Source organism: Ornithodoros turicata, chromosome 5 (assembly GCF_037126465.1).
Source record: "Ornithodoros turicata isolate Travis chromosome 5, ASM3712646v1, whole genome shotgun sequence".
Classification (NCBI taxonomy): Eukaryota; Metazoa; Arthropoda; class Arachnida; order Ixodida; family Argasidae; genus Ornithodoros; species Ornithodoros turicata.
The window spans coordinates 59,627,847-59,772,025 of record NC_088205.1 but is presented as its reverse complement, the minus strand read 5'-3'; the positions used below and the strand labels follow the sequence as shown (position 1 = coordinate 59,772,025).

At 46.7% G+C, this 144,179-nt stretch overlaps 2 protein-coding genes and 2 long non-coding RNA genes across 8 annotated transcripts; 2 read left to right on the top strand and 2 right to left on the bottom strand.

Moving 5' to 3' along the window:
* Nucleotides 1–28,282: 28,282 nt before the first annotated feature.
* On the bottom strand, nt 28,283–53,060 carry LOC135396098 (lysosomal-associated transmembrane protein 4B-like). Of its 4 annotated transcripts, XM_064627140.1 has the most exons (8): nt 52,975–53,057; nt 52,821–52,936; nt 46,432–46,504; nt 44,033–44,118; nt 39,270–39,383; nt 36,042–36,095; nt 35,102–35,164; nt 28,283–29,112 (listed from the first exon to the last, which is right to left on the bottom strand). In XM_064627140.1, exons 2-8 carry the CDS (start codon nt 52,896–52,898, stop codon nt 28,963–28,965), a joined length of 618 nt encoding a protein of 205 aa, XP_064483210.1. In that variant the 5' UTR covers nt 52,899–52,936; nt 52,975–53,057; the 3' UTR covers nt 28,283–28,962. The 4 variants fall into 4 exon arrangements, with proteins under 4 accessions (XP_064483210.1, XP_064483209.1, XP_064483211.1 ...); XM_064627139.1 differs by having other exon boundaries at nt 52,821–53,055; XM_064627141.1 differs by lacking the exon at nt 35,102–35,164 and having other exon boundaries at nt 52,821–53,060.
* A 3,751-nt stretch (nt 53,061–56,811) lies between these two features.
* Nucleotides 56,812–57,952, bottom strand: LOC135396097 (uncharacterized). Its single transcript, XR_010423303.1, has 3 exons — nt 57,774–57,952; nt 57,272–57,359; nt 56,812–57,160 (listed from the first exon to the last, which is right to left on the bottom strand). It is a non-coding gene; the product is annotated as an uncharacterized LOC135396097 (long non-coding RNA).
* A 9,881-nt stretch (nt 57,953–67,833) lies between these two features.
* LOC135396096 (putative ferric-chelate reductase 1 homolog) lies at nt 67,834–128,624 on the top strand. Of its 2 annotated transcripts, XM_064627137.1 has the most exons (17): nt 67,834–67,926; nt 68,544–68,718; nt 74,861–75,003; nt 90,575–90,666; nt 94,781–94,907; nt 97,263–97,481; nt 97,923–98,021; nt 98,138–98,300; nt 115,881–115,988; nt 116,050–116,165; nt 116,867–116,953; nt 117,029–117,085; nt 118,782–118,881; nt 118,941–119,075; nt 119,882–119,973; nt 127,902–128,039; nt 128,456–128,624. In XM_064627137.1, the coding sequence occupies exons 1-17, from the start codon at nt 67,921–67,923 to the stop codon at nt 128,552–128,554; spliced, it is 1,956 nt and encodes a 651-aa protein (XP_064483207.1). In that variant the 5' UTR covers nt 67,834–67,920; the 3' UTR covers nt 128,555–128,624. The 2 variants fall into 2 exon arrangements, with proteins under 2 accessions (XP_064483207.1, XP_064483208.1); XM_064627138.1 differs by lacking the exon at nt 127,902–128,039.
* Nucleotides 121,940–125,095, top strand: LOC135396095 (uncharacterized). The gene is made up of 4 exons (XR_010423302.1): nt 121,940–122,804; nt 122,886–123,015; nt 123,272–123,356; nt 124,997–125,095. It is a non-coding gene; the product is annotated as an uncharacterized LOC135396095 (long non-coding RNA).
* Nucleotides 128,625–144,179: the final 15,555 nt, after the last annotated feature.

Genomic DNA, 144,179 nt, shown 5'->3' with positions numbered 1-144,179 from the left:
TTCCGTGGCTATTGTCGACCGGAAAGCTTTGCAAGACGCACAATTAAACCGCGGAGGAGCTATTTCGCCCGGATCCGTCGAGCGCTAAGTGTGAACAATGTTTTAAAGCAAGGTAGACTTTTATTGCGGTCTTCCACATTATTCTGAGATGACGCATTGTATGCGCAGCGGCATGGAGACAAGCATATCTGTTGCCGTAGCTGACTCCCATTCATGTTGAGTTGCCTGCCACAGGGTGGAACTACCGGAATGTTACACGAATTCAAGTAACTCAAGGAAAACAAGTGCTCACGCCAAGAACCGACACCACGCCACACCTTTGATAATCTGCCTCGGCCATTCTCGTTGCATACCTGGAATGTTACACGTCTCTCTTTCAAGACTCACCACGCATTTTCGTTGAGGTTCAGATCAGTCAGCCAGATAAATTTATGGCGAATTCTGCTGGTCACTGTAGTGCAGTAAATCTTACACTGACTCGAGTGTGCATGTTACATTGGTCGTTCCATTCGGTCGCCGTTCGTTTCTACAGGGTGGGTGCTCTAAAAGGTCAGTCACATTTTCGTGCAAGACGTGATACCTCCTTGACGTAGAGGCAACCTCTGCCTCAGAGTAAAGAATTTATGCCAGGGAAACCTACGAAAAAAATGTGGTTTCCAAGCACTGTGCAACAAAATAAATACGACCACGCAAACTTTCGCCTCCATCCATCGGTATAGCGCATAGGAAATACATGAAGACGAAAGTTTGCGTGGCCGTATTTATTTTGTTACGCAGTGGCTGGTGACTACGATTTTTAACGCGTTAGCATTAAGAGTGTCAAAATAGAAAAAGCTGTATGTGTGTGTGTCCGTGTATACATGATGAAGCCTGACCAAGGCACAGATATAAGTAGACATGTAAATGGGATATAAGAGGGTAAATTTAAATGGAGGTAAATGATATGAAATTGAAGTAGTTGAGGGTAACTAAGAGTAAGAGGTAAGAGTAATTAAAGTCAATTAGAGGTAATTAAATCAAGAAAGTTGAGTTTAAAGATAATGAATGTAAGATGTATTAAGTATTAATGTAAGATGTATTGATTGGATATGTAATTAAGAGAAAGATTAAATGAAATGAAAGATTACCGAAGGTAACCGCAGGTTACCGGAAAGGAAAATTGGTTGTAATTAAAGAAAGTAAACGTAATTAAGGGCAGTTAAATGAAATTCAAGATTACATCAGGTAACCTGCGGTTCTTCGCTAATTCTAGGATAGTTGAAAGCAATTGAGGCTAATTAAAGGTTATTAAATAGACTTACATACAGTGAGCACTGCATCCTGAATGCCTGAACTAATTGCTCGCGAGAGTGCCTATGGTGACATACCGGTGTGCACAGACGTTCTGAGGCCTTCACGCGAAAGAGTCTCCAGTTCGTGAAAGAAATCAGTCCAGTAGTTGCTGAGAGGGGTAAGGTCACTATCTCTGGTGTCGACATTCATGGCGCACGACAAACGGCGAATTATCTCAGCAAACTATGTCGGCTTTGTTGCGTCATCTATAACAGAAACAGGCTACCCCAAAGTCGTGGTATGTGGCCCGCGTCGTTCCTCCATGACTTAATGCGGCCCGCAGACATGAAGGAATAAACCTCTACCCGAGAAACGTCATCATGAGGTTGGCAGACAGACTGAAACCGAAAGAAATCGGAAGGGGAGGGCTGGGTTCCACGAATGGACACTTGTTCGCTGCCGCCTATTGAAAGAAAAGTAGGACCGAAGGTCACGTCCCTCTCAGGGACCATCGTAATCCCCTCAAGACCATGGCTTTCGGGAGCGACCTTGTTCCCCTCTTGCTTCTAGCGTAGTTCAACTCTACCAAATTGCTGGCGCTGTCGAATACTATGACATCATTTGTTTACAAACAGGGAGAGGTCTATTCGGCACCACTGGTACACATGGCCAATGACACGACCAGATATGTAGGTACTCATTGTAGGTACTTTAGGATTCAACATAAGAGCGACTGTCGAACAGTGGCTCCCAGGACCAGGAGATGAACATCCAGGTCAGGTCACGACGTGTTAGAAAGTACACAGAAATTCCACATAATAATTGACAATGTCGTTCATGTTAAAGCCGATTGTAAACGAAGAAAAGCAATGAGTAACGTCGGTATATACGGGTCACCAATTTTTGTAACCAAATACGTAGTTAAAAATTTTGGCAAACTAACTATGTTACTTCGTTGCAAAAAATAACTGGTTACTGGGTGACGAGTTAATGTAACGAGTCACTTACGACTCTGCGCCAACCGTACCGACCTGAGCCAGGACGCGCTCCTGTATGCCGCTCGAGCTAATCGACTCGACGCCCGCCATAGAAATCTATGCCGCTCGTCGCCCCGTAGAGTATGTGGTGCAAGGGTGCGGAACAAAAACCCCAACCACATATACTAGTCCCTAGCCTCTAAGCCTAAACCGTTTGTGTATAGCCTACGTGTCTAGTCATATAAGATTTGTACCATAAATGTACATACAGGGTGTCCCAGAAAACGTGTCTTTGAATTATAACTAAAAAACCACACCACCTAGAATCATGCGGTCAACGGCATTTGTTCGTACGGCATTCGTTTTTGCGACCTGACCTTGCGTCTATTTTTTTCCGACGGGATAATTCCTAAATATCACTGTCAATTATCATGAATTTGAGTAAATTCGGCACGCTGTTCATATTGGTGTGGTAAATAAGTGACATTTACTTGTCCAATTTCTGAGTTCAGTTCACAAAAATTTACATAATTAAACTTACGTTACATGACATTCACGTCAGGAGGAGGCAAAAATCGAGTAGGAAGAAATGTCGTTGACCGCATGATTCTAGGTGGCATAGTTATTTTATTATAATTTTCTGGGACACCCTCTATACTGTGTATGTCATTTCGTTTCGTTTATTTGGCTGCTTATCAGTACCCCTCACCCACCATCGTGATGAGTGAAGCGTAAGACGTTTCAGGGAAATCAATGCGGTGACGTTTCTGATACCATCCAGCATCCACCCATAATTTGTCCACACGCGCCTCACGCTATATGCCGACGACATCTGCTTATGGACATCTGCCGCTCGCCGCGACACCATTCAGCATCGACTGCAGGGAGACTTAGATATTATCGTCGCCTATCTCGCCGACCGCGGTCTCTCCGTTTCACCCAGCAAGACTGTGGCCATGGTGTTCACTCGTCGATCATTCACGAGGTTCCCGCTCGTCATTGAAGGTTCACCACTGCCATTTGTCCCGTACTGCAAGTACCTGGGCGTGGTACTCGACCGTCACCTTTCCTGGTCTCGCCACATTAAGACTCTCACAACCAAGATCAACAGCTACGTGGCGGTTCTTCGTTGCCTCGCTGGTTTGCGGTGGGGCCCGTCCTTCTCTAACCTCCGCCGTGTCCACCAATCCCTCATGCTGGGTTCTCTCCGGTATAGCCTTCCCATCCTGCATGGTATCAGCCACAGCAGAAATCGAGATCTCCTCTTTAGCCAAGCCAGGAGCCTCCGCGTCTGCTTGGGAGTCCCTTCGATCACCGAGACATACTCTGTCCTAGCCGAGGCACGCGCACCGTCGATCGATGTCCAGCGGGACGGGGCAACCCTCAGTGTTCTCGCACGGTACCTTACTCGGCACCCTTTTCACTACCTTCGCCACGTCGACGAAGACTGCCCGACCTCTGACTTCGGTCGTGCTCTCGTTCGCCCTAAAGGGTCCGTCCCTGCACAGTTCTCTCTGCCCTTGCATGCCCCTGTGATGTGGACGCTTGCAAGACCCGAGATCTGTGCCACTATCCCCGGCCTCCAAAGGAAAAACGATGTGCCTGTAACAGTAGCCCGCCAGCTCACGCTCAAGCATCTCAGTTCGGCCTATCCTCTGAGGCCGTCTATACCGCGCCATCTATACTGATGGATCGGTAGCCAATGAGTCATCAGCAGCGGCCTACTACGTTTCGCAGGAAGACCGTGACCTCGCCCTCCGGCTTCCAGTGTCACACAGTGACAGAGTGTCCTCCACGGATGCGGAGCTGCTCGGACTGCTTGCCGCTCTGCGGCATATCGCTGAATCTGTGCCTGATGCGTGGGTCGTCCTCACAGACAGCAGGGCGTCTTTGGCGCTCCTGTCCACATACCACCCGAGTGTCGTGAGTGGTCTGCGTACCATGGTACTTCAGGAGTACGCCCAACTCTCCTCGGTCGGCCACCGTATCTGCCTTCAGTGGGTACCCGCGCATACAGGGCTACACGGAAACACATGTGCTGACGCGGCTGCGAGACGCGCCGCGCTTGATGCGGCCACGCCGGTGCCCCTGCTACCGCTCCCGGTGTCTGCGTATCGCCTGCTTATACGGCGTCTCTGCGGCGACGGCACCCGCCAGTTTGTTGTAGATGCTATCCGACCTAATGCGTTCCTGCAGTCCATCGACCCCTCACTGGAGTTTGTCATCGGCTGCCGCTGTACCCGCGAGGAGGAGATCCTTCTACATCGTCTCCGGCTGAACGTTGCCCTCACCCGTTCACTCCTGTTCAAAATGGGCCGCGTCTCATCTCCCATTTGCCCCTGCTGCGCTGTAGAAGACGCTATCTCTCATCAGCTTCTCCACTGTCAGCGTCACCACCATCATCGGGCCGTGCTCTGGCAACACCTCTCAGAGCTTGGGTGCACGAACGGACGGACAGACGTTTCTCTCGCAACACTCCTTGGCCCTGTGCAGCGAGCTAACCAGTGGAGAGTCACAAAAGCGGTGCTCCGCTTTCTGCGTGACACGGGTCTCCTGGGCTCCCTGTGAGCCCTGTGTTTCTCTCTCGACCCAGTGGACAGTCACAACTGCGCTCCTCCGCTTTCTCCACGCTTCGAACCTTGTCAACGCCTTGTGATTGTGTGACTGTGTGTGTGACTTTCCAGTTTTAGTTTTGTGTTCGTCCTTTCCTTATATCCTTTGTTATTTCCTTTTATTTTCTTCTTTTCCTTTCGTTTCCCTTTCTTTTCTTCTTTTCCTTTCCTTCCCTTTTCTTTACTCCCCTTTTCTCCTTTTTCGTCCACTTTTCTTTCCTTCTTCCCTTTTCCTTTTTTTGAATAGCAAGCCGACCTTCGTCTGGCTGACCTTTCCTTTCTTTTTCTTAATAAACATATCCCCCCCCCCCATAATTTGTTACCGTATAATTAAGAGTGAATAAGATATTTTGACTGAATGATCAAAGACCACTTGAATCATGCCTTGAGGGAAGAGAAAAACCCGATAAGTAATCGTACTGCATATCCCAGAGGTATAGCGTGTGTCTCTGCATTTAGATCTTTCAACAGTTTCTTTTATTCCATGTTAGCGCCGCGAAGCAACTGTGGCTACGAGCAACGTACAGATGTGGACAGACGGAGAGAGGACAGCAGGAAGGAGTGGGGGAAAGGGGGGTTAGTATACGTCCTGGGCCGACTTCAGGGGGAACTGTCCCGACACTTTCAACAGTTAATTGGATACTCATATAGTTCTCAAAAACTTGTTACAACGAACCTGTCAACAATAGATTTTGTACATGAAAAATGCTAATCCAAGAAAACGCGTTTATTGATATTTTCCCGATTTTAGTCTGCAGTCGCAGTTGGGTACTTGAGTACTCGACGGGAATGGTACTGTGAGTATAGTACCAAGTACACAAGATGATATATACTTCGAGTAAAGTACAAGTGCTCAGAAATGTACTTAAAGTAGTACATGGGTGATTGGTACTTCAAGAGCTTCCCATCACTGGTTTCCGATTCTGATTGATCGTTACCAATATGCAGAACCTTATCTGGGACAGATCGTAATGTGCAATAACCGATGTCATATGTTTCGGATAGGTTCGTAGAATCATTGAACAAAAAATCCAAATCCCCCAAGTCCCCCAAAATTCGACATCTAACCTTGCGGTTCCGAGTACTTTCAAGGCAACCTAGGTGTTATCATGCTTCATTATTTGATCCTTCTCGTTATTCAATGCGATAACTGTAACACCAACAAACGCGTTTTGGAGTAGCCAGTTCTGACTGGGTCGGGACTAACCTCTCCATATTTTTCTTTCTTTTTCCAATCCAATCCACTGTAACACTCACACACACAAACAGACAGAAAAGAAACACAAAGAAAAGCTCTATAAACTAGTACGACGTCTGCTCCCAAATGTAAGGATTATAACCAGAGATCAGAACCGGAACTGAACCCGAACCGAAAACCGGGAAAAAACGTTATTTTCTATCGAACCAGAACCGAACCGAACCCGAATAATTTTTTTGCTTCTCCTGAACCGAACCGGAACTGAACCGAAAAAAATGTGATGCGGTTACCGGTTCGTGAATTGGTTCAGAGATGAAATACCTAATTGTACAATCGACCGACTTTTCTTTTTCGATTATTTATTTTTTGTACGATACCAGATGAGAGTAAAAGTTTGTGACTGTATTGCCAGTTTCTTGCCGTAACAAATGAGGGCCCTGACCGGGTTCTGCCAAAAGGCTTTCCAGCACTTCGCTTTTCGTTTTCAGCATACGATCATGGGAGTGCTATACAATAAAATATCAGAGCCCTGCTACTCCCTTCGGATGAACTCACCATCTTGTGCAACGAAGGGGCAGAGAGTGAAACCGAAACTATGCGAAACTTCGTGTGTTTCCCTAAGAACGCTTCGTCTTGTGAAGCAAGTGGTCGTGGCGAGGCAGCAGTAGACGCTTCCTGAAACGGTTATCTCACAGCTTTCTCTTACAACCGTGTGCGGTGAGGGTAAGCTCGCTTTCACGTAGCAAATTCACTGCCGAGGAACCGGTTAAACCAGGACCGAAAAAAGTAACGGTTCCAATCCCTGTAAGTGTCCCAACCGCTGACCACTTTTTTTTTTTTTCGTTTCTAGCAGAGCCGAACCTGAACCGAAGCGATATACCTGAACCGGTTCAAGTTGATAATTTCGGTTCAGCGGAGCTAAACCCGAAACCGAACAATTATGCCAGAACCCGAACCCAAACCGTACCGAAAAAAATACCGGTTCCGATTCCTGATTATAACACGACGAGCAATTGGGCTAGTTGAAACGAATGCATAACGAAGTAAACACGACGCAAAAGACAAAGGGACGGAGGAACAGACAGGACGAGCGTCCTGTCTGTTCCTCCGTCCCTTTGTCTTTTGCGTCGTGTTTACTGCATTACGTAAGGATTATATACCCTGAGTCAGAAGAGAGACACGGAACACAAATCAAAAAGGAAACACACAGTCCGTCCTGTCTGTTTCGTTTTCATTTCTGTTCCGCGTTTCATCAAACCTGTGGCGTAACCAGAAAACTATTTCCAGATGTTTCCAGTGCTATTCTATTGGAATTTTTGATGCGGGATGAATTTCACCCTCGTTTCCCTCTCTGAAATCCACTACAAAGGGTACTATCTCGAGGGGTTTGAACCCCATACCCTCACCTGGCTACGCCACTGCCTCAGTCTCAGGGACTCCTCTCTACCGTGTACGTACTCAATTTGACAACCACACATGCAAAACAGCAGTGGCGATGATGTTACCCGAAAGGGTCTTTGCTGAAACCGGGTGCAATGAAAGTTTGGAGAAAGAGAGAGATACGACGCGAAAAAAAGTAGAAGATGAGTGTTACACGGTGTATCCAGTGATGCTTCGAAACTGTTCAGAAAGACCAAACAAGCACATAGCACATCGTGACAATCACTCTCAAGACTATACAGAATACACAGGAGTGGCACAAAATCAAACTACCCATGATCCACACACACCCGCACAGTTAGGAATACAAGCAAGTTCATCACTTAGACGTCATTAAAATGTTCTACAGAAGTAATATGCCCGAAACTGGTGGCGAATATCGAAAATTCCATGGCAATTTGGTGTTGTAGGAATTTGTTCCTTTTGTACTCTGGATAATCACAAGCTCTTCAGCGCGTCCGCTCACGCGACGGCAAGAAATGCTGGTCCCCCGGTATACCGGGATTTCTTGCCGTCGCGTGAGCGGACGCGCTGAAGAGCTACGCGTAACGGTCGCGGTGAACGGTGAAGAGTGACGGTCACGAAGCTTGCGTAGTGCAGAACGAACACTACTCAAGCTTCGCGACCGTTACTGGTGGCCTGGACTAACGGCATCAGTACAGAACTACGTTGCATCATGCCAAACCTGCCAGCTTTACAATCGTCCTACCTCAAAGAATGTTTGCTTTATGGGACACATCACACATGCCTGTCTCTGAAATTCCATTTTCAATCATAACATTTGACCACATAATGATGCCACCAAGAGGGAGTGCCCGCTACATCTTTAACGTGATTGACTTCACAACACGCTTCATCATCCCTGCTGCAGTGCGTTCTACAAACACCGCGCACGTAATAGCCAATCTGCATTCAATATTCTACCATTTTGGAGCCCCAGACCATTGTCTCTCAGACCACGGAGCAGCTTTCGAGTCTGCCCAGTTTGTATGTTTCATGCGCCTTCACGGAGTGCAAGTACACTACTCCACTGCCTACCGAGCTGAGGGAAATGGAATGATAGAGCACAGCAACGGCTCACTCGTCACAGTCCTATGAAAAATCAGTCCACAAAATCAACCACCCTGGGATTCCAAGTTAGCAGAAGCAGCATTGGCCGTAAATACAGCGTACAACGTCAGCACTAGCTTCAGCCCATTTGAACTTCTCTTCGGATACTTGCCAAAACGGCCCGAAGAACGACATCGCCCCTCAAGTGCTTCGTCGCTCGCAGAACGGCTACTAGATGTTCAAACTGCACGCGTAGATGCTCTCACAAAGTCGGAAAGTGCTCAGCATCGTAGAAAAAAAAAACTATATGATCAAACCCATCGTCAACACTCCTTCCAAGTTGGTGACTTCGTTTGGATTCGCCGACAACAACCGGTTCTGCAAGGCCTCGAGAAACTCTCCACACGCTTTAAAGGCGTTTACCGCCTTATGGAACAACTCACTCCATCGATGTTTCAGGCTATGCCAGTTACCAGACAGTCCTTAAGACAAACTAAACAACCACGCACGGTGCATGCCACCCAGTTACAGAAATATGTACCCCCGCTTTCAGCGCAAATCGACGAAGACCGTTCGCCATCGCAACCCGCCAGTGACCTGACCGCTTCCGGTCAAGAGATCCAACGAGTCAAGAGAGTCATCGAGTCAGGAGATCCAACCGGTCACGTGACAGGCGAGTCAAAAGATCCAAAGCGTCAAGAGTTCCAACCCGGTCAAAAGATCCAACGAGTCAGGAGATCCAACCGGACACGTGACAGGCGAGTCAAGAGATCCAACCAGTCAAAGCGTCATACTGGTCAGGATTCCCGACAGAAAAGAAAGTCTATCCCTTACCATGTTCATTGCAGAACGATTGTGCTGTACGTAATATTAAGTTAGGAAGTAATATGTCCGGTAAAAGTCAAGACTTCTTCCGGAAAAGTCAAGACGAACAAAAAAATGCAAGCGAGAAAATCCTGAGGTTGTGCTGTAAGTTACGGCGGCGAATCCCCCTTTTGCCTTTGCACGTTTATGTCCATTGCCCCTAGCGCCTTACCACGCGATGCCAGAACGGATGCTCGTTACCAAGAATATTGAGCTCAACTTACAAAGAATCGTAGGCCGCATCCTTGTCGCGTTCTTTTCATTGGCCCCCACCCTTATCACGTTATTCTATTGACCGTGGCTATAGAACATAGGTGGAGAAGTTTCTTTTATTTTGTAGTGCACTACCGTTACTCACTACTTTTTCGAAAAGTAACGCGTTACGTTATTCGTTACTGTTGCGGTAGTAGGTAACGCGTTAGTAACGCTGTTACTTCTGCTATGTAATGCCGTTACTTTTGCATTTCACCAGTTGTCCTTATAATATGTACCATTTTTGGTTGAGTCACATAAGTGAATTCCGCAAATCAATACAAGCAATGTTGGGCACAAACAAGGGTCACGCATGAACACAACTTACATGTACGATTTATTGCAACGCAGAAGTAGTTGATGTTCAAAATTTTCATCGGTGAGGTTCGCCCGTTGGGCTCAGAGGACGCCTAATGACCAGTGAGTGCTCCTTGTCAAGGTTGATAGAGATGGTGGCCTTTTATCTCATACAGTACAAATCCAAACAGACAATTCCTTGGTTCTTTGTTACTTGTTCAGAGGTATAGGCTATTTTTCTGCCGCTTTTGCCCCATTCATGCGAAAAATACCAGAGGGAGTGAAAAACAGAGGTAGTAAACAAAGGTGACACCTCAACCAAGGTAGGTCAACAACCCTTTTTTTGCGCCCTTCGTGGGTGCCGATGTGACCTTCTTGTCATTGTTGAAGATGAATAGAAAAAATCGGGGATTTTCCCGGATTCTGCAGGCACGGTCCTCGCTCAGGCTTTAAAGTTCTCGAACACGCAGTAACGCATAACGCCGTTACGCGTTAGTTGTTAAAAAAGTAATGACGATACGTTACTCATTACTTTTCTCCCAAATGTAATGCGTTACCATATTTCACTACTCGAATGTAACGCAATACCGGTAGCGCACTACTTTGTAACGCGTTACTCCCCACCTATGCTATAGAATCACGTTAGTCTATCTACTGACCGTGCTGGAAAACATTGTCTGACTGTGCTTTCCAATCAACATTGACCTGTCACGTTCATTGACCTCAACCCGAAAATGCAGGGTATACTATTGGACTCAGAGTTGTCTTTGTACTTTTGTGTCCATTGGCGCAGCCGTCCCCACGTTGTGTCAGAACTGAAGTTTGTTACCAATTATAATGGGCCCAGTTGCAAAGTGCTTTGTCTTTGTCCTTTTGTGGGACGGCGGGAAAAATTAAGGGAAAACTTGATACAAACACATACACACACACACACACACACACAAAATAAAAAGCTATCTTTAGTACCCTAAGGGAGTTCATATGGTCAGACGGTTCCGCCATGTAGAACGTCTGTCCACAACAGCGACTTGGTTCTTCGACTACGAGCCTGCTGTGATACGAGAAGTGATTGAATAACCAACGTGTTTGAAACAGCAGCCGGCCCACCCAACGTGAGTGTACGTAGCCCACGCTAACTGTAGAAATAATCTCTAACACAAAGCGCTGTAAAAAAAAAAAAAAAGACAGCACTCCTATAAATCCTGTATTGCAAACAGGTTGATCTTACAATGCAACCACCTGTTTTTAACACAGATGACATAAGAGAACTGTCGGCTTTTCTTTGACTGCGCTATGTGTTACAAAGTAAGTAACTAAGTCAATAAAATGTTGATTTGCCATGATGTTGATTTGCCACCTGCATTTGTATTCTATTTATACCGCACGTGAACCGATATTTCGTATTTCGATACGAGTAATTCCTGCTTAGCGATGTTGGAGTTAACGATGTAACACAAAGGGGTCAAAAGATCCAATCCTGGCGAACCCTCACACGAGTCAAGAGATCCTCCGAGTCAAGAGGTCCAGTGGATCTCTTGACTCGGTGGATCTCTTGACCCGTTGGATTTCTTAACGTGGAATCGATCACCGACACTTTGGACTGCTCCACATCAGAGCCAGCGACGCAAGTAAATTCAGCGTCTCAACCAACAACGGAACCCAGCTTTCCCAACGCTCAAATAGACAGCGCAAACCGCCATCCTACCTAAGTGACTGTGAGATCGAACTGTGAAACGTTTCTTTTTTTTTTCACGAAGTAAAATTTGTTCTTGTTTTGTACAGTGTCATGTTGCTTAGCTTATTTTAGTTTGCATTCTGATATATTTTTGCGAATGTTCAACTTCTTCAAATGGGACTTTGGTCTTCAGGAAGGGGTGGGATGTGAGGATCCTTCCCCCTCCTCCTCATTCACGCCGCACTCCCCTAGACTGCAACAGAGGTCGCCTCCTTGCTCACGCAAGAGCTGTGGCTCGCGCTCGCCGCGTCTGAAGGACTGGAGACTCCCTTGCCACTAGTAAGTCGTCACTCGCCAGTCTACTTGACGGTTCGCCTGTCGCTTGTATTGTATTACTTTCGCATTTCTGCCATTAAACGGGTAGTTCGCTGCCCTCATTGTTATTCCCAAGCCTCGCCTCATGCCTCTCGAGCCATGGCATCCCCACAATACTTCCATCAGATGCCTTAAACTGAAAACATTTTGGATGGCACTCTGCACGCCTCTAAAAACCAACACGCAAACAAGGACGGACAAACACGGAACGCTCAAACCGGAGAGGGTGAGAGGAATTGTGAAGCAGGAGGCGACTGATCTGTATGCCGCCCAATCTCGTGCTTGGAGAGGCCGACTGAAGGGTGGCTCACACAACGTGAACCTTCTATGTTTGTCCGTCCTCGTTTGCGTGCTCGTTTCTTAAAGGAGCACTCTAGAGGCACACAACTTTATTGGTCGGTATGGAATGTTAGGCGGCCGAAAACATTTTTCCCACAGTTAGTGCAACCGTAGCGAAATTGGGACGCCTGCAAAGGCCCACCGAATCCCCAGTGCGCCAAACATCCTCCTTCGCCTTCAGGATAGCCATACACGTGATGAGCGCCGCCACACGCGAGTGGTAGGGACGCTCCTCATTGGATCTGGGATCAAATGATCGAGGTGAGCAACAACGCGCAGGCCGGAGCGTCTGCTACCGCTTAGGAGACGCCATGCGTTCTCCGGCTGCGTGATGTCCGAAATGGAGGATTTGAAGGCAGTCAAAGACACGACCTCGATTTTTTGGGACCGCTGACACCACGGGAAGAACGAGTGGTGCAGCCCGAAATTAACTGTGTGTTGTACAGCGATACCCGAGTGTTTCCCCGACAGTGTGCAGCCTCTCTGACAGTTTTCACCGCACAGTTGGTTCAGTGGCGAACAGGTGGCGCCACAATACCGACGTCATCCCTTGCTTTCTGCTACTGTGAGTCCTGAGATTGCACAGAAGCCACGGATATATTACTCTTGTGATTGCAACCTTATTTTGTCAGGGTGCATATATGCTTTGATTTTTTAGAAACGTGATACAAATCATATAGAGAATAGAAGTCAACAAGAAACAGCTCGCAATGTTCGTAGCAGACGGTTTTTCCTACCAACGAATGAGGGGGCTCTCTACCACAAACGTCAGACTAGAGTGGGTGATTTGAGAGAGTGGGTAGGCGATTTTGCAAATTAATTGCGCCGCAGGGAAACAACTTTGGACAAAAATATTTTGTGGGAATGCTTTTCACATACTGCTTTACAAGACGACAGCAGTTTTTGGCCATGTTAGATACCACTTTAATGCTCCTGTAATATGCCTTCAATGTCTGCAAAAGATCATTATGTACATCTTGGAAGGTGGATTAGTATTTTTCTTTCGTATGGCTTTGCTGTGAAAGTCTCTGATGTAATTATAAGAAATGTGAGAACCTGTCCACTTCCTTAGCACTGAGGGGGAAATGTACTGCTGCAACTTCAGCACAGAACACTCGTTTCGTGCTTAAAACCCTCCGTATAAATTAAAAATATCGCAAAATGAAGTGAAGGAAGCTTCGTAGGAACTTGCAGGAACCCTGGAAACCCCCTAACTCGATATTTATTTTTACAGAATGCGTATCACCGTGTACGCAGCTTGCAAGAGAGAGGTTTTACAATCGCTGACCATTTATCGTTGAATTACGGCTTTACCGATACGTAGGATTTCATTCAGATGCGCTGTGGGAAATAACGAACTCCCAGACGTGGATTCTTCCTCGAGCAGTACGTCTAGAGTTTGCCGACGAATAGCTCAGATAAGGCTATGGCCAGACAGCCTTTCCCAAACAAATAAGACATCGACAGAGGTACGCCGTTCCGCGGTACCGCCAGCCGAGCTCCGACACGTACGCACGCAGACTAGGCCACGTTTTAGCGCGCTAATCGCCAAGGTACGCCTTTTGAAGCAGATTTTTTTTTTATGTCAGACGAAAGGTCTATCATCGAGCCATGTTCTGGCAAAATATAAGTGAAATCAAAACGGGTCTTTTTGAGAAAGGGACGCGCAAAATCCTTGTTTTTTCGTAACATGTCTAAACATTTGGCCATTTCAGCAGGCACCTGTAAGAGGCGTACGCACGATAGATATATCAGGTGAAAGAGCATTAAAAGCTAAGTGAACTGATACCAAGTATGGTAATGAGGGATATCTATAGCGAGAGATATCACGCCTCGAATTTGGAACAAAACTGCGCGAGGAAGCATGTTCACCATTTTTATAGCACAAAACGTTGCGCATACGCGGCAAAATTTGCTCACGGACCGCTGGCCTGTTGGCATATACTAAATCATAAAAAAAATTCCCTACGATATCTTTTAAAATTCAGGAGACATACGCGTGCAAACACGGCAAAACTGAAACACTCGAATTCAGGGCCGGATTTTATCGATTTTTTTTGCACGAAAACTATGAGACAGCGTTGCTATGTTTGTCCAACAAAAGATACAATATTAAGGAAACGTTTGTGCTATGTTGCTGAAACATTGAGACAGCGTCACAGTTATATTTTTCCAACAAAAAATACAATATTCAGGCAACATTTGCGTTATGTTGCTGCAACACTGAGACAGCGTTGCTATGTTTTTCCAACAAAAGATACAATATTAAGGGAACGTTTGTGCTACGTTGCTGCAACACTGAGACAGTGTCACAGTTAATTTTGCCAACAAAAAATACAATATTAAGGCAACATTTGGGTTATGTTGCTGCAACGCTGAGACAGCGTTGCTATGTTTTTCCAACAAAAGATACAATATTAAGGCAACATTTGTGTTATGTTGCTGCAGCACTGAGACAGCGTTGCTATATTTGTCCAACAAAAGATACAATATTAAATTAGCAGGAGCTCTTTGGCTGCACGTATAGCATATGTTTGTAAGTCAACCGTCGCCATGACAGTACTGGACAGCTGTTTCGGCCTTCTTGGGCCTCATCTGCAGTACGCAGGCAGGCAACGTTTTTTTTTTTTTTCCCTTATAGACTTGACTGGCTTTGCACTGGGCTTTCAGAGGTGTCTTAGGACACACTGACGGGAGGCATCACGTGCCACGTGACCTTCTGACGCCATCCGCTCAAACGTTGCCTGCCTGCGTACTGCTTATGAGGCCCAAGAAGGCCGAAACAGCTGTCCAGTACTGGCATGACGACGTTTGACTTACAAACATATTAAGGAAACGTTTGTGCTATGTCGCTGCAACACTGAGACAGTGTTACAGTTAATTTTTCCAACGAAAATACCATATTAAGGCAACATTTGTGTTCTGTTGCTGCAGCATTGAGACAGCGTTACAGCTATATTTCTCGAACAAAAAATACAATACATGTACAATATTGAGGCAACATTTGTGTTACGCTCCAACATTTAGACAGGATTACAGCCATATTTCTCCAACACAAATGCAATATTGAGGCAACATTTCTGTTATGTTTCTGCAAAGTAGCGACACCTTTATAGTCATATTTGATCAACACAAATACAATGTGGAGGCAATATTTGCGTTGTATTTTTGCAACACTTCGACAGTATTACAGCGATGTTTCTTGACAAAGAAATACGACATTTCAGGCAACGTATTCATAATGTGTCCAGATTTTGTGAGAGGGTCTCGTGCATTCCTCTCAGTTAATATCCCAGTAGCACAAGCCCGACTTAAAAACATGGTACTTGACAGGAAAGGATGTCAAGAATGTTGTTGGGTATGCTTGACTCGTTATAGATACATGAGTTAATTGTAAGTATGCATCATCGCCACCGTTTCAAATGTTGTTGCAGTGCTGTGTACACGTTGCTCGAGTGGTATAAAGGAATGTTGCAAATGAAGTTAAAGTCGTGAAAATTAGCGACGTTTGGTCAAAGTGGTCGCAGTCTGACATTGATGAAATGTTGACAAACAATTCGGTGCTTCCTGGGGTGCGTTCAACAAATATTGATGTAACGGTTTACAGTGCTGTAGGAAGTTTGCATAACTTTTGCCTAGATATTGTGTTGTGTTAAAGGTATATGGCTGTGACACTGTCATAATGCGGTGAAAACATTAACCAAATGTTGCCACAATATAGTGTGTGCGTTGAAGAATGTTGCTGGAACAGTGTCACAATATTGTGGGAACATGACATAAATGTTGCCTCAATATTGTATCTGTGTTGGGGAAACATGGTTCTAGTGCTGTCACAATGTTACACAGATGTTTTCCAGCAACGTTGTTGCAGCAGATATTCAACGGGACATTTGTGCACCATTTGAGTAAAACATTACCACAACGTTTCGGCTACTGTGGCAGCAGAAGAAAATCACGATCGGCGAGTGCAGGACCCCTATAAAGCCCACTATCTGACAATTACTGGATATCATAAAAGAAACATGGTTCTAGTGCTGTCACAATGTTACACAGATGTTTTCCAGCAACGCTGCTGCAGCAGATATTCAACGGGACATTTATGCACCATTTGAGTAAAACATTACCACAACGTTTCGGCTACTGTGGCAGCAGAAGAAAATCACGATCAGCGAGTGCAGGACCCCTATAAAGCCCACTATCTGACAATTACTGGATATCATAAAAGAAACATGGTTCTAGTGCTGTCACAATGTTACACAGATGTTTTCCAGCAACGTTGCTGCAGCAGATATTCAACGGGACATTTATGCAACATTTGAGTGAAACATTACCGCAACGTTTCGGCTACTGTGGCAGCAGAAGAAAATCACGATCAGCGAGTGCAGGACCCCTATAAAGCCCATGCACTATCTGACAATTACTGGATATTATAAAAGAAACATGGTTTAAGTGTTGAAGTTGGAACACAAGCATAAAAATAATGAACCCGTGCGAGATGGGATACAATGCACTTTGATACCAAGTACTCCATATTTTGGCGAAAGTGTTCCAGGAGAATACAGTTGTGATAATGGTTAAATGGTTAAAATTGTTAAAAAGCAAGCTCCCCGTGACTGCAGCGCGCCTTTGAAATGCAAAAGAAGAAGAAAAAAAAATAGAAAGAGGCGCGATGTGATTGTCGGTGCGATTAGTACCATCGTTGCGCGCGAACACTTCAGCTGTGAGCGTACCCTCCGATTCTGGCAGCAGCGTCATAGCGTTCTCAGAATCGAGTACAGGATATCTTGCAGCACTTTCCATGCCACCACCCGATCATTTCCATAACGGCACATCTGCACTGTAGTATTTCGGGCACCACTTTACTGGTGCCAAACACTAACGTTAAACCTCACTATGACAGTAACAACCGTTACCAAATTTATTCAAGCACAGCACGCAACCCTATAAATAGTTTAATGCAGCGCAGTATCATTAGTATCAACTACCGACACAGTAGTTCAATGCCGTCGTCTCATGTGAACATGACGGAAAGTTCTTTTGAGGCTCGTATGCCTCTTAGTGACTTGAAGACACGTGAGGCGAGGGCTCGTGAGGATGAGGGGTCGTGAGGCCATGAGGGTCCTCACGTATTGATATCTCACGTACCTCATGGCCTTACGATGGAGAATGAGGACTCGTGAGGCCATGTGGGTACTCATTAGGCGAAAGTATGTGAGGTGCCGCGAGGACACGAAGGTGGTGAGCTCACATGAGGTGAGCTCACGTGAGGATGAGGACCCTCATGGGTTGAAGATACGTGAGGCCATGAGGGTTGTAAATAGCCTCATGAGGTGAAGGCATGTGAGGATGAGGATGGTGAGGCCTTTCGGGATCCCGATGCCCTGATGTGAGGTTCGTGAGGGCAAAATTTAAAATGGAATGTGAGGGCAACTGAAGTTACTGGTGAGGAAAATTTGGTGAGGGTGAGTGAGGACGATAAAGTCAGTGCTTCGTAAGGTGAGGATGAGTGACGCCGCAGGAAAATGCCCACCTATGGTTCTGTGTAGCTCAAAATTTTTAGTGCATATAGAGGATCCCAAGGTAGGCCCGTCGTCTTTCGAGAGACCACTCATTGCATTGCACATAAAGACTTTGCACAGGAGATGTTCGGAATACTCCCAGGGTTAATCGTAAAGCCTGGTGGTGGACAGGATCTATACATTTCAGAGCAGACTGCCGGGCTGACCCGTACACTATGCATCCGTAGTCAAGTTTAGCACTGACAACACAGGTGTAGACGCGCTGCAGTGTTTCACGGTCTGCGCCCTAGGATCTATGGGCGATAATCTTAAGAAGGTTCAAAGCCCTCTCACATCTAGTTTCAATTCCATGATGTGGGGAACAAATGTAAGCTTTTTGTCAAAGATGACACCAAGGAATTTGTGTTCGCTCTTCACAACAAGTTCTTGACGGTGCCTTGTAAGCGAGGGTTCGGGGAACACCCCTCTGACCCTTGAAAATGAGACACAGACAGTTTTTTCAGCTGAGAACTTGAAACCGTTCTCATTTGCCCACTTTACGAGATTATTGAAGGTGAGTTGAAGTTGTCTCTCACATCTCGATATGCAAGCAGAAGAGCATGAAATTTGGACATCATCCACGTAGAGCGTATGTAACAAGGGGGAATGACGTTTGCAATAGAATTCATTTTAAGAATAAGCAGAGTGACACTGAGCACAGATCCTTGCGGGACCCCGTTTTCTTGTACAAATGGGCGTGACAGCGTTGTGCCGAGGTTGACCCTAAAGGTGCGTCCCCGAATGAAGTCAGTGATACATTGCAACAGCTTACCACGTATTCCACCAGAGTACAAATCACGAAGGATACCATACCGCCACGTGGTATCGTAAGCCTTCCGCAGATCGAAGAAAACCTACACGTAGTGCTGCCTTCTCACAAAGGCTTCTGTGATGGACGTTTCCAGACGAACAAGATGGTCAACAGTGGAACACCCCACTCTGAACCCACATTGGTATTTGTCTAATAACCCATTTTGTTCGATGTCGTGCATCAGACGATGGTTGACCATTCGTTCGAACGTTTTCCCTAGGCAGCTTGTGAGGGCTGCAGGCCTGTAGCTTGATGGATATGAGGGATCTTTCCCTTGTTTAAACAATGGAATAACTGTTGCCATCTTCCATGATGATGGCATCTGCCGCTTGTCCCAGACCTTATTGAAGAGTTTGAGCAGACCTTGTTTGGTCCCTCTGACAAGTGCATAGGCATGGAATATGTGATACGGTCTGACCCAGGAGCACTAATTTTTACTGAAGCCAGTGCTCGCAGGAGTTCCAACATTGTAGGAGGCTGGTTATAAGAATGCCTCTCCCCACCTTTGACTGGAATAACCTGTCTTTCAGATTGTTGCTTCACAAAGAGAAAGTTCTTACTGTAGTCAGAACTACATGATCCATCATGAAAATGTTGACCAAGAACGCCAGCCTGCTCGCCAAAGTCGCTACACGGAACGCCATTGACCTCGAGCAAAGGAACTGAAAAACCATTGTGGCCTCCTTTAAAGGAGCATTAAAGTGGTATCTAACATGGCCAAAAACTGCTGTGATCTTGTAAAGCAGTCTGTGAAAAGCATTCCCACAAAATATTTTTGTCCAAACGTGTTTCACCGTGGCGCAATTAATTTGCAAAATCGCCTACCCACTCTCTCAAATCACCCACTCTAGTGTGACGTTTGTGGTAGAGAGCCCCTTCATTCGTTGGTAGGAAAAACCGTCTGCTACGAACATTGCGAGCTGTTTCTTGTTGACTTCTATTCTCTATATGATTTGTATCACGTTTTCGTTTTCACAAAATAAGGTTGCAATCACAAGAGTAATATATCCGTGGCTTCTGTGCAATCTCAGAACTCACAGTAGCAGAAAGCAAGCGATGACGTGGGCATTGTGGTGCAACGCGCCACCTGTTCACCTCGATCATGTGATCCCAGATCCAATGAGGAGCGTCCCTACCACTCACGTCACATAGTGACGCGCGTGGCGGCTCTCATCGCGTGGCTATCCTGAAGGCGAAGGAGGGTGTTTCGCGCACTGGGGATTCGGTGGGCTATTGCAGGCGTCCCAATTTCGCTACGGTTGCACTAACTGTGGGAAAAGTGTTTTCGGCCGCCTAACGTTCCATACCGACCAAAAACGGAAACAAGGTTGTGTGCCTCTACACTGCTCCTTTAATCTTCTGAAGTCCACCCCGAACTATCTTGGATGAAGCTCTGCGTGTCAAAGAGGAAACAGAGCTACACCAAGAGGACCACTTGGTCTGCTTTCTGGTCCATTTGGCATTTGCACGTGCCTTCTCAAAGGAAGGTTTGCTGGCGTCGGGTATCTACGAAAGATGCCCCATGCACGGTTTTGTTCCTTGCGTGTTTTCCAGCATTCATCAGTCCACCAAGGTTTGCGATGCTTAGGAAGATGATGATGATGATTCAGGTTTTCTTGGCGCATAAGCAGCGAAGGCCATAATGCGCCAAGACAATGATAAGGAAAGTACTGTTAAAAGTATAGCGATTCAGCTAAGATAAAACTGTACAGTTAGAGAATAAAAGGACATGAAGCTAAAACTACAATGCGTTTAAAACACCAACGTCTTCAAAGAAACTAAACACCCGTTCAAATGGCAGAAGAGCCTCATCCCCCAGCAAAAGGGATGGATGTAGAGGTGTGTGGTATGTGTAGAGCTCATGGAAATGGTGAAGTCTGTATGTTTCATGTGATGGACATGTAATAAGCATGTGGAGGACAGACTTTATCTCGTCGCATCGAGTGCAATGTGGAGCCTCTTCATTGCAGAGGAGGTGACTGTGGGTCAAATGAGTGTGCCCAATTCTCAACCTGGCAGAAACAACTTCATGAAGACGACTGTTAAAAATCTGTGTCGGTTTAACAATGGTGGGCTTAACCAGGTGAAGTTTGTTTGTGTGTAGTGTATCCCAGTGCTGCTGCCATCTGCTATTTATGGCCCTCATAAGTGTAGGTCGGAGGTCTTGGGACGGTACAGCAAATGGATTCACCTCAGATGAAAGAGCACCTGTAGCAGCCGCATCAGCAAGTTCATTCCCGGGTATACCCACATGACTGGGTACCCAGCAGAATGTTAAAGAGAGACCCTTTTTAATTACTTTACCAGCAAGGCACTGTGCCTTCTGCACAAGGAGGTTTTTGGACATCACTATGTTGCCTATTGCTTGAAAAGAGCTCAGAGAATCTGTGTAAATGACTGACGACTTGGTGTGACTTTCTAAGATGTAGTTCAGTGCGAGGATTATTCCGTATATTTCGGCATTAAAAACTGAGAGCATGTGAGGTAGACGATATGACTGTGTGAGTCCATTGGTTACCATTGCGCATGAGACTGAGGTGCGTGTTTTGGAACCTGCTTAGGAAGACATCCAGATGTTTGCGGAATGGCTCGTTCGGCAGCACCTATAATTATTTGAGTGACAACATTATTTGCTTCCTCGATGGACATTATCTCAAAAGACAAAGGCGCCAAGTTGGCTTCGTCTCTGAACACATTCCAGTCTGCCTCCAACAGTTCCTACCGTGGTGGTCGTGTCATGAGACTGTTTGTGGGGCCACGGAAATGTAAGACTACAGGGAAGTGATCACTCCCCCGAGGATGCTGTTCAACTGCCCAGTCAAGAAACTGGAAGTTCGTGAACCGTGGGGACCCACAAGTTCGGGTCCCCGCGGATACTCGAGCGATGCCACTCTCCGGAGCACCGCTTCAAGAAAGATCCTCTTTTCTAAAACTCCAGTTGTGTCTTTGCTGCTTTGCGTGTCAGCTGCTGTACAGTTTTAATTCACAAGATTTCTTTTTCGTCGCTAAAGCGTGGGCAGCTTCTTGAAAAGGAGGGATGGTTGCATTCGCAGTTGACACAACGGAAACAGTTTTTGCACGACTCTGGACTATGGTCATCGCAGTCACCCGCGCACTTGGGACAGATCAGGTGCCCACGGCATTGGGAATGGTGGCCAAATCTCTGGCACTTGAAACATCGACAGGGGTTGGGTATATAGGGTCGGACGTGGCAGTTTACATACTCAGCCTTTATTTCTGCGGGGAGCGTGTGGGATTGGAAGGATAATATGACGTGCCTGGTTGGTGTTGCTTTGTTATCCCTGCGGACGGATATCCGTTTGGCACTGATCACCCCTTCGTCTTTTAAACCCTCCTCGATCTCTGTTTCGGAGCACTGCAGTAACTCCTCACTAGACATAACACCTCTGTGTTGAGCGTGCGGTGCGCAGTCACTGAAACTGGAATATTACCAATTTGCTTTACAGACAACAGTGCTGAGCTCTGCTGACTGCTCCGGAGCTCAATGTGGATGTCACCAGTTCTCAACTGTTTTGCGTTGTACACTTTACCTATGACTTGTTCGAGAGTTTTAGCAACGAGAAAGGGAGAGACACTAGCTAGCATGCTTTTGTCTGATCTTCAACCTGAAGGATGAGGACCTTCGGGAACCATGGTTCTGGAGTGGAACTGAAAAACTGCAATGTTTGCACTTCGGTGAGGTGCCTTTTGTGGCGCCAATCATGTTTTTGAGAGTTTGTGGGATCCATAAAGTGGAGGAAGTGATTCGGTGCAGCAGATGTGTCACCCACCATAGAGCCCAACGAGGGAACGTGTACACTGCCTCTGCACTATCCCTAAGTGGAGTTTTCTAAACGAAGAAGTACTGCCCAAGGTTGACCCTTGCCGCCAAAGAAGGTGAAAAGAGGAAGAAGTGGGCAGGAGGAGAGAGAGAGAGAGAGAAAGTAATGAAAAGGAAGATTGCGACCAGCTGAATAATCCTGATCGGGCCAGTCAGGACCACCCGTCTCTGGGAAGCAGGGGCCAGAGTGGTGTGTTGCTTCCCCAGAGGGACCCCGAAGGGTCCAAAACAACCTGTGGGTCCACTCAACCCCAGGATCCCCTTTTCCCCAAACACGGGACTGTCACGCACAGCTGTACGTGGGGAGTCAACTCTCCCGCGGCGACCCTACTGCAATTGCGGCAACACTGCCCGGCGATGGGGGCGCCACTTTCCCAATGCCGGGAGCGATCGCATTTTTACGGTAGTTTCGTCGCCATCGGGCGGTTCGTTTTCACTGCCTGCACCTTCACCTGCGGCAGGGTGAATTTGCAGATGGTCAGTTGAGTAAGGGTCGTAATCTAGAACAATTTCTTCAACGCTGTAATCACCAGAATCGCTTGGAAGCGACGCGACGTTACTTTCGTATTACGACGGTTCCGATATGACGCTGGCATTTCAGATTTCAGATGCCCACCGACCTCATAGCTCAGCTGTGCGGGAAGACGCGCTCTTGGCCCTGTTACGCGTGACGTTTGCAAGACTTTGTGAAGAGCTAGTGGAGAGGAACCTTATAATCGGTCGACTGCCCTTTCGATATATTTCATTGGATTGCTCAGCATAAACGCAACCTATTCAATTGGGGTTTTCGCTACCTTTGTCAGACATCAGCGAGAAATATTGTAGTACTGAAGTTTCAGAATCGGTCGGGATGGATGCGATAGTCCCTTTAAACATTGTAACAAGGACTGGGCAGGTTGGTACACACTGCTGACAGGTGCGACGCAGTAAACAAAGGACGAGACAGACGATGTCGCACACTTTCAACCACTTTACTTTGAATCAAAGAACAAACACGAAGATACCACCCCCAAGAACACTCGCGATCCTCAGGATGTCCTCAAAGTGTCATCGCGTCCTCGTTTGTGATGGGAGGTCCGGAGGAGATCCGGAGAGTGTCATCATGGGATCTTCCAGTGATAGTCATTTGCGTACATCCTGCGGCCGCCAGCCGGAGGACATATATAGGAGAAGTAAATTAGTTTAATAATGCGATGTGCATTTCTATGCCTGCGCCCATTAATTAGTGTTTTGGTTTGTTTGTCATAACAAAATTCAACCAAATCAGCAGTGATCATTTATAAACTACAAAAATACTACAAAGAGAAAATACAAAAAATACAGTGGTACAAATACAAATTGCATGTTTTCAACGGATACTCCATGCACTGGGTTCAATGTGCGATAAAATATAGCTTGCTAGACTTTTCATTGTGATCTTGTTGCCATGAACATCCGTGCAACGTCCTTGATGGGATGCTGCACGGAACATTTCCGTGGAAGATACAGAAAAGTGATGGCATATTACAGCGCGTGCTTGACTTTCGGTGACTTTCGGTTTTAAATCAACTAAGTAGGAAACACGGACGTTACCTTGGTTGTATCCTTATCATCCAAGGAATTCGTCACTGGTGTGTTGCGTATACATGAAACTGAATTGAACTTAGGTACCTCACCCTTGGTTTTGACTGCGATGCTAGGAGGACTCTCGAACATGCGGTAGTTTGCAAGATAAGCGATATATAGTATATGTTTTATCTGCGAAACAGAAATGCCACTGTTGGATATTCCTTTCAAAGTCTGCTGTCTTTAGTCTTACACTTAGTGGGACATGGCCTTTTATATTTTTTGCTTTTTATACCACGGCACCCATTGTTCGTCATCGAAAAACAATAAAAAATGAGAGACGGAAAATGACAAGCTGGTGGCCGAGGTTGTAAACTGCAAGAGAGAGAGAGAGTCCGTTTCTACTGTAAACGTCGGCACACTTCTAGAGGTGAGAAATGAAAGGAGATTTACTGCAGTATTTTACATGATCCTTACTGCTCCTGAGAGTATCCCAGTCTTGTCCCCAGATGTTGTCCCTAGGACCATCTCTGGAGTCTCATTCTAACACTTTTCTAACAAATTGAAGATCATGAGGGGATATTCCCAGGATGTCACTGCTGTCCCGCAATGACATCCTCAGGATGAGTGAGGGATGTCATCGTGTTCTTGGGTACTGATCTCTATAGTATAAGCTGGATCGCGCATAGGGTGCTCCACAGCGTGGTCACTGGCCGCCATATTGGTGGGCCCATCGCATCCTGTCGTCTGCATTTAGTTCAAGTGGTGCTGCCCGTATTTTTTTAAAATTTCTATTAAATTAAAGGGCATGCCATGCCAGTCTGTTGCAGCTTTGAGTGCACTTCACGCGGACAGAGAAAGAGGGATAATTTTTCACAGGTAAGCTCTTTATTTTGAAGAAAAATCTGTTTATTCGTATCGCTGCATCTGACAACTGGGACTTGTTTGCACTTCGCTGGTCCCATTGCGTACTAAGAAAGTACGTGTGACTGCTCCTACAAATCTCAAGACCATGTATTTTCTATAAACAATGCGCTTGTGCTTGCAGGTTCCCCTCACAGTCACTCAGCTGTGTCGAAGAACCGGATGCAGAACCTACGCCAATATACCAATTTGTTCCACTGTTCTTTTAATCTGTGAAGCACGATGGAAGCAAATAAATTGCTGTGTTAACCTCGTATGTGCGGTTGCTCCTACAGCGTGTGTGATAAGTCGTGCATGTGCATGCTCTTCGTGCACAGCGCTTCGAATTTCTGTAATGAAATACGCTGACATCTGAACAACTGCAAAGCACTCGTGACAATCGTTATTTTAAGAAGGAGGAATGGGGAGTTTCATTGCCAAGGTCTATACTCCACCTCATTGCTGGTGGCGATGTGGTGAATAAGATAACGAGCCCCTTCAGAATAAGGATCGAGGTCTTATTGTAGCATACACACACAGACACTCGTAGAACATAATACGATAATGGAAAAAGTCAAACGAGAACCGTACAATACCAAATCACATAATAACGAACAAGAACCGCGAAACACCACACGAAAACCGAACAACAAACGAAAACAAACAAAAAATATAGAAACGCAGGTACCTTACAATAACAGACAGTGTAAAACCTTTCTGAGTAAAAATACTTAACTTTATAGGTTGACATTCACCAAATTCACCTTCATGCGTACGCGCCCTGTGCACGACAGTTACGACCCCCTATTCGGAATACATGCAGCGGAGAAGAAAAAGAAGGCAATTACCATTAAAAACTAGAGGAACACGGCTGAAGCACGTTTGGAATACATCAGCACACTGATTCCTAAGAAAGATGCGTGTTAATCAGCAATAAGGAGCGTTTAAAGCGCAATAAATATTCCAAATCAAATCGCTTCCCATTGTTTCCTATGGGAGCAGCGGGCGCCAGTGGGCCCTCCAACATGGCGGCCGGTTGCCGCACCCCTCTCCGACGAGCCCCTCTCCTATGCGCGATCCAGCCTTTATACATACATAGTGATCAATGGAAGATACCGGGACGAGACTACACCCTCCAGGTTGCCTCCTCTCCCCCTCTTTCATCCAAACCACGTGCCTTTATTTATCAGGTCTTCTTGTTTTTCTGTTAATATCGCGGTAGGGGAGCTCACACATTTATCTTTTTCTTTCTTTATGTTCCAGCTTTCAACGACCTGCCTGATATGCGTATCATGAGATCGATAAATTACCTGGGTGGCCTCGAACTCCAGGTCGCACCCACACGTCAAAACGTGATCCGCCAACTGCGAACTCTATCTTTGGACCTAACCTTGTTTCCATGTTCTTGCAACATTTGATTTAAACACCTGCCTGTCTCCCCAATATATCGTTTGCCACAACTTAAAGGTATAGAGTACACTTCCCCAACTTTACAGTCCACGCTCGGATTTCTATGTTTTAGTTTACACGCATTACGTGACGCTTTGTTCGCGACATACCCTGGTAAGAACGAGAGCCTCTTCTTCACAGAGGGGACGACTTTTACGTTGAACTTTCCACCTAATTTCATGAGCCTATGGGTGGCCCCATGTATATATGGGACCACTACCGTGGGTTGATCTCTCGAGTGGGTCTCTTCCCCTTGGATGATCACCTTACGTTCGAGGCACCTTGGAATCCTCGCCCTCACGAAGTCATCTGGGTATCTTGCATGTCCCAACCTTTTAATCTGCTGGAAAAGTTCAAGGTCGGGGCTCAGGTCAACTCAATGAGCTACTCAGACGACCCAAGACCGTACCAACGTACACGCGCACCACATGTCCGGAAACCGCAAGCGGGCTGCCGCTGCTCGGCAAGAATGAGTGCTTTCCACCCGGGGTTTGAACCCGCGATCTTGAGCTCAGCACGCCAACACGTTACCGACTGAGCTACAGAGAAGGGCTTTTAGTCTTCCACCGTTGAACTTTATCAGCTGTTCTCCATTTAATCGATTTATTAACTGTATCAATGCGCTTTTCTGTGACTGAACTTTTCCTTGTAGAGGGGAGGCACACACGCACATTCGCAACATCCCTTTCCCTGAGCAAGACGGTTACTAGGCAAACTGTGGTTGCGAATTGGCAGCTGTTATAAAAAGCAAAGCGTGTGGTGGTGGTGCTTGTTTTCCGGGACATTTCGCGCAGAAAACTTTCACATAGTTTCGGTTTTCTTCACCGTGCTTCAACTGTACTCGGTTGCAACGGATCTTTCCAGCCTCTCTTTATTCCACGTATACTCATACTGATAACACTATTTTTAACATCACCTTCGTTTCCTTCTATTCCGATCCTGTTAGAGGTACGATAGTTGCACTGCCTACAGGGGAATCAGCTATAAGGAGAATTTCAAAAACCACTTAGGTAAATGCATGCTGTTGTGATTGGACCCTCTTACACACAGCAGTTGAAATCTACGTACAATATATTACTGGCCACTGCAGTGAAACACCTGATAGGCTTTTGCGGGGATTTACTGGATGAGAGTGCAATGGTTGCAGTACTGTATTGTGTTATGCCCACTGGTGTTGGAACATCACGGTTCATTGCATTTACTGAAATACCAATTATGTACACATAGGACCACTGTTGCGCTTCGAGAAAAAGGCTACGTCGTGCCAGCCACCCAGGCAAAAAACAAATGAATGAATTTTTAAAAAATACAAAGTAATTGTTGAGCAGGACAAAGAGCGGCAACCAGCGATAAATATGCTTGCCTGGATCACCTTGGGAATATTAGAATACCGTCAGAATTCGCAGTATAACGCAACTGCCGTGACGCAGTTTCACAGTGGCGCAATTTGATGACATACATGAGGTTTTATCCAACCAAAAAGCACAAAGCTGCGCTGCTGATCGACACAGTACTGCCACAACCAAACCAGCCAGCAGCCGGAGGTACTTTGGAATAACCTGCTAGCTAGTGCAAAAACCAGTGAACTAGATCACATGATACATGCAATGAACTTAGTTATCCGAAAAAACGCACATTTCTTTCTCGTTCGGACCACAACTTAGGAAGGGGGGGGGGGGGGGGAGTGCCTCATCCCGATAGCCTCCCAGTGGAAGTGAAAAAATTGAGCTGCCCAGAGAACAAATGTGCAAAGAGTCGCTTCATCATCCATGGTCGCTTTCTTTGTCGCTTTCAAAGTGCAGGAACAATTCCAAACAAGACAGAACCTTTTCTCGTAGTGTTTTATTTTAACTTTTTAATATGTTCTTGGCAGTGGTTAGAAACAGTACAAAAAAAAAGTTGAAAACTTGAAGGCACTTGCTTCTAAGTGTGTACAATGTTAAATATGGCAGCAGTTTTGCCTAAGTTAATAATGACTCAAGTTGAGCAGTTGTAATAACTTAGCTGCGACGCTCGCGCATTTCCTGTTTGGACCAGGCTACAGAGTAATATTTATGCACCGAGTGTGAATTACTGGTCAAGTAACATGTGGAGCACACAAACAAAATACGTGCTATGCAACAGTTAACACATGGAAGTGGTGATCCGATAACCAGCATGAGACAAGGCATGAACTGGGTAACATAAGTAACACAGCATAATGCAAGAACAACATGCAAGAAAATGCCAAATCAAGCCTACGTCCCAAGTGGCAACAAGTCTCGCGACCTGTGAAACAAAAGTGAACAATGGCTGACAAATGTAAGGCATCACAACTTGGAAATAGTGACTAGAAATTCCATTGACTCATCAAGTGTGACAGTAAACACTAACACACATGGTATACAGAGATCACTATACTGCACTTCGGATGAGGAACAAGGCCTCTTTCAGATCACACTTCCTCTGTGGCACAAAATGTAAACGCAAAACAATCCAACCAGATCACAACTGTGTGTGGCCATCTAAGGGCAATGCTGAGTGGGCTTATCTTCAGGAGAATAAGAAGGAGGCTCATCAGAGGACATCAACCTATCCCCCATCTGAAACTGGTTGTAGCATTCAGCTTTCTCCAGGGCCTTGTAGTAAGAAAGAATCACGAAGAAGTAATACAGCTGCAAAGAAAATGTTCAGAATGAGGCAAATGAATACTCCACATATGCGAGGTGTCCAGTACTTTCTCAACTTCGTGCAATCCCTACACAACCGTACATGATGCAGAGTAAAATTTGGAAAAGAGGATGTGTTTTCTGCATTAATTCCAATTAATCACCTCCATCGCAGTAAAGCACTTTTGATGTGCGCACGGTTTCAGCTCATTTGCGTAGGGCTCTAGAAATAACTTTATGATCATCATTGAGGAGTTGCATTGCCAGGGGCAATACTCTACCCCATAGCCTCTAATTAAAGAGTCAATGAATTTAGGTAATTAATCATAGTCGTTACCAGTGGTTTACCCAGAATTTCGTCCTTGGGGGTGTCGGACTCCGCAAGGGGGTGTCTTATATGCTTTTGTGCAATTTCTTGTATGATATTGTGCAATCTCATAAAATTTATGGGGGTCCCCTGCAGATTTTTTTTTTTGGGGGGGGGGGGGGGGTTAGGGGTCTGGATAAATCACTGGTCATTACATGTCCTGTTCAAGAGAATGTCTACTTGCTGTGTACTGTCTGTGTACTGGCTGTGTACTGGCTGTGTACTGGCTGTGTACTGGCTGTGTACTGGCTGTGTACTGGCTGTGTACTGGCTGTGTACTGGCTGTGTACTGACACCTGAAACAAACGGTATCTATGCTGCTTTCAACTTACAAGTAGACCTTTTTTTCCGAAAACAGGGTCTGTAAAATCGGGAGTTGACCAATACGCAGAATCAACTTGCGAAAAGCCATCTAGCAACGTTGTGCTCTGAAAACCACGTGGTCATGGTGGCCATGACGCGAGTCATAAGAAAGTGCATCACTGGCGCCGAGTGCAGTTGCTTTCTGTCCTGTGTTTTGTGATCACGTTGTCATCATGGCACCAAGGCAATATGTCCACCAGCACCCTCATGCGGCAAGGAATCCTTACACCAAAGCAACAAACAACATAGCAGCGGAAAGGAAGTCCGGCGCGTCCGAAAAGTGTATCCGGGGGTGGCTCACGCAGCACGAGAAGCTCTTCGCTTGTTCGAGCACCAGCTATGCATTCTGTGGCCCCAAGCAAGGCAACCGCGTGGAAGTAGAGAAAGAAGTTGCAGAGTGGGTAGACCAACAGCGATGCAAAAGGTTGACAGTTTCGTATGAAAATATTGCCACAAAAGCCAAAGCTGTGGAGAGCAGCCTCGGAATTCCATGAGACTCAAGGCATCCAAGAAATGGGTGACAAACTTTATGAAACTACAATGGACTACCTCAACGTCAAAGAACGACAATCTGCCAGGAATTGTCCGAGGCATACAAGGAAAAACAAGCTTTTTACCGGTACCTAATCCAGCTGCGCAAGGGAAAGGACCTTTCGTAGGGGAAGATCGGAAACACCGATAAAACTCCTGTGGTGGTCGACATGCTGTCCAGAGAAACTGTAGCGATGAAGGGTGAACGGCAAGCTAGCATTATCAGCACTGGAAATGAGAAAACAGCTGACGGTGATGCTATTGTACAGTGCCTGCAGCCACAAGCTACCGCCGTTCATTGTTTTTCGGAGAAAGACCCTCCCGAAAAACGAGACATTCCCCGGGATTGTGATCATGCGGGCAAATGAAAACTGCTTCTTCAACGAAGAAACTGTGTTTGAGTGGCTTCGCACAGTGTGGCGCAGGCGCCCCGGAGCACTGTTTCGGCCCAACAGGTTGGTTGTGGATTCTTCCCATGGCCATATCGCTGGTAAGGTCAATAACGCTATATCGGACGCAGGGCGAGACTTTGCAAACATCCTAGGTGGACTCACATACGTCGTTCAACCCATGGAAGTTGTCCCAAATAAACAGTGTAAGAATCGACGAATGGATGAGTCGCGGCAACCTTCCCATGATGCCGGCCGGTCGTGTAAGGCGAGCACCGCTGAGTGGTTTTGCCCAGTGGTTCAGTGATGAGCGGGAGCAGCTTCACCAAGCAATGGTCCACATATCATTTCTTAAACGTGGAATCTCTAACGCCCTCGACAGCACCAAAAATGACTACTAGTTGTGGAACGAGAATGAGGAAGACTGCGATCTTTCGGAATAAAGGTTTTTTGCCAACATGAGGCGTTGTAATTGGGGGGGGGGGGGGGGGAGGCGGGAGTCTTGTACGTGGAGTCTACTTATACGCGGCAATGTACAGTAACATACATGCTTAATTTCTGAGTCATTTATATTCGGAAGAGACAAACTCTCAGAAGGTGGTAAAAGAAATGCTAAAATGAAGACACAAAAGGACACCACATTTTGCAGACTCTTACTACAAACAGCCCAAGCTTTAGCTTTTATGCTATTACAAGCTACAGCTGCCCATGCAAGGTCTAGCTAGAACAAGTGCAGAAAGCTGGGCTCTCTCTATCTCTATTGCATAGATCTGGCAAGTGCCTTGGGCATCACTTGGAAGTGGGGCACATACGTGGATCAATGAAGACCCTGCGATCTTTCTCTGCCGAGCGTAGAAAGAGAGAGAGAGGAAAAGACTGATCATGAGACTGACGTGGACCTCGGGCCTGGCCTCGGTTCTACCTCACTAGTTTTTATTATGATTCCCTTTGTTAAAAGACCAGCAAATGAACACAAAAACGTGCCCACCACTTGCTTGGTCACCTAGCCTCCACTCAGGGGTGGGCAGTAATAGTAATGCTTTGTATTGTAATACTATTCCTGTAATTCATCCGAGTACTTGTATTACAGACGAGCCCACTTAAAGGTCACACATACAACGAGTGCTCGCCTATTGCGAACTACAATGATGCCACCGTTAAAATATGCATTATGGCACTTGTCTATGACACTTTTCTTCAGATACACCAAACAATCGCGTGCTTGCGACTCACTCACAGCGAACAAATGTGCAATAAACTTTCTTGAAAAACTGCCGAAAGTGCTTCTTGTGGCTGCTTTCCCCTCTTCTCCTGCGCACCCTTTCCTCTTCCAGCATGCGCTTCTAAGGCACGCCCTTTCCAATCCTGCTCGTTAGGCGTCGCGTGCGAACTTGGGTTACATGCTGGCCCCTCCTGCCCTTCAGATTGCCGTGCAGGCTGTGTTCCGTATTCCCGCCGCAAGTTTCAGTTCCGTGCACAACTCAGGAAGTGTGGCAGGTTAGACATTCAGCATGGCGTCAACGTGCGATACCAAACACAAAGCCTTGGACATCGCAACCACTGTAGAGTGACTTGCACAGTTCGACCGCGACATGGCACGACAAAAGAGAAAAAAGTCCTGCTTGTTCTGGACAACTGTGCTGCGCACTACGTGAAGCCTTCTCTGACAGCGGTCACCGTGAAAAAATGGCTAGGAAGCAAGCGAGCTGGTGAAGATGATGCATAATGTAAAAACCCCGAGACTAGGGAACACGAAGAGACAGACACAACAGTTGTGTCTGTCCCTTCGTGTTCCCTAGTCTCGGGGTTTTTACATTATGCGGTCACAGTGTTATTTTTACCACCAAACGCCTGCTATATGAAAGTGTGCTACCGGCGGAATTTGGTACAGCGGCTCCTCATTACGATCGATCATCCAACTGTTGACATCCCACTCCGCATCTCCTTGTTTGGTGACGTGGAAATGATCAAGGAGTCTTGGATGGAAATCAGCAGACAGTGCATTATTCATCACATTCGCAAGGGGGATCCATGGCTACCGTCGACGAAGTTGATGCAGTTGTGGGGGCTTAACAAGATGGTATCCACAAAGAATTGTGGAAGCGCGCCGTAGATGCGGATCTGGCTGATCCAAGCATTGGTTGGGACGACTGTTTGTGCAGACGGCGGCGTTGACATTGCAAAGCTGTTCACGGATGAAGGCATTGTGAGTGAGGTCAGGCCAGAATGGGACCCACTGGATTCGGAAGAGGGGTAACGAAAACGCGGAGCCTCCCCCAGCAACAGTAAGTTCGTCGGCAGCGACCGAGTATATTGGTTCCCTGAAGCGGCTTGTGTGCAGCAAAGCTCTGGACGACGATCATTTGGCTGCATTGAATAAGCATGAGAGTGCAGCGATAGGCTTTCGGTGCGCAGGCCTGTATTACTGACTTTCTCCAAATAAACTCACATAATTGTAAATTCTGATGCTTCCTGGTTTCACTATGGAAGGTTCACTTAAAGTACAGAGGGACATCCAAAAAAGTTTCAGGTTAAGACGTCTGATGAAAGTGTTGCGTCTTGCCAAATCTTGCCGAATAGCGCTAAAGGTTCTGATGTGTGCAATTTGTTTCCCAGAAAAAAAAATTCGCATAAACATGGCTCCACGTGTTCATCCTTAACTCACCACTCTGGGTATAATGAGGAGGAGAAGGTATGATGCCTCGTCACCGATGACGGTACAAGGAGAACTTGTTCTGGTTCGCAGGTCAGTGGGGGTCATAGCCCTGTCCCTTTGCCACCGTAAACCAGTTCTCCCAGAGAATCTGGGATAGAAGGAGCGGCCAAATCATGACCGAACCAATAGCAATGCTTCAGAACCCCGAACAGCCGAGTAGCAGACGACAGCGGAGTAGAAGACAACTTCTGAGAAGAAGACTTCTGAGCTGAGAGAACTTCTGTTGACAACAGTGCATACAGACAACCTATCTTGTGCTCCATGTTCCCAAATGCATGTTGCCATGCTTCTTGTTTGATAACGATGATAACACGCGGCAGACATCAAGCTCAAGGACAATCAGCGCTTCGTGAGCAATCTATGGCACGAGCCATCATCTTCCTCTTCAACTTGATCAACGTTGCGCGTGCTACGACTGACGTCAGAGCCTTGATGATGTGCACGGTCCCTTCTCGATTATTCCCTGCCACACAGGGGCAGATCCAGACCCTCTGTCTGTCGGGTATACAGTGATTGTAAGCCCCAAGCTGGAGGCATTGAGAGAGCCAAGTGTGCCCACCTCAGCAAGAGCTTGTTGCATAGCGGTATTCTGTAAAAAGGTTTCAAGTCTACCGAGTGCAGCTGAGGGTCAGCAAGTTGCTTCCCAGAAGGTGTTCAAAAGCTGCACCGCTGGAGAATTATGTTGCCCTAATGAGGCAGGAAGGAGTAGAAGAGGAAGCAACCTATGTGGGAGAGAACCTAAAAAGAGGCATGCAACAGGCAGCTCAGAAGGCACAAGGGATCCTTGAAAACACTGAAAGCTCACAGTTCAAAAGCAAGAGGGCCTTGGACCCACTACAGGTAAAGTCTGGCACATGAGCTCACCAGATTCAAGAACATTCCAGCCATAGAAACAGAGGGTTCAAACCTTATAGCAGAATGGCTACTTTTTCTGCAGACAGCCAAGGATCTTAAGTCTGCAGACCGTGACTTAGTGCCATCAGTGCCTAAGCAGATCAGCCCACCTCCCCAAGCATTCGACATAATTGGGTTTTGGAACGGAATGAGGGTGCCTGCTCCGAATTCAGTACCTCTTGTGATCAAGTATTTTTCAAACTCCGTGGATGCTGAAGATATATCAGCTGGTATAAAATGATTGTAGGTGACAGATGGCATCCTCTGTCAGAGGAGAACAAAACATCATGTAATGCTGAGCCACAGTAGTGCTTTGAATCTAATTTGGTAAAATATTTTTTGCTTCCACATAGAAAGTAAAGCGTTCCCCGTTTCAAGCAGCCATTGAGTCTTTGCCGCAGAAAATCAAACTTGCAAGGCAGTGCAGCGAAATTTTGAATGGGCTGCAGCAGAAAACTGGGGGCCATAATCATAATGACTTGAACAGACACACACGCTGTAGCTAATTTTCCTTTTTCTTTCTTTTCTGATGCACACTTACGTTCACAGACACAGTCCGAGGCAGGCAGCATTTTTGCACGCAAAAATATGTGTACAAAATGTAGGCCGTAGTATGTGAACACTGTGTGTGGCGAAGTAAGTGTGCAAAATGTTCACGACCCAGGAGGAGGTCACTCAGATACTGGAATGTTGTGCAAGTGTAATGTTTTGATGGGAGGAAAACAAGGCACTCACATTCAAGATGGTGTATACAACCAGAAAGACAGTAACGGATATCAGGAAAGGCACGAACGCGCTCTGCAATCAATGGAAAGGAATTAGGAGAGTCCAATTATGAGAGTCCATGCTCTCATCATCAACTTGTCATGTCTGTTACTTTTGTGGGAAACTATAATCACTAACAAATGGAAGATGAAGTTTTATACTGAAAAATGGAGGAGCTGTTACGGAAGCATGCACCACTAGTACAAGAAAATGCTGTTAATTTCCATCAAAGTACAAATGGCCACAGTTTAACAGCCATAGAGTCCATCTTTAGCTGCAACAGCTGGTAACATAACCCGATGAGCTACTTAATTAGGTTTCTCAACTAGAGCAAAAACTTGTGATTTGAACCTGACTACCCGATTTATGTGGGACGGATTATTACAACCAGGGGTGGACCCAGATTTTTGGGGGTGGGGTGGGGGTGCGGTTTCCTTCGTGGAGCACGTGGTGGGAAATGAGAGAGAGAGAGAGATAGAGAGAGAGAGAAATCCAATGCATAAACTGAGGTTTTGGGGGGTATCACCCAACCGCCCCCTCCCCCCTGAATCTGCCACTGATTGCAATAATGGAGGAATACTCAGAGTGGTGCACTTGGTGGAGGACCACTGACTACTTCGCACAGTTCTGCAATATAAAACATTTTTAATGGCCTGTGCCAATAACAAAATCTGACATCTGCCAAGAGCTTCAGTGCATTCTTGTGTGAAAGCAATTCCTGATAGATCGCATATGATCTGTGGCACTGCTGTGATAGGTGAATGCACTGGAAAACTACCAGTCTAGAACGCAAAAAACGAGCAAACCTTATGACAACCAACATTACAGGGAACAGGAGCCCAGCGAGAATTAGGAGACTTACAACTATCCTATGCAAAGATAGCAAGCTATGTAACAGTAAATGCCTTACACGAGAGGAGCCAGTCCTGCTGTCCACTGTATTGGGGTCATCTCCCTTCCCTTCCTGGTGATAAAAAGAAATGTATTAATTTTCGCCAACTTTGCGACCGCTAAAAGACCGCGAAAACTTTTACTCGCGAACACAGCTTGACATTGATCCCGCGGAAAGAAACAGATCTGGAATCGCGAAGTTAAATACTCGCGAATAATTAATCAAATGCGATTCGCGAAAATTAATACATCGCGAATAAAAATATGTTTACAGTATATGTTACAGAACAAGAGACGTAATATGCTTAAGGCTCGTAGTTTTCAGGTAAAACTTGATTTTTCACAATATCCACAGCATGAACAAACTTTCTAAAATCCCGGCGTAACCAGATTTCTCCCCGCATTCCACGAGGTCTTTCAAGTTGAGATACCACCGCAGCAGGTCATTAGCCTTAATCATTTAAGCACCCAAAAGAATACCTGTGCATTTTGCAATGATGCTGCGGGTTTCTTTCGAGCTGTGGCCCATATGTGCAAATTTGCTGTGCTTGCTTTGCAGCAGCTGTGACGCTGTTCTCTAGGCTGCGCTAAGTCCAGAGAGGTCGCGAATGAATGATGATTTCTTTCGCGTGCAACTCATATGTAGTTTTGTTAGCTTGTCCATAAACAGCGCGATGGCCTTCTAATGTATGATTTGCCTTCTAATTATGTATGTAAACAAATCACGATGAAACACTCGTAAATGTGTGCCGTTTTTTGTACTCTTTGAAGGCAACTGGGTTGCAATCGAGATACAAACAAAAATGTGTCTCCTGTGTGAAGCGCATTCATATTGGCAGCTTGATTATCAAGATTTCAGTATCACCCAGGAACACCAGATAAACCACCTGACGGAAAATGCCAGATTCATACCCACATTTGCTTTTGGAAAATAACCAACTTTTATCCAACTACTTATAGAGGCACCGCGTCGTCTTCAAGATGGCGAAGAAAATAACGATTGTTGATGAATAATTCGCTTCATGCCTTCTTCGACGAGACATACCTGAAACATTGTACAAATAACAAAACTTGCGCATGGTGATGTTTTGGTGCTTAATGGCACAAGAGCGACTAAGGCCAAATAGTGCCAAGACATTATTTTCAGTGCTGTGACTTGCGCATGGTTTCCTGCAATCTTTGTTGTTTTCGTTTATGCCGCTCCTGTAATAGCATCTTTTTCCTCTGCCCCTTCTCGACATTGAATATTCTTCTCCGCATTAGTTTTGCACAGCGTAATTGAGCAGTGTTGTTACTGTTTGAGTTCAGTAAGCCGGGAAACTCCATCTCAGACAAAGGGATGTTGCGGCGGTTTTGGGTCAGCGTGAAATATACCTGTCGGGTGCTGTTATATCATTCATTGAGCGCTTCTGTTGGGGTCGGCTAAGTGGCAAGCAGCCAGCTGAAGAGGTGAATAATGACCAACGACTTAAGTGCAGAAAACCTGCTGTTCTTGAAAGTGGCCCATTCGACGTCCCCATAGCCTTCATCAACACTGCGATTGTGAGAGTGAAAGAAATTACATTTCTGTGTAGCACAATCAGTGCGGTATGCTCCAGCTTACGGTTTGCAACCCACTTCAAAATGACGCCCCGAAGGATTCGACAAAGGGCGCTGCCGTCCAAAAGACAACGATGATGATGATGATGGTGACCAATCCCATTACGCTTTGGGTCAGCATAAAATGCATCGCATCACCACTCTTACTGCACAATATGTGTTGCTACACACAAATGTTTGCAGCTGCCCCGTCACATTCCAGTGCCTACCAAACCAGAGTATTATGCTGTTGCTGTGTGGGACCTAGGACAGGAGTCACTCATTACTGAGGTTGAAGGCTAACAAAAAAAAAAAAAAAAAAAGAAACTTCAGCACGCTTCATCCTCCGAAACTGATCGCACAGCCAGTGCCACTCCGATGAAATCCATTGTCAACCAGTCTCGTCTCTTGCTTCGTCGTAGTGTAGCTGGTCTCGAAATTTTATTATTCGTAACATTATCCGCAACTCTAGAATATCTAATAATTCCCAGCCTTACGTCGAGAGGCAACGGTGCAAATGCCACAAAATGCAAAAAAAAAAAAAAAAAAATTGGGAGAGGTTTTCTGTCCTAACATGGGGAAAAACTGCTGTCATCTTGTAAAGCACTATGTGGAACGCATTCCCACAACATATCTTTGTCCAAAGTTGTTTCACCGCGGCGCAATTAATGTGCAAAATCCCCTACCCACTCTCTCAAATCATCCACTCAAGTGTGAAGTCGTGGTAGAGAGCCCCCACGGCCCCCTCATTCGTTGGTAGGAAAAACCGTCTGCTACGAACATTGCGAGCTGTTTCTTGTTGACTTTTATTCTGTATATGATTTATATCACGTTTTCTAAAAAGACAAAGCATATATGCACCCTGACAAAGTAAGGTTGCAGTCACAAGGGTATATATCCGAGGCTTCTGTGCAATCTGAGAACTCGCAGAAGCAAAGGCAAGCGGTGACGCCGGTATTGTGGCGCCACCTGTTACCGACTGAACCAACTGTGCAGTGAAAACTGTCAGAGGCTGCACACTGCCTGGAAGCACTGGGGTATTTGTACAACACAGTTAATTTTTTACTGCACCACTGATTCTTCCCGTGGTGTCAGCTGTCCAAAAAAATCGAGGTCGTGTCGTTGACAGCCTTCAAATCCTCCGTTTCGGGCATCATGCAGCCGGCGAACGCCTGGCGTCTCCGAAGCGGTAGCAGACGCTCCAGCCTGCGCGGTGTTGCTCACCTCAGTCATGTCATCCCAGACCCAAGGAGGAGCGTCCCTACCACTCGCGTAAAGCGCGTGGCGGCGTTCATCACGTGGCTATCCTGAAGACGAAGGAGGGTGTTTCGCGCGCGGGAGATTCGGGGGGCTATGGCAGGCGTCCCAATTTCGCTACGGTTGGGTTAACTGTGGGAAAACTATTTTCAGCCGCCTAACATGCCATACCGACCAAAAACAGAAACAAAGTTGTGTGCCTCTAGACTGCTCCTTTAACATTACAATTTGTCTTCTGCTGTAGTGCTCAACTATCAGACATGTAGCACTACTGTCACATGAGAGCCTGACTCCCAAAATGTCAGCAGTATTTAAAATGCTTTGGCACAGATGATGCCGTGGTGTTGTACTACAGCTTACCTCAGCTGCACAAGTACACAAAACACATCAAAAGAATTCATTCTGAACTTACAGGAGTAGCTGCTACAGCACCCAATGAAACAATAAGAAACGTAGAAATGATCACAATGCAGACCGTAGAAAGCCCTTGGAACACCAGATATGGGAGGATCCACATACGCTGCTTCTGCAAAAGAATGTCTCACATAAAACTAAGCCGATTAACGAGGCCGTATGCCGATTAACAAAGCTAAGTAGATTGCAAATATTATTGAAGAGCAGTTCGATTTGGTACCGCACTGACAAACAAGAATCCTTCCGAGTAGGCATACGCCAACAATAAATTTTGAAACCAAATAGAGATTGCATCCAAAATAAAATATACGGAGTGAACCATCACAGAACAGATGCACAACAAATAATCATTTGAGACTTTTACGTCGAGACAACAGTTATCACGAGCGACGACACCGTGGTCGTGTCTGGATTAATTTTGACCACCTGAGGCTTCCTTAATATGCAACAAAATCTTTACACATGGCACACCACATCTAATGTCCTTCGACGTGCCTGAGCAACTTGTACACTTTCGCCAAGTTGCCACCATCCTTGGCCAGGTTTGAATCCACGGTCTTGGAATCAGTAGGCAGACATGCTAGACTTGTGCACTGCGCCGACTCTGGCTTACCTGAAAACCAAAACCCCGGCCTGGGCCACGGGCTGGGTAATGCTTAGTTTTTGCGGGCCTAGACTGGGCATGGGTTTGACCATTACGGGCCCGGCCCAGGCCCGTACATTGCCGGGCGTAGGTGGGTCTCGATCCTACGTTACCCCCTCTGTTAGATAGCTGTGGTCAAATTTCATAGCCTGATGCACCGGGCAGGGCAGGGCATTCTATAAATTTCTTGGGCTGGGGCCGGGCTTGAGCCGGGAAACTTGGGATTCTTCGGGGTTGGGCTGGGCCCGGGTGGGTAAATCGAGAGAATGCTGGTCCTGGTCCTAAAAATGTGGCCAGTGCAGTGCTGAACTACAGACTGTCACCTAGGCTGACCGGGAATGCATTGCAGAACCAAACTTACAGAAAACAAGTCACTGAATTCTAATAAAAAAAAACGATGTTACCTAGAATCATGCGGTAAACAACATTTCTTCTGAGTAGGTTTTTGCCACCTCTTGATGTGCATGTCATGTAACTTAAGTTTATTAATGTAAATTTTTGTGAAGTCAGTTCGGAAATTTGCGAAATAAGGGTCACTTTTTTACCCCATCAACATAGAGAGTGTGCCCAATTTACTCAAATTAATGATAATTGACAGGATCTATCCTATAGGGAAAAATACCCGAACATCATGCTTCTCAGGGCACTTGAGTATAACACGCGAGGATTTTTTAGCGCAATCGCTTTCAGTTCAACGAAAGGAGGTTGGAAACCCTGCCCACAGAATGATAGTAGCAAAAGTGACAGTTCCTGAAATTGGGAGAGGGAAGGTATGGCCCCAGCCGAAGCCGGACACGATAAGCGATGTATGTGCCATCTTTTTCCACCGTGCCAGCAGCAGCCGTGCAGCGTGCCGGAGTAGCAGAATTCGTCAGTGACGAATTCAATATCTTCCGGGTTTTTTTCTATAATCAAACTCAAACTCAACTCCACCGTGCCAGTGTGGGCTAGGGGTTTCCAACCTCCTTTCGTCGGACTGACAATGATTTTGCTGAAAAATTTGTCACGTACTATCCTCTGCGATCTCCGTAGACCATTTTTTTCCGATACGATTGCTCCTCAATATTCCTGTCAATTATTTTGAGTAAATTCAGCACGATCTTCACACTAGTGGGGTAAAAAAAATTACCTTTACTTGGCAAATTTTGGAGCTGAGTTCGCAAAAATTAGCATAATTAAACTTAAGGTACATGACATGCACAAGGAGCAGCCTAGAGGAACAACGTTCTGTTTTTGGTCGGTATGGAATGTTAGGCGGCCGAAAACAGTTTTGTCAGTCCAACCGTAGGTAAATTGGACTGCTGCTGGGTAATTGGAAATGGATTGGTAGGGAAATTGGGACCCCTGCAATAGCCCCCCGAATCTCCCGTGCGCGAAACACCCTCCTTCGCCTTCAGGATAGCCACGTGATGAGCGCTGCCACGCGCGTCGCTATGTGACGCGAGTGGTAGGGACGCTCCTCATTGGATCTGGGATCACATGATCGAGGTGAGCAACACCGCGCAGGCCGGAGCATCTGCTACCGCTTCGGAGACGCCAGGCATTCTCCAGCTGCGTGATGTCCGAAACGGAGGATTTGAAGGTTGTCAACGACAAGACCTCGGTTTTTTGGGACCGCTGATACCACGGGAAGAACGAGTGGTGCAGCAAGAAACTGTTGTACAGCGATGCCCCAGTGCTTCCCGACAGTGTGCAGCCTCTCGGACGGTTTTCACCGCACAGTTGGTTCAGTCGTTAACAGGTGGCGCCACAATACCGGCGTCACCGCTTGCTTTCTGCTACTGTGAGTTCTGACATTGCACAGAAGCCACGGATATGTTACTCTTCATGACCAGAATTGCAATCTTATTTTGTCAGGGTGTATATAGGCTGTTTTTTTTAAAGCGCGATATAAATCAGAGAATAGAAGTAAACAAGAAACAGCTCGCAATCTTCGTAGCAGACTGTTTTTCCTATCAACGAATCAGGGGGCTCACTACCACGAACGTCACACTAGAGTGTGTGATTTGAGAGAGTGGGTAGGCGATTTTGCAAATTAATTGCGCCGCGGTGAAACAACTTTGGACAAAACAAGTTTGCGGGAATGCTTTTCATATAGTGCTTTACAAGATGGCAGCAGTTTTTGGCCATGTTAGATACCACTTTAATGCTCCTTTAAGAATAAATGCCGTTGACCGCATGATTCCCTGTGGCATAGTATTTTTTTTTAATTAAAATTCAACAACGCACTTTCTGGGACACCCTGTATACACAGCATAAATATGCAGTAGACATACACGACATGCGCGAGATAGAAGAGTCTGGACATTTATATGAGACAGCCCTCAGTTCTGTATCCGACAGTGACAGCGCATACACCGGAAATATGACAACGACCGGAGACGATAGGAAAAGCAAGGCACACACGTTCTCCCTGAAAACTTCCAACCTGCACCTCGACTGCAGCAGAGGCGCTGAGTGCACTTTTTCCCCGAATAACCTAAGTCCGGCCATCCCTGCGCAACACTTTCACGAGCATGCTCACTCAGACTAGGTGCTGAGCAGGAGATAAGTGAGCATGAATGAGCATGAGTCGCAAGTAGAGCACTGCACGGGTCAGGCTTACCCGAAAGCCTGAGCAGGGCCGGGCCCGCGGGCCGGCCTCTGCGGTTTTTATGCGGGCCTTGGCCGGGTTTCAGCCTCCGGGCCCGGGCTTGACAACGCCAGCCATGGTCGGGCATGTACGCGAACATATTACACGAGACTGGACAGCTGAATTTTCGTGTCATTTTCTTTTACATTGGGTATGGGATATCATGGAATTCTCATCTGAGAACTATCACTTTTTTTTATATGTGATCATGCTTATTTCAGTAATGGGTCTGGATTTCACACGTGCACTCACACATATTTGGGGGCGATTGGTGTGGCGCATAGCTGGGTAAATTACTTCTAAAATTTAATGAAATTGCATTACTTTACTCATTACCGCAACTGAAATGTGATCAAATTACATTACAATTACTACAAAAAAGTAATTACATTACAAAGTCATTACTTTGCCATTATTGGCATACATGTTCCCGAGTTTTGTGGGAGGCACAAGGGACAAAAACACACAAAAAATTGGCGAAACTTGCCTTCCCCGAAATTCGCGGAAATGTGTGCTGACAATGTAACAGTCGGCTTGTAATCTATTTGTCTCTGCTACATGTCAGGCCAGTGTGTCACGTATGACGTATCATTCCACAACGTAGAGACTAAGATGACACTAGGTGTCACGACAACAGGAAGATTGTCTGGAGGATGGGGCCCGCAAACAATGATTATCCAAGGGTACAAACCGTTGAACTGAAGAAAATTTGTTTGTGGGTACCCTAACTAAGGTAACCTGCTCGTCGAAGGGAACTCACGTTCCGCGTGCCGATTGAGTGCGTCACCGTTCATAGTGGGCGTTGGGATTTGTTTAACTCGCACGCCCCCAACTCTCTGCCTGGGACTTCCTAGAACTGTCAGAACGTATATAGTACTTGCCGAAGGAAGAGAGCCACCCATCCTCAGTTTCAAGTTTCCTCTGCCGCGGAAACCCCTTCTGGGACAGGGTGCACAAATAGTGACTGCATTCCGCGGAATGGAAGTTAGTTCTCTTGTGACCGGCAATGTGGAGCTACTGTATGATGGCGAACCTGTGCTGTTCCCAGAGCCGTACACAGCTTCAGTTTTTTCAATATTGTGGACAACTGGAGGCATGAACAGATATAACAATGGCACCAAAATATTCAAGAAAGAATTCAGCGAAAATGCTTCCGATTACATTTCACATATACACTACAGTAAACGAGGTATGGGCTTCCGAAAGGGAGAGACCTAAATTAAACTTTTTGCAGCTTTCGTAAGGCTTTTAAAAACTTCCGCGAAAGAAATGTTCGAATGTCTTCAATACGAATTGTTTGAAATTCGAAACGCTATCAAACAAGGCAGTTTTTGTCCGAACTGGTTCAGTATTAGCTGCGAAAAAATCACATTGTTTCTCCCATAGAGCCATGGGGCCGTCTAAGGTACTATCCTCTCTTAAACCTATGCAGGTTTGTTGAGCAACCATGTATTTCTGACACTGCTCGGTTTTGTGTTCAACTTACCTTAACTGCCCCCATCATGCAAAGGACAGCCAGCAGAGCACCGATGGCAGAGAACACAGCTTGAGACACAGTTATCCCACGGAGATCTGAAAGGAAAAGATGCACAAAGCACCAGAGAGAAAGCAAAACCTTTACACCTTCCACACTCTTTCCTACATAACAGTGTATTTCTGAATGAATGCTTATCAAACGTGCTCTACTGTACAGACACAAACGTTGGGGAGGGGATTACGTCAAAAATGTGATGGTCACCAGCTTTCTTTCCAACACCATTTCAGTTGTACCTTTTGCCAGGTAAGAGAAGGACAGAAGTCAAGCCTCACTGTGTCCTCAGCTACCACATGTTTTGTAGCAGTAGAAATTATCATAGTACAGTACTGGACAAAAGTTTACGGAACGCGCAAGTGGCACATTTTCTCTGGGCAGACACACCCTGGCAGCGAATGGAAACGGGCAAGTTCACGCGTTCAGGGAGAGGGAACAGTCCAGTTGTGGAGACCCACCGTGATAGTAGTGGTAACTTTGCCTTTGGTTTCGTTTTCGCTCTACTGCACTGAGCGAGAGTTGCTATCTCGCGAAGGAAGTCTCTCCGCTATCAGAGATAACGGGGCCCCAAGATGAATTGAAATGAAACGGGCTACAGTGGCACAGCCTTTTCTTAATCTTTTTTTATTCGACAAAACAGAAGAGAACGGCGTGTACCTTCGATCACAATCAAAAAGTGAAAGGGGATATGACACCCTTCGCATACTTTGTCTGCCCTCTTCTCACAGCAATAACGGAGACCGTGCGCCCAAGCAGGGATGCGTATAGCCGACGGGCGAGGTCCACGTCTTCACGTAGTAAGGACCACTCTGCTTCTATCAATTCTCAGAGTGAATCTTTGCTCCTTGAAGGCGTCCATCTCGTGCCCATTATAGTCTTCAGGATGTTTCTTTCTCAGACGTTTCCGATAATGTTTAAGTCCGGGCTCTGCGCAGGCCACGTCAGCTCAGAGCTCGTCGAGAAGGCATTGGACAGTTTTGCTTCAATGGATGGAGCTGCCATTGTGCTGGAAATGGTAGTACCTATCCGGGAAGCGTATATGGGGGGAACGGTCCGTCCAGAGCATAGGGGAGCAACGCCCTCTCGATGACTTCTGCGTAATGCAGCTGGCATGACCGGGGCAGAGCCCTGACTTAAACGTTATCGAAAATGCCTGGGGAATCCTCAGGACTAGAAAGAGTAATAGACGGGAGCAAAGATGCACTCCGGAAATTGGTAGAAGCAAAGTGGTCCGTACAACGTGAAGATATGAACCTTGTCCGTCAGCTATATGCATGGAGGAAAGAAGAAAAGGAGGCGCCCCAACGGCTCTTCGACAGAAGAGAGAAGCGTGGGGCAAGTGACGTGGGGATAGGTGGTGAGCCGTAGTTTCTTTGGAGCCAGGCGAGGGTCACGTTATCGGAATTGCCCAATGAGGCCGCTTCGCACACGCCACTTTGGGGGCCACTTCGTCGCGCTACGACCACACCTCTCCAAGTATTCCGAAACTATGCGTTGGGGGCTCCCATAGAGATGTATGCAACCGAAACCGGAAGGCGAGCAGTGATGTCACTGGAGTGGCCCCCAATCTCTGCTTCACTTCTCAGAGCAACAGGGCTACTCTCTTTCCTTCCTCCATGGCTATATGCATCCCTGCCTGTGGCCATGACCTCAATTATTGCTGCCAAAGGGGGGGGGGGGGGGGCAACAAAGCATGAAAAGAGTATTTTATTCCCCATTGTCTTTTTGTTTGTGCTCAAGGGTACACGCGCTTTTCTGTTTTTATCTAACAAAAAGGATTAAAGAAAAAAAGATGCGCCACCGCAGCCCGTTGTAGTCTCAAAACATCGTAGTGCCCAGTTATCTCTATGATAGCGGAGAGGCTCCTGTCCCCGCGATAGCAACTCACGCTCGTTGTAGGGGAGCGAAAATGCAACCAGTTCAAAAGCAAAGTTACCACTATACTACCACAGTGAGTCACCACAAGCACTATCTTCCATCCCTCTGAACGACTGAACTCGTCCGATTCCGCTCACCGCGAGGGTGTCTCCGTCCAGAGAAAATACGGCCGCTCGCACTCCGCAAATTTTTCTCCGCAAGAACATGCTACAGCAGTCGCTAAATATCACAAAAGCAGAGAAAAACAAACTGCAGCAATGTCACGTCAACAGGGCACTTCTGGTAGAATTCAAGAAAGACAGCTCAGCACCATCTGCCCAATTGTTCTGACATTTCTAATGAACCAGCCTAGGTTTGCTGTGGAATGGACCGAAAGATCAGTTTCCAATTATAACAGGCCTCCATGTCCAGCCTTACTTTCAGTGGAACACCGTCAAAAGAATTATTTTCTCGTCATTTTTTAAGCTAGCACTTACTGAAAGGATTGTTGTCGTCGTCGTTGCCTCCAAGGTTTGGGATGGAACTGCAGAACACAATGGTGAATGAGATCTGAAAATAAAAATATTATTGCGAAGCAGCAAAGCAATGAGTAGAATTAGTTTATTACAATAGCTGTGCACGCGTGGTATCATGTTGAACTATTCATCTGCCTGCTGGATACTGATTTCAATGAGTAGGAATATTGGGGATGACTACAGTCCCAGTCTCAGGTACTCTAGAGCTTGAAATGGATTTTGAAGTATATACTTGTAGTTTACATTAGGTGAATTTCACAATCTTGTACTGCATTTGTTTGGTACTTTTCCATCAAGTACTCAAATACTCAGCTGGTAACGAAAGCAAAAAAAAGAAAAGGTGGGGGGGGGGGGCATACGAGTGAATGACTTTTGCATCTGTTGGGGCCCTTTCGGAGCAACAAAATGGTGTGTTGACTTATCACAAAACAAAGACGAAAATCAAAATGCTGGTTAATAATGTTCACATGCTACGCACTGCAACAGACACAGCAATAGACACCACAATAATTTCTTTCAATCTGTTCCAAGTTCACGAGACCAGATTTTATTGCTGTTACATTGTTCCTTTCAGCTTTTGAGTGATATGATCATGCTATTTCACAATGTATGATTGGCTTTGAGATAGTCAGTAACGAATGTAAAAGGGTCAATCTAGAACATGACGATGACTTGTTTCCGATTTTTATGTTCTGCATTTTTCATTGCCAACATAGGCAATTTTGCTGCAAACAACAAAGACACATAAGACAGGAAGTTTTATATCATGCTTCACGTTCTTGTATGCTTTTAATTTTTTTTTTTTTTTTGAAAGCCTATGATATGTCACAAGGTAGTGAGAACTACAGGAAAATGTACAATCTTGTTCTTTTGTCCTTTTTCTTCTTTTGCATAAAGAGTGGCTTCTTGGTTCATATTAGATGAAGGGATTGGAGTAATAAGTAATGAATACTTAAGTAATAAGCAGACTGGGTGTGATCCCTGAAATGCAAATTATCCCATCTGTGACGAAGCAACGAACTGGCCATGCCTTGTCTGCATCCTCCGAGTGCAAATGATTTTAAAGAGACACGCGACCGTCTTCTCAGTGGTCCTGCCACAGTGGGGCCATCTTCAAAGGATCAGTGTTGGAATGGGAGTACCACAAAAAATTATTTTATCGACTTAGGCTGGACACGTCTGACTGTAGCCCGTTATGCACTTCCAGAAGCAAGGCATGCGTGAGCTACCTAGACAACTATAGGCAAGCGTACCGCCACATTAACTGAAGTTGTCTGAGGCGGTACGAAGTATTTTAAAACCTCTTGGCATCTGCACAACTTCGAAACCTTTTCGAACTCTGTATAATATGCTATGCCAGCCCAAGGGCTCTGTGCCCTACATGAACCAATCCAGTGTTCTATACAGGTTACAGTGCAAACAATGTGACACTTGCTTCAGTGGCAAAACGGGAAGAAAGAACGCCACTGGACTAAAAGAACGTCAACAACAGATAAGGATGCCACCAGCAGAGAATCGTCGCACTGAGCTCGTTGAACACGTACTCAAAACCGGTCGCTCCTTTAACTTTGAAGATGCAGAAACTTTGGCACATCAACATAGGTGGGAGGGCTACAGAAATTTCTAGAATTCTGGCACATTCATGCTGATAACAATGCTTGCAACAATCACATCCCAAGCAGCACAATGTGCTGAAAGTCGGGTGCAATAGGGGTGGACGGGTAGGTGGAAGGCCTTGAACAGACTCGTGAAACTAAGGAACATCGCTAAGACACATACCGTCCACCCCTATTGCACTCGACTTTCAGTACATTGTGCCGCTTGGTGGCCTCTACCGGAATGCTGTTCTTGTTTTCAGGTCTGATGAGGATGCCCACAAAGGCGTCGAAACATTTCAAGTAAATTTTTGTTGCCTGCTGCGTCTGCTTTTTAATGAGAACAGCACATTTGTTTCTTATTTACGTGGAACCCAGTACACGAATGTTATCAGCCGTGCTGTAAATAATCAGGCCTCTCCTGTCGACCCCTAGACACTGGGATTAATAAACAGCAGAATCAAGTTTTACCCGAAAAATCAGAAGCCAACAATGCTTTTCAATCTAACTACACATTCCCAAAAATGGAATAGTATGGGGTCCTCAAACGCAAGAGTTGGTGAGAACCAATTCCTGCACTAACGGTTTATAGCAGAGTTGCGGAATCTCCCATTCCGTTCAAATTCCATTCCGAGGAATGGAGATGTGCGATAATTCCATTCCTTTCAATTCCTCGGAATGAAAAGGTATGGTCAATTCCCACTCCTGGAGTGGCTTGGCAACACAATTCCATTCCGTTAATTCCCTCAATAAAAGAAAAGGACTGGTAACCATACTGGCAAGTCCAGTAGTGCTAGAGGAGATTGACATTACCAAGCACTGAAAAAGCACAGACAGGTTATTTCACTCTTGACCGTGTGCAAGTGCGGTGCAAAGGGTGCGAGGACAGAAACCAGCACGTTGAAACCAAAACTGCCACCAGGGTACCCAGACCATTCCATTCCCAGGACAGTTTTCGCCATTCCAATTCAATTCCGGGCTCTGCTAAATCTGGAATGATTCCGGAATCATTCCAACTCCGGAGTGGCAACTCCGCAACCCTGGTTTATAGGTTTGCCCAGAGGGAACAATCGAGTGCCTTATTCAGAATCGCAAGCACGGCAGCGTGGGATGGATGTTATTACCAGGGAAGGGTAACGATAATGGAAACAGGAACGGTATATTACTGAAATTGGAAATAGTAACGGAAACGAAAATTATCGTCCGGTATTGAACTTGGGTAATGCTTTCGTCTTCTTGCCGTCATTTTAGCGCTTTTAGTGGAATGCAGTACCAAGAGTCCCAGTCCGACATTTTACCAAAAAGGATTTTTGTACTTTTAAAGAGGTTATTTGTTGAAGCAAATCTATTGTTGAGAGGCTTGAAATGTTGAAAAAGTATCAACGCTTTTATGATTATGTAAAATGAATGGAATGCAAAGACACGCACACATTATGACACTGCAACCGGCAGCACAATGACTTGGTCCATTGTCATTTCAGTTCTCCCAATGCAGGGTTCTATGCTTTTTTTATATTGTTTCATTCACTGGAAATTAATAATTTTACATCACATTATATGTGTGATTGCATTACATGATTACATTCTGAAAGACACACATGCTTTCATTTTTACATTTTACGTTTTTTTAATTGGTCACATGGATTACATTGCTGCAGATCACAGTCGTAGAAAAATGAAGGCTTACATTGTGCTTCATCCTTTTTTTACTTTCTTCATATTCCAGGCTTAACATGTTTTATTTCAAAAAGCAGCAAGGAATGCCCAGAAATATATAATCTCTGTTGGCTTGTAATTTTCTTCCTTTGAAATTTCCTAGCCTGTTATAGCAGAAGATTAGTACCGGAACAGCACACTAGGCGGGTGATCTTGGATCAGTCAGTGTATATTACTATTTTGCATAATCACAGCACAGCTGACTGATTATCTCTCTATATGTAACTGCAAATTATGACATCTGATCAAGTTCATATTCACGGGTTAGCACTAGGACTTTATGGCCTCAGAGCATTTGTCAAGAATACTTGCTAAAAGAGGGAAGACACAGATACTAAACAGTGAAATGCCAAGTGATACAAATTAAATTGGCAATGTACTTGATGAGTACTTGAAGTACTTTGCCTAGTACTTTGTACTTTACTTGAAGTACATTTGGAATTGGGTACTTTGTACTGTACTTGAAGTACTAATGACGCCAGGTACTTGGTACTTTAAGTATAATTTTGAGGTACTTTGCCCATCACTGCTGACATTACCTACCTACATGACATCAAGACATGAGACATACACAACATAGACTCCACGCACTCTACTCCACCGTAGCACGAGGATGACAGCATATGTTTTTTTTTTTTTTTTCTTTCTTCATTTCACCGTGGCTATGGCAGTATCGTTTACTACTGAGAGCGTCCGCCTATGAATGCGACATTGGATCGAGGATCCGCCCATCTTGGGTTGCTGGACTCGGAGTGACTGAAGACCGACTGAGGATATGTTCCTACACTTCTTTAAAAACGTTGCAAGATGTGCGCATCCCAACGACGTAAAATTACTTGTGTAGTGTGTACGCGTGATACTGATGCAGCACTTGGGCAAAACAGGGTTCTGAGAGAGCCGGACGGGCTGTCCTCCCGCAGCTCTGTACAGCTGTTCCATTACCGGAGACAGTAACGGAAACGAAATTAAAAGCTGGTATCAGAAAGGGATAACGGAAACGAAAATATAGACGAAAGGAAAGTTAGGTAGCAAGCGAGCTGGTGGTGACGATCCATGACTTGAAAACCAGAGACGAGGTAGGGACAAAACAGACAAACATGGTTTGTGTTTGTCTGCTACCTCGTCTCTACCTGGTCTCGTGTTTTCAAGTCATGGAAAATATAGAAGTAACGAGAATGGAAACTGTAGCGAAAATACGTTCTTATCCCACCCTGGTTATTACTAAACTTGCAACAGCAGTATGTACAGCGCTCCCTGCAACTTTAACTTGAACGCCGCTTCGCGTGGCGGAGAACGAGGTGAGACACACTAGTGGGATTCAGTTGAACTATTGGGAGAGCGCGTTTCTGACTGTTCCACTCCCGTGTAGGGGTGTCCGTTATTGCTCAAATGCCTCGAAGGCAGGCGGGCGTTGCTTTCCGAAGACGCTGTTATCGGGATTGCGATTGTTTGTGTTGCTTATGTGAGATGTATGCTCGATGATATCGGTAATCTCGGCGATATTCGAGGCATGGCCGCGTTGACATCTAAGAATGATTGTGTGCATCGGAATGGGTGTGCAATGATGCTGTATCAACTCGAGACGAAATAAACGAGGATAAAACAACTTTATTTTGTGATTCTGAAATTTCATCTCCTTGAGTGGCGATGCTCTACACCATTGCTGATGATAACAAGGTGAAACGAGGATAGAAGCGCATCACACATTTATTTGAGTCAGGAAAGAATGAAATGAAGTCAGCCGTAGTAGGTGGCAGTTGAAACAGGACAACTTGTGCCTTTCCTTTTCATGTCGCAACATTTGCAAGTGTTCTTAACGGTCAATACATCCTTGCACATATTCGGACTGCCCCGGAACTAACCCATGCCTTGAGATGCTGCCCAGCAGTTTGGGGCATTCAGCCGTCGCCGGGTAAAGAGCTTCAGGTCCTTTGGATCTGTATGTGTTACTTTTCTCTCTGAAGTCGTATGTTAAACGTTATAGCAGTTTACGCAGACTACAGGTTATATCTATGCGGATCCCCTTTTACGCAAGGATGTACTGTGTCAAGAACACTCGCAGGTGTATAGCGACATGAAAATGCACAAGTTCACCTGTTTCAATTGCCGTTTCGGTGCCCTATGTCATAATACGGAGATCAGTGCTCGCAGCTAATACGGCTGACATGATTTCTACTTGATTTATTTCGTCTCGAGTTGATACAGCATCATTGTTAATCCATTCGGGTGCACATAACCATTCTTATCTGTCAACGGCGGCCATGCCACGAATATCGCCGATATTACCAATATCACCCAGCGTACATCTCACACAAGCAACACAAACAATCGCCATCCCGATAACAGCGTCTTCAGAAAGCAACCCCCGCCTGCCTTCGTCGAGGCGTTTGAGCAACAACCAAACACCCCTACACGCGAGTGGAACAGCCCGAAACGCACTCTCCCAATAGTTCAGCTGAATCCCACTAGGATGTCTCTCCTCCTGCTCCGCCACGCGAAGCGGCGTTCAAGTTAAGGTTGCGGGAAGGTGTACCATTGCAGACATGCGTCTAAAGCTGAAACAAAGCCCCCCCCCCCCCCCCTCCTTCAAACATCTGTCGGAGTGTAATATGAGTTTGCACCACATACCGGAACCGCCACACTTTCTGTGTACCAAGAGCATATTGTCGAAGCGGGGGAACATGACTAATGCAGATCGATACAACACGTGCCAAAATTTGGGGGGCCTTTTGAACATTCCAGTTCTTATCCTAGCTGATCCACGTTGACTTGCGCATTCCTTTTATGTATGTGTTGCCCCCATGCTCCCTTCGCGAACATGCTGTGTGCGTCCGTTCCAGCACGGTAAGTATGTGAAGATCCGACGATGGGCACATGCGTATACAAGCGGCGGCAGATTTCTTTTGTCACAATTTCTTTCCTCGTATCCTTTACTGTGAAGAAAGTACTACAGCGATACACGGTACGTGTCGTTGAAGTGTGCCGTAAACGCATTTCCGAACTTTCTAAGTACAGCTTACAAAAATAAATGCCACTCACTGCTCCCAAAATGCTCAGTATTTTGGTTCCTGTCTCTACCGTGCAGCAACTGCAACAGCATGTAGTCATGTACTTCATCTCTTCTCTGGACGTTCCTTCGGGACTTGAGACAGTGCAGAAGCAAGACGCAACAGCCCACAGCAACAAAGAGAGCGGAAGTCCTGACACACGTGCCGACACTGTCGAAACAAGCGCAGAAACGTCGGAAACGCCGCCTTATCAACGAGCGACTATCACGTGACTCGATCGACTTGACCTGACTTGACTTGACACTTGACCACATCAGACCACATGGCTCAACGTGATGCCGGTGGCGACATTGGCGACATCCCCGATATCACTATCGGGGGATCGGGATTTCTTGCCGTCGCGTGAGCGGACGCGCTGAAGAGCTGGTGATTATCCAGATTAAAAAAGGCAACGAATTCCTACAACATCAACTTGCCATGGGATTTTCGATATTCGCCACCAGTTTCGGTCATATTACTTCTGTAGAACATTTTAATGACGTTTAAATGATTAACTTGCCTGTACTCCTAGCTGTGCGGCTGTGTGTGGATCATGGGTATATTTGATTTTGTGCCACTCCCTTCTGTATAACCTTGAGGGTAATTGTCACGACGTGCTACGTGCTTGTTTGGTCTTTCTGAACAGTTTCGAAGCTTAAGTCCAACGTATCTTCCACTAATTTAGCATGATTGGATATACCGTGTATTATCTTGCTGACACTCATGTTCAACTTTTTTCGCGTCTCTCTCTTTCTCCCAACTTTCATTGCACCCGGTTTCGGCAAAGCCTCTTCCGGGTAACATCATCGCCACTGCTGTTTTGCATGTGTGGTTGTCAAATAAAGTGCGTACAAGGGTAGAGGAGTCCCTGAGACTGAGGCAGTGGCCTAGCCAGGTGAGGGGATGGCGTTCAGACCTCTCGTGGTTGTACCCTTTTTAGTGGATTTGAGAGAGGAAAACGAGGGTGAAATTCATCCCCCATCAAAAATACGAATTGAATAGCATTGGAAACATTTGGAAATAGTTTTCTGGCTACGCCACTGGTTTGATGAAACGCGGAACGGAAATGAAAACGAAACAGAAAGGACGGACTGTGTGTTTCCCTTTTGATTTGTGTTCCGTGTCTCCTCTGCACTGAGGGTATATAATCCTTACATTTGGGAGCAGATGTCGTAGTTCACAGAGCGTTTTCTTTGTGTTTCTTTCCTGTCTTTTCTGTTCTTTTTTTTGTGTGTGTGAGTGTTACAGTTACTTCCAAGTTACTTCGGACACAAAATAGCATTACGCAGGTGCAGCGCGCGTGAGTGGTTGAGTTAGACCAGTGATTTTCCCAGCACCCCTCCACCACCCCAAATTTGTCGATCACCCCCCCCCCCCCCAGGGGAGTGTCACCTGGCCCTGTCGAGCATTCAAATCAATCCTTCTTATTTACGATGCCTACTGGTTTTGAACGCTGTGAGTAAAGCATAAAAAAGTAACAGAGGTTTAACGTGGTTCCACCGGATCATCGTGCGAGAGCACGGTGCACTCGGTGGATCACGTTGCTAAATGTGTGGTAACTGTACTTGTGAACGAGATATACTGGAACGAGACTGAGTGTTGTGCTCTTGCACTAAAATATTGGTTTCATTGCTTCGGCTGCCAGTAGAACCAGCTCGCCTCTGTGCAGCTCTCACGCATGTTGACGCTCTGATGAAGATATCCATGGAAGGACCACAGATTCCACGACAGCAGGTGACGCCTGATGGCAGCGCTGACAAGTACCACAAGTTAATAGATAAAGCTTTCGAAAAATGGGTCCGGAAACCAAGGAGGCTATGAAGGGGAAACTTACCGCTTCACATGTAGAGAACTGCTCTGCGTGTGTTTCTCGTACTCGTTTTCTGTTTTTAATGTCACACAACATTTTCACCAGAAATGAAGATGCTCGCAACTCTGAACTACCTAGGTGGTATTTTGAGAGCAGAACAATTTTCACCGTAATAAAGGATTACTGTTTGAAAATTGAATGTCGCTACATTTAGCCAGAAACACAGTTGTTAATGTGCAAGTCTTCTAAAGCGCATTTGTAGCCCCCATTCTATTCCTTCAAATCCCAATTCCCCCCAAGACAGAAATGCTGGGAAAAGACACTGGGTCACATCATACGTGACGTCATTGTGACGTCATGTGACACCGTCACGTATTATGTCGCGCACGCCCCCCCCCCCCCCCCCCCCCCATAAGAAAATCCTGAGTTAGACCTTGAGTTGCCTGCGGAGGAGTGCAACACGCTTAGGTCGTTTTCGTTTATGTCCCACCATAAACCTCTCCCTGTTCGTAAACAAATGACGTCATTCGACAGCGCCACGAATTTGGTACAGTAAGCCGATTTCACCGCGAGTTCCAAAGGGTCACCGTAAGGGGGGGGCGCCGAAATGCATGCCGGTACCTGTAGTCATCCGTCCGAATTTCACCATTCGTACGTGCATAGTCCGCGGGATTTTGGTCTTCTGCTTTTCGCCTCTGTTTGGGAAAGATGGGTGGCTTGACCTGTTGTGTTCCAGGCTGTTATAAAAACAGTACCAAGCACAAAGGCCTCGGATTTTACAAGTTTCCCGTCAACAAAGCGCGGGGAAAGGAATGGATACGGCGTATCGGCCGGAAAGGAAACAGCGGCAAGTAAGTAGCACTCCGTGGTTCCATCTTGCTTCTATTTTGCTCTGTTTCACCAGTGCAGTATGGTACATGATAAACTAGACTGTCAACACCCGGCTTTCTGGGGTTTGGGTACATCGGTAGACGAGACCGAAAACGATACGATAAACGACGTTGTCGAATGGAATCCCGTGCAGCGAGGTGATGCTGCCCCGATGAAAGAAATACCATGATTGGCTTGTCTGTTTTTCGTATCGGTTATCGTGAAGCATTCGCGATATACTAAAACTCGGGGCACCTTGAATTGGGGTGAACGCCAATCAAGAGCGGTGCATGCACTTTGTTTCCTTTATCGTCTCTGAACTGTACGTCAAGACAAAATGTGTGCAGACTGGCCCTTAGGACACCACATGGTAGGGAAACGATATCGTAATTTCATTTATTGTGGGGAATAGGAGGGTTTCATCACACGAATTACCATATAAGTGCTCTCCCGCTTCTCCAGGAATATCAATGAGCATATCAAAGTGGTGAAGATGAGCTGGTGTAACGTTGACAGGGTATCATTTCCCATTTCCTTGCGTATGAGGATCACAGCTGTCCGTCCTCTTCCCTCTGTGTCCCCCATATTCAAGCAAACGGTAAGTCTGTGAACAGGCCATCCTACATGTCATCCATGAGGAATTGTATGAAGTCAGATTTATTATTCCCCTGTCAAGATAGCCTATTTCTTTTCTTTTTTTCCTATAGTGCTTGCATTGCCCCGATATGTGCACTCCGGTGACTTATTTTTCAGTTGACATTTGTATTGCTGCATGTTTGTGTTTTGTAACTCGGTTAATACTTGCTGTTGTATAGTGTAGAAGCAGATAGTCATAGTACTTTTGCTTGCAGGTACTCTGTGTTCGTACCTACAGATGGTCATCGAGTCTGTGGTCTTCACTTCAAGAATGGTGCGAAGACATATATGGACCATATCCCAACAGTGCTTCCACTAAAGCCCAGTGTTGACAGAGTTTCTCGGTACGGTTGCAGAAAAAAAAAAGAGTGACAGCAATTGGTAATATTTTTTAATATAGGATTTTGATATATCATATATGCTTTTGTGGTGACCTATAAACACATAGTCTCGCTCATTTGTTATTAGGAGCCCGAGTTGGTTGAGGATGAGGCCATGAACGAGGCTGAAGAAAGGGCTTCGTAACCTGATCCATTCACAGATGACGTGACATCCTACCCAGAGCAGGGCAGGGATCACAATTACGGACTTCCACCAGAGACAAATGACCCCCGAACAATGCTCCTTCGGCAGAGGAACATCATAGAACAGCTTCCTATGGGAAGAGAAGAGTAACTTCAGCCTTGGGCCTTCAGTACATGACTTGCGTTTGGGAAAAGCCTTCATGTGTTGTAACATACACTAGAGCATAGAGGCAACAGCAAACATGTTTGCAGACTCCGAGACCACCCGCACTACACTTACAGGCCCCCCAGCGGATATTTCCAGATGCTTTGTCAATCACTGCCCTCACTCCATAGGTACCAGAGATCTGCATGCTCGCAAGTATATCTGCCCGTACCAGTGTATCTGGGCTGCAATGATCTTCGAAAAACTCCAGCTCCTGAACGTGATCACACGTGACGAGCCGCAAGCCATCATCCTTGTGCTTTCCGGCTCCATGCTTTTCAGTTTACCTACAAGAAAGCACATCATTGAAATGTTAAAAATTATACTTTCCAATCTTTGTTAGTATGATAGGTATCAAGGGTCCATAATCCTGTATTACAATAAAACAATTCTCGTACTGCGTGTGGAACATGTCCATCCTCCTTCGTTTTCCCACTGCTGTAGTGACCTATAAGGGGAGGGTGAAGTAGGCTTCTGTCGTTGCACCTGGAAAATGCAGAAGTAGAGGTTGAAATAGTTTATCATGCCGATTAGTATAATTGGCGCGTTCTCTTCAAACAGAAGCAGCAACGAGGTATTCGCGTTTATTATTTCTCCATTTCGTCGTGTAGCACCGCATTGTTTATGTGCCTACATGCTATGCATGCATGTGCCTACGTGCCGCTGCTACATTCGCAAATGCGCCATTTCGCAGTGTGCGCAGCAGAATGTATCTTGCGATGGCTAAACTTGCTAAACACACAGCCGAAAGCGCGCGGAATCGACAGTGTGTGTGTGTAATGGGATAGCCGAGGGGTCTGCCTGCCCGATATGGCGGCACAGTGCTGTTAATAAAACCATCGATGAAAAAATAATAAATTCATACGTCATGCGAATACCACTCCCAAACAAACTACATACCTGTTTGAGCATCGCGCCGGCTGTGACAGCTGATTTCTTGATGTCGCCAATGTGCAGCCGCAAGTGGTGTCTACTGGTACGGACTGGGCCAAGCGCACAATGTCAACCTGTGCAAATTATGAACAAACCCACCGCATGCAAAAGTGAGTCAAGACAGGTGCGAGTCGGAGCACCTCTATGTTTACGTTGGAGCAGCGCGGAAAGAACTACAAATATGGCGTCGGTGGAACTCCCCGGTGTTGCGCGCGCATGCGCACAGAGGCTGGTGAAATCGGCAAGGTCGCGCCCGAAAGCCACGGTCTTGAGGGGATTACAATATGGTTCCTTAAAGGGACGCGACTCTCGGTCCTGCGTTTCTTTCAGTGGGAGGCAGCGAACAAGTGCCCGTTCGTGGAACCCAGCCCTATCCTTCCGATTTGTTTCGGATTCAGTCTGTCTACCAATGTCATGATGACGTTTCTCTGGCAGAGGTCTATTTGAACGCTATGCATCTTACTCCCTGTGGGCGCACAATGGTTCAGCTTCATTTCAATGGCAGCGGTTCTTGCTTCCTGAATAAGATACTGTCACTGATTGAATATCACGTTTTATGGCAAAAAATGCCATGGAGGAACCGGAGAGAAAGCAAGAAAATATGTGGACGTAAGTGAAAAGCGAGTTAAAAGCAACTTGGAACTTAACTTGAGTTACTTTGGCAAAGTTACCTAAAAAAAGAACGAGTTCGTTACCACGGCGCAAAAGTACCGAGTTAAGTTACAAGTTACCAAAAAAAAGGAACATAGTTACAGGAACGAGTTACCTCGAACTCTGCTCGGAACCGCAAGGATAGATGTCGAATTTTGGGGGTTTCAATGATTCTACGAACCTATCCAAAACATATGAGATCGGTTATTGCACCGTACGATTTGTCCCAGATGAGGTTCTGGATTGATAAAATATTGGCAACGATCAATCAGAATCGGAAACCAGTGATGGGAAGCTCCTGAAGTACCAAGCACCCATGTACTGCTTTAAGTGCATCTCTGAGTACTTGTACTTTACTCGAAGTATATATAATCTTGTGTACTTTGTACTGTACTCACAGTACTATTCTCGTCAAGTACTCAAGTACCCAACTGCAACTGCAGACAAAAATCGGGAAAATATCAATAAACGCGTTTTCTTGAATAGGCATTTTTGAAGTACAAAATCTATTGTTGACAGATTCGTAGTTACAGGTAACAAGTTTTTGAGAACTATATGAGCATCCAATTAACTGTTGAAAGATGGAAATGCAAAGACGCACGCTATAGCTCTGGGATACGCAGTACGATCACTTATCGGGTCTTTTCTCTCCCCCCAAGGCATGATTCAAGTGTTCTTTGATCATTCAGTCACAATATCTGATTCACTCTTGATTATACGGTAACAAATTATGAGTGGATGCTGGATGGTATCAGAAACGTCACCGCATTGATTTCCCTGAAACGTCTTACGCTTGACTCATCACGATGGTGGGTGAGGGGTTTAGGAGAACTCGTCACAAGCCCGGTCGTCACAGGCCAACTGGTCATAGGTGAACTCGTCACAGGGTATCTCGTACGAGGAACTGCCGTCACGCCGGAATAATCGTCTTAGTGAACCTGCCACCTGCTCACCGCACCGTACTCCCCAACGTGTGAAATATGTAAAATGCTCTCCTGACCTAACCTTGGTCAGTCTCAACGGGTGCATATTCTACATGAACTGATCGACCCACTCCCCAACGTATGAAATACGTAAAAGGCTCTCCTGACCTAACCTTCGTCAGTCTCGACGGGTGCATATTCTACATGAAATGACCCACTCCCCAACGTCTGAAACACTTAAAAGGCTCTACTGACCTAACCTTGTTCAGTCTCGACGGGTGCATATTACATGAACTGACCCTGAATCACGAATGATTCTTATTAGTGCCCAAGAATGTAACCTTGCAACTAGTGCTCCGGTGACGAACCGCCCCAATGACAAGTGTTTCGGTGACGAAAGGACCTCGTACCAGAGGGCCGGTGTGACCAATTATCCTGTGACGAGTCTTCCGGTGACGGGTGGACCGGTTCCCGGTGGGTGCAGCGAAATAAACGAAACCAAATGACATACACAGTATACAGGGTGTCCCAGAAAACCTAGCTGTCATTGAAGTATAATAAAATAACTATGCCACCTAGAATCGTGCGGTCAACAGCATTTGTTCTTACTAGGTTTTTGCCACCTCCTTATGTAAATGTCATGTAACGTAAGTTTAATTATGCGAATTTTTGCGAACTTTTTCTTTTGTGTTTAGTTTTCGTGTTAGCGCCGCGACGCAACTGGGGCTATGAGCGGCATAAGACGTGGACAGGTGGAGAGAGGACAGCAGGAAGGAGTGGGGGACAGAGGTTTTTTTTTTTTGCGAACTGAACTCAGAAATTTGACAAGTAAATGTCACTTTTTTACCACGCCAATATGAAGAGGGTGCTGAATTTACTCAAATTCATGATAATTGACAGTGGTATTTAGGAATTATCCCGTCGGAAAAAAGTAGCCACAAGGTGAGGTTGCAAAAACAAATGCAGTACGACCAAATGCCGTTGACCGCATGATTCTAGGTGGTATGGTTTTTCTAATTATAATTCAATGACACGTTTTCTGGGACACCCTGTATATGTACATTTATTGTACAAATCTTATATGACTAGACACACAGGCTACACACAAACGGTTTAGGCTTACAGGCTAGAGACTAATATATGTCGCTGAAGTTTTTGTTCCGAACCCTTGCACCACTTACTCTACGGGGCGGCGAGCGGCATAGATTTCTATGGCGGGCGTCGAGTCGGATAGCTCGAGCGGCGTAAAGGAGCGCGTGCTGGCTCAGGTCGGTATACGGTTGGCGCAGAGTCGTAAGTGACTCTTACATACACTCCTACTCACACTATATACTCTTACTTACAAGTAACTCGTCACCCAGTTACCAGTTACTTTTTTTGCAACGAAGTAACACATAGTTACTTTGCCAACAAAAAATTAACTACGTATTCGGTTACAAAAATTGGTGACGGTTACCCACGTTACTCATTACTTTTCTTCGTTTACAATCGGCTTTAACATGAACGACAGTGTCAATTAGTATGTGTAATTTCCGTATGCTTTCTAACACCTGGTGACCTGACCTGGATGTTCATCTTCTGGTCCTGGGAGCCTCTGTTCCACAGTCGCTCTTATCTTGAGTCCTAAAGTACCTACGATGAGTACCTACATATCTGGTCGTGTCATTGACCATGTTGTCCGCATTGAGTCATGGAGGAATGACGCGGGCAGCATACCACGACTTTGGGGTAGCCTGTTTCTGATATACGAGAGGTGTTCATGTCAAAACGGGACTTTTCATTTTTCGCAAAAGTGAAATGAACTTACAGACTAGAAATTAGTTTTATTTTTCAACGTAATCTCCAGCTGCACTAATGCACTTGGAATACTGGCTCCCTCGTTTCTCACCGGCCCAGCGGGGTTGTCGGAGTCAGGCCCCGGGAACGGGAGATCAGTCAGAAGCGACGGGCTGCACGGGACAGTATGTCGCGGGCTGCATCAACGAGATTATACGCCGCTGCATCTTCCATAGAAGTTACAAGGATTAATAAATCAAAGCGAACAAAACGTGTGTTTTTAAGGGTTCTAAGGTGCCCGCAACAAAGTATATCTTCAGCTGACAAAAGAAAAATTAAGATAGCAAAGAAAACAAACGACAACAAGCCCCGGACAAAGACAGATGCTCTCACGGCGTGTCAAAAGTGAAATATGTGACGCGGAGCGGACGTTGTTTTTCATTTCAAAATGCGGAGGTTTCATTTCAAAACACACAGAACGGATTGTGTGCAACGAGACGTAGCCCAATGTCATGGTTCTTTTGTTGGCTACTTCTTTTTTCTTTTTGTTCTCTGAGCGAAAGCGAAAGAAAAGGAATCCAGGCACTGAAATATAACGCTCGATGAATACTGTTAAGAAACGAGACCCGAACTTGAGACACTTCATCTGATACTGAACTGAGCACTCTCTGTACTGAACGGTATCTATTCGGACATCCGTTTGTCAGTAACCGGGTTTGTTAGAATTGGATGTCATCTTGCTCCTAGGTAAGTAGGGTGCAGAGGCGTCGGAAGTCCTTCACGGCAGGGGATGGGGGGTCTATCTCTAACCCAACCCAACCTAACCTAACCTAACCTAACCTAACCTGATCTAGAGGAGAGCACTACGGTGCATGGAATTAACATAGATTGAGGAGCACGGCAAATACAAAAATGGGAGCCATTGACACGCTCATCACAAATGACTCGTGCAAGCAATCCGATGACGGTACGTAACTGGGTCAGGCTGCGCGGTATTTTCCGAAAAACTTTCGTTTGATGCAGGCACAGTTCAGTCGTGCTTCGCATAGCAGTACCCAAATCCTATGGACACGTGTGGATGTTGCCATCACCACAAACCACTGTGAAACTCTGACCTTCACGTGGGCTATGTGAAGTTTCGGATTCCGCACGACTGACTTTAGAGGTGGTGCCTTGAAGCCAGCTATCGAGGGTGGTTCGTCGTTTCGAAGTGTTTTGCATTCGTCTTACAAACAAAGAAAGGAATAGTGCCTATCATATTCAGTCTACTGTAGTTGCTCTCCATGCATATTGGCCGAATGCTTCAAGTATTTAAAACATGAAGCCCTAGTCTTCCCGGACACTGCCTGTTGCAACCCGCTCTCGTCGTTTACAGGGCTTCCACTTCGCACTTCCCTTCACGCACTTTAACTTGTCGAAGGCGTGACTTCTCGTAGAGTACTGGTCACATCCAGGTCTTCTTGATCATGTCAGTTTCCAGGCGCCAGAACTCTCAATTCTCTCCTTCACGCAACAATCGCTGGGTGCAGCGTCTGTCAGTTCGAGTCGAAACTAGGGTTGCAAGATAGGCATTGCTGTAGTGAAATTATCCCGGAATCGCCCCGTCTGCATCGCAAATAGGAATAGAATGGTGAGAACGTTATAGGAATGGAATAGGAATGACACATGGTAGTAATAATTCCTGGATTTACGTCGCGAGACAACTCTGATGATGAGCGACGCCACAGTGGTCGGTCTGTGGATTGTCTTTGCCCACCTGAGGGTTCTTTAACGTGCGCCGAAAGACACATGGGAGTGATCGGAGGAATGGAATGGCATCAACATTTATTCTGTTTGTCGTCCCCCAGGGATGCACGATCCAAATCACACACGTGTGTTTGCTTTCAAGATCTGGCTCTGACGACTTTTGAAGCCCTACCTTCTTTAAGACGGCGTACTCTAAATATCAGTCGGTAGTGGTAACCTAGATGAAAATTGTGAAAAAGCAGCAGAGCCTCCCCCACCCCCAACCTCGATATATATTATTTCTTTGTTCTCGGCGGCTCGAGACCCCACCCCCCGTGGCTACGCCATTGGTGCTGCCACGGCTAGCTGGCTAGTGTTCACAAAGTATTCTTCAACTCTTATCAGTAAGACAAAGAAGATGTGTATCGCGGGTTATCACCTTTGCAGTGACGCAATGATTCCAGTGATTTTGGTGATTGTGACGCATCCATGCACTTCATAAAGGTTACGCTGATTGTACTCACTCCACGTAGTTATTTGACCGGCATTCAAATGAACAACGGGTAGCCGTATAAGTTGCACTAAAAAGTAAGCATTACAGCGACCAAAAAGGAAAAAAAGAAACATTACGCAAAGCCTATGTTGTCCAATTTTTCTGCAGCCAGAACAACACTAACAGTCTTCTTTGGTCGTAGTGTTCGATATTTGTTTGCAGCCTCTAAATCTTATAGTGAGTTGACATAGCCCAACAGGCCCACAGGGAAATTTCGTGGCTGACTGCGGACACCGTTGCATGCAGTCTCGGGAGCCTTTATTTTAATGGCTGTTTTGTCTACTGAACTATTGATGAATGGGCAGTAGGTTGCAAGGTCAGGTTGCATAATCTGAGATTGCACAATGCAGCTCGGTTCCGACCAGAATTCAGTGACACCTCCTCCGATGCCGGTTTTTGCCTGATAGCAGAGCTGCATGTAACAAAGCCAACTTAACGGATGAGCAGGACGAGAGGAGGAAGGAGGGTGGATGGAAACAGGCGCTGGCGGACCAGAAAGGGAATTCGTACATCAGACATCGATAGACATCGAGCGCGGGGCAGCCTGTAGCAGACAAACAAAGCCTGAGGAGACTATATGCGCGCACACGCCGAACGCAGAGTGAAAATAGTGAGTTTACTATATCGTACGCTATCGCATTTGCGTACATAAGGGATAGCGTTGGTGGATCTGCGCACGCGCAATACATAAATAGAACTTTGCGCATTGCGCAGGACCACCCGTGTAATCCCTTCCGTTACGCAAAAGCGATAGCGCACGATAAAACTCTCTAATGAAAAGAAGCTGTACCCTATCGGCTACGAAAACGAATTCGGTCAACGGCACTTCGCACTTGTTATTCTGTTTTCACCGTATCATGTACTTCAGTTTGTTCTTGGCATCATCATGAGTACATTGCAATGCTCTGTTCCAAATTGGGCCTGTTACGGTCACTCATGCGCGTCACCGCCTAGAAACTTTGCCGAATGCCACCCATCCCCCCACCAACAAAGAAAAAAGAAAGATAAACAAGCAGAAAGCCGAAGACTGCTCAATTTCAGAATATTTGGAGGAGGCAACATAGGTGACCTTCGCGCGAGTTTGCACCAAGCGCATGTGACCTATGATATGATACAAAACGTGGAAAAAGTGATAAAAACCGGGCTGTTCGGTAGTGCATGTTGAAAGCGATAAGATACCCAGGTTTCGGGTTTGTGTTAAGTAAGGTCGGAGTTGTTTTGTTGAAAACCTTGTCTTTCGGCACGCTACGACAGCATCTCTCTGTGCATGGGAGAAAGAAAAAGTTAGAGAAAACACGGTGAGAAAGCGTCATGCGCCGTCACTTTTTCGGTCGTGAAAAAGAGAAAAAAAAGACCGGAGCGTCCTACAGTTCCGCACAAGGTTGCACAGCGTAGAAGACAGGTTCAGCTTTCATGCCTTACATGGACGCTTTCTGGGGAACCCATTGTTTTCGCGAACTACAAGCAAAAAGGCAGGCCAATGCATTCTGATTTGGCCAGCGGCATGGCCGAGCGGGCGTTCCGGTCGTTGGTGACAGCCAAGGTCGTGCTGAAGACTGGGAGATGGTGGGTTCGAATCCTACCACCAGCTGTGCTGTTTGAGGTTTTCCCTGGGTTTTCCGAAGACTTTCCAGACGAATGCCGGCACAGTTCGTTCCCCTGAAGTCGGCCCAGGACGCATACTAACCTCCTGTCCCCCCACTCCTTCCGGCTGTCCTCTCTCCATCTCTCCACATCTGTACGCCGCTCACAGCCACAGTTGCTTCGCGGCGCTAACACGCAATAAATAAAAATGCTGCCACGAAGCCAACACAGCGAAAATATGTGCCACATGAAAAAAAGAAAGAAAAAACTTGATGGTATTGCGCTTCCATTCCATTTTGTAGACTATCGAGGGACATCAAATAGAAGCACCTAAGCGTGGACGCTTCTTTCGAAAGCTCGGGGTCAACGGATATTCTAACAAAACTAGGTGGAACGCATTGCTTCAATGGAGGGCAGGGAGTACGCCGGCCAAGCCAACTTTAAGAGGAGGTGTCCCGCAATTCTGGGAACGCGAATGAGCGGTAACGTCCAGTGACCCTCTTGTGTTCCTTCATTGCTCCTTTCAACTCCACTAAAATCTTACCTTGTACTGTGTGCTCAATTAATTTCCCCTTCTTGCCGCACTCGCAAGGTCTCGCTGCACGCTAGGTGCATGAACCTCTGTAATTTTTTTCTTCTTGTTGTGTAGGTGCCACTGCTACCGGAGCTCTGGACAGACATGGTATCTAGAACCACCGGTTCCTTTCCTCACACAAACTGTAGTGTAAAGCTGTATCGCATGAGCAGCAGAAAAAACCTCTGCAGATGTGGTGGCATGACTCCAATAGCCTTTTGGATACGGTTATGAGTGACATGTTATCGGTTAGGTCTGATGTGTCATCTTATATGTGATCTGTTCGGTGTGATCTGATCGGTGATCTGTTTCTAGCAAGACGTGCCGTCCATAGTCAAAGTCATTTCTAGTCATAAAAAACACAATAGCTAGTGTTTCATTTTCTATTTGTGAGTAGTCTGCCTCAGTTCGTGCTAGTGAACGAGATGCATATGCAACTGGTTTCCTTTCTGAAACTGTAGCAGTGTTGCTCCCAGCCATGACAACGAAGTATCCACAGACACCCTTGTGTTACATGTTGAGTCAAGCACTGCCAGTGTAGTGTAGGTTACGCAATGATTAAGTTCGAGCCACTCTCTCTGAAGTATTTGAGGCCAGTCATATACGACCTCCTTTCCTAGGAGACTCCGTAGGTTTGCACTTATTGTCGACAGGTTGGGAATGTACTTTCCTTGATCTTCCTGAAGTAGACCGCACCTTTGGTTTGATGCTCCCATTATGCGTCTGGAAGCGATCATCTCCCGACACACTTCAAATACGTACAACATTGTACTTGACTTTTAACGCGGCCGCAGCGGTGGAAACTGTGCCGTGCAGATAGGAAAGTTTTCCAAAAAATATGTGTATTGGGACAACTATCCTCTGGTATTGCCCGTTGACTAGGCGAATCAAAGTATTGTGGAGGCAATAATACATGCCGTCCATAGACAAAGTCATAAAATTGCTCCATGCCAAACACAATAGCTAGTGTTGCATTTTCTATTTGTGAGTAGGCTGCCTCAGTTTGTGCTAGTGAACGAGACGCGTATGCAACTGGTTTCCTTTCTGAAACTGTAGCAGTGCTGCTTCCAGTCCTGACAACGAAGCATCCACAGACACCCTTGTGTTACATGTTGGGTCAAGCACTACCAGTGTAGATGCTGTGGTTAGGCAATACTTGAGTTCGAGCCACTCTCTTTGAGTCCAGTGATATATGACCTCCTTTCCTGGGAGACTTCGTAAGTTTGCACTTCTTGTTGACCAAGAAACCGCTGCAATTCCCTCTTGTTCCTGAGAGCGCACATAACACTTACACCCTGCATCAACCCTGGGCTCGGCCGAAACCTTTTCCACTTAGCACGTCATCCAGAAAATCCGCTTCTGTCATAGCTATCTCGCACTTGTCGACGTTAAAAGTTAGCCCACTAGCATGCGCCCTTTCCAGCAGTGCGTGCAGTAGTTCTGAAATGCTTCAACAACTTGCTCAAACTTCGCCTCTGACGATATATTGAATGTATCGTACACCTCTAGCGCTGCTCCACCCGCCACATGCAGAAGAAGGGCCGTCTTCTGTACATCATTTCGTTTCGGCGTGGGCTCGGCCAGCATGTTGTACTGGAGTCGCTGTTTAACCGACGCCAGATTTCGGAGACATTCCCGCTAAGAACTAGCCTGGCTGGCGGCTGAAGGCCCTCCATACCGCTTTTGCTGCTCCTATCCCACTTCTGACAGCGTGTGTCGTGTGTCGGTTGCTCAGGCTCCGTCAGTCCATTCATCATCGTCTTGTTCATCGCCCGCCAGCCCGCAGCACCCCCTGTCCCACCCAGGTTGTCAGATCCCGTTACATGTGAGCTCATGTAAAGGCAGCAAGGTTAAGGGGGTAGAGCTGTCCCGGACAGACGGGCCGTAGGGGGGCACGAGTCCCGCTTCTCCCCCCCCCCGCCCGTAGGCTATACACTTATGGCTAGCACGACGTTATGTATCGCAGGCAAACACAGTAGATGTCGACCACTATCTTTCGACGGTTGAGTGGGTTTGACCGCCTCCCCGGCCGATGCCGCTGTCTTCTCCAGACCATATAGCTAGCGCCGTTACGGAGAACCTGATCAACGGCTGTTGTTGTTTGCCCGCATGGGTAGTTTCCTGAACACGCCAAGATGTATAAATGCCGATATATTGGTATTTTTATGGACTACCGAACAATGATATACATGTTATGCACGTGACTCCCTTGTTATATTATCTCGTGGTCTCTCACGCGCACCTGGCTCTAAAGGCTGTTCACGCTTCGGAAGGAAGACAGATAAAGCGTTACATTTTTGCAAAGCAGTGAAGTACTTGGGAGCAATCATGAACGTATGTCACACAAATTCGTTAGTTTCTTTGCTTACCACGATAGAAATATATGTCGTCTCTGCTTGTGTATAGTGGCGTACTTCCCGGCACTGCATGAGAAAGGCCTCTTTCATTGGGCAGTGCCGAGCTTCCCCTTCAAAGTAGTGTAATGTAACGCAGGCAATATTGCGAAGCCAATTATTATTCATGAGTCCCACTGTTAGCCTCGCGGTTAACGCTTGCAGTGGGCACCATTTAAGTGGGCGCTGCAAGCGTCTGGCGTAGCCAGGGGAGCATGTTCCACCAACCGCGCACTTTCATGTAAATGGAACGCGATCGTCACTTCACTGGCCAGTGTACGAAGTCACGTCTTCTGCCCAACAGTAGTAGTAGTATAGAACGTGTCTACTTTAGAAGGCCAATTTTTGGGCTTCGCAATCCCTCGTTTCGACTCTTCACAGTTCCTAGGAATTTCCATACATAAGGCCAGCCCATATAGGCTAGCCCTAGACCCGCCTCTCTACTCATGGGGTGGTCCATGCTAAGTCATAGACAGCCCTCCCCCAACCCGGCTGCTTATACTGGTCTTTGCTTGTCTCAAGCATAGTGCATCCTTGGTGTGCTCCCCTTTTTTGCAGACGTTCGCTTCTTTGATCATGGTTGTGTTGAGCGTTGCCGAGCGTGTCCAATGCCTCAGCAGCGGGGCCCCCGATACGGCTTGCGCTGATATGCTTCCGAATCATGGTGTCGCTCCCCAGTCTGGGGCTCACTCCTACAAGGTGAAAGGGACAAGCTCTGGAAGCACATTTTCGGGTAGGTGATTTCTGAGCTCTTGTGCGAAAACTAGCTGAAGAAATAGGCACTTACAGTGCACCAAAAATGCCTGCCAACTGCCATAAATGCAGAATGCACTGTAGAAGTAGGGTGCGGAGAAATTAAAAGGGATGCAAGCGAGCTTCGGTACTGTAGAGGGAGAGCATTTCCTTGAGCGTGACGGACATCCAGAACACTTGTGTCGTTTCGTCATCTCCGTGGTCCGCGAACTCAAGGGGCTCCTCTCTCATTTATATAGGAAAGAAGATAGATAAAACGCGCGTCAGTCCGAACCGGTGCTTCGGTATAGGGGAGACTGGAGAGAGTTGTCACAGTACGAATTGCGGAAGCCTGTATCTGAAAAACCCCACCAAAAACATGCCTCGAAATTTTTATATGTCGTAGGGAGTCCCTTAGACTATACACAGAAGAAAAATCAGAATTCGGACTTGATCGGTAGGCGCACTGTGAATTTTGTGCCGGCCCTATACGCTGAGTGCAATCAAGTGGTGGCACCGTATGCCGCGTCTTGCAAAACTGAATTTTCCAACGAGACTTTCAACTTCTGTCTTCACATGAAAAGTAATTACTATAATTCGAAGCCGTTCTGAGCGCTTATGTTCATAACAGTATTGTAATCGCGGAATCTAGATTGTGAAGCAACCAGATGTGCTCGCACTTTTTGCGGGATGTCACACATGCATTGGAAGTGCTCGGAGCCCGTGAAGAACAGAACGCTTTTACATCTTTGTAAGAGGTATATATGTTCAGAGTTATTCTAAACAAGCATATTTACTGTACACATTATTAATGTACATATGGCAGGAGAGACGCAATGACTTCGAGTATTCTTTCAAACATTTCCCTTCCTGCGGCCTCATGACCTGGGACGGCGGAAATCACTGAGAAAAGTGTTGCTGTGTAGTGTCTTAAGCACATACTCAAGGCTAATTTATGGTGCCTTTTGTGAACCTTGCCGGAGCAGCCCGACTGGGGCCGCTGTCCAATATGTTCTTCGGTTCGACATTCTGCGGCCATGGGAAGGTCCTAATCGGATTAACTCCCGGAAGACACCTTGCGCAGAGTTTCGCATCATCCTCGACTACAGACCTGCAGGGGGTACCCTTATACCGTAGGGATCTGTTGGGGAACAAAAGACAACGACATCATTTCTGGTACGTGCGCATCTATGCATGCGCACCCGCCCACGTTTTCTCATTCTCAGTAAACCTGTTGCACCCGCACTGTTCGGCCGTCTGTCATTGCAGATCCAATAGGTTATGGGCCCAGAGTCACGGAACTGACATCTGCGCTGCACAGGAAGGAAGCTGCTACAGGGTCAACCGCTGGAACTAGCTTCGTCTCTACACAGTGCTCGAATTGGTTTCGGGACAGCAAGGAGATGGGAGAAGCAAGCAAGTTTTCGGTCGCGAAGCTGACGGACGGTAATTACCAGGCGTGGAAATTCAGGATGAAGATGCTGCTAATAAGGGAGGAAACTTGGACTTTCCTAGAAGATGAAGCCCCGGAGAGACCAACAGTTGCCTGGATTGCCGGTGACCGGAAGGCGCAGAGCACCATTTGCTTAAGCATTGACGACAGTCAAATAATACACGTCTGCAAATGCTCGTCGTCCAAGATGATGTGTGAGGAACTTCGCAAGGTACATGAGAGGGCTAACCTGAGCAATAAGTTGTACCTTTTGAGGAGGTTGTACCAATCGAAGATGGACTGGGACGAGGACATGCAGGGCTACATACGGCGTGTTCTGGAATTGGTGGAGCGCTTGCGCGGCATTGGAGAAGAGACTACCGACTTCCAGGTTGCTGCTCTTCTGCTTAGTGGGCTTCCTGACAGTTATGAAGCTCTGGTGACCGCTCTTGATGCTCGTTCGGACGGAGATCTCACGCTGGATTACGTCAAAGGGAAGCTGGTCGATGAATATAACAGGAAGCAAGGGTCTGCTGCCACTACGGGCGACTCAGAATCAGCGCTTCGATCAAAGGCCCAGAACAGCGCGAAGAGTTTAGCCACGGCAGCCGCGACGGAATGCTTCTGGTGCAAAAAGTTTGGCCACTTCAAACGAGATTGTCCGGACTGGAAAGCACAACGGAAAGGCTCTCGCAGAACACGTACTAAGCAGCAGGCGCGGACAGCCGTATCAAGCAGGTCATCCTCTCCCCATATGGCCTTTGCTACCAGTTGTTCTCCTGGAGACTGGTACATTGACTCCGGCGCCACAAGCCATATGTGCAAGGACCGGCAATTTTTCACGAAGAGCTACGTGGAGAAGACGGAAACCATTACCGTCGCAAATGGGCAACATGTCTCTTCGGAGGGCGTTGGGAATGGCATTCTTTATTGCAAAGTTGGCGAATCAGAATTCCATAGAGCAACAAGATCTATCGTCAAGCAGTTGGAGAGCTCTTGTACCTGAGCACGACAACCCGCCCGGACATAGCGTGTGCAATGGGGTACCTGTGCCGACATGTCAGTAAGCCCCGCCAGCGCGACTGGACCGCCGTTAAGAAGGTATTTCGGTACCTCAAGTACACGTTGAATTGCAAGCTGCAACTGTCTGGGGAGGGAGGTGCAAGATTGGTATGCTACGCAGACGCAGACTGGGCAGGTGACGTCAAGGACCGTAAGTCAACAAGCGGCTACTTCATTAGTCTAGGAGGAAGCCCTGTTTCGTGGTCCAGCAGGAAGCAGACGTCCGTGGCGCTTTCATCAACAGAGGCTGAATACGTCTCAGCGGCGCATGCCTCACAGGAAGTGCTGTGGCTGCGACAGTTGCTCACCGACTTCGGCCACAGCATGGACGAGCCGACGTGTTTGCTCGAAGACAACCAGGGTTGCATCAAGGTGTCGGTTAACGAAGGCATTAGCGCGAGGACGACGCACATTGACGTACGTCATCATCATCTGCGCGACCTAGTTCACCAGAGAGTCATCGACCTCCAGTACTGCCAAACTAGCGAGATGGTCGCAGACATTTTTACGAAGCCACTGCCGCGAGCAAGACTGCAGAACCTCAGGGGCCGTTTAGGCCTCGTTGATGGCTAGTCGTCGAGAGGGGGTGTTGGGTAACAAACGACAACGACATCATTTCTGGTACGTGCGCATCTATGCATGCGCACCCGCCCACGTTTTCTCATTCTCAGTAAACCTGTGGCACCCGCACTGTTCGGCCGTCTGTCATTGCAGATCCAACAGAATCTTACGGAGAGAGGCTAGAAGGAAAGCCGGGGGGGGGGGGGATCGGAGGAGAGCAAAGAACTTGAACGGGGCTCTTCCCTCTCTCAATGTATGCGCTCGGAGGCAGCCATATTGAATCAGCGAGGAAACGCCGTGTATTTCCAGCCCGTGAAAGCAGCCACAGTTTCAAAAACTGTTGCAAGACGTGCTCGGTTGCTCCTCTGCTTCCATCGGCTACATATTTTGTCAGTGTCCCTCCCCTATCCAGGCTTGTAGTCAAGGCTGGTTGAGTCAGCGGCAGCGGCGGAGATGGCGTCCCCATGCGGCGTCCGTGTCGTGTCTGTTCCTTCGTGTGTGTGTATGTGTTTTCATATATCTTACGGTTTCATGGGTTCTGGCGGTATGTTACTGTTCCAAAAACATTTTTGGCGTTATGTTTGCTGTATGCTTATTGGATTCCTTTGTTTGCATGCGCCGCGGCAACAGTAGTTGATTCAATATGGCGCTCCCCTCGCCCGTACGTCCCAGTTTCGAAGGTTTCCTTCTAGCATACTCCTTAAGATTTCTATGCCTTATACCTTATGCCTTATGCCTTAGGAGTGTGTGAAGATATCTGCATTACTGTAGTGTGTCGTCCTAGCATCACACCTACCTCAATGGCCTCTTTGTTGTACAGCGCTGACCGTGTGTTTTGCGCTGTCTACCGCCTCATACAGCAAAGGTGGCTGAATCACAGCACGCAGCAATGTCGCCCACATTTGAAGGAAGCGCACACGGTGAGCCGTATGTGCACCAGCCGGACGTGGTCGAAGAAATCAGAGTTTACGTATACTATGTATATCATCTGAAGCCATTAACGTCACACCGCTTAAGCCAAGAAGGAAGTCGGCGGAGACATATGCACAGCGGAAACACTCCGAAATACGTGAATAAATGGGCAGAAAGACAGGCCGCAAATTGGAGGCCGCTTTCGGTGTGGCCTTGCCAGGAACATCCAGGGCTAACTGCCAGGATTGCAGCAGGTTAGCATGTAACATGAGAAGAGTCTATCAAGAAAATCTGACAAGAACCTGCCATCAAAAGTAACATTAACGAAAGTGGCTCCAACAACAGCCTATAAAGCAGTTCATGACACGAGCACTCTCGTCCACCCGGAAGGCTCTGCATAACTTACGTTACCTTCTTACCTTCGTTACCCTGTCTTCTTCGCTGTCAAGTTGTTTTTATTCTGTGTGTGTAAATATGCTTCGATATGATCACCGTGGACAAATATGCCTCTTATAAAAACGCAAAAGTATTCTAAAGCATTCTGTTCTTCACGGGCTCCGAGCACTTCCAATGCATGTGTGACATCCCGCAAAAAGTGTGAGCACATCTGCTTGCTCCACAATCTACATTCAGCGATTACAACACTGTTACGAACGCAAACGCTCAGAACGGTTTCAAATGATAGCAATTACTTTTTATGTGAAGACAGAAGTTGAAAGACCCTTTGGAAAATTCGATCTTGCAACACGCGGGACATCGTGCCACCGCTTGAATGTGCTCCGAGTATAGGGGCTGGCAAAAAATTCACAGTGCGCCTACCGATCAAGTCCGAATTTTGATTTTTATTCTGTGCATAGTCCAAGGAACTGCCTAAAACGTACAAAATTTGCGAGGCAAGTTTTTGGTTTCTTTTTTTTTTTTTTTTTTTTTAGGTAAAGGCTTCCGAAATTCGTCATTTTTCGGTGGTATGGTGCTACTAAAAGAGGTATTGCTTCCGTTCCTGACAGAGTAGAGCAACAAATTATACACCATTCGATAGCCCCATGAATGCATAATTTAACGGCATAAAGATCAGTCTTATCCGTTCTTTACATCGTCAGCAAATTTGCAGTGAATAGGGTGCTTTTTTGTGGTTTTAGTAAACTGATATTTTTTTGCAGACAAACAAAAACCGACACAGCACTGCCAACGTAGGATCCTATTGTGCCCTAAGTGGTCTAAAGACAGATCAAGTAATTACTACAATGCGACAACAAATAGCCTTGTAGGGAACGCTCAAACCTGCGCGCGACGACATCGTCTTCAGAGAGGCAGTTTTTTTCCTCCTCTCCTATTTCCTGAACCGCGCAGTGCAGAGAATTCGGAAAGCGTTTATTTCTCGAAACTCACCGATGGCTTCAACATATATTTCCCCGCCGTTCATTCGAGACATGTACAAGTGTACCGGATTGTTCGAATTTAGATGGAACTAGCCCCGGCTATGACACCCGCAATGACTTTACCTCAGCGGTTAACTTAACTGTGAAGCGTGTTCCGTATTCCGCTATTCGTGAAAATATCTCCGAAAGCTGAGTAAACATTCCGAACTCGTGCGTACTTTACAGTGTTAGAGTGGGCCGTGCAAAATTTGAAAATTGCAAGAACGGCAAATTTTACTTACTCGTGACAGAAACAAGTCTTGCGCTGCGTGCACCTTGCCATACTTTCCATGGCAATGAAAGTTTCTTCAGTTAATGGTTACTCGTGCCTCTAACAAACATCAGGAAAATGGCTCAGCTGCTCTGCTTTGTTTTCGTTGAGCAGCGAGTGTGACAAATGACCCGTGTGACAATTCTCCCCGGTCTCCCCTACGTTCCGTTGCGTCCCTTGCGTCTGCGAACCGTGCTCCCACGGTATGCAATGTTCGTGTTATTGTTAGATAATAAATATGACTATAAAAAACATTAAGCAAACATTAAGAAGAGTTTGTTTGCGAGCTCTTTCTAGCGGAAGTTAGTCTTAGTGAAGAAATGCCTATTCCTAGAAGAAATTCCTATGCATTCCTTAAGGCGCTAAAAATTGTTGTGTTGTGAAACGTGAAACACGTATGGCTCCCAAAAACAAAATGTTCACTTTACGAACCATTGCTGCTTACCCAACGAGCTGACATTGTCAACAGAAGTTGTTTCGATTTCAGTAACCCTAGAAGCCGCAGGAGGAGCAACATTCAAGGGATTCCTCATACGCGCCGTCTTCCGAGACAAACAGGACTCCTTTATACCAGGTTCCTTCACTGTCACAGACGCGACCGTGCAACTTCGGAAGTGCAATGATAATGCCGTAAGCCCGATTATACAACAAGTGTTGTAGAAATGGGGGTTGGGGAGTCTGGAACGCCCGATTACATGGTCCCACATAGTATGGTGTGTGGTGACTGTGGTCCCCTTTGGCGGCTAATACAGAATCAATGCCTTTCGGCATGATGTACAGTATATAGATGGAAGTATATTTGGAGCTATACTACTTCAGAGAAGTGGCAAACTCTCTGCGCGATGCTGGTGGAGGAAAACGATTTCTCTTTCCCCTTCAGTACGCTCCAGATTAGCTGTATAATTTGGCAGACGACTCTCCTCATTTTGGAGTTCGTCAAACAGTTCTGCCTGCAGCCTTGCTCTGGGTACTGTTTCGTAATCTTGATACATGACAACCTCATCTTCAGGGGCGTCGGAAGTCCCTCACGGCAGGAGTGGCGAGCCCTAACCTAACCTAACCTAACCTAGAGGAGCTATTGATGTTCTTAGTGGTATTATGGAAAAATTTATTACGTATGTAATACACAACTTTTACTCAACAAAACTAGACCGATGGCCCATCGGTCAAGTTTTGTTGAGAAAAAAAACTTGGATGACTATGCACGACACGCCAAAAACAGAAGCACTATAAAGATAAACTATGTACACTACATCTAAAATTTATTAGTCATATAGGCTCTGTGTTCTGATTAAAAACGACTCGTCCAAGCAATGTCGACTGCATGTGGAGGGCGTAATGTCCATGGGAAGGCCACCTCGCGTTCTTCATTACCTAGAGCCGAAAACGAAGTTGACTTAGCAGCAGCTCAAACTGAAATATTGGCGGATTGTCTCAATAAGTGCCATAAGACAAACAAAAGTAAGCGAGTGGTTGCGTTTTTCTTTGATTTTTCTTCTCGTCAAAACCGCAATAGTGTCCTCTGCAAAGGGTGTCATACAGTTGCACTAAAGGGCACTGGCTCAAGTAAAGACAGCAGATATGCTATACAGGTCATGAAGGCAACCAACGAACTGCTTAAAGACTCCTCGCCGCAAGACGAGAGTTTCCCTTCCTATCCTCGGATGTTGCCCTACGTTGAAAAAAACAAGTTGACGTCGAAAAGTTGACGTTGAGTTCTGGAACGAAATCTGTGTTTTCCTGTATCTTCTAATCAAGGGTCCTGAATGGCATGCGGCTGCTCTTCGCGTAGTAGATCCACTCATGTAGATCCACGTAGCACATGATTCCTCCCTTCAGGGTGAACGACTTGCCACTGAAAGCCCACTGCAAAGTCAGTGAAGTATGCAAGGAAAAAGTAGCCTAAACTCTTTGGCTGCACGCATAGCATATGTTTGTAAGTGCTCAAACGTCGCCATGCCAGTAATCGACAGCTGTTTCGGTTTTGTACTGGCAGGTTGAGCCGCGCAGGACCCTCGCTGCAATCACTAACGTTTGTGCAAACCAATGGTGGCGGCTACTCGGGGAAACGGTGACATCCGGGAACCGAGACATTGCCTTAAACCAGTTGAAAGCCGGCTCCTTCCCAAGCGTACCAGGGCGTCACATCAAACCGTCACACGTCTCGGCTATCTCTTGCAAATCCTGAGAGATAAGCGTACTCCAGGTTACGGGCGGTCTTAAGTTCGTTCGAGATACCGTTCCGCAGGGTAGAGCGCAACGTCACTTTATCAGCCTGAGATCCGCGTAATACAAGAAGGCAGTATATCAGGAAACAACAGCGTGCAAGATCATGTCTAGAGCGGCGAACCGCCTAACATCAAGACGCGCTGTCCCTAGCGTGCCATGCATGGTTACACCGCTATCGGGTTAAATTTATGTCGGCTGTGGCCTACCGGTTCTGCAGCGTGACCGATCGTGCGGACAAGGGTGCTGCACCTTATACCAAGAGCACATAAATGGCCCCACGTTGGTCGCCACTTGTGGGACCCATGCCTGCCGCGACATGTTTACCACCTTCGGAGACCCAGACTCGCTCGCAACAACCGCGCATGGGAAAAGCCACAAAACGGGTTTACTCACAACCAACCTTGTTTATTTACCGACATCCCGGACAACTCCGCCAGCGCAGCGGATCAAGTTATCTCCCCAAGGCTGCGTGGCAGCAACTCCCTGCTTCCCTGCTGCGCCCGCGCTTTAATCCCCGCGAACCAACAAACAACTTGTGCCCCAAGCGGCTATATCAACAGGGCTACCAGCGCCCCCACCGCGGCTACAAAGTCCAGGCTACCAGCGCCCCCACACGGTGAACCTCTCACCACTGAAAGTCCCGTGCAAAGCCGGTGAAGTATGTAAGGAAAAAAAGTTGCCAGAGCTCTTTGGCTGCACGAATAACATATTTTTGTAAGCGCTGTTACACCTCGCTATTTCGCCTTCCTCCCTAAACTCGTGAAGCCATCTTTCTCACAGCCCGAGAGCCCATTCATGAGGGGCTCAAGGAGAGACAACGAGGTCAGCTTTCCTGGAACTTTTCCGACTCTGACCTGATTCCCAAGGACGTCGCCTATTTAAGCGAACACTCTGACCCGCCAAAGAAAAACTCTTGTACACTTCTGTATATACACTTTCTGTTTCGTTGTGCTCCTTGCCTCTGCCTACATTCCTGCCCCAGGGTGTTGGGATGGGCCTCGCTGCCATCCGGCGGTTCGCAACAACTGGTGATCAACGGCGGAATGGGATCCACGATTTCGGGATGCAACTGGTGAGCGGTTTGACTTTTGTTCTCATTTAGCCAGGAGTAGTAGATGTGTGGGCAATCATATCTATTCTGGGGGGGGGGGGGGGGTCCCTCTGACAGTGCTAGTTGGGTTTTTACTGAGTACATCAGAGAGGGGTTTGGACAAGTTCGTCAAACGAAGGGTTGCATCATGGACCTGACACGCTTCCTGAGGGCTGATCTGATTCAGGTGTGCAAAGAATTCTGGACTTCCATAGGCAGTACGGCAAGGAAGGCGCATACCATTGACGTTATTGTTGAGGCAGAACTTGAGGAAGATGAAATAACAAACTCTCAAGGCAATAGAACAGAAGCAAAGTGAAGAGAAAACGCGGGAAAAACAAGCTCTTGAGTTAGAGAGACTGAACCTCGAGCAGATAGGGGAGTCTCGAAACCTAAAACTGGAAAAGTTGAAGTTCGAATTCTCCAAAGGGAAGCTACGAGTCAGTCGCAGAGCAACCAAAGTGTGCCGAGAGCGGAAAACCTAGATATGTCAAAGTTCTTGCAACCGTTCAAGATTGGCCAAGATATCGGGCTTTTCCTCGTCAATTTTGAACGGGCGTGTGAAAGGGAAGCGTATGCTAAAGGGACTTGGCCACACAGATTGTTAACGGTAATACCGTGGGAGGCTGCAGATAGTATTGCTCGCCTTTCAGCAGATGACGCCAAGAACTACGACGAAGTCAAGCAGAGTCTGCTAAAGCGCTTCCGTCTCTCCGCCGAAGCATTTAGACTAAGGTTCCGCGATGGAGCAGGGAGGAATGTCAGCAGTTTTGCCGAACGGGCATTTGACATAAAGGCAAATCTGCGCGAGTGGTTGAAAAGTTGTGATGCGTACGGAAACGCCGAAAAACTGTTGAGGTGTTTGCAATGGAACAGTACTTTCAAGAGATTCCTGGAAACATTAGAAACTTTATCAGAGATAAGTCCGGCGTAACTACAATAGAGGCTGCCGCGGACCACGCAGACGAGTATGTCTCATTGAGAGGGCTAGACACAAAAGAGGTCAAGGCACCAGTAAGTCCGGTAGGAGACAGAAGACCAAGTAGGCCGAACCCCACAAACGCGCGGAAACGAGAACAAAGGGAGCGTGGCCGGGAGGAAGGCACCGAGGATAGCCGAGCTGGGACAGCGAGAGGGGATGAAAAAAGGAAGGAAGGGCGCGACGAGAAACAAAAAGCGAAAACCTTCGAGAAAAAACAGCCCGTCGTATGCCACAGATGCAACGAAGAAGGGCACATTGCCGTAGGTTGCAGAAAACCCACGTGTCGTCATGGCATACGAGAGTGACACTGGTGCATGTGAGGACGAGCTCATGAGACCATACTTGTACCAGTTCCAAGTAAATGGGTTGCCCTGTACAGTACTAAGATATAGTGGCGCGAGCTTCGATCTAGTTCACCCGTCGTTCGTGTCGGCAGAGCACTACCTAAGCAAATGTGTGTGGGTCCGGCAAGTAATGGAAGAGGACACGGTTTGTCTCCCAGTAGCGGAAGTGACCGTAAAGGGTCCTCTCGGCAAGTTGCGCACCGAAGCCGCCGTGAGCGACCGGCTTCCAAAGAGATATATGTACCTACTTGCTGTCGAATCGAACCGCTCATGTGATGCGCAAGTCCGGAATGAACTTCGAGCCCGAAACTATCTGCGTGTTAACGAAAGCAAAGGCCCGCGAGCTTAAAGCGCTAAAAGACGCCGAAGTCGCGAAAGAGCTAGACGCCGCGCATGACAATTTCCATGAGGACGACAACCGCAAGTCATCACAACAAAATGATGCAAACGAAGACAGTCAGGAGGACTCGAGCGCGTGTACTTTGTACGCGCGTGTGACTTTCTCGCACCGACTAGTGGGGCGCTCACGAACCTGCTAAAAGTAGGTAGGGATACACTAGTTAAACTTCAGGAAGAAGGTGCGTCCCTAAGCTCAATACGCGATAGTCATTCAGAATGAATCGCGAGGAGAAATGTAACAATCACCGAGAAGAGTGGTCTCTTGTACCGACACTACGAGGATCAAAGGGGAAGTGTCATAGATCAGCTTGTAGTACCTCAGAGCTTGCGCGGCGATGTTTTGAAACTTTGTCACGATAATTCTTGGGCAGGGCACCTGGGGCATACGTAAAACGAAGCAGCGCTTGCTGCAAGAGTGGTATTGGCCGTGATGCTTTAAGGATGTGGAAAACTATGTTCGACGATGCGACACGTGCCAGAGGGTAGGCAAACCGAATGAGCGATGCAAAGCGCCGTTGACATTTGTCCCGGTAATCACGGAGCCTTTCCGGCGCTTGGTTATCGATGTGGTCGGCCCACTTCTCGCGTCCAAGACCGGCAGTAAATACTTGCTGACGATGATTTGCACAGCCACCAAGTTTCCTGAGGCGGTGCCTCTTAGAGAACAATCTTCGTCCGACATAGTGGACGGACTCCTTTCTGTTTTTGCACGAATCGGATTTCCTAAAGAGATCCAATGCGACAACGGATCCGTCTTCACAAGCGCGTTGACAACTAAGTTCCTCGAGAAATGCGGGATTCGTGTCATCCCCAGTTCCCCGCGCCACCCGCAGACAAACAGCGTGGAGAAATGGCATTATGTGCTAAACCACGTGTTGAGAGCACTAACCCACGACTATAGTTCAGATTGGGAGGCAGGACTTCTTGACCCGATGTTCGCGTTTCGATCAGTTCCGCACGAATCCACTGGATTTAGCCCGGCCGAGTTAGTATACGGTCGTACGCTACGTTCTCCCATGCGGTTGATAAGAGAGAGATGGGAAGAGAATCAAAGTGACACGACAGTTCTAGAGCATGTTCTGGACTTGTTACAGCGGTTGGAGGATTCGCGTGAAATCGCGGAATGTAACATGCGTGAAGCTCAGCAGCGAGCCAAGTCATATTATGACAGGAATGCGCGACCAAGGATCTATAAGGAAGGGGACAAATTGTTAGTTCTCAGGCCTACGAGGGCTAACAAGTTGCAAGTCCATTGGGATGGAGCATTTAAGATATTGTGCAAGCTTTCAGACACCACGTATATGATAGAGTTCCGAGGTAGCAAAAAGGAAGTTCGAACCTTCCATACGAACTTAATGAAAACGTATGTGGACGCGACGCACGTGGTTAGTGTAGCTTTAAATGCACATGAGGGACAACCTTCCGACGTACCAGAGTGGGGAAATATTGGAGACAGCCAACCAACTGTTGAGTACATTGTAAGCAACGGTAGTGGGCAAGGCAAAGCTGTCCGAGGATCGGATGAAGGACATTGACGACCTGGTACGAGATTTTGGGGATCTGTTCTCAGATAAACCCGCTAAAACAGATCTCATCACCCACGATATTGAGCTCACCAGCGAAACACCCGTACGATCGTGACCGTACCGTATCTCCCCTCGACAGGAGGAAATCATGCCGAAAGAGGTCAAACGGATGCTCGAGTTAGATGTGATTGAGGAGGGGGAAAGCGATTTTGCGTCTTAGATGATCATCGTAGAGGTACCAGGAAAGGAACCCAGACCCTGTATAGACTATCGAAGATTGAACACGGTGACAAAAACTCAGGTGTACCTGATACCCAACATAGAAGAGAGGGTCAGGTTAGCCGCGCAAGGTTCATATCGACACTCGATCTCGTGCGCGGATACTGGCAGGTGCCCATGAGTGAAAGAGCTTAGCAGTATGCGGCATTCACAGCACGGTTTGGTATGTACAAGCCAGTAGTGCTCAGTTTCGAGTTGAAAAACGCTCCATTTTGTTTTTGAAAACTAATGAATCAAGTACTTCGCGGGGCGGAAAACTATGCCGTTCTGAGGCCGCAAAACAAATCTGAAGTTAGAGCCTTCCTAGACTTGACGGGGTACTATAGGAACTACATTCGTAGGTACTCCGAATCAGCTAGCACGCTAACGGATGCACTCCGTAAACAAGCCCCGTCTAAAGTCCAAAAGATTACGCGTTTCAAAAACTGAAAGCCGCCTTGACGAAACCGCCTGTTCTCAGGTCCCCTGCCTACAGCAACCAGTTCATCGTCCAATGCGATGCCGGCAACCGTGATATTATGCCAGAAAGATGACAACGGCAACGAGCATCCCATCATGTATGCCAGCCGTAAGCTCTCGATAAGGGAAGATACCTATAGTGCCTCCGAAAAGGAGTGCGCGTGCCTGGTATGGGCGACGCAAAAGCTATCGTGCTACCTTTATGGAGCCGAATTTATCATCGTGACAGACCACTGTCCCTTGACGTGGTTAAGCCAAATGTCCGGCAAGAACCCCCGACCCCTGAGATTGAGCTTGGCCCTGCAGAAGCACAATTTCATAGTGCAATACAAGAAGGGGAAAGCTCACCTTAACGCAGACTGCCTAAGTAGAGCGTGATTTGCAACTCTCAGTGCTGTCCTGCCTACAGGACCAAAATTAAGAGAGGCTCAAAAACAAAGCTGTTTCACGATAAAGTCGAGGGAAGACTTACAGGGAAGTGATACGGATTTTGTCTTACGTCTTTGTCCTAATTGTATCAAAATTTTGAAAAATACAAAAATTTAATGATAGTGGGTGTTTGTATATGAAGCAACTTGTCCTGGCTGGATGATGACGAAGGATAGCTGCTATGAGGTTGCAAACTGTGAATTGTGGCGTCTTGCTTTGTCGTTGTTTTACCATGTTAGTGTATATCTGTCGATGAAATTTTGCCATCCAACCGTGAAAGTCGTCACGAGCAACTATCTATCTATCTATATCTATGGAGCAACGACTGAAAACTGCGGGAGGTGAATGCAACCAGCGAGGCGACGTGAAAAAAAAAAAAAAAGCCAACAACGTATCATCACCATTGGAGGACGCTGACCTGTGCTTTGAACCTGAATCGGTCACTGGAGGCCCCGACACCCTTCTACAAAAGGTCATCGGCCAACCAGACTGCCAATGCTATTCGTGGATGCATCTCCTCTGGACTGCACTGTTGGATTGACGCCCGTCGGAGATAAACCCGAGGCGGCGGCGAGCTGTTACGCCTTCCTCCCCAAACTCGGGAAGCCATCTTTCTCACAGCCCGAGAGCCCATTCATGGGGGACTAAATGGGAGACAACGAGGTCAGCTATCCAGGGACAACAGCTGACTTTGACCTGATTCCCGAGGACGTCGCCTATTTATAAGCGAACAGTGTGACCCGCCAAAGAGAGAACTCTTGCACACTTCTGTAAATACACTTTCTGTTTCGTTGTGCTCCTTGCCTCTGCCTATGTTCCTGCCCCAGGGTGTTGGGATCGGCCTCGCTACCATCTGGCGGTTCACAAACAGCGCTCGAACGTCGCCATGCATAATAAATAAAAGAACTACGAAATTTGCAAAGGCGAGTTATCATTGTTTGCCGGAAGGTCAATCCTAATGCAGTCGCTAGCGAGATACGCAGCTAGCAAAACAACGGGTTATGCACCACCGTTTCTATCGCGATGGTTTCTATTCTCGTCCCCGTCCAGACTGAAGCGGCTGCCCGCAACCTTGTGTCAGCTAAGTGTTTAGGTGGAATCCCTGTCTTGCCATCAATACATCAATCGTACGCCAGAAATATGGGCAAGATTTATGCTGTACCTAAAGAGTAGTCGAATGACGACCTCGTGCTCTAACGGAAAGACGCCGGCGTTATTTCTGCAAGGCGACAGGTTCGGCATTCCATGACACAAGATGGCGGTGATGTGTTCAGCCCGTTACGCAGCGTCATCCTAACTTTTCAACCCACAATCCCTCTTCCACACCGGATTGCCTTCGGATTTCAGACCATCATCGTCCACGCATACATAGAAGGCCCCATGCATGCAGATCTATAACCGCCAACGATTTGGCCATATTGCTCGAAATTGCAGAGGTGCTACTAGGTGTGGCATATGCGCTGGGCCTCACCGCCGATCAGGCTGTAACAATAAGAGAGAGCCAACGTGTGCTAACTGCAAATCTGGCCATCCTGCATCGTTCTCTTTATGTCACGTGAAGACCGCCGCCACAAAGAGACACGAATATCGGATACTGGGACTTCAATCTGACGCTCCAAGGGGTGGTAGTGCCACCGTCACGTCTGGTACAAATGAGCACGGCTTTCCTGCACTCCTACCTCGGTCTGCCCAAACGGAAGGAAGGTTGCAGAGCACCATCGCGGCCAAGCACATCAGAAGCAGCCATCAAACACACCCTGGACCATGAAGACAGATTACACGCACTTACGCCACTGTGACAGAGCCAGCAGTCATCCGAAAACAATTACCACCATCGACCACCGAAGCTGTGCCTTCTCCGGCACTCTTCTCTGCAGTATTCGCGGCAGTCAAGGCAATAGTCTCTGCATTTCCTGGTGCGTCGCAACTGCCCAAGGTTCAAGCGCTTCTGGCATTTGAGGCATTATCTTTGCGTCAGTATGATGGAATTGTATAGAAAGACCATAGCCATGCAATGGAATCCTCGCAGCCTACGTAACGAGCTCCCTACTAACAAGCTCCCTGCTTTTAAATCTCATCTACAACAGTACAAGTTCTCTTTCATAGCTGTATGCGAACATGGCATGGATGCAGCGCACTGCCGTTAATGGATATACAGTCTATCGATCTCATCAGTCCTCTGTGAGCAGAACAGCGTTATACGTTCGTAATGACCTCGTGGCTGCAACCATTGGGTCAGTTTGTCAGTATCTATCTACGTCCCGGGTTACAGGTTCCGTGGACTGACCTTGAACCCTTATTCATTTCACTGGAATCCCCAGCTCTCGTGCTGGACGACTTCAATGCTCATCGTACGGCCTGGTGAAGTCGTAGGACAGACGACCGGGGAAGGAGGTTGTTGGAAGCAATGGAGAATGCTCACATGTTCCTACTTAACAACCGACAGTCAACTTATATGCGATCACCAACGTCACTCGATGTCCTGGATCTTTCGTGGTGCTCAGCAGACATGATTCGCCACTTGTCGTCCGCTACCGATGTCGACACCCGAGGTAGTGACCACTTTCCCTTATATATTTCGCACGACAGATTACCTCTCTCATCCACTACTGGACTGATCACTTTCACGAACTGGAGACTCTTTCATGCCAGCCTCCAAACATCTGTCACACCGGTATGTCCCCAGGCCCTCTCGCAGGCCATTCGTTGCGCCTTTCAGGACGCGGTGGTCCCGTCTAAAAGGGTAACAGGCCACGTCGGTTATTCTCCTGCAGTTAATCACCCTAGGGCGTTACGTCGCAGAGCAGAGAGAACGGCTCGTCGAACCGGGCAACTTCCTGACATTGTAGCATACCGCCGGATGACAGTTAAAGTATAACACGAGACCGGAAGCGTTGGCGTAAGTTTTGTCAACACTTTTCTCCGTTTGATCCGGCCACAAAGATCTGGAGGACAATTCGAGCTCTGAACGATGCGCCTCCACAAAAGAATCCTCTCTCGGCATTGGCTATCGTTAAAGGTGTGGACTAAAACACGCTGGCGACAGATTTCTCCGTCGTCCTAACGACACCGGCGGCTGCCTCGACGACTGCGGTACACAGCACTTTCGTCCAGAGCTTGACGGCCGAAATTCTCCAGGACTGGCCCCATCCACCGGAGGTTATGGACAGCGACTTCACTGTAACGGAGCTAAAGACGGCCTTGAAACTTGTGAATGTGGGCTCATCCCTAGGACCAGGTAACATCACTTATGCCGCGCTGCTAAACCTTGACGGCCGGTCACTCCAAGCTCTCCTTCATGTTTATAATACGCCTTGGCAAGAGGGATCCCTACCATCTACCTGGAAGGAGGCGTTAGGCGTTCCCGTCCTGAAACCAGGCAAATCACCAAATGACCTGTCCTCTTTTCGCCCTCTGAGCCTGACAAGCTGTGTCGGAAAACTGATGGAGAGAATGGTTTTGCATCGTCTCGACTGGTGGCTCAAAAAGCAAGGTGCGTTCCCTCACGAAATGGCAGGCTTTCGTCGCCACCGGAGCTCCATGGATCCAGTTCTCGACCTCGTTTCTACAGTCCAACATGCTCGTGCGCATCGGTGGATCGTTGTATCAGTTTTCCTCGACATCAAGCGCGCTTATGATACCGTCTCGCTCATTTGTGCGCTGCACTCCTTGCGCTTTTTTTGGCGTATCTGGTCGACTCTTCAGCTGGCTGTCCGCACATCCCACGGCCAAAGCCCTACGCATCCAGTTCATCAAGGCGTACCCCAATCAAGCATTTTGGGTCCTACACTCTTCAACGTGGTAATGGCAGGCCTCAGGCCGATAATTCCTCGAAAAGTATCATTCTCTGTGTATGCCGATGACGTTGCCCTTTGGACAGTAGGCAAGTGATGACCAGCCATTCAGCGCCGTTTGCAGCTATCTGTACCTCACGCGACTTGGGATGAACCTTTCGCCCGAAAAGTGCGTCGAGCTCCCTTTCACCCGCAAGGCTATGGGAAATTTCCCTCTTTGGGTTGGTGCAAAAAAGCTCGAGCCTGTACGTTCCCGTCGCTTCCTCTGTGCGGTCCTGAACTTGGACCTGTGCTGGGCTCGCCATATTAAGCACCTTTAAACCAAAGTGCAGCGGTGGCTTCCTGCAATTCAACATCTTTCTGGCTTAGGATGAGGCTGTGACCAGCGCTCCCTTCTAGCCGTTCACGGCTTTGGTGAGGGCGACTGTGCTTTACAGCCTTCCAATCTTGCACAGGATTTCCACAACGTCATTAAATACCCTTCGGTCACTGTTTGCATGAAGCCTTCGTCGCTGCCTTGGCGTTCCAAGAATGGCTGAAACGCGGCAAGTGCTGGCTGAAGCTGGTGAACTCCCGGTGGAGGTCCTCAGTGAGCGTGGAGCGGCCCGCCACTTCCTACGTTTGCGCGCGCACGTTCCCCGTCACCCACTCCTCAGGAAAATCCGATACCGTCCTGAAAGTGCTTTCCATCGCGTAGCGCAATGGACACGCCATGCTCTTACTGGCTTCACAGCTAAGGACGATACACTGCCCCCTGGTCTCTGCCTGTGACACCCACCTTCGTCCGTTTTCCGGACCTCCAGGAACGAAGAGATCACGTTCCCCCTCAAGTCCTTCGAGACCATTTTCATGCCCTGGTAGCAGGGGCGGTCCCAGCGAAGAACTTTGGGGGAGGGGGGCGACGTCTGCGAGCCGTTAGGCAGTCGCTATCCATTTGGGTGCGAGGGGGGGGGGGGTTCTGGAGACGGGCTCAACCTTTTCTCGCACGAAAACCTATCACTGGTAATTTACCAGTGATCCCGACGATTAGGACGAGTGAGAAAAGGTTGAGGAAGAACTGGACCAGGCTATGCTTTTTGGGGAGGGGGAGACCGCCCCCCCCCCTTGAGAGCGCCACTGCCTGGTAGACGCAAAGTCTTCTACCTCTGCCGCAGCATATACCGATAGCGCATCTCGCGATGGCAAGTCCGCCTCGGCATTCGTCATCCCCTCCGAAGGCGTAGTGGAAGGACGTCGCCTGTCTCACCAAACCTCATCCACAGCTGCGGAACTCTATGCCATACTTTTCTTTCTGCAGCACATGGTCAATTTTACCCCGCGGGAATGGGTCGTGTTCACTGACTCTACATCTGCGCTGCAAGTAATTGAAAATTCTGGCATCCGAGGCTTATTCGCACCGTTGGTGTTGGATGTGTTAAGGGCTTACAACCTTGTCTACGAAGGAGACCACAGGCTGATTCTCCAATGGGTTCCAGCCCATTGCGGTGTTTAAGGGAACGAAGAGGCCGACAGCGCCGCAGAAGCAGCTCTCTCGACTCGGACACGGACGCGTATTGTGCACTACTCTCTACCCCATAGGCGCCGACTGCGGGACCGGGCGGGCCCCCCCCCCCCCCCGGAACATGAACTATAGGGGGGGGGGGGGGCGACGCCTCCGCCGGGAAGTCCCGCTAAGAAACTGACACCAACCTTTGGGGCTCGGCGCGCCCGGGTCAAAAGAGCGAAGGGGCACCAACCCTAAAAATGCATCTTGCAATTTGTAAAATATGTATCCGCCCACCATACTCATTATCACAGTAGAAGGTGAGGCGACGAAACACAGAGGATGACACAACGCATAGCCTGAATTTCGCCCAAAGCAATCAGATCAATTAAACGAAGCAGTCGAAAAGGTACCAGTGAGGTGTAACGGTAGGATCTTCGGAACACACATCCGTTGGGAGCGGGTGTGAAACACCGAGGATTCAATGCATTTTGTTCGTTTTGCACTCAGTTTTGAAAGGCGTAATGCCTTCAGTTGTGCACATGTTCACTGTTTACATTCTCTCTGTTTCTTCTTCTTTTTTGTTTTTGTTTTTCTGTTCTTCCTTCCTCTTATTTCTATATCAGTTCTGCATACATCATAGGATCAAGCCCGAGTGTGTGATTCTTCAGTTTTGTGTTCTTCATTTTTCTTTTCCTTTTCTTTCCTCCTTTTTGTTTTCTTTTGCTTTCTTCTTTTCTTTGCCTTTTTTGTCTTCCCCTTTCACATTCTTTTTTTAAATAACAAGCCGACATCCATCTGGCTTACGTTTCCTTTCTTTTTTTTTCTTAATAAACATACCCCCCCCCCCCGGGAAAATGAAAACTTTCCCCCTCTGCTCTACCCCATGCTCTCTGGATCCCTTAACGAGCTGGACTCTCACCCCCTCTCTCTCACGAAAGTGCTTTGTCCGTGGCCACCAGCAATGGGGTAGAGTATCGCCCTTGGCGATGAAACTCCCCATCCATCATTTCGAAATAAAGTTGTTGTTTGCGCGAAAGAGGAAATTTTGCGTGTCGTATTCAACCCCATTCCATTACGAAGTACATTCCCTACTACAATGGTATTGAAGTTGGTAATACAGTGATAGCTGCAATGGTAATTTACCTGTCTCCTCCTCTTCCTGGCGCTGAAACACCCCAATCATCATCATCATTACTAAAATAAAGTCGCTTTGTGAGTGTCCGAGGGCCTGTTTTCGCACTGTCTCCGGGCATTGCCGGGAATGTATCTTCTAATAGAACAGGATAAATCTGAGTTGCACGTTCTGTGTGTGAAAAAAACGTTACAGTGACTTAACAGATTTCGGAGTTCATTGACGTGATTGAATTAATGGGATACAATTGATAAAACGAATTATTACTTGGCGAAAGTTTCCTACAGATGAATATTTTTAATTACATATTTGTCCCAACGTTATGTACGCGGTTTTGCCTTTTACATAGCAAAACTCTGCAATGGATATTTCAACGTATCAATGCGCGTGATCGTTTCAGGATTTTTAAAACCTAGAATGGCTTTCAACGAGCATTGTCCCGCATTGTGCTGTCTCACTTTTGCCCCAAAGCCGCTAATTAAAGAGGTAATTATTAAATTTTCGATAATTAGTTATCTACAGGTTTTCCTGCCCATTTGAGTCCAAATTACAACTGAAATACTCCAGGTGCCATCCGAAATAATCCAAGCGCCATTCAATTTAGTCAGAGCGCCATCTGAAACAAATTCAGATGCTATTCAATTTAATCCGGGTGCCATCTCAATTAATTCACGATGTTTTTATGCACTATAACAGTGTGTTCACACGAGGGACACCACCTTAGAGTGTTCTAGTTGAAGGAAAAGTACAAAAAAAGTACAAAAAACTGCTGATGGGACTGAAGTTGTGCCGTGTCTTATGTTGAACATTCACACGACGCTGAGTTATTGGGAGTTGGAGAGGGAGTACAGCAAACGACGCCACTGGTGCTGTCGTGTGCTACAGAATATCTTCTGACTGAGCTGTAGAGTATTTCATACGATGAGAAGAGCGCGAAAAGGCATGACTTACATAGCAGACGACAGCAATGGTGCTGTCATCTGCTACAGAATATCTATTGACTGAGCTGCAGGATATTCCACACGGTTAGAAGAGCGCGAAAAGGCATGACTAACGTAGCAGACCACACCACTGGTGCTGTCGTCGGTTACAGAACATCTTCTGACTGAACTGCGGGATCTTCCGCGCAGTTAGAAGAACGTGAAAAGGCATGACTCATATAGCAGAACACACCACTGGTCCTATCGTCTGCTACAGAATGTCTTCTGACTGAGCTACAGGATATTCCACGCGGCTCGAGGAGCACGAAATGCATAACTCACATAGAAGACGACCACATTCGTCCTGCCGTCTTCTACGGAATATCTTGTGACTAAGCTGCAGAATGTGCGTGATGTCTTTCCGTGCTCTTCCAACCGCAGGGAATATCCTGCGGCGGAGTCACAAGGTATTCCTTCGCAGACGACAGGACCACTGGTGTCGTCTGCTCTGAGCACGGAGCACTTTTCGCGCACTGCTAACCGCGTGGAATATCCTGCAGATCATTGACGAGATATTCCATAGCAGACGACGTGACTAATGGTGCCGTCTGCTATGCTTCCGCTCCAACTCTCGATATCTCCGCGCAGGGCGAACGCTCAACATAAAGACGCAGCCGACCTGTCAGCAGCTTGTTACTTTTCCTTCCACTACATGTCTGTAGAATATTCTGCGGGGATGTCCCTCGTGTAAATACACGGTTATAGTGCTTAAGAACACCATGGGTTAATTCAGGTGGCACCAGGACTAAATTGATAGCATCTGGATTTTTTTCAGATAGCCCCCGGATTAAATTCAATGGCGCTTTGATTATTTCAGAGGGCACCTGGACTAATTCCCATGGCACTTGGACTAAAATGGACGGAAAACGTGTTGTAGTTACTACTCTCTACGAGAGGACGTCGGCCTGGCCGTATAGCTCAATTGCAAAGACTACATCTACGCTGCTCTCACGGCTCTTTTCATAAAAATAAAAAAATATAAAAAAATAAACACCCTGTATATCTTGTCACATGTAAACTCATAGGGGATTGCGAAGTTGCGATTTTCTTAGCAACCGCGTCTTTTTGGCAGGGTGCAGCTACGCACAAAAATAATTCCCCGAAGAGCAAGGTTGAAGTCGCCTGGCAGCCGGTAGCTGGACAGACAGGATTTGTCGTATTTATGTGAGTATGCTAGTTCCTTTCAGTTCCCCGGCGCTTTGCTCGCAACACCTACACTCTTAAAAATGAATTTCACCACATAGCACGCTCCTAAGCAACCATCATCCCGAATGACAACGTTCTTGCCCCTGATTTGTTGAAAACGGGAGGCGGAGCCTATTTTGTGCCATTATGCACGGCACAGAATAGGCTCCGCCTCCCGTTTTCAACAAATCAGGGGCAAGAACGTTGTCATTCGGGATGATGGTTGGCTAGAAGCGTGGTATGTGGTGAAGTTCATTTCTAAGATTGTAGGAACCAGTCATGGTAATAGTGTTCCTATCTGTATTTCTGTCATCCGGATCGCTCTTCTATAATTTGAGGACACCATTTGGGTTCATGCGAGATGAGCTTTGCATTCAGGGGCAGATCCACTCACTTTGAGGGTGGGGACGGTGTCTTCCTGTAAGCGCGTAGCGGTGGAGGGTAGAGTAGGAAACCTAACATCAGAATGTTTAACCTATTGCGCAACAGGTTGCGTAACAGTAAACTGCTAATCGGCTTGTCGCATTCTGACAACGTTCGGTGGTTTAGCCGTGCTGTCTAACAGCAACATACGTGATCATCGGACACTATCACTCATTCACAGCTATACAGGTGGATTTAAATTATTCGAAGTCGGATAACGTGTTACGATGATGACCCCTATGCTGGGTTGTGCCTTACCAGGCCGAGCTGAGGGATACCATTCAGCCGTCCCCTTTCCGTCGAAAACACGTAAGGAATGCCAATGGATGGATGGTTTATTCCCGTATGTGAGACAAAGCACGTTACCTTCCTGCAAACCACTAATCCTCTGTAAAAATAAAATGTTTGTTCAGCCTCAAATCTATGGTTTTCAAACGTGGTTCTCGTACATCCAGCACTGACGATAATATCGTTGTCTTCTAATTGTTGAAAACAGCATGCGTACGCATTTTTGTGGCATTTTGCATGTACACATGTGCATTCGTGAAGACGTGACACATCGCGCGCACGCAATTTACCTATATATCCGTATCACGTGTTCTTGTTAAGGGTTCGTTCGTATTACGCGTTATCAAGTTCTATTCTTAGAGTGTCCTCATTTAGCTGCCCCTAACAGCAGCAGCTCATTTGACCATCCCGCCGACTTGTGCCACGTGCTACAAACATGCTTAGAGATGTGCGCGGGTAAACCCCGGTTCACACTTTTGCCTGCTAATGCGTGCGAATGCGTGCCCGAGTGGCCGTGGTGACCAACCTGTGCGTCGCCCCGCGCAATAGAACGCAAGGAGAACCATTCATAGGCCGCCCTCCCGGTAGAAGAACGATTGTTGCCCTATTCCGAGCCGCTGTCGAAGGCTAGCGACGGTGTCGATGCCTCCATCGACACCGTCGCTAGCGTTCGACAGCGCTGACGACATTTCGCTGACGGCCTACACGTAGTTAGACAGGCAAAATCAGTGGGCAGAATGAGTCGCGATATTAAATGCCCAGCGAAGGAGCTGTCAGGACAGTTGACAAGTGGAGAAATGTTACCTTTAGGTAGACCTTTGGTGTATTGTGCTTATAATCTGAACATGAATGATAGTGTGGAATGGCCTCCGCGGTGAAGCAGTTTCAATAAAGACATCTTATTTGATACAAAGCTATTGTCACCCGATCTAAACACCGGCGCCAACCGTGGTGACGTTGATAGAAGCCACCCGAAGTAGCTTGCAGCCATCTGACACAGGTCTCGTTCAGGGTTAACGACAGTATGGCCTACCATAATGACAGGGTGGAGGCTGTCGTTCCCGTGAGCGACACCGTCGTTTACGGGCGGCGCGTTTGGACCGCAGGGAATAGTACCAAATTCTCATTGCTAGCGTTACGTTGCATCACATATACTACGTGCGCTCGCTCCCGAACGACACGTTCGCGCTACCGACATAGATGGGAATAGGGCCTCTGAATTTTTGCTGCTGCTTCGACTTCTTCATCGTGATGTGACGGAAGGCGCTCATTGGTTGGGGCTTGCGGCGTCCTGCGGTGCCCGCATATATGTGAATAGCCCAACGCATGACCAGCTCTCGTGGCTCAGTGGTTAGTGTGCTGGCCATGTCACGGCGAGACAGGGAGTCGCCCAAGCTCGGAACCAGCTCCCGTGGTTCAGTGGTTAGCGTGCTAGCCATGTCACGTCGAGACTGGGAGGTACCCGGGTTCGAATCCCGGTGCCGGCTGTACTGTCTGGGGTTTTTCCTGGGTTTTCCTCAGACGCTTTCAGACATATGTCGGCACAGTTCCCCTAGAAGTCGGCCCAGGACGCACATTTCCCAGGGCGTCAGTCGTGACGTTGCCCACATACGTGAGGCCGACAACGGCAAGCCCTTTCACCATCATCACCATCACCATCACCCGGGCTCGAACCCGGTGCCGGCTGCGCTGTCTGGGGTTTTTACCTATGGTTTCCTCAGACTTCTTTCAGAAGTCGGCCCAGGACGCACATTCCCCAGGGCGTTAGTCGCGACGTCGCCCACCGCAGTGAAGCCGACACCGGCGCGCCCACCCAACGCATGTCAACGCATGAGCACGCAGCTGCACTCACGCATTGGAACGCAATAGTGTGAACCAGGCTTTAGTAAATTCGTTATACGAACTTGCTGGTAACACCCGTATATTTCTCGCAACCCGCGACGACATTGTATTGGTACCCGCAAGCCTGAGCGTGTATAATCCGCGGGTACACCCGCACCTGTGCACTCTAAGAACAGAACTTCACCATATAACATGCTTGAGGTCAACCATCGTACATGATTTATGGGTGAGAACGAGACCTTGTTGTGACCTTTAACATTTCATTTCATTTCATTTAATATAATATACCTGAAGGACCCATATGGGTATTACATCAGGGGGGACAACTACAAACTTTCACAGTGGGCAATAAAAAGTTCTCTGTTAGTAATAGAGGCAACATCTGGTGGGAGCAGATTCCAGTCTCTAATACAGTTTTGCAAAGGTGAGAGAAAAAAAAAGAATTGGGTTTTCGCAAATCCTGGCTGCAACTTAAATGGGTGGTCAACTCGACTAGACACGAAGTATGCTGGTGTTAGATAAGGGGAAGAAGAGTGAAACAAATGGTGTGCAAGTGCCAAACGTCTGACATTACGTCGGCGTTCCAACAAAGGAATGCAGTTCAGGTTTTTAAGAGCCGTGATACGTTCTGTACGGTTTCGAACGTAAACCGCACCGCTTTACACGGCATATATGCAAAGTGTCGCAAAAAGACGTACACTTCCCCCTTTTTCTTTTCACAAATTCATGGAGGGAACATCATTCAGAGTCATGGTCGACTATAGGACAGTCCTACGCGATGAAGCCATGTTTATAGGAGGGTAGAATACAGACGCCAGCATCGCGTGGCTTCAAAGTATGCTGAAAAATGTAAAGACTCCGTCTGATGCACCTAGAGCCACTAAATAAGGAGCAGAGTAGCGACACTGAGCCACGCCGGAGAGCGAGCCCGCCATCTTACACTCTTAAAAATGAACTTCTCCGCATAGCACGCTCCTAGCCAACCATCATCTCAATTGATATCGTTATCTGCCCTGATTTGTTGAAAACGGGAGGCGTACGCCATTTTTGTGACAATTATGAACCGCATAAGTGTCACAGAAAAGGCGTACGCCTACCGCTTTGAACAAATCAGGGCACATAGCGATATCATTCGAGATAATGGTTGGCTAAGAGCGTGCTATGCGGTGAAGTTCATTTTTAAGAGTGTAGATCCGATGGGACGCCAATCTTCCCCTCCTCCACAGGAGAACGCGCGCACTCGAGCCAGCTCGCAACCGAGGAAACCGGTTTTGGATGGAGGGGACTCAGCATGGACGGCGCGTTCTTTGAAGGAGAAACCACGTGACACGATGGGCCCAGTCGCGGACACCGAACGGCGGCTCCGGCGTGGAAAACGAATGCGATACTCTGTACACCTATTTAGTGACTCTAGATGCACCCAGCGTGTCGAATCAGAGAATACCTCAGATTAGTCTCCGTTGCGAATAGGTACTCACGTCGAGAAGAGCCTTTCTCACACGTAGTGCTGTAGGCTGTTCGGTATTGCTTCTCGTTACAGCGCAACCGTGGTGAAGACAAAAGCGGAGATCTGGACTAAGATATCATCAGCACCATTATCCTTACAGCCAGGCGGAGAGAGTAAAACGGATAAAACTACAGAGGCTACGAAAACTACACCTATCAACGTAAGTGTAGCATTTTTATACCAAAACCGTTTCAACACACATTTCAGCACGTACAGTACTGTAGATAGGGTTGCCACCAGGCCGGTATTATACCGGCACGGCCAATTATTTGCTCGCTCTGCCGGTTGCCGGTAGGAAGGCGATACCGGCAGCCTTTTGCCGGTATTTGTGGCTCAAGACCTTTCACAGGGGCTTTTGCGAGGTTTTCCCTTCAACATTCAACTACAGCTTGAATAAATCTGGAGCACAGACCGAACTCCGCAGTCACAAGTCGTTTTCTTAGTTATTCGTTATTATTATTATTATCATCATTATCATTATTGTTATTCATTAAGTCTTGTGTTCAGAGGGGACAAGATCAGTGGTTGTGCAAAGCTATTGGTGGTTGTGTCGAGCCGTATACAACCATCATGAGATCTCCTGCAAAAAAGGGTTTGTGTGCATCGACCAAAGTAAATAACAGTCCAATCCGGTTGCTCCAATACGATCCAGTGTGGCGTTCATGCCTGTTTATAGCAACTTCTAGCACGAATAATCCAGCCACACACAGGAACTTATGTTTCCTCGTCTTATCTCTCTGTCTGTATGTGTGCTCATCCACCCCTCACCCACTTTCCCTTTTCCGCGAGCCTTTCCCCTTTCCCTCTATTCCACCTTCTCTCCCTCAGCCGGTATTTTTCACAGCGAAAGGTGGCAACCCTAACTGTACACTCTTAAAAATGAACTTCACCGCATAGCACGCTCCCAGCCAACCATCATCTCGAATGATATCGCTCTCGCCTCTGATTTGTTGAAAACGGGGTGCGTACGCCTTTTTTGTGACAATTATGAACAGCATTAGTGTCACAAAAAAGGCGTACGCAAACCCGTTTTCAACAAATCAGGGCAGATAACGATATCATTTGAGATGATGGTTGGCTGGGAGCGTGCTATGCGGTGAAGCTCGTTTTTAAGAGTGTAGACACGAATATACTGTTACACGCACGTACACGCTAAAAAGAGAACTTCACCACATAGCACGCTGTGGGCCAACCATCGCCACGAATGATAGGGTTATCGTTTCTGATTCGAGGAGAGAGGAGGGCGTACGCCTTTTTGTGGCAATTATAATATACCCAAATTACCGCAAAAAGGCGTACGTCCACCCCTTTCCTCGAATCAGAAGCGATAACCCTATCATTCGTGGCAATTGGTTGGCGCACAGCGTGCTTTGCGATGAAGTTCTGTTTTTAGAGTGTACTGTACAAGCGGGGAAGGTACTCACCAGAGACACTCCCACCCTCCTGGTTTCTACACTGCACGGAACTTCACTGCATAGCGCGCTCTGCGCCAACCCTTGCCACGAATGATAGGGTCTCTCTTCGAATCACACTCTTAAAAATGAACTTCACCGCATAGCACGCTCTTAGCCAACCATTATCTCGAATGATACCGCTATGTGCCCTGATTTGTTCAAAGCGGTAGGCGTACGCCTTTTCTGTGACACTTATGCGGTTCATAATTGTCACAAAAATGGCGTACGCCTCCCGTTTTCAACAAATCAGGGCAGATAACGATATCAATCGAGATGATGGTTGGCTAGGAGCGTGCTATGCGGAGAAGTTCATTTTTAAGAGTGCAGAAGCGATAAACCCGATCATTCGTGCCCATGGCTGACGCAGAGCGTGCCAGTGATTTACCCAGACCCTCTAACACCCTTAAATGTTCAGTGACGTCACCCTAACTTTCTCAGCTGTACACCCCCTACAGGGGGTGCCCTTGCGGTTTCAGCTTTGGACACATGTCGGTAAAGATGATGACGTAGCTATAGCGTCCAGAATCCCAAGCACTGGACTGAGCGTGCTATGCAGTGAAGTTCAGTTTTTAGAGTGCAGCCCCCCCCCCCCGAAATTTCTTGGATCGCCTATAGTACTGCTCGGCTACCACTAGCTGTATCCATAAACATGCACCCCCCCCCCCCCGCCAACTGGAGGCTCGGCACCCCTTCGGAGAATGATCGATTTCTGGGGGAATTACTGGCACTTAGTCGTTGTACAAACAGAGAACACTTTTTTTTTTTTTTGTAGAGAATGCGAGCGATGTCGTTGTTCAAGCCATCTAGTGTGGTTTCGCTCCTGCACACCAGGCACATGCGGTGCCCTCTCCCATGACGCAGGTGATCCCACTCTAACTTCCTTCTTCTACTTGATTCCCACTCCTGCTCCAACTCGTGTTCTCTCTCTAACACTGACAAGACGGTTCGGTGACCACCGGTTGGGCCGGGACATACACATACTTGCAGAGTATGCATTCTTTATTCGAGGCATCTGCACAGTAGTACCAAATGAATACAGCATTTTTTTTTTTTTTTTTCAGGCGATTGCAGGGTCAGGCGACGCAGGTCCAAAGGATGAGTTCGAATGCGGCGAGGACGAAGGTTGTCTGAGCCTCCCTCAAGATTGCGAGGGTTCCTCCTGCGTTGCGATGCTCAAGTTCGCAAGCGAATCGACCGGAAGCACATTCAATCTCTTAAGGAGGGTTAAGGGCTCGGAAAATGTCTGGGTGGCGAGTGGAATATCACACAAAAAGGGAATGGTAAAGGGAATTCTTGTTTACAGTGCATTAGAGGCTGGGTGCTATGTATTGTGAGTCGTAAGAAACTGCTGCAGTTAACTGGATTTATAAGTACGCAGCAACAACTTTACTTTGATGATGATGATATTGGATTCATATATACCGCGGTTTGTGTAGTTATGATTCGGTATTCGTGATGCCAGCTGTTTGGAGCCATGTACCCTTAACTGTTCAGGAATGTTTCAACTGCCTTGTATGCCATTATGTGATTCGTGCACCTTTCGGTTATTTTGAAGTAAGTCTGTCAACGGCCCGCATATATATGCACCGTGTCAGTTGTAGTCACATTTTCTGCTTCTGCTAAACAGAAAAGAATCGCCTAATCGTCATATCTCTAACCTAGCCGTTTAGTCATTAGGTCTGCGCAACAGCAGTTATGTAATTGGCTGTTACTACTTCTAGGGTCCCGCGCACGTCATTGAATGTCTCCAGCATGACACCAAGGTATCAACGAGAGAAAGCTATAACAGCGCCAGCTATAAAAACGAAGTTGAGAAAACCGTGAGTGTAATTGTGCTCGTCATTGCCGATCGCCGCCGACATTGATTGTAACGATTGTGCGATTGACACGATTGTGCCGTCATTGCCGACATTGTGCAACTGATTCCATCGTGCAGGCAACCCCTGGCATAACGATACAGACAGCAACGTCTGCTGATGGAGTTCTCCGTTGCGTGTGGCAGAGGGAAGAAAAGACTAAGTTTCGAGAATTGGAATTCGATCTAGAGGTGGACAAAGTGGTTCTCTCATTGGCCATAGGGGAGCTCACAGCCACAAAGGGTAATCGACTGACCATTTCATTAAGTTTCCACCACTTGAAGCTACTGCAACGCAGCAGGCAGACAGGTTATGTTTACGGCGTATTTTAACAGCTCGTTGCTTGGAAACCCAACACAACAGGTTATACACGTGACAGGAAATGCTTTATATTCTTAATTTGCCAGTAAAATTGCGGCAAAACGGGTCAGGGCGACGTCTGGTGGGAAATAATCCCCAGTTTGTCAAGGAACAGCGATCTGTGTCCCTGATTCGCTTGCTGCTCCTGACGGCTACGTAGCGGTCACGTAGCCGACTTTTGTTTTAGACCCAGTGTTATGTGCATGCGATGTAGCTTTACCGCCGTATACTTGACGAGCAGTGCGCAGTTGGTAGGGAATTCGACACAGTGTTGCCCGTAATTTTCCATTTTAATTTTCTAAAAAACTATGAGCGCAATTCGGACGAAAATTGTGACGTAAGGGTACTGAGGCCTCTGGTTATCGTCTCCGTTATCGTCTATCGTTATCGTCAGGCTCCAAGTCATGTTTTGTTCGTCAAGCTGTTCATCAGGAGCCCCCATGCAATACACAGGGTGGTCCACCAACCATGATAGAAATTCATAGTAAAAAACGTAGGCCCCCGAGAGAGACGCGGTCAAGGGATTTTTTTCTGCTAATAACTTTTGTCACATGTTGAAACATTTTTATTTCATTTCAATTGACGGAAATTTCTTGAATTGAACTCCGAAATTCCCCAAGGCAACCAACGTTTTCTTTGCGGAAATGGGTTCCCCGTGGTCAATTTACTCAGTATAGCACATAATCCCACTCGTAATGCAATGGCAATTGCCGAAATAAATTCGTCGAAAATCCGTGGAAATGAGCCTTTGGCTCCGCCTCTTTTTTGACAGCTCGCAGTTTGAGCGCAAAGCTGCGAAGAAAGGAGGTTACATTGACGGGGCCTATGTTATCATTAAACATATCCCCCCCCCCTATGTTTTTTACTATGAATTTCTATCATGGTTGGAGGACCACTCTGTATCGTTACTGCACAATCAAATCACAGGGAAAAGCACTCACAGAAAGCAGTCTCGGACGATCTCGTTGCACGACGTCGGCAGCCTTCCGTGCGCTTTCTTCTTGCCTTCGTAGCCGTCACGCGCTTATACAATGCTGGACGAAAGTTTACGGAACACGTTCTGGCGCATTCCTTCGCCAGGGTGACACGCTTAGCAGCGAACGGGACAGCACGGACTTACAGACATGCGCCTGAGTAACCCAATCACCTGTTTCCATGTCTGTACGGTCCCATTCTCTGCTAGCGTGTCACTGTCAGGAAGGAACGCGCGGGAGCCTGTACCGTAAGCTTTTGTCCAGCGCTGTACCTGCTTTTGCCGCGCCGATCTACGCCATTAGTCACATGATCAGTCCTCCCTGAAGGATAGCTGACGTCATACGTATCCTCCTACTTCGCTCTTTACATGATTGAGTAGAGGGGTTTCGAAAGTACGCCTCGCGCGCACGTTGCATGTCACGTGTTTCATCTTGGAAAACCTGAGCGATGGGCGACACAGGAAAACAAACACGGCACAGCGCTGGTCGTTCTTTCCCAGGAGCTCATTTTATTCGTTGCAGAAAACAACGCAACCAAAAAGAGAAGAAAATACGGGGGTGCATCAGTGTGCATTTAGGTTACCACGCAAGGAATGCAACTGATTATCTTAAAGTAGCACAGAAGTCATTTTTAGGACCCTGTTTTCTTCCTATAAAACTGTTAAGTAGGTAAGTAAGATGCATCATGAGAAGTAATTCACACCACAGAGCCATAATTATCGTTGAAATTGGATTTTAGAGTACGCCGCAAAAAGCGACCGTGCGCAACGGCGGTGGAGAGCAGTACCAGCCAGTGATCTGTCCGGGACCTCGTGGTGACGCTACAGGGGCCACACTCTCTGGTTGGTCCAGAGGAACGCTGTCTGCTACTCAGCTGCTGTCTGCTAGCTGCTCGGGGTTCTGAAAAAGCATTGCTCCTGGCTTGGTCATTATTCGGCCGCTCCTTCTATCCCCAATTCTCCGGGGAAACTGGCACAACTGGTTTACGGCGGCAAAGCCACAGGGCGATGATGCCCACTGACCAGCGAACCAGAACGAGTTGCCCCTGTAACGTCATTTGTGACGTGGCATCATAAGTTTCCTCCTCGTTATACCCGGTGTGACGAGTTAAGGGCGAACGCCCAGAGCCATGTTTGCGTGCGTTTTTTTTTTTTTTTTTTTTGAGAAACAAATTTTACACATCAATACCTTTTACGCTATTCGGTAAAATGACGCACACACTTTCATGGGACGTCTTAATCTGAATTTTTTTTTGGATGGGCCCTCTGTACTTCTTTAAAGGGACTATCGCATCCGTCGCGGTTGATTCCTAAGCTATAGTGCCTTTTGACTCCGCGTTCAACACAATAGTGCCGACAAGACAATGAAAGATAATAGTGCCGAAAATCCGACGTGAACTGGTGGAGTGGTTCCTGTGCAGTTTGATGTAGCGCATGGCAAGAGCGGACGACGGATACTGAGAGTATTCCGGAATCCCCTCTCTGGAAATCGGAGAAAACGTTACTCGGACAAGGCTAATCAGTGAGCGATCTTTGGCGCGGTCACGTCCAACAACGCAATCCCCTTGGTAGCCTTGCTGACTGAACGGCGAGCGGGAGGAACGGCGTCTGCTGGTCGCGGAGAGGCTGTGATCGGCTTGTGAAATGTTGTTTCTGGTTAGCGTCGGACATGTCGGACACATGACAGCGTCGGAAGAATACTGGTAGGCGAAAGTCGACGTATTTGCCGAGGACTTTTCACGTTGTACATTCCGATGCGAACGCGAAGGAGACGACCTCGGAGACAATCGCCTGCGGTGCGCTTCCATTTGTGTGCCTGGCTGACGTCACCATGGTGCTACTATGGCTGGGGCATCCTCAGCTGCAGAGTGAGCGCGAATCCTTAAAACTCATTTGTTTAATATGTAAACTGTTTTCGGAAGAGAAACTTGGCCAAGTTACCCAGGCAACGCATGGTGCGCTAGTATACACTCTTGGAAATGAACTTCACCACATAGCACGCTCCTAGCCAACCATCATCCCGAATGACAACGTTCTCGCCCCTGATTTGTTGAAAATGGGAGGCGGAGCCTATTCTGTGCCGTGCATAATGATCACAAAATAGGCTTCGCCTCCAGTTTTCAACAAATCTAGGGCGAGAACGTTGTCATTCGGGATGATGGTTGGCTAGGAGCGTGCTATGCGGTGAAGTTCATTTTAAGAGTGTACGTCTAAAAGACGTGTAAGTGTACATGCTTAAAAATGAACTTCACCGCATAGCACGCTCCTAGCCAACCATATTCTCGAATGATATCGTTATCTGCCCCGATTTGTTAAAAATGGGAGGCGTATACGCCTTTTTGTGCAATTATGAACAGCATAAGTGTCACAAAAAAGGCGTACGCCTCCCATTTTTAACAAATCGCGGCAGATAACTATATCATTCGAGGTGATGGCTGGCTAGGAGCGTGCTATGCGGTGAAGTTCATTTCTAAGAGTGTAGACTTTGGGGATATTAGACGTCTAACAAAGTAGCTCTATTGCTCCGTATCCGTCCCCTAGCCCGGCTAACGTTACGCTAAAATACAGCGAATAGTCGGATAATTGTAGCACCGACTAAACCAAACGTCTAAAATGGGACAGTACTTATGTATCCACTGAGCCGTCATATACACATGCATTAGTCATGTCTAAAATTATACCTACGTAATCTATACCTAAATTTCCTCTACTAGTGGCCCATGCACTGCACCCTTAAAATGAACTTCACCGCATAGCACGCTCCTAACCACCCATAATCTCGAATGATATCCTTATCTACATGGTTTGTTGAAAACGGGAGGCGTACGCCTTTTTTTGTGACACTTATGCTCTTCGTAACTGTCACAAAAAAAGGCGTACCCTCATGTATTCAACAAATCAGGTCAGATAACGATATCATTCGAAATGATGTTTGGCTAGGAGCGTGCTATGCGGTGGAGTTCATTTTAAGGGTGCAGTGCATGGGCCACTAGTACAGAAATTTAGTGTGGCTCATCCAGGTATATGTCCCTCACGTGCACTTGCAGGTATGTGTGGTTCATGCACAGTATGTCTATACAAAGACACCATGGATGTTGGTACAAAATTTATTTCTGTTAACATACTGGGTAAACATTGACTTCCAAACATGTGGACAAGTTACCGGACATCGTGAGCACTTCCCATCTTTGCACAATGGCATATCAACAAATCTATATGTACTCTTCCAAAGCAGATAGTAATATACATGTACACAAATCGCAGTACTTGTATAACTGGTAGCTGCAAGCAATGCCTCTGTCTTCGGGTCCATGCTCTGATCTTGATTGCTCCAAAGGCAACCAGTACTTTACACACGTGTGGGGTGGTGGACGGCTGTCGGTAGCAGGAAGGAACTTTTCCAAGATACACTAAAAATAGAAAAGACAATATGCCATAACAGTATAAATGCCTGTATGTGAAAATGTTGGATGCAGCTTGTTTACTGCAGAACTGAAATTTATGCAAATTCTTTATTCAGGCACGATGCAAGTGGCAAGTACTTCCCTATCCACGGATCATATTTGGCTTGTGCAGAACCCTTTTGTCTCCCGACTGACAATTCGAAGACGAAACCTTTTTCTATACACATGCACAACACCATGGCAAAATTAGACGCGAGCCATTTGTACACTCGGGAGACAAAGTCCCAGTTTGACTTGAACACTCCTCATATTTCAGGGCGTCTGGTTTGTATTGGAAACATTCGCACAGTTTTAAAATTATCGGTCCAGTAATATTTGCGAATCACTATCTGGTCAAATAAGTTATCAAAGGTATCTTATTCTTGAATGCCATACAAGTTTTGTTGAGCGCAGGTGTCGTCAGTGTATAAAAGGTTTCCCTGAACCGTCCTTTCTGATGCAAGCACAGAACGTTCGTAACTCGCGGATATCGACGGCTCTTTTTTTATCAGTTATCCCAAGTTTCTCGTCAACTGACAAAACCTTTAGTTTTCGGACTGCACTAATTGGAAAGAACCACGGGAAACATATCGCGTGGCTTCCATAGCAAACGCGATTAGATGGATTCCGAATCTGCCAATTATATCATTTCATGTGACGGCGTCAGTAACCAGTAACAACGTACTGTGATGTTGACATTTCCTCCTCTATCCCTCTCCCCTCTTTCCCACTTGGGGGACAATAGTTTTTTGCTTTTGTGCTGCAGATTTTCCTAAATAGAAACTGCAGAATGAAGTGCTTCGTCAAATAGAATGCAGAAATGTGTTGGCCTCCATGAAGAAGTGTGCATGCAACAGAAATCGTACGTTTCGTGTGAGGGTTTTGTTAAATCGAAGTTCACTATATATCAGGTTCAACTATCTTCGAAGTAACAATAACTACCAAATTGCTGATTCCGGTCGACTCGCTCAGGACGGTGCATGTAAACAAAACTTTGATGGAAAGATTATGAAAGCGCTCACTCTGAAGAGCCATAACTTAAGAGATCATTGAAGTGAGAATGCGCAGCTTTTAACCGTGCCTAGCTCACATAACGTTAGAGGTTAATGACTGTGTCTGATACGAAAAGGCACATGCCTTCCCATGCTAAATGTTGTGCCAATGCAAAATGTGAGCAGTTGGCCAGAGGACACACGCTTAAGCAAACCTTAAGACCTGGTTAATCATGTTCTTCCAAGTACATGAACAGTTGTAAAAGATTGTTAAAGCATATCTCAGGATGGAGTAGCACAAAGATACCAATATCTGCCTGCGAATTGAGAACTGTATACACGACCTAAGATTGTAAATCAAACGAGCAACTCCACGCAGTTTGTTAAGAACATCAGACAAATGTGTGCTCCATGACAAGTCAGTATCGAAATAGACACCCAAATATTTTACAGAGGATACAAATTGTAAAGGTACACAAGCACAGGTAGAACAGTGAGGCATGTGCAAATAAACATGTCACAATCAATACGGTTGTGAGGATTGTTGAAACATATTAGCTTTGATTTCGCTGCATTGACTGCGGTACAATTTACAAAGAACTAGTCCACAACATTTTTGGTGTCATCTTGTAAAGATCGAACTGCATCTTGGAGTCACAAATGAGTAGAGGGCAAGAGGGTGTCATCAGCATACTGAAATATTGAAGTGCCCTTCACCACATCTGACAGGCCGTTAACATAGATGTTGAAGGGTATAGGTGCCAAACAGGAACCCCGAGGAACGCGCGTAAGGAGGGCTACGGACTTGCTGTGTTCACCATTAACAATCATTCTTTGTGAACGTCCTTGTAAACAACTATGTAACCAATTAAAGAAAGGGCATCTAAACTCCAGCGAGTAGAATGTTCGCAAAAGACACTCATGATTTATAGAATCAAAAGCTTTTGACAAATCCAAAGAAAGCGCAACAGCTACCAGGTTCATGTCAAGTGCAGAATACAAACAATTTGCAAAATCTTCCAACATACATATAGTACCGCTATTTCGCACAAAACCATACTGCGAAGCGGATAATAGGTCAGTTTTTCCCAGGAAGGTACTGATCATTTTAGGGACATGTTTCTCCATGATTTGAGCAAGGATTGGCAACACAGATATAGGACGATAATTTTCCATGGCGTTGCGTTTCCCACCCTTCTAAAGAGGACGCACCAGCGCCTGCTTGAAAGCGGATGGAACGATACCAGTTTCAAACGAGTTGTTTAATATGAACAGCAGTAGGTGTTTTAACTTATCAAAATGAAGCTTCAGGTCCCTGTTCCTGATGCCATCGATGCCTCATGCCTGGTCCTATATGTTGTCCTTAAATCCAGATATTATAGACCGTAAGTCACTTCCTTACAAGAAAGAACGCATGTATTCAAATTACTAGCTGTGGAAGCGAAATGAGAATTAAATTTGTTATCTAGCTCCTCTGCTGACAGTAGTATGAGGCCTGGGTCAGTAGAGCTCACTCGGCGTCAGGAGGTGCCACCGTCTCGTCTGGGCCCGACTTCACTCGCGAATTTTTTCCGCGCGCGGTATGCGATGCGTGGGCGGAAGGCTGCGCGTGCGCTTATCGTCGCGCATTTTTCAGCCTGGGCCGACTTCGCTCGCAAGTTGGATGTTCTCAGGAACTCTGACACTGGGCTCTGAGCCGCCCCGGCCGGGATCGTCCTGCACTGTTGTACAGCCGTCTCGGAACCGTTTGCACCACTCAAATGCTTTGCTACGGCTAGGTGTATCGTGGCCATACTGAGCCTCAAGTCTTCTGTGAATTTAAGATGACTTTACGCCTTAATTCACGAGAAACTTCATGACAATTCGCTGTTCGACGTGCGCGCTCACCTCGTTGTCGGCCATCTTGTCCAGCACGTGTCTTCTGTTTTGCACAAACTTTGGACCACCATGTGGTGAATGCAGAGGCCTGGCGCGTGTGAAAATGATGAAAAAGGAGTAGCGCGAGCCATTTGTACACTCAGGAGACAATTCAGACCCCTCGTAACAAGTCCAAAATCACTTTCATTAATACCAACAAACTTTACCAAAAATTGAAATATGATTTTTTCTACTAATAAAGTTACTTTCTGATCATTCTTATAACTTCGTCTTACAATCTTCATATTAACCTGTCCTGGTACCGAAACCGAAACTTCCTCAAAACATGTTGTAGCGGCCCGACGACAACGACGAGCATCACCTGTGACTCACCCGCTCACGCTCACCCCTTTTGGATCTCGTTCGGTAAAATCTTCGCTTCTGCCGGCGACTGGTTTCCTGTGCAGTCACTTGTAGCATAGCTCCTACAAATTGGTGACCCTAACGACGCCACTCTCAGACCGGCCGCCGCCTTCAGTCACGCCCAACACGGTGGACACCCCGCCGCCATCTACCGACCCACCGTCGTTTCCAGCCCCCCAGGTAAATGTTGCCGACCTCAAACTCCCGACTTTCTGGCATAACGACCCCACACTGTGGTTCATCCTCTTAGAGGCCGAGTTCGGCAAATGACGCATAGCCAGTCAAGACACCAAATACCACCATGTCCTTACTGCGCTCTCACCAACCGTAATGGCGGAAGTTCGAGACATCGTCATCAACCCGCCATCTTCCAACCCTTATGACAAGCTTAAGGAGCAGCTTATAAAACGGCTGTCTGAGTCACAGCAACAGTGCTTACGTCAGCTGCTGACAACAGAAGAATTGGGAGATCGTACTCCAACGCAGTCGCATGTACCAGCTTCTCGGCGACGAATCATCCGCCTTGGACGAATCGATTTTAAAGGAGCTTTTCCTGCAACGGCTTCCCCAGACCGTAAGGATGAGTCTCTCTGCCTCCGCCTCCGTACCGCTTCGAGAACAGTCCGAATTGGTGGACAGGATCATGGAAGCCACTCCTTCCTTTGTCAATCATATTCCAAATCCTTCTACCCACATCCCCACACCTCCACCTACGCTGGTAGACCCATACTCTGAGTGCGCTTCGCTCCGAGAAGAAGTCCAACGTTTTCGTTCTCTCGTTCGTCTCGACCATCACCTCAGAGCCTTGTCAACCCACCCCTACAGTTTCTACATCCCAACTTCAAGACGAAATTGAATTTCTGACAGCCCAGGTCTCCGCTGTCTCACGGCGGCCTCCATCTACCGGCCACCGCCTGTTCCACCCTTTCCGCCCGCGTTCCCCGTTACCACGCTATCGCTTCCCATCCCGGCGCTGCCCCCAGTTCCAACTGTGCTGGTATCACGCACGTTTTGGCAAAGCGGACACAAAATGCGAAGAGCCCTGCGTTTTCCAGGGAAACGCAGGCACCGGCAACTGGAGGCGACCGCCGTTGCTGGCCAAGCCCCAGGTCGCCTGTTTTTCATTTCAGACCACACCTCCAAATCACAATTCCTTGTCGACACCGGCGCCGCTGTCAGCATCATCCCCGCATCACCATCTCATTGTCGTCATCGTCATTCTGACGGCCCCGCCCTTCAGGCCGCTAGCAAGACCCCAATCGCCACCTACGGCGAGCGTTCACTAAGCCTCGACCTTGGGCTCCGCCGCGTTTTTCGCTCGGTCTTTCTCATCGTCGGTGTATCTCACCCCATCATTGGCGCAGACTTCTTGCGCCACTACAACCACCTCGTCGATATGTGTCACCGTCGCCTCACAGACGGCACCACTACACTCAGCGTGTCGGGAATAGCCACCCGGTTGCCATCGTACCGCTTTAATGTGCTGGTGCCCGACTCCAACTCCCCTTACGCAAGCATTTTAACCGACTTCCCAGAGCTCACGTCACCATCTAATGATCTTCGTTCCGCCAAGCACGGCATTTATCACCACATCGAAACCACAGGACCTCCTGTTTTCGCTCGGCCCAGACGCCTAGCACCGGAGAAGCTAAAGATTGCCCGAGCTGAGTTTGAACACATGTTGGAGCTTAGGATCGTCCGCCAGTCTTCCAGCTCACGGGCGTCTCCTCTCCACATGGTGCCCAAGAAGACGGGAGACTGGAGGCCCTGTGAGCTGGAAGACGGGCGGATGATCCCAAGCTCCAACATGTGTTCAAACTCGGCTTGGGCAATCTTTAGCTTCTCCGGTGCCAGGCGTCTGGGCCGAGCGAAAACAGGAGGTCCTGTGGTTTCGATGTGGTGATAAATGATGTGGTCTTCCAGCTCACGGGCGTCTCCTCTCCACATGGTGCCCAAGAAGACGGGAGACTGGAGGCCCTGTGGGGACTATCGTGCGCTCAATCGCATCACCATCCCGAATCGTTATCCCATACCTCATATCCACGATTTCGCCTCATCACTTCATGGCTGCTCGCTATTTTCCAAGATCGACCTTGTAAAAGCGTATCATCAGATCCCCATGCACCCCGACAGCGTTGCGAAGACCGCCATAACAACACCCTCCCGGACAGAACACTATCTCCTGTGTACGTTCGAAATAGATCCCGACATTAATGTCCCGAAATGAATATCAGATGGACATCTCTGGGAGTTACATGAATGGACGTCCTTAATTTTACATCTGCAGGATGTACTGTAACGGGCGTTTGAAGAATTGTCTGAATAGGGTCCCTGATGGGATGCTGCAGGGAGCATTATCAGAGGAGAGACAGGAACATGGCAAAGTGTGTCGCGTCATGAGTTCGACTTTCGCTGAGCCAGCTAAATGCCTGAAATCAAAAGCAGTAAGAAACACAGACGTTATCGTTGGAGTGAGTTAATACGCCAAGCAGTTCTTCAGTCCAGCGTTATCAGCATGCACAATCACGTTAAAATAAAACACCTCACCCTTTAGTTTGACTCGCAGGCAAACGGGACTCTAGAATTTGTGAAAGCTCGCGAGACAAGCAATATATAGTATCTGATTTCGCTTTGGAAAGGTATGCCACTACCTCTCTAAGTTCATGGTTCTAAGACCTTTTCTTTGCTTTTTAAAACCTCACGCTCAATGTCCGTAACAGAAATACTACATAGAAACAAAGAGGATCATCTGAGAAAGAAAGCTGCAGTGGCCGAAGCTGAAACAAAATTGCAGAAAAAAAACGCCTAGTAGGAGACACGCTGCAACTCAATAAACAGTATCAATAATAATGAGAAAATACCGGGCCCTGAGCAAGCACGCAAGTAAGTACGTGCAACATCCCGGCATCTCCGCATAACTTCCTGTGAGGGCAAACGACAGATATTTGTGGGAAGTCCAAACCATGACCACTCGGAGATGTGGGGGACATCTGTCGGAAAAATGTCTCTCTCCCAGGGAGATACGAATTGCCGGGAAAGGATATCCCCAGGAGCACCACGGGAAATTTTGTTCTGTTTGGGCTTCGGCATGTTTGAATACCAACGGATGCCATTTGGTCCTTGCAATGCTGCTCAGTCATTTCAACGGCTTGTCGACGAAGTCACTCCAGTACTACATTTCTGTTTTGTTTACATCGACGACATATTAGTTGCGAGCACTTCCCCTGAAGAACACCACCAGCACCTCCGCCAGCTTTTCATTCACCTGCAAGAATATGGACTGATCATCAATCCCAGTAAATGCTTGTTTGGCGTTGAAGAGCTGGAATTTCTTGGCCACCTCATCAACAAGAGTGGTATCCAACCTCTGCCACATCGTCTCCAGGCCTTGCAAGATTTTCCGCTACCAGACTCGCCGAAGAAGCTACGTGAATTCATCGGCATGATCAACTTTTATCGTCGTTTCAGTCCACATTTCGCGCACGTCATGCAGCATCTTCACGCCTTATTGCCTCAGAAGCAGTCTCGCTCAGTCAATCTCGTTTGGACAGAATCGGCTCGAGAGGCGTTCCACAATCTCGAGTCCTCTCTCGCCGCAATTGCTCTTCTCACGCTTCCTCTCCCCGGTGCACCAAAAAGTCTCGTCGTGGACGCTTCCTCCGACGCTGTTGGTGCCGTGTTGCAGCAGGAGATCGATGGCGTGTGGACACCACTTGCATTCTTTTTGAAGCCCTTGCGGCCACCGGAGCGCAACTACAGCACCTTCGGCCGCGAGCTGCTGGCTATTTACCTTGCCATACGACATTTCTGGCATTTCCTTGAAGGCCGCATCTTTCACGTGCTCACCGATCACAGGCCTCTCACTCATTCCATCCACTGAAGTAACCCAACGCTCAGTCAACTTGAAATCCGTCAGCTCGCCTTCGTCGCCGAATTCACCACCGACCTCCGGCACATTAGCGGAACCCTCAACGCTGTCGCAGACGCTTTGTAACGCATTCATGTTTCCGCGGCGCTCTCAGTCGGTGAACCGATCGACTTCGACACCATGGCTCAAGCACAAGCCAATGACGCCGAGCTCGCGTCTCTCCGCACCTCGCCTGGTCCCCTCTCTTGGAAGGACGTCGTATTCCCCAACTTGACTACACCACTGTCCTGCGACGTTTCTACTGGCTACCCCCGGCCGTTCGTGCCAAAGGCCTTCCGTTTCCTCGTTTTTAAGGCCCTCCATTTCCCGTCGCATCTAGGCGTTCGCGCCACCCAGCGGCTTGTCACTGCGCGCCTTCCTCTCAACCTGGGTCGCCCGTTTCATCACAACCGACAGAGGATGGCAATTGCGAAGACCTTTAAAGACGTTCTTGCTTCCTCGGCTGGAAACGAATGCGCACAAAGGCATATCATCCTTCGAGCAACAGTCTTGTGGAACGACTCTACCGGCAGATTAAGACCGCTCTGCGTTGCCGCCCCGACCCCAACGCATGGGCCCACGACCTGCACGCCATCATGCTTGGGCTCTGCACAGCCGTGAAAACCGGCTTGCAATGCCCACTGGCAGAGTTAGTCTACGGCACTACCCTTCGTCTTCCTGGCGAATTCTGCCTCTCCCCAACCCACCATCCACCCGTACAATCTTCCCTCGACAACGTCCGGGAGATCTTCCGGCACATTCAGCCCACACCAGCCCGCCTACCCTGCTCCACAAGCCCTTTCATCTTTAGGGATCTCGCTGACTCGTCACACGTCTTTGCACGGACCGACGCCGCCCGCACTCCTCTCCAGCCACCTTACCAGGGCCCATACAAGGTTCTCAACCGAAAGGACCGCCACTTCACCCTGGACTTGAACGGTCGTCAGGAGACTGTTTCTGTGGAGCGGCTCAAGCCCGCCTATCTCGACCCGCATCATATAACCCTTCCGCCTTCCCTCAACGCCCCCACTCACCCTCCGCGACTCAACCCCCCCCCCCCCCCCCCAGCATGGTCCGTTGGACAACACCTCTCGTCTCCAGCGGAGGGAAAGTGGTGTAGCGGACCGACGACAACGACGAGCATCACCTGTGACTCACCCGCTCGCGCTCACCCCTTTTGGATCTCGTTCAGTAAAATCTTCGCTTCTGTCCGCGACTGGTTTCCTGTGCAGTCACATGTAGCATTGCTGCTACAATGTAAACCGGTCCACTTCGAACTGGCACCACTTCACTTCCAGTTGCTACCAGTCCAGCTTGAACTGGTACCAGTACACTTTCCAGTTGCCACCTGCCCAGCTTGAACTGGTACCTGTTCACTTTCCAGTTGCTACCAGTTCAGCTTGAACTGGTACCACCAAGTGCCCAGTTGCCACCAGCCCAGCTTGAACTGGTACCAGTTTACCTTCCACTTGACACCAGTTTTGTACCAGTTGGTTCCAGTTGACCACCAGTTGGTGCGAACTGGGAACGAGCTAGTACGAGTTGACTTCCCAGTTCATTTTTTTCGCCTGGGAGAGAACTGCTCAACGTACGCACTGTTTGCTTGAGGGTCCGTCGTTACACGGTAACGCTCGCAAGGTACATTGATTGAATTGAATTGAATTGAACGATTGAATCTTATTAACACACATTTAGGTCAGTCCCACATCTCCATTGTGTTCGTCACTCATACGCAACCACATTCTGAAGAGAAAGAAAACACTGGTTCGCTGCCTGCTATTGTAGGACCGAAGCTCCCATCACTTTCAGACCACTGTAATCCCCTCAAGACCGTGGCTTTCGGGCACGACCTTGTTCGCCCCCTACCTTTGAGCGTAGTTTAATAAACTCTACCAAATTGTTGGCGCTGTCGAACACTATGACATCATTTGTTTACAAAGAGGAAGAGGTCTGTTCCCTTCATACTTCCTTACAGATTTCTACCCGTCTAAGATTGAACACTGACCGTTGCAGTTTGCGGGCCTCAGCAGACGCCGTTTCCAAACTGGCGCGCCGAGGTCCGAGGAGTTCTTCGCGCTTATTTTCGTCTCATTGCAACACTCTTGCGCAGTCATATTTTCTTTTGCTTGCTTGTAATGATCTTTAACTCTATTCCGACTAGGTTGGTCATGGGGTCAGTGCTAATAAAAATTGAATTAAATAACGTTGAACGTCACGGTTCCAAGGCACACGGTTTGTAGTCGCTCTGTCATGACAGCAGCAAAAACAAACTACTTCCATAATTTTTTCCCAGAGCGCAGGGGCAACGCTGTGTTATAGCCCCTGCGAAAATAGTTGCATAAATTTTTGATGCATGTCTAAATGTGGCCAACATGTGACATGCTTTTAGACGTCTAACAGTAGCAGTGGTGCAGCCAGACCACCAATGTAGGGGAAGCTCGATACAAAAAACTAACCCCCTCCCACAAACACACACAAACGGGTGATCCTGGGTACGCGCACAGACTCATCCTTATGCACACAGCGAGATCAGAGATGAAATTGCAGAATATTTGAACGTTTAATGCGTTTACATATGGGGTGTCATGAGCGCTGCCTCGCGAGTGCACATGGACTAGCAACCACTGTCCTCTAAGTTATGCTGTTCTCGTCAGATGGAGTCAAATCTCATCCACATCGTTCCGTGTGGATCACTCCACTCAGTATTTGTACCCCTGGTGTAGAATAAGTAGCACCCGAACGATAGTGTGTGCTTCCTGTCCCCGCATTTAGCGCCACGCACGGCCTAGAGGAGGTGATCATATTCCATGAGACTATGGGACGCCCGTCTAGCGTGGTTTGCACATGGACTAGCAAGCACTGTCCTTTAAATTCTGTTGTTGTTCGTCAGATGGAGTCAAATCTCATGCACATCGTTCTGTGTGGATTACTCCACTGAGTATTTGTACCCCTGGTGTAGAATAAGTAGTAGCCGAACGATATTGTGTGCTTCCTGTCCCTGCTGTGGCAGGGCAAGTGCTGCGTTGGCTGAGCAAATTCCAAGGTGAGAGCTGGAGTAGCACGGGCTCCAGGGCGGTGTGGGCTATTGTCTATTGTACCGCGACCGTTTCACGGGCAGTGCGCTGGACGGTTGCTGCGGATGAGATACCAGGAAGCTGTCAAGAGAAGTAATATTCAAAGGTAGGTTTGGTGCTGGTGATGTGCATCAGTGTTGGAGCTGCGATATCCGCAGGGGAAGATGAGTACTGACGGTGTGCGCCAGTGGAAAGAGAGGTAAGATGCTGTGTTGGGTGTTGGTGGTGTAGTCCGAGGAACCGGCTAGGGTGCCGTGGCGCCGGCTGCCGCACTACCGAGACCGGTGGGCGAGCGGAAAGCTCTAGTGCTGCGGCAGGACTGATGTGTGGAGATGCCGCAGAGGACCATCATGAAACAGGTGGAAGCCGGGGGCATGAGTCACGGTGGTCTCCCTGCGGGTCACCGGTGGAACGGTTCACGGTGCACGTTGCCCTTGGATAAAAGGTCGCCGGCATGAGCCAGTGTTGACGTTTGGATGGTGGTGTTGGTGCGGTGTAGGCAGGTGTGAGATGTGAGGCGTCGTGAAATGCGTGGTCTTGGGAAGGGTGGAAGCGTCGCTGCTCAGCGATTCCGGCAGTCTGCAGACGGTCTTGAAATTTCGGATGGTAGAAGGGTCGAATTGCGATGGTCTTCCTCTACACGAGTCCCGATCGATGATGATGGAATCTTGTGGATGGCCTGATGGCGTAGCCAGGTGGGCATCGAAGGAAATGATGATGCGCTGGCGCGTGTGATCGTATTGCGCGCCGTCGACGTCCTCGGCCGCCACAACCTGATTCAAGACAGGCTGTCATAACACTGTTATTGTTTTTGTTTGTGGGTTTGCATGCGTGTGTACGTGTCAGAGAGAGGAGAGATCTGCCATAGGAGGGGTGCCGAACCCATTCGTGTCTGAGAGCTCCATTAACCCATGGAGGAACAACACGCGGTCTGCATCCCACGGGTTTGGGGTAGCCTGTCTCTGAGATACGTGCACAACACAGAACTTAAACAACATAAAACGACATATATTTGCGTTACTTAGCGTTGCTCAATCACAGGGTCAGCAACCAATTTTATTTGCTATGTACCGAGGGAACTCTGCACGCCTGACGATGCCCACTTGAGTGCGGCCAACAACGGCAAGCTACCTCGACACCCCCCCCCCCCTTGTTTTTAAATATTGCGTATTGTATTGAAAGTTTTTGCACACTTGGAATCTTAAGGAATGCTTTGATGTGTTTGTTTGTTAGTGGTGAGCGTAATATTGACTTACTCACGTTCATAACAGAAAACACCTGCTCACAGACGTATGTCGACAGCTGTATCGCGACGTAAAGCCACGAATTATTATAATTAGACGTATGTTGTGCCGAACCAACTTCAGCGAAATTGTTCTTATCGGTGCGTCGCATTACAGTTAATTTTTAATGCGGTTCATGCAGTTCATTGATTATTTCAGTTCATTCTATTGCATTTTTAACTTTGAATTTCAATCAGTTCCATTTTTAAATCACCAGGAACGTGGTCTGCGGAAAACTGCGAGCAAAGAAGCTCAGTTTCAGGTCTCCTGAGCTCGAAAAATCTTTGCTCGAATTCACCAAGCCTGCGACTGAACCGGTTCGCTCCAGGTGGTGGTGATGGTGAAAGGGCTTGCCGTTGTCGGCCTCACATATGTGGGCAACGTCACGACTGACGCCCTGGGGAAATGTGCGTCCTGGGCCGACTTCTAGGGGAACTGTGCCGACATATGTCTGAAAGCGACCGAGGAAAACCCAGGAAAAACCCCAGACAGCACAGCCGGCACCGGGATTCGAACCCGGGTACCTCCCAGTCTCGACGTGACATGGCCAGCACGCTAACACTGACACTGAAGGCACCACACCAGTATATTACATATCGGCCAGTAGGGTTTGCTCAGAAGTTTTTGTAGGATTGTACTTGTAATATCAATCAAGTAAAAATCGGAACAGGGGCAGGTTTAGAGAGTCATCGGCGAAGTCGACGACAGTACCCGTGATAGACAAGGAAAGTCCTCTTAATCACAAGATTAAAGGTTGAATATATGATGAAAGGTTGAAAGTTCGACGTTCCCTGTCTCGGTGTGCTGTGTGCTGTTGTCCTGTACCAACCGGCCCGGTTAATCTCTTGGCTGTTACAGGTCAATGGCAACAGACAGACAGGTAAATGGTCACTAACCAACGCTAGATAAACTGCCCGGTACAGAACCCAATCATAATGCCACGACTCTTCATCGAGCTCGGGGGAGTTTATTTATTTATTTTTCATTTTGTATTGCACGCGGGTCACCGCTCCAGCACCAAAACGCCATGGACCGCTCAGCAAGGGGGCTGTTCCCTAATATGACAATGCACACCCGTATAAGTCTCGTAGGCCGCTTTAAAAATATGTCACCTTCGATTTTATGGTCTTCCACATCCCCCATATTCGCCTGACCTTACGGAATTGGTATATCACATCTTTGGCCGCCTCAAGGAGGATGTCGACGGCCGTAAATTTGCATCCGATGATGACGTGAAAGAACCGGTGCACGGGTGGCTGCGCACCTGCAAAAACACTTGGATGCCACACCTGCATTGAAAAGGTGGGGAACTAGGGGGAATATTTATTTTCATTGTTCGTCAATAAATTATTTAGATACTTATAGAACCACCCCTGTATGTTTCACTACTTCCGCTACCGTTAGTGAAACCTTTTCTAAAGTGCCGGTGTCTTTCGTTGGCAAACGGGAACAAAATATATATGTAGTTGTCCGAACGCAGTATAGCATTCCATCTCATCCGGTTTTCGCAGAAAAAGTACAGCATACACAACGAACATTGACGAGTCAACCTGTCGACCTAACTCGACCTGAAGCGTTCAAAGATACACATCCAAGCACCGTCTTGCTCAAATTGCATGGTATGCGAAAAACAGAACGAGATACGGAACACGAAGTGACAAGTTGGTACCATTATTTCAGGCACATTCATGGTGGCGGCTTGGTTCTTTTTGGCGACCTTCGGCATGACCGTGGCACGGCATTACAAGACTGCCTGGAAACCGAAACAAATATGGGGATTGGACATCTGGTTTGTGGTGAGCGTTAATGCGTAGCACGTTCCTTTCCGTAGCGGCCCAAATCCTGGATGGTATACAGCGAACTGTTCTCGTGACGCGCAGTGACAATCTGTCTCTAATGCGCATACAGGTGTAGATCCAGGATCTTTCTAGGGAGGGGGGTCCAGCCATGGACAGTATACTAGACACGTGATCTAGGGTCAGTTAAACACTATGAGAAGACAAAGTGAGGAGGGGGTCAGGACAGCCGGACCCCTCCCCCTCCTCTAGATCCGCCCCTGTTGCATGTAAGCCAGCACAACAAAAATAAGCAGACATTTACAATCAGACGACAGCTGTTTACTGGACTCCATTGTTTGGACAGGGTCAGGCGACTTCGCCTGCAGCTTCCGCAAACCACCGCCAGTGTTGAGTACGCGTTACAAAAAAAGAAAAACTTACACCTCAGTCTGCTTAACCTACAAGCAGCCAGGGAAAGGTCACAGGCTTCGTAAAATGATACTTATAGGAAAAGTGATAACAGATCACTCAGATCAGCCATGCTACTGACCACCACAGATCGCTTATACAGATTGCATTCGAAATGGAGTCTGGTAGCATCAACTCCTTTAACCACACCAATACCAGCGCGTTACTTCCACCACCAATTCGCAAATATTTGCAGCTGGGTAGTTTTAGCCAGTACTTGGAAATTCCTCTTACTCTGGCTTTCCGCACAGATCCACAGGCCCATCATGGTTGTAACTGTGCTCACAGAGATCATAGCCTTCATCTTAATTTTTGATTATCTCGAATTCAAGATCAAGGTAAAGCATACATTTGCATTTTCCGCCACTATCGCGTAGGAGCTTAATGTTCTTCGTCTGTTGTGCTCTTTCCAGTGGACGGTACCGCATGCTTTCTTTGGACTGGTGACAATAGTGACTTCAGTTGCCCAGGTATGTGCATTTCAGTTGTCAACTAACGTATCAAAGTACAACCTGAGACATAACGTAAAGTACTGGTAAACTTGACAGTTCAGACCGTCTCTGCTCAGACGCTCTCTACAACGGCAGTCACGCAACTCTTATGTTGGACTGAAAGAATGAGACCATCCGCGTGCAGGGGTGCGGGTATACCCCTGGCTGCCCACAGATACCCGCACAGTTTGGCGATATGCGGGTATGTCGCTGCGTGTTGCGCCTGCGTTCATCTCTGACCAACTCGTATCAACGTCTTGTGGCGGCGCCATCGTCAACGCCAACAGCGCCCGGCTCGCGCAGAATAAACGTTTGTTGCGCGAGCCACTTCAGTCGGCTCTGGCTGCTACGGTGAACTGTTGTCTGTTGTCTCTTACTTACCCGTGAGTCACATTCACCCGTTAGTGACTAGGCGTTCCATTTACGCCATGTCTATGGGTGATAATCCTACTCCCTCGGACCTTCTGCTGCAGCCATCTCGGCCACTGCGGTCAAGTTCTGAGACCGGAACCCTTCCGCCTGGTTCATCCAAGCAGAGGCTCAATTCTATATCTCCAGCATTGTCTCCTAGCACACCAAATTTTACCACATCATATTTGCACTATCTCCTTCTGCTGCTGAAGAAGTCTATGACGTTATCGCTAACCCTCCCTCCGATCTACCTTATGACAAGCTGAAGTCCGCTCTACTCAAACGCACGTCGCGTTCCAACCGCTCTCGGCTTCACTTCTCTCAGCCGAGGAACTCGGTGTTGTGGATTAAAGGAAGTCGACGTGGGTCTTGCGGTCACGGGCCCATATTCGTCATCTTTTGCTTTTCGATTTTAGGTTATTAAACGTTTTTCCTCTTGGAAGCGGAGCGGGCGCCTCGTTCTTCCTTTACAAAATTCTGGTGCCGAAACCCGGGAACCCAGGCCGCCTGTTCCTCCGCGTTCCTTTCGAAGGCCATCTCGTCGTGACTTGCAGTGGAACGCTTGAAGCGTACAAGAGGGGGACTATGTGCACACTTAACGCGCACCATCACACGGCTCTCCGACCTACTGGGGCAGGAGGACTCTTCCTTCGAAGAGATTGAAGCTGCCTTGGAGCATTTGGCGACAAAACGGCAGTCGCTCTACGACCTCGATAGTAGCATCGCCCAGGAAACTCCCGAAGATTAGCTGGGAGCTGAACTTGACCGTAATCTGCAGTACGAGGAAGGTCTCGAGGGGATTATTATACACGGGTACGTCGTAGGCTTTGCCAGCACCAATATGTTTCACCTTCGGGTCAACAGCGTCCTACGGGGCAAAAATCCGTCGCTTTCCCTTAGCTTCAGGTACCCAAGGTTGCTCGGGGAGAGATTCCGAGCAACTCGAGTTGGTGGAGGTTGCTAGTGTCTGGCGACTACCAGCGACTCCAAAATTGATCACTGTTGCGGGAAAAAGTTGCTCCGTGTGAACGCCACGTAAAATGCGGGTCTACTAGGAACGCATCCGTGGACAAACCCGCATTGCCGCATTATAAACCCACACCAGACGCCAAGGGTGGAGAGTGCGGCTGGTACATCTGTGGGTGCGGTGCGAGTGCAGCGACGAATTTGCTTTGCAAGTGTATTCTCTAAATAACTGAGTATTAAATGTGAGAAGCTGAGCACAATTTCTTCTTCTTTGAGATGTTGTCCTCTCCCTGACCAGATATTGGGCACACTTTTGAGGCCAGGGCACGATTCTCCCTGGCGGCCTCTGTTTAACTGGCTGCATCACACATTCGCTACTTCTCTCTTCACATTTTCAAGTAAATCAAGCTCCAAAACACAGTGCTAGCCCAGTTTAACAAAAATATGACGATTTCAGTTGCGACTGCTGCACTGGCTACCGCTGCTCAGGGTGCCAATCTAGGAAGAAATGTATCATATTTAATTCTCCTATTTGCGTTGGTGATGCTCTACTACGCCGTCAACAACTTCCTCAGCACACACACGATAAAGGGTAAGCCACTTTTATTACGGTCTTAAAAGGCGTTAAAAACTGTGCTCGGTAAAAGATGTTTGTCCTTTTTTAGTCATGTGCTTTTACCCATCACTGAGAGTTTTCAACGCTTTTACGTTATGCACCAACCAGCCCAATTTATGAGGTTGCTTTATTATAGTGTTGCTTCGAGAACTGTACGGTCGCTTGAGTCGCGATGGGTTGGATTCTTTTCCATACCGCGTACATCAAGACACATGTATACATATGTGTTATAAATATCATATCACTCTCAGAGACGACAGGGTAGAACGTGCCCTAGACGCTGTAGACGAAGTTCGCGACGTATGCGTCGTAGAAGTGTACTACAAGGATGCCCCCATGTTTGCCACGTCAAAGGCATAGACAAGCTAGTGGTTGCCAAGTGAGTCAGCACAGGCCTCTACGCTGCCCATCGTCGGAGAATGCCCGCGATGAGGCTATCAATGCCATCGCATTTCAATGACAATCTGCTGGCTGCACGGCGAGTTCTGCCGTTATTTGGATTTGTACAACGTGTTAATCTTCTTGTTTTGATATTGTGTTACTCGTGTTGTGTTACTTAAAACCACTGAGCACGTAGAGTATACCATGTTCTTTTTAATAACTGAAAGCCTGGATTGTTTAGGTCCCTGAAATTCCTTTTCAGAACTATTATGGCTCTTCGTTGTATTCACGTTGTATTACATCACGTACATAGTTAATTAAGTTATAGCTGTAGTCATCAAAAGTAATTGAAGCGAGGAAAGATTGAACTGATTCTTATTTGTATTGTACGTTTCTTGCAGAGCCACCCGAACATAGAGGTTCTGTGGGTGCGGCTGACAACGTAGTGTCTGACGACCAGAGAGTCGTTGTCAGCACTTCGTCCTCGTCACCAGTGAGCACCAGAATATTTTCAGTTTGTGTAGACTGCTTCCTATACACCCGTGCTCCGCCATGTTGCGTCCCTCGAAAGAATTGAGCTCAGTCTAGAGTCAGTTGGGTGGTTATTTACTGCCCCACTCATTATGAGGAAACTCGGTTTCCGCTGTCCTCCGCAGGACAGAATACTGTGTGCAACCCACATGGCGTATAGGACACAAAAGCGGCTACATTCCGTCGACAGCTTGCAGATCCGTCGCAAATCTTGTCTGTTAGCCACGCGAAGAGCGGAGCAGATTTTCGCCTGCTAGATTAATTGGACGCTCACAGGTCAACGCCACCTGCTGTAAATCGCTAGCTGCTGGTACAGATGGCACAGTACTCGTTATAGGGGATTACTTTTAGAGAAGAGGTTGCACTTTGGGGTGTGTTACGTTTTAAAGATTGAGGGGTACGTTTCAGAGAACACAGTTCTAGCGAACTAGCGTTCCAATCTTCGTATCATGGATTTGTTGTTTTTTTTTCAGCAGCCCATGTGAATCAGTAATACTGTTTGGTGTCTAGAAAGGGGGCTAGCCCCCACACAGCGCTTATTCGGCAGGAACTCTACTATTGAACATCCTGCATATCCTAGTACTAGTAAACCAACGAGTTAATTGCCTCTCTCAGCGTCACCGGGTTAGTGAGATCATATAAAAGCCGATACTCTAACGTCCCGCTGCGGAAGCGATAGCGAATGACCACAAAGGGACATATGTGTCCCGCTGTCAACCGTAACGTTGGTGGCTTTTGTATGGAGAAATATAGGAATGGGAATATGGAATAGAGCAATATTATACATTTAATGTTGAGTCAATAGCCACGTCTGCTGATAATGGACACTAAGCGTATGATCTATACTAAGCGTAGCGTTGCCACTAAGCGCATTATCTACTAAGGGTAGCGTTATCCACTAAGCGTATTACCTACCCCTAAGCATTTCGAGTGCAGTTGCATAGTGGGCCATTTATATGGATACACCTTAATAAAATGGGAATGGTTGGTGATATTAACTTCCTGTTTGTGGCACATTAGTATATGTGAGGGGGGAACTTTTCAAGATGGGTGGTGACCACGGCGGCCATTTTGAATCCAACTTTTGTTTTTTCAATAGGAAGAGGGTCATATGACACATCAGACTTATTCGGACCCTTACAAAAATCGATATTGAGTTTCTTGTATGATCTTGATGAGTTTGTAATGAGTCAACAGAAACTCATCAGACACTCAACGTTTAATGTGATTCCACATTACGTCCCTATCAGGAACTCCATTGAGTTTTGACATTAATTTTTCTCATGAAAAATTTCCATATTTTTTCTGCAGAGTTTTTAATGTATGAAATCATCAGGACATACCACTCGTGCTGTTCAAGACAAATATGCTTGAACTGACCGTTGATATGTTTTTATACTAATAACGGTGCAGTGCGCGCGCGGTGACATTTACCATGTCTCAAACCAGCCGCAGATACCAGGAGGGGGACGGGCGATAACGTAGTTTTATACATGGGATTTTCCTCTGTCCCCTCTCCCACTACGCGCTCCGACAAAGAAACCGCCCCACATCCCCCTTCAAAAAAATAAAAAATAAAATAAAAAATAAAGAGATAAAATAAAAAATAAACTAAAAAAATAATAAATAAATAAATAAAATAAAATAAATAATAATAGTAATAAATAAATAAAAGAGAGGGAGATGGGTCCGACCTTGGCTAGTGCTACTGTGCTACTAAAACTTACAAGAACAGTCTATAAGAAAGAAGCTGCGCTCACGTACGGGATATAGCTGCAAGACGTCTTTCTCTTCTGTCCTTAACTGAGTACACGAGCTGCGCGCGCCATACGCATTTGGATCTAGCAGATAGCAACCCTTGTTTGATGCAGAATTCACTGCCTGCTGCCAAAAAAAAAAAAAGAGAGAAATAAGAAAAAAAGGTCTCCACAGTGCTCCGGCTGGCCCTGACCCCTCGGGTAATCAGACAATATACTACAGCCGACTAAGTCACAAGTCTCGTGAGGAGTAGAAAAATCGCGGGAAAGTGGGTCTTCGCTCCTCCGTCGAACATGGAAGTTCCAAAATATCCTTATCTTTGTCGGACTCGCAACACTTCTGTCACTCGCACGGCCTGTAGCTTGACCTCGAGCTTGTAGTCTGTGTTTAGTTCGAATCGGTACAGCACAAACACCATTATAATGACACTGCTTGTATCTTCTCATTTTTGGCATTTTACCAGCAACATGCAGAACACATTAGAAGAAACAACACACAATAGCGACTTTGCTATTAATTAGCGGGCTTCAGTTGTCCAAGCATACAGTTTTTATTTGAAAGCTTTGAAGGATATTTCGGCGTATGAAAAATAGGCAAAAATGCTGAGAGGGAAAGTAGTCGGGTAAAAGATCACGAAATTCGCACAGCACCGGATAGTTCGTTCTCTTCGTCTTACGCACATTTCGACATCCAACGTATTTACTGATAATTAAAGTGCATAATCATTTATAAATTAATTTTTTAGGCTACGCCATGTTTAATTATAATAATAATTATTATTATTACATTAATGGCAACAGTAAGATGCTGATATTATATGGATTATAAAAGGTGTTGTCTTGTAGCGCCCCCTCGCTATGTCGGAAAATGTCACTGTATCCTCGGCCTGTGTTCCCGTTTGGTATGTCTACCGCCGTTGCACGTGTGTTTTTACGCTTCGTTTTTTTGCTATAATTTAATGATTTTACACGTCCTGCGCGTGTTACTTGTGTCATTTGGAAGGAAGGAACCGCTGGCTATAATGGAACTGCTATGGTAAGTGTTCATACTGCTGGAAGCAAGTTTGTGTACCTGAATTGAGCCATAACTTCCCGTTTTGTGTGTAACGTATCACAGGTGAGGAAAAAGTTACGGAACGAAGTCATGCGAGATACGCTAAACAGGGTGCACGAGGCGACACGGAGGAAGCGTTAAAAGTAACGAAAGCCACAAAAAGCCCGCTGAGCAGCTTTGGAAAAGACGAAAGGTACGTTTTGCACCACTGTGTCGTAATTGCACGAAAACATGCATTGTTGAGCTTACTCTGTGTGACGCTACGGTGTGTTCCTGTTTTGTTTTTATAGCATGCTCGCATAATTCCTGTTGTAGCATAATTTCTGCGCTAGAGATAATTTGACATGGAATGTTGTTTAATGCCCCAGGCCTCCGGATAAGCGAGACATGACTACATTCTTATGCTTCACGTTCGATGTCTACCAGATATTTATCTCCTGATTTTTCAGACTGCATTGGTATGTTGTGGAAGCCACGAAAATTACGAAGAGCCTCGAGTCGTCCAAGGGGGTGGCAACAGCCGAGGATTAAAAGGTAATGTGTCTCATCTTGGAAATAGCAGTAATTATATATAATTGGGTTTGGTTAGACTCTGCTTTACTGACGCTGTTCATCAACATGGCATGCTTTGAGAAAATGAGGCTGTACCACCATCACATGGGGATCTCAACGCCATCAAACACATTGTCTTTATCGCTGGCCAATTTCATGCTGCCATACTGTGCTTTACAAATGGCTTCAGTTCAAGGAAGCAGCTGGAAGAAGCTGCAGCAGCTCTGTGGGTACTGTGATCATATTAGTGTAGAAATTATTAGGTATACACTAACGTAATGTTGCTTGAGCTTTTATTTTGTGCTAAGGAGCATTTCCATGTTTCGACTCTGCGAGACAGTTGAGAACTTTCGGGTAATGGCCTTATCGTCAATAAAGCACACACTTCAAGATGTGTTGTCAACAGTTTCCACACGAAATATAGCTCCACTGGTGTCTACACGTCTGACCCCTTTACAGATATTGCAATTTTACTGCTGTAGTTTTTTTTTTTTTAACGTAAATCAGACTATAGGGCAGCTAATATATGGAGCCATTTTTCACTTCATGTTTGACTAAAGTTGAAGCAACCATAGGCAGTCTTTGTGCAGCACCACATAACTCCCTTAGTTCAATGATGTTCAACGGCCATCGACTTGATGTCTGCTCGTCCTTGCCAGTGTGGAATGAGTATTTGAACAGATTTTATATTGAAGTGCTTAAGTTATTTCAGTAACATAGATCGGTTTTATGGTTGAGAATTTCCAATCTTTACTGGCAAAAGTTAGTGTCACGACTAAATGGGAATATCCTGAAGCAGTAATGCAAATGTGTATAATAATTTTTAAAACTTATTTATTCGCTGTGGTGGTGAATATCAGTGCAGGTGCTCTTGTCGAAAAAGCAATTTTAGGCAGATTGTACTGCAAAGGTTACAAAACCTGTTCTCCGTTTAAGAACCTAGGTAAATGGTCAAATGCGAATAAATTGCTCTGAAAGTTATGAATGTTGTGAAAGAAGCTATGAATCCAACAGGGGTCAGTGCACTAACCGGCAGGTGCTTTGGTGGATTGGGGTATTGCACACAACACATTTGTCTGAAATCATAACTCGTTGTGAACAACAGTGTGTAAAATTTCCATCTGCTGCAAGATTGCAAGGGCAGCTGGCCATTTCCAATATTGTTGTTCACACGTGCTGTGTATGCTGAAATCGTGATTTTACTGATGGTTCCGCATGCTACCTTTTCAGATCAGGTGATGAAAATATGAAAAATGATTTGAGAAGAATATGTAGTGCTTTACAAGCAATTATGACATTATTCAAGAGCACCGATATTTTCACCAATTTACGCACTGTATTGTTGCCTTTGCTCACAGTTTCAACTTCAAAAATAGAGATAGGAATATCAGGGAAACAGCTAGCTGACATTATTAATTGTCGGTTTCTTTGAGTCTGAGCTTAATTTCTTTTGAGGTGGCTTCCTTATATTTGGTGGCCAAAATAGGCCACCGTGGGCCACATGCGCACCATGTGTTTGTGATACCCTCGTTCTACTGTATTGGAGTTCTTGCTTGTGATATGTTGCATTAAGTGTGTGTACTACGGTACTTATCAATTTGCAACTTTTTGTCGTTTTACAGACTGCGTGTAGCAAGTTCGACAACACCGTTATTCAGCTGAAGAACAGTTTGTCCTCGATGGTGTAAAGAGAGCTCAAATAAATGTTCTGTGGTGGTATATTTTTGTGGTTTCGTAGTGCAAACACTCTTGTATAATACTGCAGGAGCACGTCAAAAACTCTACACGCACATCAGGTACCTATCAGAAATTCAGTGCCCAATTTTCAACAGAAACACATCATAAATTCAACAGAAACTGTCAAGAAACACATTATAAACTCTACAGTAACTGTCAAGAAACACGCCAGAAACTCAACAGAAATGTACTCATCAGATACTAATCAGAAACGCGGTGGCCAATTTTCAACAGAAATACATCAGAAACTCATTAAAAAAGTCATCAGAAATTCTGATGAGTGTGATGTCAAAAGTCATTGACTTTTCTTTAGAAACTCATTAAGATTTTTTGTAAGGGGAATTTCACAAGAAAAACAATGGTGTGCTTGGTTTTAACGTAACTTTATCCTATATTGAGTTATTTACAAGTTTCTGACAACTTATAAAATGTGTTCAATGTGCTGCCCATTTTGTTGGATTGTCAATGCAACCTTCTTCTCCCACTCTTCAAACACTGATGTATCACATGACCAATTCCCAATAAGTGGGTTAGTGTCAGACCAATAACGGTGGTTTGTTATTTGGTTATTTGGTTTGTTGTTTGTTGGTTTGTTAACTTCACCATCCACATAAAACTTTGCCTCATCACTGAACAAAATCTTCTGCGTAAACTGAGGGTCCTGTTCCAATTTTTGTTTTGCCCATTCTGCTAATCAGTGTGCCGATCTGGGTCATCCTCGTTGAGATGCTGCAATAGCTGGAGTTTGTAAGGGTGCCACTTGTGAGTAGCTAATATCCGCCGAAGGGATGTTTGACAAATGCCACTCTCCAGTGACATGCGGCGAGTGCTACGCTGTGGGCTCTTGCTGAATGAAGCTAGGACAGCCACTGATGTTTCTTCATTAGTGACAGATTTCATGCGTCCACATTTTGTCAAATCCAACACTGAACCAGTTTCACGAAACTTAGCAAGCAGTTTGCTAACTGTTGCATGGGAGATGGGTGGTCTCGTAGGCTGTCTTGCATTGAAATCTGTTGCAATGACTCTGTTACTGCGTTCACCAGACATCAACACAATTTCTATCCGATTCGCACGTGTTAACCTCGGCGGCATGTCAATTATGGCTGTAAACAAAGAGAAACGTGTAAATAACTCATGAAAGAATAAAGTTACGTTAATACCAAGCACACCACTGTTTTTCTTGTGAAATTCCGAATAAGTTTGATGTGTCACATGACCCTCTTCCTATTGAAAAAACAAAAGTTGGATTCAAAATGGCCGACTTCAAAATGGCCGCTATGGTCACCACCCATCTTGAAAAGTTTTTCCCCTCACATATACTAATGTGCCACAAACAGGAAGTTAATATCACCAAGCATTCCCTTGTTATTAAGGTGTATCCATATAAATGGCCCACCCTATATTAAAGTCATAAGCGTTTCACTAAAACGAGACTGGCTAGTTTGAAGGATTTCGCTGAAATGTCTAGGGACTTCACTTCGGTGGAGGTTTCTTTCTGTGTATCTGGCTAGTCTAGAAACGGTCACATCCGGAAACCCATCTATGAAACCGACAGCACTATGTTCGGCATCGGCCGACAAGCTGCTTGGGCATTTTTTTCCGCCGGAAAGTAAATAAACGAATTTTAAAGATGAGAGATGCTTTCGCGGCTGCACAAGCTCCGGCGGCGTGACGTCACTCCCTAAGCGGAGGAGTGATACGGTGGCGTTCAGCCGAGGAAAGGCGCCGTCCAGACGCCCCGTAGCTCTATGGGACGCCCGCACGGCCGCATTCCTTTTCTCAAGGTCGTGCCCACATTAGTAGGGAGTGAAGTGATGCGACGGTGACGACGAAGTGAACGGATGCGACCGTCCCTTTAAATTCATCCCCGCGGAACAAATAGTGTCGTTGCCTTGAGAGCAATACAAAAGGAACAAGGTTGTATCCCTAGCGTTGTTCCTGACTTGTGCGCGCAACGGTACTCTTCACTCTTCCCATGAACCGCGACAATTCTCCACCGCTTTGCCGAACGAAGATTGCTTGAGGAGATCAATGACATGCCGCTTTACAACACCTCAGCTCTTGAACCAGTATTCCAAAAAAATGCTAATTAGTCTTATCGAATTAATCATGCACAATGAAAAGTGCTGGTGATCAGGAGACACGACTGCTAATAATCGTCCGTTGGTTTCATTGTCGTACGGCGTTCTGTTTTCTTTATATACGCAGGGTGTCCACAACACAAAACAAACAAACAAAACAAACAAAGAACAAAATAAAGAAAAAAATGGCGTTCCTTCACGAATTTTTTGCGGGCGATCTATCGAACGGATTTTTGTTCTGAAAACGGCTACGATACCAGGTGACCGAAAGGAACAGATGTTCTCATTGGGACAACTTTGTAGCTTTCATAATTAAAAAGTTAATTAATGAAAGTTAATTAAGACATTGCCTTTGGACTTTGCTAATGCCCTGCTAGGGAGTGCCCTTCAGCATATGCTATATTGCAATTGATTTCATCTTGGAAAAAGTGTTATATATTTTAAAAAAATCTGTTCACACTTAGCGGGGACACCCTGTATATATATATATATATACAGTCGACACGCGTTAATACGACACTCGTTAGTATGACATCCTCACTTTATTACCACTTTTCTTGAGCACCGTTTGTTCCCAATGGAAGTCCTGTGTAAAGGACCCTCGTTATTATGACAACTTGATAATCCGACTATGACCAACATTTCGGGGGACGAACTGGGGAGAAGACGTTTATTCTTCGCCCGTTATTGTGACCGTCCACCACAGACAGAGTCATCATCCGAACCCAAAAGTCCAGTGGCCGGGGAAAACGTACGCGCGGTGAATGCCGAAGTCATGACCCCGCTTCTACCGAGTCACCCTCCTGACCCACAAGTCCAGCGGTCCAGGGATGACATACGCGCGGTATGTATTCGCCATCGCCCGTGCAATTGAGTCAACACAAAAGCTACATATTGACAGTTTTATCTGAGCAGACTCTTTTAACGGATTTCTTTCGTCCATAAATTGTAAATAAATTCTCACCGGGGGCGATTTTTCCGGATCGCATGAGACAGAGCGGAACAGACTTCCTTTATGAAGGTCTTACCTGGAGCATCATCCACGTTGCTCGTTAGACAATTCGCTTTATGACCAAAATCTGCGGGAACGGCCTTGGTCATATTAACGAGGGTTCACTGTATATATATAGATACATGACAGCTGGGACACCCGGTATAGAGAAAGGCTTCATAACAGAACAAGCGCTCGTGCAATGCCTATCAGTTAACGTCACCTTACATGGGCATGTAATACTGACACGAGATGTTCACTTTGTGCAGGAGAAGCAGCGTCGAGTGGTCATCCTCGTGGCGTACTTGATAGGTTCTGGGGTCCTAACGGTGTTGGTCATTATCTGTATTTGGACGGCACCTGCATAAACATATGACGATGTACACGGTGCGAAATGCAAACAAATGTTCTGGATAAAAATTATACCATTTCGTGGTATGTTTCGTGTATTATTATTATTATTGTTATTATTATTATTATTATTATTATTATTATTATTATTATTATTATTATTATTATTATTATTATTATTATTATTATTATCTCGATCTGCTTGCGGACTTTGGAACTGGCCCTACCGTATAAGCTCCCACCAGAGTCAAAACTTATTTATCGCCGGTGAAAACGTCTTGTATTAACCACATTAATGTGAGGTGCTGGGACTATAATTTAAATGCCCCAACTATACTATAAATGCCCCAACAACACTGAATATCCATTGGATGTACGATTAATGTCCTAACGTCTGTGGTCGGATTCGTCTGTCTGATGGATATCCCTCTGATACCCAGCGCACATGAAGAAAATAGAGCGCGTAAATGATATCCTCAGGATATCGAGAAACGGACATACGCGGTGATCTATGTGCCAACAACACAATGCAGTCCTGAGGATATCCGATGTACGTCTGAAGCTGAATGTTGGAATTTTTTTTTCTTTCTGAGATTCGAGCCGTGGATGTGACATATTTAGTGAAACTGGCATATTTTGCACCGTTAGTGTTGATCGACAGTTCCAAATTAAGGGACAACATGCAGCGACTGAAACCGGAATCTGGAATGTCACCATTTTCGAAACATAACTGACAAGAAAAAGTGACGGTAGCTGTGACAGTACGATCCCCCTCCACTACGGTTATTGTACCCTATAAACGCGCCTTTCCTTTTCCAGAAACTTCAAAGAACAAGCATATAGTGATGCTTCTTGGAACAGTTGAACATGGCAAGTGCGCACAATTCGTCAGCGAACCGACACAAAGCGAGCAACGATCGATGAGAGCCGAGAAATTGAGGAGCTCTCCCGTTAGAGAAGTTCGCGAGGTTCTGGGCGTAGCATTTACTGTGTTAAATATTAATTTAATGTAGTCCAACAATTTCGTTTGATTAATTAAATTATTCACATTAGTAATACTGCATGTGTACTTTAAAATGAAGAATATATTATGCCTGCTGTATTAGGAACATTAGTTGGAAGAAATGTCCATAAAATGTCCCTCCCTCGTCCGCTTAACGTCCCTATGAATATCTTTCAGGCGTCCCAGAGGACTCCTCTCCTTTCTCTCATTTTGACATGCGAGCGTACATATATTGAACGAAACTTGTTACTTCCAGGATATCCCAGCATCCAGCTTCAGACGTGCATCGTATATCCCTAGGAGAGCCATGTGTTGGGCTTGATGTCTGTCGGACGTCAAACAACACTCCTTCTTTCTCTCACTTGGACCTGCGAGCGTACATATATCGGATGAAACTCGTTATCCCCAGGATATCCAAACATCCAACTTCTGACGTGCAACGCATATCCACAGGACAGCCTTGTGTTTTTGGGGTGCTGCGGTTTCCGAGAAAATAGCCGACCATTACTTTGTGTACCTCTCAATCGCTTCCTCCTTTCTGTTATACTCGTTTTGTTAACCCATCACTCCAGTTTATTGATAACAGGATTATTGACAGGGCTACTGATTCCTTCGATTGGAATATGATAAAGGATGGGTGCACTCACATTCTTGCCCCCCCCCCCCCTTGGGCTCCTGTTTTAATTTTTGTTATTTTCAATTTTTCTCTAGTCTGGTTGGGTTTTAATGAGCAAGCAATATGCTGTGGCACAGACTTCTGCAAGGTTACCATAGACTTTGCTTCTGTCATAACACGCGTATTGCAATCCTGGGTGGTTAAGTTTATGGCATTGTTTCCGGTGTGCACAGTGCTGGCACCGGACGTTGGGGATTAGCGGTGATGGGCAGGTCTAAGTAATACTTTTTGTCGTGCGAGCTAAAGCCCTGCGCGGATGAGCTTTTTGACATCCGCATCCTATCCGAAAAATCCGCGTCTCCCACGGCACGCAGCAATAGTGCAGTTTCTACACTCGATATATCAGGCCAATTTTCGAGGAAATAAACGTTATTTCCCGTCAGCACGAAACAGCAAAAAAAAAAAAAAAAGAAGAAAATGCCAACAAAAAAAAACAAGCTGTCACCAAACTTCATCCACACAGGTGACTTCCTCTCTTTCGTTCTGACAGTGAAAGCCCCGGAGCGGCATAGCTTTTGTAGCGAGGACAGGTCCTGAGCGTCCATCATGCTACCAAAGGATACACGACAGCAAGTACAGATTTAGCTTCCACGAAAGGTTATACGGCACCAAGCACAGCAACACATTTTGCACTGAACGGGATAAGTAGAGTTTATTGCAAGTTAAACGCAAGATCGGCGCCGAACGCGCACCTCGACTCGAGACGCCAGAGATCTCTCTCAGATGCGCGAGCGGCTTTCGTACACCTTGTACTCTGTGTTCTGTACCTAGTGTGAAGCAATGATGATGCGCAATCATCATGGTTTATGGTGGCAATCCCTGATGGCGCAATCTCGCGGTTTATCCGAGTCTGACCCGCTCCTGATCCGGCGCCATCCGCGTCAGATCCCCAGATCACAACAAGCGTCCATATTTCATTTGAACCCAGAAGTTTCTTGCGGATATCCGCGGGTGTACGCTTCCATACGCGACTGGTGCAAGGCTTTATATAGCTGTGAGTCTCACTGGAACCTAGGACACCATGGACGATGAACCACCACCACGAGATTCCGTCGTTTCCAGTACTGACATGTAAATGACTTTTTTGCACGTTCGTCTTTTCCTCTAGCGTTATAATTTGTTAGACTTTTCGTGGTTAATATTTTTGCTGAATTGTTCAGCATTTAAATGTGACAGTTAAAGGGAACTTTCATCAAACGAACATGCATCTACGCGCCTATAATATTCATACTGGTGGATTGGAACTCCACAGCGCTCAACTGGAGCCATGTTCCTTTGGTCCGGGTGGTTGTCATATGGAAAACCAACCAGAAAAGAGGAAAAAACCAACCAGGAAATACGAAGAATTAAAACGGGAGCCCAAGAAACGAATATAGCAACCCACCGGATACATGCAACGTGGGTCAGTGTGGCCATAATACCCTCTACTACAAAAAAAAAATTATTTTCTCCTGTATACGAAAAAACACCCTCGAGACTTTTTAATATGTTGTAGGGGAAGGCACGTTCTATAAAACTGCGTTGGTTTCAGGCGTCTCCCCCGACCTCTTCATTGCGCGTTGTACGCTCGATTGTAGCGAATTTTGGAAAAATCGCATATTTCCTCTTTTTTTCCCGCAATGACTACAAGAGTTACGTGTTTTGCGATTTTTCCTGTTGAAGTATTCCGCGAGGCCTTGTCAGGGAAAAATATTCAGTAAAATTGAATGGTTTGATTTTCCACAAAAAAATCGCGAAGTAGGAGGAAAATTGCGAAACTTTCGGCCTTTGTATGCCAGCACCGATTACAGCTAGGGTTGCCACCAGGCCGGTATTATACCAGCAAGGCCGGTTATTTGCTCGCTCTGCCGGTTGCCGGTAGGAAGGTGATACCGACAGCCTTTTGCCGGTATTTGTGGCTCAAGACGTTTCGCAGGGGCTTTTGCGAGGTTTTCGCTTCAACATTCTACTACAGCTTGAATAAATCTGGAGCAAAGTCCCAACTCCGAAGTCACCAGTCGTTTTTCGTCGCAATTTCTAACATCAATGATCCAACCACACACAGGAACTTATGTTTCCTCGTATTATCTCTCTGTCTCTGTGTCCTCATCCACCCCTCACCCACTTTCCCTTTCCCGCGAGCATTTCCCTTTCCCTCTATACCACCTCCTCTCCCTCAGCCGGTATTTTTCACTACGAAAGGTGGCAACCCTAATTACAGCACGACAACCGGGATTTGAACGCTGTGTAAAGCATGGTCTCCTTTATACGCAAAAGAAAACCGCACAGTTCAAGGTGCTTTCTATGAGCCACAGTTGCCGTTCACGCCAGGCACGGTTTTCGCCAGCGCTGCGAACTTTGCTCGTGTCTAGCACCCGCCACATTGTTACTTTGGGAAGAAATGTTTCGTGGTGTGTCCAGTGATGGCCACTAACTACTTCTACAGTAGTTTAACTATAACTACTAACTACTTTGTGATTGAGTAGTTTAACTACTAGTTCAACTACTTTTCAGGGGAGTAGTTAAAACTACTTTTTTAACTACTGCAATGTGGTTTAACTACATCTATAACTACTTAACGTTGTCCACCAACACCAATCCCTTGTAGTGTTCTTGGACAGCTAAATATGGATCACAAGCAATAATAAACTTTGGCTCAAGCCATTGCTACGATCGTCAAATACAAAGCTTGCGGCGGGATTCTTTCTGTGCCTACGCGATAAACTAAGTTGCAGAATTATTTCACATCAAATGAGGCTTCACTAGACAAACATTAAAAGTGAAGATTTAGTACACATGCACGACACAATTGCTCTGCACCTCCGTTCTCATCAAACAAGTAGCTCAAGGTAAAAGTCGGAAGCACAATCCTGCCGTAAAGCTTGCGGCAAAATCGGAAGTAGTTGGCGCCTTCAGTAACCTAACTACTGTAGTTAACTACTTAAAATAGTAGTTTAACTAGTAGTTGCCACTACATTTCTGCAAGTAGTTGATAACTACTTTTTAACTACAATCAGGTAGTTTAACTAGTAGTTTAACTACATGTAGTTAACTACTGGCCATCACTGGGTGTGTCGTTTTGCACTATTAGGCACTGCTAAAAAAATTTCGTAAAACTTTACGATAGTTTTGTGAGGGCCGAGCAGGTCCGCTGGATCATTTCGCGTGGAATCGCCCAGCTGTGCTGATGCTCTCTTACTGATAAGATCTTCTAAGTGTGTAGCTCGTGTACGAATATAGTACGAATATATGTTGCGACATCGGTGTGTCACTGGCGCGCGTGTTTTTGGGAAACCTTAACGAAACGTCGCCCTCTTTCTGCATTCTTTCCCAAGTGATTTGATGAGCTGGTTCAAATGCAGAGTTACAAAACTGACTTGGTATTCGTTTTCTCGCTATTTCTTGCGCTTTCTCACACACCATGACCACTCAAGTTTGAAACGAACTTGTTCTATTTTGCCAAGACAATGTTTTGCTTCTCTTCCTGATGTGAGCTGCTCAGAAGTGTGCTTCAGAACGAAAAAAAGAAAAAGAAAACGTCCATCAGGTATGCAAGCAGTACCGCTCCAAGGGCTCCGCCACGCAAACACGAGCATTGGTGATGTAACAGGTTTCCTGATTTTCAGTCGCTATATCCATGTCTTCCGAGGATGCGTCAAAATAGGCGGTATTGCTTGTGTGGAAAGAAGAAAACGCGGTGTGACATAATGTTGTCCCCTCGGCGCGCAGAGTCGCATTGTGGCATAGAACAAGAGGCATTTGGTTTAGTTTGCTGGTCGTTGTCTGCACTGCTTCCTTCCTCCATGATTTCAACGGCAAAATGCATGTGCAGCTCAGCGACCCGTGCCAAAAGCAGCAACTTCTCCGCATATGAAAGTGGGGTAGGCCGTGTGAACCTGGGTCGGCTAGTCCCGAGTTTCACCGCTGTGCGGCGCCGATTTGGAGAAAAACGTGAATACAGTCAAAGCAAAGGAACTGCGCATGCTTTGTCACTCCAAGGGGTGGGGGACTCACTCTCTTGCACATTCCATTCCTTCTTTCCCCAAACGGGGATTTTATCAAGGCCAGCCAAGGTTGTACAGAGGCGATATTTTTTTATTCAACATTTATCGCAAATAGATGCTAGCGCCCAAGCAGCACAATGCAAGTCGAGTGCAATAGGGGTGGACGGGTATGTGGAAGGCTTTGAACAGACCCGTGAAACTAAAGGACATTGATAAGACACATACCGTCCACCCCTATTGCACTCGACTTTCAGTACATTGTGCTGCTTGGGCGGTATCTAATTCTGAAGAACGCACAACAAATATTCTATCAAAACAATCAATAGGCAGCAAACACTAAGAACAGACAGCAATATCAGAGCAAACCGGTTTTAGACAAGCATTTCGTAAGCAAGCGAGAAATATTATGCTAACATCAGCGAAATAATACTCAATCTAAACCAGAAACATTGCAAATTTGATTAACGTACTTGAAATTTTTCTATTATCTTGCAACAGCAAGTTCTACATAGATGAACCACACAGAAGCAATACAGGGTGTTTGCTCTAACATGTCCAGAAATTATATTTAAAGCGACCGATAAAAGAAAAGCAAGTGGTACTTTTCTGCTATTTGAGTAAGAAACAGGTACTGCTTCACTATAGTAGCACCTGTTTCATAGTCAGGTGGCTGAAAAGTAGTTGGAAAAGTAGTAGGTGGCTAGTTTCTCTTTTATCGCTCGCTTTAAATACAATTTCTGGACACGTTTTAACATACACCCTGTATATCTGAACAGAGTTCGAGGTAACTCATTACAAGTAAGTCGTTACTGTAACTACGTTCCTTTTCTTTTCTTTTTTTGTAACTTGTAACTTAACTCGGTATTTTGTGCCGTGGTAACTCGTTCCTTTTTCAGGTAACTTTGCCAAAGTAAGTTAAGTTCCCAGTTACTTTGAATTCGCTTTTCACTCACGTGCACACATTTTCTTGCTTTTTCTCCGGTTCCTTCTTGGCATGTTTTGCATAAAACGTGATGTTCAATCGATGACAGTATTTCATTCAGGAAGTAAGATCCGCTGCCATTGAAATGAAGCTGAACCATTGTGCGGCCACAGGGTGTAAGATGTAAAGCGTTCGGAAGACGCATAAAAGAAAGCGATCTAAGCGTGTTGCATTCCTCCGCAGGTAACTCAAGGTCTAACTCAACTGCACACGCGCGCTACACCTGCGTAATGCTATTTCATGTCGGAGGTAACTTCGAAGTAACTCGTTCTTTTTTTAAGTAGCTCAGTAACTGCGAGTTACATTTCAGGCTGAAGAACTTCGTTATTAACTTAGTTACATTTTTCACACGGTAACTTAACTCGTAACAAGTTCTTTTTGCCGGGTAACTTCTCAATCTATGTATCTGAAGTACAACTCAGAAACATGAGGCGTTCCCAACTCAGATTATTTTTATTGATGTCAGTCGAGTGAACAACTGAAACAAACACAAGGCAATAATTTTTTTCGGACAGTCATTTTCTAAGCAAGCGAGAAATAATTAAAAGTTTCCTACAGAGGAAGTCAACAGACACAGCTAATACATTACACATACATATAATTCCCAACTCACAGAATATCAATCGAGTGAACACCTCAAACAAAGTCAAAACAATAATTAACTCAGACAAATCACTTATAAGCAAGCAGCGTGAATAAACCACAGAATCTGTACAGAAATTTGTCTTTTTCAATGAACAAACAGGATCAACTAATTGGATTCAAACAAACTGAGAGATGGAAGCCGACGACCATAAACTCCACCAGGAGGCGAGGATTTGCGCGCGGTTTTGCACACAGAGTCATTGAAAGCACATGTTTTTCTCTTACACATCACGTATGTTTTGTAAGTCAATTTCCATAATTCTTATGGCGACACGGGCGGCATCCGATCGCCTTTCAGCAATGCAATACGCGTCCGTGTCCGAGACGAGAGAGCTGCTTCGGCGGCGCTGTCTGCCAGTTCATTGCCTTCGACACCGCAATGGGCGGGAACCTATTGGAGAGCGAGCCTATATACAGGGTGTCCCAGAAAACGTGTCATTGAATTATAATAAAAAAACTACACCACCTAGGGTCATGCGGTCAATGGCATTTGTTCTTAGTGGGTTTTTGCCACCTCCTCATGTGAATGTCGTGCAACGTAAGTTTAATTATGTAAATTTTTGCGAGCTTAAGTCGGAAATTTCCCTAGTAAAGGTCACTTTTTTACCCCACCAATGCGAAGAGCGTGTCTAATTTAGTCAAATTAATAATAACTGACAGGGATATTCAGGAGCTATCCCATCGGAAAAAATCGCCGAACATCATGCTCTACGGAGGTCGCACAGAATAGCGCACGATGAATTTTTCAGCGCAATGTTTGTCAGTCCGACGAAAGGAGGTTGGAAACCCAGCCCTCCCCGACATCGCAGAAAGAGATAAAACAGGCACGGCTTATCACGTTCGACTTTCGCTAGGATAATGCTTTCCCTCTCGCAATTTTCGGAACAGTTACTTTTTCTACTATCACTCTGTGGGCTGGCTTCGGAACCTCCTTTCCTCGCACTGAGAGCGATTACGCTCAAAAAGTCATCGCGCGCTATGGTCCAGTGCTCCGAAAAGCATGATATTCGGCTATTTTTTCCGATGGGATAGCTCGTGAATATCACTGTGAATTATCATGGATTTGAGTAAATTCGGCACGCTCTTCATATTGGTGGGGTAAAAAAGTGGCTTTCACTTGGCAAATTTCCGAGTTCACTTCGCAAATATTTACATAATTAAACTTGGAGTACATGACATTCACATTAGGAGGTGGCAAAAACCTAATAAGAACAAATGCTGTTGACCTCATGATTCTAGGTGGCGTAGTTTTTTTATTATAATTCAATTACACGTTTTCTGGGACACCCTGTATGTCCTGCTTCGTAGACAAGTTTGTAACACATCCATAACCATCGGTGCGGAGGAGCCTCGGATGCCAGAATTTTCAATTGCTTGCAGCGCAGATGCTGAGTAAGTAAAGACCACCTAATTCCGGCGGGGGGGGGGGGGGGGAGGATGTGCTGCAAAAAGAAAAGTATGGCGTAGAGTTCCGCAGCTGTGGATGATGTACAATTTCAAAGGCGACGTCCTTGACCTACGCCTTCGTCGGGGATGACAAATGCTGACGCGGACTTGCCATTTCGACATGCGCCATCGGTGTAAGCGGCGGTAGAGGTGGAAAACTTCGCGTCTACGAGAGCATAAAAATGGGCTCGAAGGACTTCAGGGGGAACCTGAGCTCCGCGGACCTGGAGGTCAGGAAGACATGCGAGGGTGGGTGCACAGTAAACTTTTTTACACTTTTTTGGTGTAAATGGCTTGTCCCATGGCGCACACCTTTTTGGTGTTGCCTTTACACTCAAATGATGGGTGTTTTCTAATGCACCCTTTAGTTAAGTGTATTCCTAGTAAAACACTGTTATAATGGGTGTTTAAAAACAAAAACACCCTTAAAATGGGAGTATTCTATTGAAAACACCTTTTATGATGGAATTATTTGCTAGCAAGTATTCCCTTGCAAATAGTGTAATAGGAGCTTCCGCGGCAGCATACCGACACCACTGGCCGTGACATACAGTTCGACGTTCTTGCTTCTATGGCAAGCAGCACCGCGAACGCGGTAGACTTCCAGCCGTGGTTCCATCGTAGAACCTAAACCGGAGTGCAATGCGTCACAGGCACGCCTCGTTAGCTTGTTAACACTGTGGGACCAACGTGAGTGCAGAGGCATAAAGAGACCTGGGGCACCCTCAGTAGCCTATATTGGCGTGTCGGATGTATCATATACTGAAATAAAATTTGTTGGGGTACGTTCGTTACATGTGGTGAGGCGGGAAACGTTTGTAACGGTGGCGGGAATGTGTTTTTGCAATTAACGCCCACGCTTGCAACGAGTCAAAGGTATAAGCTAAATTTCTAACATCCCTCCATGTCAAATACTGTGTTTTTAACTCAGGTTATCGTCTATAATGTGATTACTTGCTGAGCGGAGCTGTGAAACCAGCATAATTTTTTCTCTCACGAAATAAAACACCATTTTTAACACCATACTCCCAATTCAAATGGGTGTAAAAAAGGTGCATTCGACCGAAAACACCTGTTTCAACACCCCACTTTACACCATTAATGATCCACATTGGATAAGACGTGGTGTATGTCGATATTACACCTTTAGTCATGCACTTTTTGCACTCTTTGTGGAATAGAAAATGGTGTTTTTATAACAATACACCTTGTTTGAGCAAATAAAGGTGTAAAATGATTTACTGTGTGGCACAGGCAGAGACCAGGGGCATTCGGCGGTGTGACAGTCCTACGTGTGAAGCCGGTGAGAGCGTGGCGTGTCCTCTGCGCAACGCGATGGAAATCACTTTCACGACGGTATCGAATTTTCATGAGGACTGGGTGACGGGAAACGTTCGCACGCAAACGTAGGAAGTGTCGAGCCCTTTCCCGCTCACGGAGGACCTCCATCGGGAGTTCTCCAGCTTTTTGCCTCCCGTCCAGATTACGGCGGGAGGTCCGTGAAACGTTAGATGGCTCCTTTCAAAAGGCTCCAGAAAAGCCTAAGGGTCCCTCCACTGGACAATGGTTATGGATGGGGAAACAGGTGAACAGATTTTGCACTCGTTACCATAAGTCATGGGAAGATGTGATAAAAAACTGCTTGGAAAAAGAAGAGCCTCGAAATGATTCCATTATCACAACATTTCAATACGTCCTAGACATGCTCGTATTCGGAGATATGGTAGAACTTGTGGCGGCCCGTGTGTGATGACGAAGACGTGCCTCTGCTGCCACGCGCTACGGCTCTGGCACGGCAGTTCTACCGGCACCGTCCTAGCGTGAGGCCACGCACATCTGCCCGCTGGAACATTCCATCATCGCCGGTCAGGACTCATGTAGAGGAACACCACCTCCTCTACATTTGGTGACCCGAACTATGAACACCATGTTCGGCGTAATTCGGCCAAGCACCATCCCAAATTACTGCAAGCCCACCTCCGAAGGTACGGTGCAACGTTCTACCGAGGAACCGCTAGGCGACGACGTCAACTCAACGCGGCTCCAGTCATCGCAACGCCCGGCCGCGAAACACCGTGGTTGTACCCATCTACCCAGCTCACGTCGCAATGGTCCCACACTCCACGTCACGTCGCCACACGCTTCGTGATGGCACTCCTCGGGCTTCCACCAGCGGCACCTTCCCGAGCATCACGCTCCTGTACCGGTCGCGGTACGCCGCTGTCGACCGCCCCACCCGCATCTGCTACGCTTGCGGTCCAAGAACCCTGCCCGCCTCGCCTTCCCACCAGGCTTCCATACAAGACACTGGCAGCTCGTCCACATGCGGTCAAGAGGCCCTGGGACCAACGTTCCACCGGGGACACGCACGGAGGCCACAGTGAGCTTTACTCCCGGTCTCCCCGTGCTTCACGATGGTCCTCCCCGCAGTCTCCTTGGCGACAACACTACGAGCCCAGCGCTCACGAACCGGTCGCGGTTCTGTCGCCCCTCTCTGAATTACTTCGGCATACCTGCCCTCACACCGCCCCTGGACCCCGCCCTGGAACCCGCCCGGTCAGCGCTTGCCCGCACCAACCATTCTGCTGCTACTGCGATTTCTGAACAAGTCGTCCCTGTACTACGTGTCGCCAGTCTTCCTCCACTTCATGTATCAACGCGGACCCCAACCGCTAGCTCTACACCGCTCCGCGTCTGAGGGGGGGAGTGATGTGGCGGCCCGTGTGTGATGACGAAGACGTGCCTCTGCTGCCACGCGCTACGGCTCTGGCACGGCAGTTCTACCGGCACCGTCCTAGCGTGAGGCCACGACCATCTGCCCGCTGGGACATTCCATCATCGCCGGTCAGGACTCATGTAGAGGAAGACCATCGTCCTCTACATACTTACAGAATTGAAGGTGCAAGAATTTGTATGCTGAATCTACAGTAGTTCTGAAAATATCTGCACATCAACATCGGAAAGACCACTGAGATTGATGGTGGAGTTTTTTAGATGGGCTAAAGAAGAATTGAAATACTCAACACCAGATGTAATCGTAATAATTGCAATGGGGATTGCATTCATCAAGAAAGCAGTGATATCAAATTATCATATACAAGCGGTCAATATCGCAGATTCATTACGGATTTGTTGGAATTACACCTAACTATTGAGATTGAAAGTAAATAAAAAATACATCGTATCACATGATAAGTTCCACTACCACGGCTACGCAATTATTTCCTTCTGCTGATTCTTGCAACGATGTCGAATGAGCAGAAGTTCAATATTGTTGTACAAGGTCTGATGTGTCATCACTTATTGAAACTCAACGAACATATCAACTGCAGTGGACCACCGGATGATTTTCATCTAATACTCTCTTGAACGCCATTCAAGAGTCTTCACACAGAGAAAGGAAACATCAATAAGAGTTCATCATCAATAAGCAAGTTCGTGGCAGTGCAAGTGCAAGTTACTGAAGCGATACAAATACGGCGACAACGTATCAAATGCATTAATCCACGCTGGATTCAAGCTACCCATAATCAAGACAACAAACGAAAACTGAAGTGTATAACTGAAATAATAAATGTAATTTATTTGTCATCACTATAATGAATTCTGTGCATCGTAAGGAAAACAGGTTGATTGCGATTGTATTTAGCATGGTTATATTGAGAACATTGATTACTAAGGAAAGGAATATCCCCATATGTCCAAGAATTATCATGTGGAATCAGAGCTGACCGTCAAATAGGTTTTACCCGACTACTAATAAACTATTTCTCTCTCTCCTGACAACAATAGAATGCAGAGAAGCATGATCTTCACAACGTCAACATCCGAAGGATAGAATTGACGGAGAAGAATCGGTCATTAAAATTTAGAGGCATGATACATCAATCTGTGTACAAAAGAGGATCACTAATCTTTTGCGAAAACTTATCATATTTCGTGAATTAAATTGCACAATTGCACGGTGTGTATATTCTCAACCAGCTGGACTAGCTCTCTTGTTCTCTTATTCTTGAGCAACGACACATGTATAATTGAAAGAATGTCTATTACATCTTTTGACAATATATGTTGAAAGGAATCTATTATCAAACGCTGCGATGCAAATGGGGGATTTTACAAGAATGACGTGGGATCGATTGAGAGATATTCTAACTGGCAATCAAATTTTGGGAGAAGCGAACCACACAATTATCATCAGAAATGTTTAACCAATACACGATGAGGATGAGCATCATGTGTAAGCACAATAGAAGATACGTAAATATTCTTTTTGCAAACTTAATGATTATAAGAAGCACAGGTGACCAGGTAGACCATTTATCCAATTGACAAAAGGTACCTGAGGTTCCCGAAGACACACCGGAAAACTATCATCCTATTCATAGAGTCATAGCTTACGGAACACTACAAATGGAAAGGTCGTACTTTAATTATATAGGCTTTTAGATCGGTGAAACGCAAACTCCACGGAAGCGAAATTTGGCAATTGTAAAAAGGGATCCGAACAAGGTGTAAATCTAATACCCCTGCCACACGGGCATTTTGAACCTTCTCGAATCCGATCTGCATCGAACTTCCCGAGCACGCTCGAGTTTTGACGCTGCTACACGGCCACTTTCAATGCGCATTGAATGGTTGACCTGTGCAAATGAATAAACGGAACTCATTAATTCCGCGTTTCCTATATAACAGCGATATTAGTGGTAATTTATCGTATACCGATGTAAGCATCATTTGTAGCTTCGCGCGCATGTCCGTCTTAAGTTATGACAGTTCACCGGGGTCGAGAATGCAAATGGCGGCCGTCGAGCCGTCTTGAAATTCTCAATCCTGTTATGGGAACTGTCTTGAGTCAAGCAGGATCAAAGTTTGATCCTGCTTGGAAGCGGCCGTGTAGCGCCACCCGATCTGCATTGGGTTCAAGCAGGTTCGGTCGAGCAGGTTCGAAAATGCCCGTGTGACAGGGGTATTACGTACGATTATGGTGCCACTAGTATTTTGCGAGTACGCTGTACGGATGGGCATATTTTTGACGATTACGAGCACGCTGGGCCGCCCACCAGACACGATCGCCCATGGAGCGCGCCCGCTGTTGCAAAGCATTCCGGGAAAATCTGAGGAGCGCGTGACGTCAATTATCTCTCGAGCTCCATGTGCGGCTGCCAGGTGAACGGGATAAACACGGCGAATTCCGAACAACGCCTCAAGATGTTCGATTCGGAGATCTCGTGGAAGACTGAAGGTGATATATCCGATGAGAGATGGGTTCGCACCTATGCTCCTTCGTCTCCGCTTTTTCCCCGTAGCGGGAATCAGGCGTACGCCGCAACGCCAAGTGGAGGTAAAGATTTGTGCCTTCCGTTTTTGTGAAAATATAGAAGGGGCCGTTCCTTCTTTCAGCCTGATGTACTTCGTTGACAAGCCCAGGCTAATGAGCACTTGTCTTGTTTCACCTGTCTGAGGCATAGACGGATATGCGGCGAGAATAAGCTTCCTGTCTTTCGGAATCAATTGAAATATGAGAGTCATAAAAAAAGTCAGACATCGACGGAATTTGAACTACGCATCTCTCGATTGCCAGTCGAGCGCCAATGGCCAATACTGCCACGGAAACAATCACGACCGGTAGAGCGTGTTTGTTCTGAAACATATCCTGGCCGAACGCAAGGTAAGACATCCAGCAATATTAGCAGCAAGACTCTCAACTCTAGAGAGAATGAGGTCACCTTCCTTCGGATGGATTTTGGGGGCCAGCCTCGGTAGTGTTGTCTTTGTAATAAACGTCACTCGATGTTTAACGCTGTGTTTGTGCTGTCTACCTGTGTATCGTTCGTGCAAGGAACACTATGTCCTTGCGTTGCCGAAAGGAAGTCGGCAACATACTGTAGCACCAGGAAAGGCTTCACAAGCATGTAAATTTCTTCTCCTCCAATCGCAAAACAACCGCGAAATGAAAGTCAGGAACTCCAACAAGAGAGACAACGCGCGTCACTTCCGTGGTCTGGTACAGCGTCGCGGCGACGCTCACCAGGGGCTCAGAGCGCTCCGCGGTCGAATTTTATATCGCGATTGTGGCGGCATTCCAACTAATATGCGTAAATCTAAGACTTGACATGTTTCGGTACACATCGCAATATGAGGCAAACAGCTTTGCAGCTTATTTTCGCTTCCGTCGTCCTTTAAATTTTCAGACAAAACTGTACACACTTTTTTACAAGTTTGAGATTTTCTCAAAGATACAGATTAAAAAGTTGTACATATAGTCAGATATCCTATACAACATATTTGATTGTGCATTAAATGCTAAAATTTTTCGAAACACTTCCAGGAGAAGTCTTGTAAAGTCGAGACTACCACACATTAGTAAGTGTTTAATTAAAATTTGAACGAGTGTTGCAATGTGCGAACTTATATGTAGAAAGTGTAATTTCACAATACGCAAGCTTTAGCTCGCTGACTTGACACACGAAGGTTTTAGAAGTCTTTCGCGATGATAGTAAATTTAATAGAAGAGTTTGATATTTTCTATACACAGTACAATGTAATGTGGATTCCCTATGCTGTGGAAATTGATAATTACGAATATTTTTCGAATGAAATTTACTTAAAACTGGTCATCCGCGTCGACGAAGACCGTTTGCAACACCCGTTCAAATTTTAATTGAACACTTACAGATGTGTGGTAGTCTCGACTTTACAAGACTTCTCCTGGAAGTGTTTCGATAAATTTTAGCATTTAATGCACAATCAAATATGTTGTACGGATGTCTGACTATATGTACAACTGTTTAATCTGTATCTTTGAAAAAATTTCAAACTTGAAAGTGTGTACAGTTTTGACTTTGAAAATTGACTCATTATGAGCTAAAAACCTATACAATTAAAGTATGCCCTTTCGATTTGT

Bases quoted from the DNA above. Each gene is read 5' to 3' on its own strand.
- LOC135396098 (XM_064627140.1), bottom strand. From the start codon at position 52,898: ATGAAGTACATGACTACATGCTGTTGCAGTTGCTGCACGGTAGAGACA. The intron at 46,505-52,820 runs GTGAGTGGCATT...TTTTATTTTCAG, and splicing joins TACTGAGCATTTTGGGAGCA to ATCTCATTCACCATTGTGTT. The intron at 36,096-39,269 runs GTAAGTTCAGAA...TTTTATCACCAG, and splicing joins GTGCTGTAGCAGCTACTCCT to GAAGGGAAGGGAGATGACCC.
- LOC135396096 (XM_064627137.1), top strand. The intron at 90,667-94,780 runs GTGAGTATGCTA...TTCTCGTTACAG, and splicing joins ACAGGATTTGTCGTATTTAT to CGCAACCGTGGTGAAGACAA. The intron at 128,040-128,455 runs GTATGTATTCGC...CACTTTGTGCAG, and splicing joins CCAGGGATGACATACGCGCG to GAGAAGCAGCGTCGAGTGGT.